General features: G+C 52.0%; 11 protein-coding genes and 1 pseudogene across 24 annotated transcripts; 6 read left to right on the forward strand and 6 right to left on the reverse strand.

Moving 5' to 3' along the window:
• The first annotated feature begins 12,946 nt into the window (after positions 1-12,946).
• On the forward strand, positions 12,947-22,415 carry Cd209 (CD209 molecule). Its single transcript, XM_087201771.1, has 7 exons — positions 12,947-13,208; positions 14,298-18,610; positions 18,867-18,990; positions 19,112-19,340; positions 19,723-19,874; positions 20,587-20,696; positions 21,360-22,415. Exons 4-7 carry the CDS (start codon positions 19,148-19,150, stop codon positions 21,424-21,426), a joined length of 522 nt encoding a protein of 173 aa, XP_087057897.1. The 5' UTR covers positions 12,947-13,208; positions 14,298-18,610; positions 18,867-18,990; positions 19,112-19,147; the 3' UTR covers positions 21,427-22,415.
• Positions 22,416-30,439: 8,024 nt separating this feature from the next.
• LOC101700268 (hsc70-interacting protein pseudogene) lies at positions 30,440-31,472 on the forward strand (annotated as a pseudogene).
• An 11,404-nt stretch (positions 31,473-42,876) lies between these two features.
• Clec4g (C-type lectin domain family 4 member G) lies at positions 42,877-46,277 on the forward strand. 7 transcript variants are annotated; one of them, XM_004865365.4, is made up of 9 exons: positions 42,877-43,034; positions 43,249-43,359; positions 43,477-43,530; positions 43,648-43,710; positions 44,117-44,221; positions 44,488-44,577; positions 44,695-44,843; positions 44,951-45,066; positions 45,799-46,277. In XM_004865365.4, exons 1-9 carry the CDS (start codon positions 42,884-42,886, stop codon positions 45,935-45,937), a joined length of 978 nt encoding a protein of 325 aa, XP_004865422.2. In that variant the 5' UTR covers positions 42,877-42,883; the 3' UTR covers positions 45,938-46,277. The 7 variants fall into 7 exon arrangements, with proteins under 7 accessions (XP_004865422.2, XP_087057899.1, XP_004865421.2 ...); XM_087201773.1 differs by lacking the exon at positions 45,799-46,277 and adding an exon at positions 45,281-45,792; XM_004865364.4 differs by having other exon boundaries at positions 42,879-43,034; positions 43,216-43,359.
• Positions 46,278-64,722: 18,445 nt separating this feature from the next.
• On the forward strand, positions 64,723-74,063 carry Fcer2 (Fc epsilon receptor II). Of its 2 annotated transcripts, XM_087202028.1 has the most exons (11): positions 64,723-64,845; positions 67,002-67,112; positions 67,722-67,844; positions 68,062-68,115; positions 68,787-68,849; positions 68,997-69,059; positions 69,173-69,235; positions 69,334-69,423; positions 71,705-71,856; positions 71,974-72,080; positions 72,408-74,063. In XM_087202028.1, the coding sequence occupies exons 2-11, from the start codon at positions 67,091-67,093 to the stop codon at positions 72,604-72,606; spliced, it is 936 nt and encodes a 311-aa protein (XP_087058154.1). In that variant the 5' UTR covers positions 64,723-64,845; positions 67,002-67,090; the 3' UTR covers positions 72,607-74,063. The 2 variants fall into 2 exon arrangements, with proteins under 2 accessions (XP_087058154.1, XP_012921231.2); XM_013065777.3 differs by lacking the exons at positions 64,723-64,845; positions 67,002-67,112; positions 67,722-67,844; positions 68,062-68,115 and having other exon boundaries at positions 68,358-68,849; positions 72,408-72,784.
• A 2,227-nt stretch (positions 74,064-76,290) lies between these two features.
• Positions 76,291-77,943, reverse strand: Trappc5 (trafficking protein particle complex subunit 5). Its single transcript, XM_004865363.3, has 2 exons — positions 77,884-77,943; positions 76,291-76,904 (listed from the first exon to the last, which is right to left on the reverse strand). The coding sequence occupies exon 2, from the start codon at positions 76,890-76,892 to the stop codon at positions 76,326-76,328; it is 567 nt and encodes a 188-aa protein (XP_004865420.1). The 5' UTR covers positions 76,893-76,904; positions 77,884-77,943; the 3' UTR covers positions 76,291-76,325.
• Positions 77,944-78,343: 400 nt separating this feature from the next.
• Positions 78,344-81,075, reverse strand: Mcemp1 (mast cell expressed membrane protein 1). Of its 3 annotated transcripts, none has more exons than XM_013065839.3 (7): positions 80,908-81,070; positions 80,554-80,643; positions 79,929-80,066; positions 79,780-79,830; positions 79,545-79,691; positions 79,206-79,271; positions 78,344-79,100 (listed from the first exon to the last, which is right to left on the reverse strand). In XM_013065839.3, the coding sequence occupies exons 1-7, from the start codon at positions 80,966-80,968 to the stop codon at positions 79,084-79,086; spliced, it is 570 nt and encodes a 189-aa protein (XP_012921293.2). In that variant the 5' UTR covers positions 80,969-81,070; the 3' UTR covers positions 78,344-79,083. The 3 variants fall into 3 exon arrangements, with proteins under 3 accessions (XP_012921293.2, XP_012921292.2, XP_087058155.1); XM_087202029.1 differs by having other exon boundaries at positions 78,916-79,100; positions 80,920-81,075; XM_013065838.2 differs by lacking the exon at positions 80,908-81,070 and having other exon boundaries at positions 78,349-79,100; positions 80,554-80,860.
• A 2,981-nt stretch (positions 81,076-84,056) lies between these two features.
• On the reverse strand, positions 84,057-86,049 carry Retn (resistin). The gene is made up of 4 exons (XM_004865358.4): positions 85,502-86,049; positions 85,229-85,353; positions 84,475-84,552; positions 84,057-84,310 (listed from the first exon to the last, which is right to left on the reverse strand). Exons 2-4 carry the CDS (start codon positions 85,341-85,343, stop codon positions 84,174-84,176), a joined length of 330 nt encoding a protein of 109 aa, XP_004865415.2. The 5' UTR covers positions 85,344-85,353; positions 85,502-86,049; the 3' UTR covers positions 84,057-84,173.
• A 10,076-nt stretch (positions 86,050-96,125) lies between these two features.
• On the reverse strand, positions 96,126-102,460 carry Stxbp2 (syntaxin binding protein 2). The gene is made up of 19 exons (XM_004865356.4): positions 102,327-102,460; positions 101,136-101,185; positions 100,778-100,859; positions 100,428-100,504; positions 100,179-100,257; positions 99,989-100,092; positions 99,726-99,874; positions 99,472-99,556; positions 99,248-99,378; positions 99,052-99,159; positions 98,755-98,812; positions 98,619-98,684; positions 98,415-98,495; positions 97,914-98,052; positions 97,486-97,595; positions 96,949-97,044; positions 96,709-96,794; positions 96,448-96,605; positions 96,126-96,269 (listed from the first exon to the last, which is right to left on the reverse strand). The coding sequence occupies exons 1-19, from the start codon at positions 102,427-102,429 to the stop codon at positions 96,184-96,186; spliced, it is 1,848 nt and encodes a 615-aa protein (XP_004865413.3). The 5' UTR covers positions 102,430-102,460; the 3' UTR covers positions 96,126-96,183.
• A 95-nt stretch (positions 102,461-102,555) lies between these two features.
• Pcp2 (Purkinje cell protein 2) lies at positions 102,556-107,390 on the forward strand. Of its 4 annotated transcripts, none has more exons than XM_087202026.1 (6): positions 102,556-102,758; positions 104,062-104,139; positions 104,754-105,025; positions 106,362-106,476; positions 106,577-106,701; positions 107,199-107,390. In XM_087202026.1, the coding sequence occupies exons 4-6, from the start codon at positions 106,422-106,424 to the stop codon at positions 107,316-107,318; spliced, it is 300 nt and encodes a 99-aa protein (XP_087058152.1). In that variant the 5' UTR covers positions 102,556-102,758; positions 104,062-104,139; positions 104,754-105,025; positions 106,362-106,421; the 3' UTR covers positions 107,319-107,390. The 4 variants fall into 4 exon arrangements, with proteins under 4 accessions (XP_087058152.1, XP_087058153.1, XP_004865404.1 ...); XM_087202027.1 differs by having other exon boundaries at positions 106,366-106,476; XM_004865347.4 differs by lacking the exons at positions 102,556-102,758; positions 104,062-104,139; positions 104,754-105,025 and adding an exon at positions 106,125-106,257.
• On the reverse strand, positions 107,382-109,091 carry Pet100 (PET100 cytochrome c oxidase chaperone). The gene is made up of 4 exons (XM_004865349.4): positions 108,891-109,091; positions 108,119-108,205; positions 107,945-107,977; positions 107,382-107,528 (listed from the first exon to the last, which is right to left on the reverse strand). Exons 1-4 carry the CDS (start codon positions 108,915-108,917, stop codon positions 107,445-107,447), a joined length of 231 nt encoding a protein of 76 aa, XP_004865406.1. The 5' UTR covers positions 108,918-109,091; the 3' UTR covers positions 107,382-107,444.
• A 37-nt stretch (positions 109,092-109,128) lies between these two features.
• On the forward strand, positions 109,129-116,782 carry Xab2 (XPA binding protein 2). Of its 2 annotated transcripts, none has more exons than XM_087202025.1 (19): positions 109,129-109,270; positions 110,442-110,590; positions 110,859-110,982; positions 111,251-111,448; positions 112,076-112,210; positions 112,299-112,463; positions 113,278-113,362; positions 113,639-113,790; positions 113,864-113,983; positions 114,096-114,227; positions 114,313-114,444; positions 114,518-114,631; positions 115,127-115,289; positions 115,384-115,574; positions 115,659-115,781; positions 115,886-116,057; positions 116,243-116,372; positions 116,488-116,597; positions 116,671-116,782. In XM_087202025.1, the coding sequence occupies exons 1-19, from the start codon at positions 109,220-109,222 to the stop codon at positions 116,730-116,732; spliced, it is 2,508 nt and encodes an 835-aa protein (XP_087058151.1). In that variant the 5' UTR covers positions 109,129-109,219; the 3' UTR covers positions 116,733-116,782. The 2 variants fall into 2 exon arrangements, with proteins under 2 accessions (XP_087058151.1, XP_004865403.1); XM_004865346.4 differs by having other exon boundaries at positions 109,130-109,270; positions 113,218-113,362.
• A 943-nt stretch (positions 116,783-117,725) lies between these two features.
• Positions 117,726-132,272, reverse strand: Camsap3 (calmodulin regulated spectrin associated protein family member 3). The gene is given in 20 exon segments (XM_004865339.4): positions 117,726-118,242; positions 118,332-118,450; positions 118,529-118,641; positions 118,836-118,935; positions 119,063-119,266; positions 119,269-119,366; positions 119,457-119,596; positions 120,690-122,172; positions 122,273-122,342; positions 122,541-122,614; positions 122,698-122,752; positions 122,829-122,922; positions 123,003-123,142; positions 123,934-124,072; positions 124,322-124,369; positions 125,236-125,268; positions 125,444-125,539; positions 125,614-125,736; positions 126,397-126,650; positions 132,021-132,272. Coding segments are annotated over 20 exon segments (3,837 nt in total). The 5' UTR covers positions 132,169-132,272; the 3' UTR covers positions 117,726-117,936.
• Between the last annotated feature and the right edge of the window lie 2,966 nt (positions 132,273-135,238).

Raw genomic sequence — 135,238 nt, forward strand, 5'->3', positions numbered from 1 at the left:
CTAAGCCCCGCCCAGGGCCGGGCTTTCTCTCCAATAACGAGACAGCCTGAGATGTCCATTATTATCTGCCCCTCAAACCTGGCCCGGCAACTGTGGCGGTGCCATGAAGATTGACATATAGCAAGCCAATTAAGTTGAAGTAGAGCGGGGAATTGACAACCTCTGATAGACGGAATAGGGAGATTGGTGAGAGATTGGCGTCCTGGGCGGTGGGGCTTGAAGCCTGGGTTGAATGAAATGGGGTGGGGCTAAGAGAGGGGCGTGGCCTAGCCCAACGATAGGGCGGGATCAGGCCAGGGACAGGCTCATGGGTGGGGTCTGAGAAGGGGCGTTGCCAGCATGCGCAACCTCTGGGCGGGCCTCGGTGTTGTGGGCGGGGCGGTTGGGGTGGGGACTAAAGCACAGACTGCGGTCCTCCGCCCTAGTCCTGGCCAGGTTAAGTATCTTCAGTGAAGGTCGCAGGATGCGGCATGGTGATCAAAGCACGGATCGCGCTGTGTTCACTGTTTACAACCTTCTCTCCCCTTCCTGCCAGGCTGATAACTGCCCCTTCCGGTATGGTTGGGGTTGGGGAAGAAGGGCCCATATCAGATCTCCCCTGGAGGCTGAGGCGGGAGGATTGCCTTGAGTGAAGAGGCCAGCCTGGGCTACACAGTATGAAGCCATCCTGAACTACATAGCGAGACCCTGTCAAAAATGCAAAAAAATTTGATGAATGAATGAGTGCACCCATGATTCTTTTAATAGGCAAGGAAGGGGTGGGGATCACTTTAACCGAGGGAGGGGCCATTTAGGGGTATTCACTGACAACTCACAAGATTTAGCAAAATGGATGTTTCACCCCACGATGCAGGGGGGCTTTGGAGAGGGAGGGGCGGGAAGGACTGTGTCACAGAAGACAGTGTGACATAAGTTCAGAGCGGATTCTGAAAATGGGGAGACATTTAAACATAAGGTCTCTAGGATGGGTCTTGTCAGGACCTTCAAGGTCTGATATCCTATGGGTTCTGTCTGGTCTTTGAGCTGCAGCTGATAGCCATGCATGCTCGTGGCCTCTGTCCATCTCTGTAAGAACTTCCTTCTCTCCTTCCTATCTGTATTATACCTATTAACTTCTAGAGCTATTGAGAAAACCCCCAAAACATTTCTAAAAACTTTGGTGGTAAAAATGAATATAATACATTCCTCCTCCCCTCTACACTCCAATACCACCTTCCTCCATTTTTTCGGTGGGTTTTTTTTTGTTTTTTTTTTTGGCTTAAATTCTTTTATTGGTACATTTTAGGCATATAATACGTTTACATTTATCATTGGGTGCTTGTACCTGTACATGATGTATCTTGATTCTTATTTTTTCCCCATTCCCTGTGTACCCTTCACCCCTCCACCCTTCCCTATTTACATAGACTTCATTTCCTTTTTCTTTTCTTTTCTCATAATTTTTCCTTTCCATTCTTTCCTTTCCCCATCTCCTCCCACCACCCCTACCCCTTTGGACCTTTTCCTATTTCAAAGTATCAATTATTAGTTATTAATCCTTTTAATCCTTATTTACACTCTCACACTAGAGAAACTATTCGGTGTTTACACATGTGTGTCCTATCTATTTCACTTAAGAGGATGGCCTCAATATGCATCCATTTAGCTATAAATGACTCTAGTTTCTCGTTCTTTATGGCTGAGTAGTACTCCATTTTATAAAAAAACCACATCTTTTAGCCAGTTTCCAGTTGATGGGCAATTGGACTGTTTTCAAGCTTTAGCTATTACAAACTGTGCCGCTATAAACATTGATGCACATATATCTCTGTGGTATGATTCTTTTAATTCTTTTGGGAAAATACCCAGTGGTGTTTGTTTTTAAAGAACAAATATGTCCTTTTAAAGACCGTTTATGTGCTGGGTTTCCATCACAGAGTACTAGGCTAAAGTGACTCTCAGTGGCACTGATTCCTAAGTGGACCTGGCTGGAGGCCATGGACTCCCCCAAGGGCAGTTAGTGATGCATGGTATTAAATCAAGAGGGAGGGAGTGAAGCCAGACTGCATAGAGGTCAAATGAGCAGTTAAGGTGACAATTCCCGAGCTGGCGATACTCTAGGGACCCTCAGTGTCGGGGTCTGAGGAGCAAAGTCTTGGAGTTCACCATCAGTATCTGAGGTTCTTCCCAGAAATGATGCCCTCAGGAAAGAATAGATTGGGGAGAGCAAAAACCTTCCAGAAGAGAAAACCCGGGACCTCTGGTCCTCCTCAGGATGTGGAGGTACATGCAGAGGCTCAGGACCCCAGAAAGAGGTCCTGACCAGTTAGATTCTGGGTCCTTGCCTGGAAGATAAGCAGCAGCTGGTGCCTGGGAATAAAATTCCACTGAGGACTATGCCCAGGACATTTGACCTTCTCCTTCTCACATTATGATGTCCACATAAAGGATGGTTTTATTCTGGAGACTATTTGATTCCATTTTTATAGGCACAAATGGAAAAAACCCCAACAAATTTCTGTAGGAACAGAGTTGTTTCAATCATAAACTGTACTGAGCCAATTAAACTCCCAGATTGCTTTTTTTCATTCAATGCAGTGAGTAGAATCTTTTTCAATTTTTCCCATTATTTTAGTTAATAGACTCCCCCCACCACCACCACTATACTGGGGGTTGAACTCAGGAAGCACTGAGTTGCTTCACAAGTCCTTTTAATCAGTTTTTATTTTGAGACAAAGTCTTGCTAAGCTCTGAACTTGAACTTCCAGTCCTCCTGACTCAGCCTTGGAGGGGGTTGGGATTACAGGCACGCATGACAATACACAGTAGAAGTCTTTCTTTAACAGGGCAGCATCTGCTAGGTTGCCTAGGCTGGCCCTGAACTCCTGGGCACAAGGGATCCTTCTGCCTCAACTTCCAGAGTAGCTAGATTGCAGGTGCACTCACCATGCCTGGCTCATCTCTAGACGTCATTTTTTGGGGGACCTTGTGCTTGCCAGTCAGGTGGTGGCACCACTGAGCTAAATCCCTGGCCCTCTAGAAGTCATTTTTGCCAGAAGTATATTTCCCTCATGCAATATATATAGTAAATATTAGATGTATTCATTAAACTTAAAGACCAGAATACATGCATTTTGTTAAACTCTCATCTTGGGGAGGGAATGATCCATTTCACCAATTTACTATTTAAAAATAATTTAAATTTTTTAATTTACGGGATATAGTGTGAAAATTTGATGTAAGCATATAGTGTATAAGGATGAAATCAGGGTGATTAATATTTCCATATCTTTTTTGAGACAAGGTCTCACTATGTAGTCCAGACTTTTCTTGAACCCCTGGCAATCCTGTTGATCCTCCTGTCTCTTTCTCCCAAGTGCTGGGATTACAGGTGTGCAACCACCATGCTCAGCTATTTCCATCTCTTAAAACATTTATCATTTCTTTGCGTTAGGATCTTTCAAACTCCTCTCTTCCAGTTCTTCTTTTTGGTACCGGGGATCAAACTCAGGACCTCGCACTTGCAAGGCAGGCACAGTGCCACTGAGCTAAATCCCCGGCCCTCAGTTCTTTATAAAATATACAGTTAGAGTTCAAGGCCAGCCTGGACTACATACTGAGACCTTGTTTAAAAGAAAACAAAACAGGGCTGGGGATTTAGCTCAGTGGTGCCACCGCCTGCCTCAAAAGCACAAGGTCCTGAGTTCAATCCCTGGTACCAAAAAAAAAGAAAAAAGTAAAACAAAACAAAACCACACCAACTCATATATATATAATTACAGGCATGGTGGCACACACCTGTAACCTCAGCACTGGGGAGGCTGTGGCAGGAAGATCTCCAGGAGTTCAAGGCTAGCCTGCACTACAAAGTGAGATCCTGTCTCAAAAAACAAAAACAAAAAAGTTGTAAATTATGGTTACCCTACTGCCTTAGAACATTAGAATGTGTTCCTTCTAACTGCTTTCTTTTGTGGTACTAGGGATTGAACCTAGGGGCACTCACTGAGTTGGCCAGGATGGCCTTGAACTTGCAATCCCCCTTCCTCAGCCGCTGGAGTAGCTGGGATTATAGTTGTGTACCATCATGAGTAGCTGTAATTGTATTTTGATACCTGTTATGTACCTTCCCTCTATCCAGTTCCCCTACTTGGGCTATTTTGGTCCAATATTTATAAACTGTAGGAACTTCTGGGAAGATGGTGGAATGGTGAACACTAGAGAAAAAGCCTCTTTGAGGTTTGGTGTCCAGATGCTGGAAGAAAGCAATGTGAGGAAGAGAAGAAGGAGAGAAGTGGGTCCCTGGGACCCAGCAAGGATCTGAAGTGAGAATTGAAGTCCATGGGGAGAGCAAAGGGAGACTTCAACAAAGAAGAAGGAGGTGGCAAGAGGCACTTTTTCCCTGAGCCCTGACTCACCACATGGGAAGGGTGGCTTGAACCTGCAGACACATGGTGACTACTGGTGACGCCAGAGGCCTGCACAGAGAAATGCACCAGTAGAATGGAATAGTGGATGCAGCAGACTGCAGTGTCTGGTGAGTTATTCAGGTTCAGACACCCCCTAGGAGAGGGCAGTTGGCTAGTAGCCATTTGGAGAGGGGCCAACTGAGCTTGGAACACAGAGAAGAAGCAGGTTGGCTCCATCAGGGTGAGGTGGAACTGAATTCAAGTCAGCAGGAGGCACATGGAATGTTGCAGGCTGAACAAATCAGGTTATAGCTTCACAGCCAGAATCCACCCTGAGCTTCAGAATTAAAGGTGTAGGCTTGCTGGGATTACCCACTCCTCTACCATAAATCTATAGCTGGCTTGTTGGGATTAATCAACATGGATCTGAACTCTGCTCTTTTTGTCTACCAGTGACAGCAGAGACATGTCTTTGAGTGGACATTTTTTTCTTCTTTACTTATTTTTTTCTTGATTATTTGTTCTTGTTTTTAGATAAGTATAAACATTGTTTCTGGGTTTTTTTTGTTGTTATTCTGTTCTGTTCTTGTTTTTATTTCTTCCTTCTCTCTTTCCCACTTTTTCCCTTTTTTCTTTTTGGTACCAGGAATCAAACTTGGGACCTTGCACCTTTGAGGCAGGGGGCAGAACCACTGAGCTAAATCCCCAGCCCTCTCTTTCCCTCTTATTTTCTTCACCATTTTCTCAAAATTGCATAATCTTTCTTTGTCTTCCAGCATTTCTTCTAATCTTCTTCTTCTTCTATTTCTCTGTTTTCTTCCTGGAGGGTAAAATTGCATTTCTGAGGGGCTATTTACTGTACACAATTTTCTGGTTTGTTTTAGATTTTATTATATAACCACAAACCTAGTTCATATGGTTAAAGTTGGCAAATTAATAGTATCACAGTAGGCTGTGTTTAATCCTATTGTTATTGCTGATTGTACTACTTTAGCTAAGATGACACAGTTGTTCTAATTGGTTGCTTTTCCTAGTATGCCAAGACTGAGATTGCCTAAGGGTCATAAACAATACCATAGGCCAGTACCATAGAACAAGGGGCTAGGCCAAAGAGGCGGGAACTGCTTATCCCCAATAAATTGAAGAGGTAGGATCTTGTGACAGACTCACAACTCAAAAGCCAGCTATACCTGGAAAACATATGAGAAATAGTCATTTCCTAAGGGTTCTCAGTACTAGCAATAAAGCTATTTGCCATAAGCAATTTACAAACATCAATCCAGGAATTAAACTAAAAAAAAAAAAAGAAAATGAGAAGACACTTAAGAAAGATGCAACCTCAAACTTCCAGCTCACCAAAGGCAAACCCAGGGGGCATTGAGGTGGAGCAATTTGAAACTCACACACCTGGACTCTCTGAAGTGGTAACAGTAGAAGTAACAAAGCAGATGAATGAAGTTCTAGAAAAAAATCAAGTCAGAAATAGTTTCTCAGATAACTACAGAGATGGTGGCCATAATGAAAGACATGGTTAATGATTCTAGAGCAGATACAGATAAAAATATAGAGGAGCTTAGGAAAATGATGGAAACCATGAATGCCCTACATAGGAAAGAAATGGAATCTATGAAACAGACTACAACAGATATCCAGGAGATTAAAAATTCCATTGAAATGGATACCCAGCAGAATGAGGCAATGTGAGGACAGAATATCAGATATAGAAGACAGGATTACTGTTAGCAATCATGAAAAGAAAGATTTCTTGAAAATAGCAAGGAACCAAGAAAACTCAATCAAACAGCTACTACATGATGAAAAGAATAATAACATAAGATTGATTGGAGTCAATGAAAAAGCAGGAGATACTGCAAACACCATAAAAAACCTGTGCATAGAAGTAATTGCAGAAAAGTTCCCATGCAGGGAAAAAGAATTTGACGTACAAATAGGTGAGGCGTATAGAATTCCAATTAGTCATGATAAAAAAACTACACCAGGGCATATAATAGTGAAGACTCCAGAAATTCAGTACAAGAACAGAACCCTAAAAGCTGTTAGAGAAAAGAAACAAATCACCTACAAAGGAAAGTCCATCAGAATCACAATAGATTTCTCAGCACAAACCCTCAAGTCAAGGAAAGCTTGGAGTGAGGTATTTTAAGCCCTAAAAAACCCCCCTTCCAACCCACATTAATATACAGTCCAAAACTATCTTTCAAAATTGATAGAGAAATAAGACACTTCCATGGCAAAGAACACCTGAAGAAATTCATGACTGTCAAACCAGCACTCTAAAATGTTCTGAAGAACATTCTAGAAAGAGATAACAAACATTACAACTCCATGAACCAAAACAGAATAAATTCACCAGGCAAGGCAAGAAAGTAAACAGAGGGGAAAAAAAGGGAACCAACAACAGGAAAGTAACATGACAAGGATAAGTCAATAAATATCAGTGACAACCATCAATGTAAATAGTCTCAATTCACCAGTCAAAAGAAACAGACTGGCAGAATGGATCAAGAAACAAGATCCAACAATATGCTGCATACAAGAAACACAATTAATTTAAAAACAAATTCATGGACTGAAAATCAAATGGTAGAAAACTATACTGCATAAGAATGAAAAGGGTGAAATTACAATGGATCCTGCAGAAATCCAGAAGATTGTCAATACCTACTTCAAGAACCTGTACTCTATGACAGGAAACACAGAAGAAATGGACAGATTCCTAGATACATATGAATTACCAAAGCTGAATGAAGAAGGTAGAAAAGTTCTAAATAACTCAATATCAGTCAATGAAATTGAAGTTGTAATTAAAAACCTACCAACAAAGAAAAGCCCAGATCCTGATGAATTCACTGCTGAATTCTATAGGAAATTTAGAGAAGACCTAATGCTGTTACTTCTCGAACTCTTTCATGAAATTGAAAGGAAAGCAATACTCCCAAATTTATTCCTGGAAGCAACATTACCCTGATACCAAAATCAGAGAAAGATTCAACCAAAAAGAATTACAGGCTAATCTCCCTCATGAACATAGACAAAAAAAAATCCTCAAGATACTGGCAAACAGAATGCAGCAAATCATCAAGAAGATTATACACCATAACCAAGTAGGATTCATCCCAGGAATGCATGGATGGCTCAACATATGCAACTCAATAAATGTAATACACCATATTAAGAAAGTCAAGAACAAAAACCATATGGTCATGTCAAAAGATGCAGAAAAAGCATTTGGGAAAGTCCAACACCCATTCATGATAAAAATCCTACAGAAAATTGGGATTTTTTTTTTGTAATGGGGATTGAACTCAGGATCTAGTGCTTGCAAGGCAGGTGGTGGCACCACTGAGCTACAGAAAATTGGAATAGATAATATTTATCTCAATGTGATAAAAGCCATTTATGACAATCCAACAGCCAAAATCATACTAATGGAAAAAAACTGAAAGCTTTCACTCTAAAATTGGGAACAAGACAAGAATGTCCACTGTTACCACTCTTATTCAATGTAGTTCTGGAAACATTAGCCAGAGCAATTAGACGAAAGAAATAAAAGGAATAAGGATAGGAAAGAAAGAAGTTAAATTATCATTATGTGTGGATGACATGATACTCTACATAGAAGACCCCAAAAACTTCACCAAAAGACTTCTAGATTTAATAACCAAATTCAGTAGCATAGCTGAATAGAAAGTCAACATTCAAAAATCAATAGCATTCCTGTAAACAAATAACAAACTCACTGCAAAGGAAGTAAAAGATCTTTACATGGAAAACTACAGTAGTCTGAAAAAGGAGATTGAAGAGGATATTACAAAATGGAAAGAGATCTCTTTTTCTTTTTTGTGTTTTTTTTTGGTACCAGGGATCAAACTTGGGTCCTTACACTTACGAAGCAGGTGGCAGAACCACTGAGCTAAATCCTGGCCCCCTTGTTCTTGAGTAAGAAGAACCAATATAGTGAAAATGGCCATGCTTCCAAAATTGTTATACAAACTTAATGCAAACCTGATCAAAATACCAATAGCATATCTCACAGAATTAAGAAAACATTCCTAAAATTCATTTGGAATCAGAAGAGACCTCAAATAGCAAAAGCAATATGGGATAACAAAGGTCAGGCAGGGGGCATCACAATCCCTGACTTGAAAATATACTACAGAGCTACTGTAATAAAAACAGTATGGTACTGGCAAAAAAAGACCCAAGGATCCATGCGACAGATTAGAAGATTCAGAAAGAACTTCAGACATACTCAGCCACCTTATCTTTTTTTTTTTTTTGGTTATTTGAGTTAGAGTCTCAAGTAGTGCAGGCTGCCCTTGAACTCACCATGTAGCCCAGGCTGGCCACAAACTCTCTGTGATCCTCCTATGTTAGCCTACCAAGTGCTGGGATTAAAGGTGTGTACTGCCATACCCAGCTACCATTTTATTGTTGACAAAGAGGCCAAACATCTTCCCTGGAGGAAAGATAGCCTTTTTTATAAATAGTGCTGGAAAAACTGGCTTTCCACATGGCAAGAGTCAATCTAGACACATATCTTTCACCATGCACTACACTAAAATCAAAACGGATCAAAGAACTAAACATGCTGGAAGATAGAATATGTAGAACTCTGGAAGACATTAGTGTAGGTAAAGACTTTATTAACAAAACACTGATAGCACAGGAACTATCACAAAGAATTAGCAACTGGGATCTCATCTTGTTAAAAAGCTTTTGCACAGCAAAAGAAACCACCAACAGAGTGAAGAGATAACCTATAATGTGGGAAAAAATTTTTGCCAGCTGTTCCTCAGACAGCAGACTAATAGCTAGAATACATAAAGAATTTTTAAAAATCAGACCCCTCAAATTTAAAGACCCAATCCAAAAATGCGCACCTGAAATTAATGGGCACTTCCCAGATGAAGAAGTAGAAACGGCAAATAGATAAATGAAAAAATGTTCAACATCACTAGTCACTCAAGAGATGCAAATTGAAACAATGCTGAGATTTCACCTCACTCCAGGAAGAATGGCTGTTTTCAAGAAATCAACCAATAACAAATGCTGGCGGACCGTGGGGAAAAAGGAGCCCTGATCCACTGTTGGTGGGAGTGTGGACTGGTGCAACTGCTATGGAAATCAGTATGGAGATTTCTCACAAAACTAAGACTAGAGATTTCATTGGACTCAGCTATTCCCCTTCTTGTGTATCTTCCAGAAAGTATTAGAAGCATCATACCACACATCATACCACAGTGATATAGGCACACACATGTTTACAGTGGCACAGTTTGTAATAGCTGTATCTTGGAAAGAGCCCAAATGCCCATCAACTGATGAATGGATAAAGAATATATGGGTTGGGCTGGGGATTTAGCTCAGTGGTTTCGCCGCCTGCTGCGCAAGTGCAAGGACCCGAGTTCGATCCCAGATACAAAAAAAGAAAAAAAAGAATATATGGTTCTTTTTTTATACAATGGAGTACTATTCAACCATAAAGCAGGATAAGCTTGAGACATTTGTAGCTAAATGGATGCACCCTGAAACCGTAATTGGACCTTAATTGAGATAAACAGCACACACATGTTTAATTATCACATTGTTTCTCTGGTGTGAGAAACCAAACATGAAAATAAGAACCAAAATGTACAACAGATATTGGGAAATGGGAAGAAAATGTTCTAATGAGAAAAGGAACAAGGAAAGAGAGAAAGGGAAAAGAAAGAAGGGACAAGAAAAAAAATAATAGAAGGAAAAAATGGAAACAAAGCTTTTGCAAATAAGAAGGGAAAGAGGAATGGAAGGGCAGGAGGGAAATGTGAAAACAGAAGAAGCAGCAAGATATTCATGAACTGTCAATTCCACCACTGATTTGTTTTCTTGGTGGGAAGAATGCGTGCCACTTTGGAATCAAGTTTTGCATATTTAGCTTTATTGAAAGACTTCTGTCAGAGTTTAGCCAGAACTAAATTTTACCACAAGCAAATACCCCCGTCCCCAGGCTAAACCTCAGACTCAAAGTTCTTTTGTAAAGAATATTGATCAGCATGGACATGGAACTCACCCTTTGTTCCATAAAAGGCCAAAAAAGGCCAAATATTTGTAACTTCTTCTATCAAGACACAGAGTCTATTTACCCCTACACTTGAACCTGAACTGGACTTGGATCTTGTCCTGACCCGTAGACTGCTTCAGAAATGATGCTTTTCCAGTCTATATGCCCATCCATAGGTGAATGGGTAAAAAAAAATGTGATATACACAGTGGAGTACTACTCAGCCCTAAAGAAGGACAAAACGGAGTCATGTATAGGAAAATAGATTCATCTCGAGACTATAATGTTAAGTAAAATAAGTCAGACACAGAAAGTTATATATTCCATGGTTTCTCTTATATGAGAATCCAGGTATAAATAATTCAAAGAGTAAAATAAAAGACAGACAATGGGAAATGGAGATAGAGTATACGAGGTGGGATGGGATCTGGGGATGATGGGAAATAGGGTGGAGATGGAAAGGGGAAGTAATAAAGATTAGAATGCAATATGTATATGTCCCAACTCGGTATGATGCGTGTTGTTACATATCACAAACATATACTTGTTTTTTGGATCTTCTCCACTCCCTCCTTCTCCTTGGTCCTCCTCCCTCCATCTCTTGGTCTTCTTCCCTTTCATTTTGCTCTTTAATTTATTTATATTTGGGTTTCTCATACAAGAGAAACCATGCGCTATTTAAGCTTGTGTGTCCGATTTATTTCACTCTAGCATTATGGTCTCAAGGTGCATCCTTTTTCCTACAAATGACGTTCCCTATTGAATGGATTTGGAACATTGTCAAAAATTACCTGGCCGTTTATTCCTGGACTCTCATTTCTCTCCCATTGGTTTATATGCTGATCCTATGCTAAGACCATGCAGTCTTGTTTATTATAGCTTTGTATTAAGTTTTGAAATTGGAGATTGGTCCTTTGATTTTCTTTTTAAAGATTATTTTGCATTTTGGGCCCCTTGTAATTTAAATGAATTGAAGAGTTGGCTGTTTCATTTCTGACAAAAATGGAAATTTTTTTGTACCAGGAATCAAACTTGAGGCCTCATGCTTGCCAAGCAGGCACTGCACTGCTGAGCTATATCCCCAGCCTGAGTTGTTGCAATTTTGATAGAAATTGCGTTGAATTCGTAGATAGCCTTGGGTAGTATCTTAAGTATATTGTATTCCTATCCAGGAACACAGGATGTTTTTCTTACGTATTAAGAAAAACATGTATTACTTGTGTATGTTTTATTTCTTTCATCAGTATTTTGTTGTTGTTGTTGTTTTTGGTACCAGGGATCGGACTCGTGTCCTTGTGCTTGCGGGGCAGGCGGTGGAACCACTGAGCTAAATCCCTGGCCCTTTCATCAATATTTTGTAGTTTTCAGTATACAATTCTTTCTGCTCCATGTTTAAATTTATTCCTAGATATTTTATTCCTTTAGATACTATTGTAAATGGAACTGTTTTTATTTATTTATATTAACCCAAATAATTTAGACACTTTTGTTAGTTACTTTTTTGATCATTTCGTGTGTATAAAAAAGCAACTGATACCACTGACAAGGACCCAAGTTGGATCCCCGGTACAAAAAAAAAAAGCAACCAGGCAGGGAATGTAGCTCAGTGGTGCAGTGCCTGCCCGACAACAGCGAGGCCCTAAGTTTAATTCCTGGTACCAATAAAAAACCAAAACCAAAACCACCACCACCACAACAAATTAGAAATGCAAATGACTGGCTGGGTGTAGTGCTGTACACCTGTAGTCCTAGCTACTTGGGAGATTGAGACAGGAAAGCTATAAGCTGGAGGCCAGCTCGAGCAACTTAGCAAAACGTTTGCCTCAAAAAAAAAAAAAAAAAAAGAAGGCCGGAGATGTAGCTGAGTGATCTAGCTGGTTCAATCCCCAGGATTGAAAGTTAAAAAAAAAAAAAAAAAAAAAATTTTTGGCATGGTTTCATTTTGTGTCTTGACACTTCTCTAGCAGCTTTCCTGTGACTTCCTTAGGGTTTTCGGCATATAAGATCATGCAAATAATGCCCAGTGTGGGTGGTGCACATCTGTAATAGAGCACTGGGAAAGCTGAGGCAGGAAGATTGCAAGTGTGGTGGGCTGGGGATTTAGCTCAGTGGTGCTGCTGCCTGCCTTGCAAGTGCAAGGTGCTGAGTTTGATACCCGGTATCAAAAAAAAAAAAAAAAATTGCAAGTTTGAGCCCAGCCTGGAATACATAGTGAGACTCTGTTTTAAAAAACAAAACCAAAACCAAAAATCATACACATAGAGGTGGTTTAACTTTTCCTTTGTGTTTGGATAAAATTCATTTCTTTTCATTGTCTAATTGCTCTGGGACTGAACTGCAGCGGACTCCTGTAATTCTCTGGTTTACAGACGGCCTATCGTAGAACTTCTCAGCCTCTGAGGTCATGTAGGGGATTTTCCTAATAAATCCCCTCCCATATATCCTATTGGCTTTCTCTGAAATGCTGGCGGGCACACCAGGCTTATAGCCGTTGAGTTTCTAAAACCAGTTTGACTTTTATACATGGGCGATTTGACCTTGGTTGATTTCCCAGTGCCTGCCTTGGCGCTATCCCGTGACCTAGCTGCTTCCTGAACCCTCAGGCTGGCTCCAGCTCTGGCAAAACTCAACTCAATCTAATCCTGGCCCTCCTTGCCCTCCCCACAGCACAAGGAGATTTGGACAACAAGGACTCATGAAGGACAGCACATGTCAAGGCTGGGGAGAAGAAGAGGAGCCAAGAAGGAGCAGCCAGGGAGGTAGGAGGAAGGCTAGGAGGCGAGGCCAGCAGGGAAGTCCTGGGAGAGAAGTTTCAAGCAGAGGGAGGGAGCGGGCACCCTGACATGGGGGAAGCAAGATGGAAAGGGGGGTGTTGGTTTCATAAGGGGATGGTAGACAAGCTCCTTGGTCATTTAGGGTAGAGGAGGGTGGCCAGGCAGCAGGGAAGTGTGGAGGGGCAATGAATGCTGGACTGAGGACATTTTTCACGGAGTTTGGCGACACCTAGAGGACGAAGGGAGATTTCCCCTAGGAGCTAAAAGCTCACCCCTGCTCCTGGGTCTCAGGGTGCCAGGACGTGAGGCTCAGCTCCTCTGGACCACAGGGCATGAAGTTTTGGGGTCTGTGGCAACAGCTGACTCCAGATCCAGCTTTCCTGCATGGCATTCTGGGCAGGACATATTCTCCTTCCTGGGGACAGCAGTACCAGGAGAGCTAAGGCTCACGTGAGGGCAATGAGCAGAGCGAGATAACACTTGTTTATTCTGTTTTCCTCAAGCTTTTCTCTGTCTATGAAATGAACCTGCTTTGTTTGTACCCTTACAATGCTCGGCTTCATGGAGTGAAGAGTTGCAGGGTTCTAGCATCAGACATAAGCCAATTGTAGCAGTCAGCTTTCCCATTGCTAGGACACAGTGCCTGATGCTGGCACCTTGAAGGAGGAGCGGTTTAGTTTGCCTCACAGTTTCAGTGGGCTCAGTCCATGATCACCTGGCTCCAAGGCAGAAACAGCATGGATGAAGGGTCTGGTGGAGGAAAGCTGTTCTCCACAAGGTAGCAGGAAGCTGAGAGAGAAGGGAGGAGCGGGGTCAGAATACACCCTTCCAAGTCACACCTCCAACCAGGCCACACCTTTGCACATGAGACTTTTGGGGGGACATTTCGGATCTAAACCATAACACCAACCTAATTTTTTTTTTTTTTTTTTGGGTACCGGGGATTGAACTCAGGACCTTGAATTTGCCAGGCAGACGCCAGAACCACTCAGCTAAATCCCCGGCCCACCAACCTAATCTTTAAGTTGTTGTAACTTTGTGGATTTAAAAATTCTTCCCTTCCTTTTTTATTAGTATACATTTGTGATCCAGAAATACATTCAGCATGAGGAACTGCTACCGAAGTAAGACAGCAAATCAACAATCTAAGTTTCTTCATCAAGAAATTAGAAAACAAAGACCAAAATCAAACCAAAACAAGCCTGAGGAAGGAACTAATGAAGGTAAGAGGAGAAATCAATGTGATTGAAAACTAGAAAACGAGAGAATCAATGAAACAAAAACCTCTTGAAGATTGACTGTTAGGAAGAATTTAGCATGCAATTTGTTTATCAAGGAGTGTCTTTGGGTCAACATGGATAGAAGGGATGGGAAGTCTTTTTTTATTTTTGTTTTTTTTCTGTTAACACTGATCAATCCTCCAATACTGACACCAGCCACCTGGAGTTCACATAGATTCTACAAGTGCAAGGACTGTATGTCACTAAAAGGAAATACTTCAGATGCCAGCCTCAAGAGGGTGCTCAGGTAGCCATACTTCTGCCCTGAACACCCAATGTATTCCCACAACCTGCTCACAGGCTGGATATTTCCAGATGACTTACAGTGCTCAGAAGAACATTTTCCTTACTTACATTTATGAGTTTATTTTAAAGAGTAGACCCCCAAATAGAAGACCCAATCAGGAAATGGAAAAGTGGGACACTTCAAAGAAGCAGTACAAATGGCCCATAAATCCATGAAGAAATGCTCAACATCCCTGGTGATATTAGAGAAATGCAGATTAAAACAACACTGAGATTCCATCTTACTCCAGAGAGAAGGACTATCTTCAAGAAATCAAGGAATGGCAAATGCTGGTGAGGCTGTGAGCGAAAATGAACCCCTCTACGTTGTTGGTGGGAATGTGAACTGGTATAACCACTCTGGAAGTCAGTATGGAGATTCCTCAAAAAGCAAACTAGAAATTCTATCTGACCCAGCTATTCCCCTTCTAGTTATCTTCCTGAGAGAGTTAAAGACATCATATTACAGGGTCCATGCACACCTATGTTTAGAGTGGCACAATTCAGAATAGCTAAATCTTGGAAGTAGCCTATATGTCCATCAATAGATGAATGGATTAAAAAAAATGTATTTACACACAAATGGAGCACTACTCTGCCATAAAGAAGGATAATCTCGAGTCATTTGTAGGAAAATGAATACACCCTGAGATCATGATGTTAAGTGAAGTAAACCAGACATACAATGGAAACAGTGAGGAATTGGCATGGAGCATCCATGTCCTCTCTAGGTGTGCCACCCTCCAGCACCTGCATGTATTTGATAGCCTGGAAACTGACCAGAACTTGTTGCTCAAGAGTTTCCAGAGTGCTCAGTCTCCCTCCCTGCAGATTGGTGGCTGGAGCTGAAAGAAATATCCTCATCAGCTGTGTGTTAAGACCTGCTATTCACCCCTTTGGTGAGGAATGCTGTTATGATTTCTTTTCTTTTTTCTTTCAGCCCTTTTTTCTTTCAGCAGAATTTTACTCACATTGTGCCTGTTCCTTCTCCTTATTTTTCACATCAAATTCGTAGCAATGGCTCTGAGACTCTTCTGTACCACGTTCTTCAACCTCAATGCAGTTGGAGTTCTCTCTGATATCCCCATCTTCCTTTTGGCTTAGTGGGTGTTCAGGCCCATCTTTGCAGTTTAATACAGTGACCAGGTGTGGGATAAATTCAGAGGCTTGGTGAGTTGTATTCACCTACTCTCCCCTTAGTGAGCTCACAGTTTGCATAGCCATCTATAGCCTCTACCATGTCAACTGACTCTATCCCATCCCTGTGTACTCTCCTGCCATTGGCATCCCTGCACCCCTTTGTTTGTGTCCTTTCCCTCATTGCTGTAGCTCATCCTGCAGATTGGAAGTCCCTGGTCAGTCACTGGCTGCCAGAAGTTGGCATGTAAGTACCCAGCTCACTCCACCCTTATTAACACGCTGGTGAACCCTGATGTGGGTCTCCCAGATTTCAACTAAGGACCTGCTGCTCCACCTGGTCTCTGCTACAGCATGATGCCTTCTCAGAAGTCAGGGTCCCTTCTGGTGCAGCTCACGAGTGTAAAGGATGATAGAGACCCTCCACGCTGGGTGCATCTCTGAAGGACCATTTTAGTTCCAGAGCTTCCCATGGGGAAGTGTGTGTGTATCCATGTGTGTGTTGGGGGGATTAATTAAAGCTTTTGATTTTATGTAGCCTTGTATGTACAAAATGCATGTACTTGATTCATTTCCTAGGGGAGCCTTCCTCCTACTCCCTGAGACAATCACCAAGGTTGCGATTGCTGTCATGCACCAAAGGGTCGATGTGCTGTAAGAACTGAAATTGAGGCTCAGTATGATCTGCTGCCTTGACATCTGGAGCAAACCAGCAGGCCCTGGGATGGCCTGACCACAAGTTCCCCTCCTCACTCAGGCCCGTACATAAGGTTCCCTGGCCAAACAACCGTCCTTGTTGAGGGTACCCAGCTACTAGTGGGCATAAATTCACTGCCAGCAGTAGAATTACTCAATCCAGCTAATCACGCCCTCCCGTGGAAGCCACTGAGGGTCCCACACCCTTGTTGCTATGAAGTTGGCCTTCTCCCACCCAGCTTTGCTCACTCTGTTCCAAGTATACCCTTCGTGTGGCCCTGCATGGTGGACAGTGTCTTCTCTTCCTGTGTTGATGTGCTGGATGGGACTCAGGAAGAGAAAAAAGGCATTAAGGGAAAATACTGAAATCCAGTATGTGTAGTTTACTGTGTGGGTTTGTCATAAGTAAGAAGCCAACACTGGTGCATTTCTCATTACTATCACATCTTAATTCATAGGTCAACAGAGGAGAACCTGGGTGGGTGGAACACTGCAAATTCTATATTTGCAAAATTGCCAAAAACTATTCTACAATAAAATATTTATACTAAAAATAATCGATGAAAGAAAAAACCTACATGTCATCATAGCACCTGCATATATTTTTCAGTTTCTAACACACCTTAAAATGCTTGATATATAAAGACTCCCATGCAGCCACATCAAAGATGATACTTAGAGCACTGTGAAGGCTTCCTTGCTTCTCCTACTGGTCTACCCCCACTCGTGGTAACCTCCGAGTCAAGGTTCATCCTGCCTATTCTCAAAACAAGGGCGAAAGCGAATCAGATCTTAGAGTATGTATAGTGTATGTGCCTGAATTCTTCTGCTCTCCTTTTCTTTACTTTATAGTCTTCCATCTGTCAATCAGCCACTGCTTGATTTCCGTCACCTATTGGTGGCCACTTGTGCTCCTCTCATAGAGGATGCTTCTGAATAAAGCTGCAGGGAATGTTTTGTTTCCTCCTTGAGACTATGTGACTCTCTGTGGCTCACAAGGTGTACATGACGGAGACAGATTGTCTAGGACCAGTTTCCATCTCTGCTGTTTACCAGCTGTGTGATCTTGGGCCAGTTACCCGATCTCTTTGTGCTTCAAATAGACTTATCTGTAAAATAGATTTCAGATCACCTACCAAAGCCTGGGAAGATTAAATGATTATATACATAAAGCTGTTAGAAAAGTGCCTGCCTGTAGCAGGCATTTAATGAATATCAGGAATGATGATTCAACTCCATAGCCATAATTCAGCAGAAATTACCATAAATGTGGATACTGCAAACTAAGGAGCAAGGCCAGGTGTCACGAGCAACTGCGTTTCTGGGAAGACCACGGACATTGCCTGTCCTCCCTTCCCACAGGTGCTGAAGGAATAGAAGGTAGCTTTACTTTATAGGTTATTGGTTTTGTTAAATGCACCTCACAGGTTGGACATGCCAGGATTGACCTTTTTTTTTTGTACCAAGGATCGAACTCGGGACCTTCCCTTTTTGAGGCAGGTGGCAGCACCACTGAGCTAAATCCCCAGCCTGGGATTGCCCCTGTTCTTTCTGCTACAGAGCCCAGACCACCCCCAACGCCCTCTCTTCCCCCAAGTTCTGGAATGTGAGAAGTTCAGCTTCTCCTCCTCACCTCTTCTGGGTACTCGGTTCCCTGTTCCTCTTCTTGCATGACTGTAAATTCAAGGGAAAGAAATAGAGGGTGGGACATAAAAGCTCTGGTCCCTAGCAATCTGGAGCACTGAGGGACAGCAGTGAACACGAGGAACTCCAAGGAAGCCAGGACGCAGCAGCTGGGTCCGCTGGGTGAGGCTGGGCTGGAACTCTGGGAGCTCACGGGGGAGTACAAGGGACCAACTGGGGTCTCTGCCTGCCCAGGGCCTGACTGATGCTCCACTCATTCAGGTGATGAAGGGCTGGTACCTGGTGGCCCCAGACATTCTCTAAAAAGCTTTGGATACCGACTGCCTGAATTCAAGTGCTTTGCAGGTAGAGCAGGGATGGCGGATGAGGAAGAGTGGAAATCTCCTCACAAATACTTGGATGCTGGGGAGATAAAGGCTGCACTTCTGGATTTCTGGGCCCTGAGGATGTAGAATTTGAGATTCTGGACTCCTGTGCCCTGGGGAGGGGGAGGAGGAGGAGGAGGAGGAGGAGGAGGAGGAGGCTGGTGGCACTGCTGCCCCTGGGGAAGCTGAGGGAAAGACATTGTTTGCTGGAGCCCTGTTATCCCTCTCTCCTGCAGGGTGTCAGGACAAAGGTCTCATCTCCCTGGTCCTGCAGCTGCTTGCCCTCATTCTCTTCGCTGGGCTCCTGGTGGCCATCCTTGCCCAAGGTCAGGATAAGGTTGAGGGACAGGGCTCCTTCAGGTGAGACTGAAGCAGGGATGGGGTCGTTCTCAGAGGTCCTACATGTGGTGCAGGAGAGGGGAGGGAGAAAGAGGAAGTGGGCTACTTCCCTTAGGGAAACCCACTTTCCCTTCTCTTTCAGCCTTCTTCTCTGAGGGTTAGGTTTCCTCCTCTTTGAATGAGATTAAACAAGACTTTGGCTCTCAGATATGATGTCCATGCGAGGACAGTGAAGACCATAGCATGGAGTGAGAATTGCAGTTTTTTTCTTGGCACAGTCTCCAAGGTCCCCAGCAGTGAGGAGAGGAAGAAGGAGAAGTCAAACCAGGAGAAAATGTATCAGGAACTGAACCAGCTGAAGACTGGATTTGGTGAGTGACGGAAAACCAAGACTCCAACTACCTGCCAGGGTCTTCCTTGGGTCACAACAGCTCTCTGAGCCTCAGTTTCCTCATGTGTGAATTAGGAACACAGGGTAAATGGCAGGATGGCTCTTGGTGTTCACAAGGGGATGTGCACACAGTGGGTACTCAAGTAACCAGCTTCCTGGTTTCTCCCAGTTGAGAAGAAAGCCAAGACTCTTGAGTTCTCCTGAGGCTGGGAAGGGACTCAGAAAGTGGAGAGCAGAATGCCTTCCCCGGCTTGCAGAGTAAAGGAGGCCCTGACTCCCCAGGAATTAAAGACTAGGCACACATAGGGGCAGGACACCAAACACTGTCCAGCCTCACCTGCCTCACCTGCCTCACCCAACAGACTGTCTGTGCCGTCCCTGCCCCTGGGACTGGACATTCTTCCAAAGAAAGTGCTACTTCTTCTCCAGGTCCCAACGGGACTGGCGTGACTCCATCACCACTTGCCAGGAAGTGGGGGCTCAACTCGTCATTGTGGAAAATGCTGAAGAGCAGGTACTCATGGTTTAGGCAGGGGTCCTAGTCCGGGGTGGGCACTTGGCCACTGGGCAGTTCTGGGGGTGATGGTTGGTCAGATTGGGGTTTTTCTGGACTAGGGGCTGCTTGGTGCACTTGGAAAGGGAGGAGGAAAATGCAATGAGGAAGTCTCATGCACCTTGAAGGGGACACACTCAAGTTCTGAACATGAGTCCACGCTTGGGAAACACTCAAAGTATAAGTGTCAGTGTAATGGCCAGCCGGGGGGAACAATCCCCTGTGAGTCATATCCGCCAATTTCCCTAGTGCAAATATTACTATCGTGGCTTATTTTAACCCTCCAATGGGATGTCTTTCAACGCACAGCTGAGAAGTGGTGAGGTGCTTGACCAGCAGTTATGAACTAGTACGTTCTGATGCAGCACATTAACCTAGTCATGAGAAAATAGTATGGATATGCTCAGAGCTTGTCACTCAGATAAATGTGCAGTAATTACCAAGCGTGTGTGATAAGTCAGAGCATTCTGTGCCAAGTCAGAGCACAACTATGCAAAGCATACAGATGTGGGAGGACTCAGACCTCTTGAGCACACTTTGAGGTTCTTGGCCCAGTAGAATAGAAGGCTGAAGACTAGGCTGCAAGCAGAAATTCCTGCTAAAAGATTAAGGAGACTTCTAGTTAGAAAACTGGGGACACAGTTCCTTCCTGATTTCTCTTCTCCCCCTCCAGAGCTTCCTGCAGCAGACTTCGAAGAGTAAAGGCTACGCCTGGATGGGACTCTCAGACCTGAACAAGGAATCCGAGTGGCACTGGGTGGATGGTTCACCTCTGTCGCTCAGGTAGGTCCAAGGAGAAGGGAGCACCCTAGAGAGTGGAGCCGGGTTCTCAGTCTCTGGCTTCGGCTCCACTTGGAGTTCTAGCCCCCTCAGCATAAGATATTTACTGAGTTGAGGAAGATGATCCTCATACCCACATGGACATAGGGTGGCAAGTGTCTAAAATTCCACTATGAGAGACACAGAAGCAGTTTGCATCTTGAGATAAAGATGGGAAATACAGTGTATTAATAGAAAATCTGGTTATAATAAGGCCAACAGCACAGGAGACAACTCCGTTTAAAAGATAGCTTGTTGTACTCCTAGATTCCAAGAGGGGGCGCAGCCACCGTGCCATAGGCACCCACAGGGGAAGAACCAGGGCTGGCGAAGAGGTACAGGGTGGGCAAGCAGTGAACAGAGCCTTCACTGTCCGTGGGGAGGAATAGGTGAGGCGGGGAGAGTAGCCTTAGGAGTGGCTTCTGGTGATGTCAGTGGGCTCGGGGTAGAGATAGATGCTGTACTGAGGAGTCTCCTGGTACTCAGCCCCAGGGAGGTGAACGGGGCCCAGAGTGCGAGAGCCCAACAAGGGAGGTGTTTGGAGGCGTGCAAGCATCAAGTTTCCAATAGCTAGAAACGGTTCGCAGGGTGCTAGGGCAGAGACTTATGCCCTCATGGACTTCGCAGCCTTGTTCGGTACTGGAACAAAGGGCAGCCCAACAACTATGAGGAACAAGACTGTGTGGAATTTTGAGATGATGGCTGGAATGATGCCAAGTGTGATCTCCAGAAATTCTGGATCTGCAAAAAGCCCGGCACTTCATGCTCCACTGAGTGACAACCAGTTCCCCTCTGCAGGGGGAACTGAGCCGCCTGCGCAGCCTGCCCAGTGGCAGAGCTGTACTCACGTTTATTCCAGTTCCTTCTCCCGCTCTGGATACTGAATTTGAACAATGGCTCCGGGATCCTTCTCTGTCACACTCCTCATCCCCAGTGAGGCTGGGCCACTTCAGTCCTCTCTGGTGTCTCCAGGTTCCTCCCTGATTTAGTGACTGTGGTTTGGATTCATCTCTGTAGTTTAATACAGTGACAAAGTGTGAGATCCATCCAGAGGCTGGGTGTGTTTTGTTCATCTACTTTGTCTTCCTTGATGACATCACAGGGTTTGCATTGCCAAGTGTAGCTTCTGTCATGTCCCTTGGGGCTTTATCCTATCCTTGCTTGCTTTCCTTCCACCTGCTCAACTCTCGTCCCTGGGACCCTTTGCCTAGGAACTTTCCCTGGTTTCTGTGGCTCATCCTGCAGGCTGAAAATACTAAGGAACTGATTCCCCTGGTCAATCAATGACTCTGTGTATTGGTAGACAAATACCCCAGCTCCTTGCTCTCTTGGTGATTCTGTGGTGGTCCCGAGGTGGGCTCCCAGAACTCTCTGCAAGGAAGGACAAGTTTCTCCAGCTGCTACAATGTCTTAGGGAAGCAGCTGTCCCCTGTGAATCCTTCCTGCCTAGACTGCTGCAGGGAGCTGCCTTCGCCAAGGTCAGGCTCCTTCTTGGTGCAACTCACAGGAGTGCAGGATGACAAAGACTGGGCCATGTTGGGCCAGAATGGGGCAACTCGGAAGGACCATCCAGGTTCCAGAGCTCTGCATATGGCAGCTCTTGCTGCTGTCAGACCTCCTCTGCTGGATGTGCCCCCACCCCGATTGTTCCTATTATTTGGAAAAATAAAAATATACGTTTGTTCTTGGTCTAGATTCTGATGTGATATGCGTGTCATTTGTTGATTATAATCAGCCCTATGGACCAGGTTTGAATGTATGATAGTGAGGTGACTGAGAGGGGCCCCTTAGGTAACTTCAGCACGGGACTGGTCACCAGAAGAACCAAAGGAACTGCAATTCTCAGCCTCACTCACAGTCAGCCTTCTGTCCCTGTGAAAGAAATAGCTGAGAATAACCACTTAAGGGAAGAAAGATTTATTTGGCTCAGTGTTTAAGGGGTTTCACATATGGCCAGCTGGTTCCATAGTGAAGCAGAAACATCACAGCAGAAGGGCATAGAAGAGGAAAGCTAGAAAGCAGCCCGGAAGTAGAGAGAAAGGAAAAAGGTCAGGGATAAGCTCCAGTCTTCCCAGCCATGGCCTCAGTGACCAGTTTCATCCAATTGGGCCCTGCCTCCTAACTTCCCATCAGCTCCCAGTAATGCCATCAAATTAAGTTAGGGCCTTCATGATTCAGTCACCTTCCAAAGTCCATCGGCTGGCAACCAAGCCTTTCAGGAACATTGCAGGTCCAAGCCACCACAGTGATGTTGGAGACTGACCACTATAAAAACTGAACGAGGAGATGTGGTGAGTTCCCAGATGGTAAAACATGGCGGTGCTAAAGGGCTGCGCCATCTGGAGGTGGATGGAAACACACTGCGTCCTCACTCTTCCATTCCACTCTTTCTGAGTTGTATCCTTTAGCATAGAACATTAAGTGTAAGCAGAGCACTCTCTGAATTTCTGTGAGTCATCTAGCAAATTTCAAAACTTCAGAGGGGTTGTGGGAAACTCCCAGTTGTGGCTGGCCTGGCAGAAGCATGGTTCACCTGGGCACCCTTTTTTGAGGCTGACATCTGAAGCGGTCAGGTGTGGAACAGCCCTTAACTAGTGGAGTCTGATGCTGACTCTGGGGAGCTAGCGTCAGAATTGGAGGGTTGGTGGGTGGAAACCAGCCCCCAGCTTCCTCTCCCTTCTACCCTTGCGTTGTGGTTTGGGTGTAGATGTCCCTAAAACATCTCCTATGGTCATAGATGGGGCTTTTTCAGACGTGGCTGAATCTAGAGTGTGCGATGCCGGGATTAAAGATGTGTGATTACTAAATCAATCCACTGATTGGTTTGGCACTGCCCTAATTCCAGTAGCCTAGATAGAATATAAAAGGGGCCGAAAGACACTGCTAAGGTTGCTTGTGGGCTTGCTTTTGCTGTCTTCTGCTTCCCTCTGCCACTTGACCCTGCCTTGGAGCCAGCTGACTATGGACTGAAACTTCTCCAAACTGTGAGCTAAATGAACCTTTCCTTCCTTAACTTGCGGGTGTTGGGTATTTGGTCTCAGCAACAAGAAAAGGAACCTTTTGACACATTGTGACATTAATGATGCTGCTCTGTGAACAACTAACATGTTCAGGCCCCGCTCGCTAAGAGCCAGCTCTTCCATGTAGCTCTGTTTCTCCTGTTTGCTCTATTTTTTTTTCTATTTTACTATTTTCTGCTCTTATCTTTGTTATTTCCTTCCTTGTGATTGCTTTGGGTTGTTTTGGCTCCTTTTGTATTAATTAGCTTCTCGGGGTTACTGATGCGACATCTTTCTTCTGTCAAAGGACAAAATTACAATTTAGTTCATCTTTATCGGCTTGATAGTCACTGCACCAAGGAGCATAACATTTTTAGTCCTCAGAGGGACAGAACTTGCTTATAGAGATAAAAGTTACTGAGGAAAGCAAAAACAACAGATGAAACAAAAAATAGATTGGTCATTTCCAAGTTACTTTCCTTGTAAGTCAGGGGTGAGGAGACAGAATAATAAGGAATAAACAAGTTTACTTCAGGTTTCCTAGTAAAACTAGCCTGTTTAGGACAATTGGCTGTTATCTCTCTAATTCTGATTGCTAAGAAAATTGAATGAGCCGCTTACTTTCAGCGTGGTGACTAGCACTTTGACCTGAGCACCTCGCTTTTGTTTTCCCTCAGTTCACTTGGACCTCGTGTAAGAGCTTTGTTAAAAACAATGACTTCTGGACGGGGGATTTAGCTCAGTGGTTTTGCTGCCTGCTGCGCAAGCACAGGACCTGAGTTCAACTCCGGATACCAAGAAAAAAAAAAACAACAATGACCTCTGATTGATTACATTGAGTTGATAGATACATTGTTACAGATGATAGTTTTCCTTCTAAAAATTGAGTATGAAGGTCTTAAAATGCGAACACGTTGGTGTGGAACTATCCATACCTCTTCTTGAGACTCTTCAACTAACGACTGGAAATCCTTAACCAATCACAGAGTTTTTTCCTTTTTATTTTCAGAATTTCGATGAAACATTCTGCGTTGATTTTTTTGTACCCATATTTCCTCTAAACATAGCTTTTTCTGATCTTTAAAATTTTAGTCTAAAGATAGAATCCCATTTTTAATCAACTTAAAGAAGTAACAAAATCACTTTTTCCCATTCCTTTAGGAAAAAGCTATTACCAAAGTGGAGAGGTAGATAATATTTCATCTTGCTATGTAATGGGGATATGGTTTGGAGAGGAATTGTTTTCTTTGTAAAATTTGAATTTGAATTTATGCAGCTCCTTCTCTTCGTCTGTTGGCACTGGGTATTTAACACGGTGCTGAGAGTCTTTGTCACTCCTCAGCATCTGTGTGGCTTGGCCCCTGCTGTCCTCATCAATGGATCCTGTATTGGCTTCTTTCCTTCCTTACTCTACGTATCCTCTTCTCTTTGCCTCTCCTCTGCTTGTGAATCTCCTCCCAGATAAACTACCAATATCCAAACATCTGCCTCAGGCTCTGCTTCTTGGGAAACCCTAAGCAATTTACAGTACGTTTTGATATTTGTAAAACATGATTCTTCTCCACCAAAATGCTCCTGTCTATTCTTGTGAAATTTCTCTTTTAAATGATTTATAAACGACGACAGTTTTTGTTTTGTTTTGTCTTGTGAGACAGGGTCTCGCTATGTAGTTTAGGCTGGGCTTGAGCTCACTGTGTATCCCAGGCTGGCCTCGGACTCACGGCAGTGCTCCTCCCTCAGCCTCCCGAGTGCTGGGATTACAGGAGTGTGCTACCATGCCCAGCCATGACTACAGATTTAAACATTTTAATTTACCTTTCCATTAAGTCACCTTGTATATCAAACCAAACGACATCAATGTCCCCTGTGAAAACTAAAACTCCTTATTTCCTGATCTCAAGAGTTCTTTTCCTTAGTCTTTATTACATCCTGAATAATCTACTTACCAAATTGGCTTTAAAGTCAATTTTGAAGCCAAGTGTGGCGGCACATGCCTGTAATTCCAGCACTGGGGAGGCAGAGACAGCAGATCATAGTGAGTTCGAGGCCAGCCTGCACTACAAAGCAAGATCCTGTCTCAAAATACAAATAAAAATAAAAATAAAATCAATTTTCAATTCTTCTACAGAATTTTTTAAATATAGTTGTGAATAAATGGGACATAGAAACACTAGTCAGTGTGATACTGTAACAGGGGATACGCATCAGTGCACATTTGTCCAAACCTATAGAGTGCACAACATCAAAAGTGAAACAACACAAACCGTGTTCTTTGAGTGACAGTGCTATGTCTGTGCAGCTCCACCAATGGCGGCAAATCTACCTCCCTAGCGGGGGTTACTGACAATGAGCGAGGTTGGGTGAGGAGTATATGGAACACTTTGTATCTTCCACTTAATTTTGCTATAAACCTAAAATTTTCCTGTGGACCTAAAAACTAAAGGCTATTAGAAGACTGATTTGGTCATTCTTACAGAACGATTTCAATTAATAAATGTAAAGGGGGGGCAGGGATGTAGCTCAGCGGCACAGTGCCTGGCTGCCAAGCGCGAGGCCCTGAGTTCGATTCCTGGTACAAATAAATAAATAAATGTAAAAGGTGCAAAGAAATAGGAAATCACAGTTAGAATACCCCACTAATTATTGTCACAGGAGGATCTTATGAATGGGTGAGACTGTTAGAAGAAACAAGGTATTTGTATAACCTCAATGTATCCCCATCCTCCCAATTGTATTGATCACGATGGTGGTTTTAACATATGTTCACACATTTTTAAAAGCACTCCTTCTTGGAAGTAGAGCTTAATGCTCCACTCCCTTGAGTGTGGTTGGACATAGTGACTCACTTCAAAAGAATAGACAAGTGTCCAATAAACCTTAAAGACATTGCCCTAGGTGTCACCTCCTCCCAAAATGTTAAGGAATAAGATTTTCTTAGTGATGGCTGAGCGTTGGAAGTGCCCAAGGTATTGAGATATCTGAGACCTTTTTTTTTAACCTCCAAAAAGTCAGCTTTTGCCCCTTTAGGAGCAAGACAAACCCACTGAGAGAATATAGAAGAGATTATGGGCAGGGGGAAATTGTGGGAAAATCTGACAGATAACACTTTTAAACAAGGTACCAATTGCCAGTGATAAGCCATGCTCACATAGATACCATATATCTTCCTCACCTGCCCCACAAATATGCAGCTCCTTCTCTTTGTCTGACCAGACGAAAATGTGACCAGAAGGACACGTCACCTTTGTGGTACTCTTCCTCCCAAACTCATAGCCTCCATCTGATCATGAGAAAATAATAGGAAAATTCAAATCAAGTTCCAACACCATGCCTAACTGATGTTTTTCAAAACTACTAATTCCATGAGAGACGAGGGAAGACAACTTTAGTATTCTGTTCTCTGATGCTATAACAAAATGCCTGAAGCTTGGTGTTTTATAAAGAAAAGCTCATAGTTTCTGGAGGCTGAAAGTCCCAGGCCAAGCAGCCTGTGATAAGGACCCTCTTGGCCACATCCTAGCATGGCAGACAGTGTCATTGTGGCAGCACATGGGAAAGGGAAAGATAGGAAGTTGGAGACCCGTAAGGGGCCAGATTTGCTGCTTTTGTAACCCTCTTCTGAAGGAACTCACTCCAAGAGATGAGATTAATCCCTTTCCAAAGGTGATTCCCCCTCCATGACCTAATTACTCTCTACAAGGACCCAAGAACTTAAAGGTCCCAGCAGCTCTCAACATTATCAAACTGGGGCTCAACCTTAGGGCATGTAAACACACCCAAACCATAGAGTCAAGGAACCTGCCAGAGTTTGGAGGAGACCAAGTGTCAAGACGCTTGTTGTAGTGCTGAATTATGCATCCCTCCAAATTTATACATTGAAGTTCTAAGCCCTAGTACTTCAGAACGTGACCACATTTGGAAATAGGGACTTTGTAGTGATGATTAAGTTAAATGAGGGCATTAAAGTGTGTCCTAATCCAGTATGACCGGTGTTCTCATGAAAGGAGACATATGACCCAGACACACACAGAAGGATGACCATGTAAAGATACGGAGAGAAGAGGACCATCTGCAAGCCAAGGAGAGACACACACAACAGAACCAGCCTTGCTGTGGTCAGTCAGCTTTCCATCACTGTAACAAATATCTGGGATAAATCAACTTACAAAGAGAAAAGGATTATTTTGGCTCATGGCTCAGAGGTTTCTGTCCATGACAGATTGGCCAAGGCAGCATATCATGACAGCAGTGTATGGCAAAACTTCTCACTTCATGGCTGGGATGTGAAAAAGACAGAGAAAGGCATGAGAGTACTCTTACTCCCTTCAAGGACACACCCTCAATGACCAGAAGGCCTTTCATAGTACTTCTTACAGGCTCATTACCTCCCAATAGCACGAGGCTAGACACTAAGCTTCTAACACGTGGCCCTCTGGGGGACATGTCATATCCAAGTTACAGCACCTGCTGACACAGTGATCTTGGATTCTGGCCTCCAAAACCAGGAGAAATTAAACCTCTGTTGTTGATGCTATGCGGTCTGCAGCACTTTGTTAATGCATCCCTGGCAAGCTCATCCTGACGGCATGTACCATGTGATGCTGGGTGAGATGATGTCACAGCGAAAGGACACCATGGGAGTGTAGCTTTAGTGAAATCCGAGTGAGCTCTGTAGCTGAGTCCATAGTATTGTACTGATGTTAAGTTCTTCATTTTGGCACTGTGTGATGGCAATCCGTGACGTTAACTCAGGTAAAACATATGCAGAACTCCACTCTCTTTGCAGTTCATCTGTGAATCTAAACTACAATACGTCCCTGACTTACAAACATTTGAGTTGCGAACTTTCACAGATACAAAAGGACCTCGCCTTAAGAACATTCCTAGATGTGAACAAATCACAGAAGTAGCTCACGCGTCTGCTGGACGTTGTCACAGTTGTGCTGCTGTGTGCTTACCGTACCGTGCGGTCGTGTGATTTAAGCCTTCACATCAACATATACACATCTTGGCGAGGAGGGCTGCCTGCCCTGGGACCACCGTGAGGAGGCCTGCGGGACAGTGCATGGATCCGGATCCATGTGGCTGAGGTGCCTTGGGCCATAATAATAAATTCTAATCATTAAACTTTTAAGATGACTGATAGTAAAAAGCTATTACACAGCTACCTTGTGACACAGTGCATGTTTTTAAGAAAACATTTCCCTCTGTTGTTTGACCATTTGTATTCGGAATGTAATTTAATTGTTATCCCACATATGGTTTTGTTATAAATTCTTTATTGTCTTTTGGAGACATAATTATACATTTTCCTTTATTTAAAAAAAGTGAAAATAATTGAGAGAGTGGACCGAGGTGAAAAGAGAGTAGGTATCTTTTGTTCTTATACTGTACCTATAAAAGTAAAAATCATTTATTTACAGTTGTTTTGTACTGTACCATTTCAAGGTAACTATAAAAATAAAAATAGTTTATTAATGATATTTGTGTGTGTGTTTTATGCTTTACATTGTATATTTATTTGTGTCAAAGGTGTAAAAGACTCACTTTGCCAGACTTACAAATGAATCCAACTTATGAATGTTCTCCTGGAATGGAACTTGTTCATAAGTCAGGGACTTATTGTATTTCAAAAATTAAAAGTTTAGAAAGACTCAAAAGCACGCATGCTAGGGATGGAACCCAGGGCCTCAGGCATGGTAAGGACAAACTCTGCCACTGAGCTACATCTCAAACCCTAATGTGAATTTCTGAAGACCCTGGATTGTAATCTCAAAAATGGTTAAAATGGTAAAATTTATGTTGTATTTTATCACAATAAAAAGCACTCTGTCTGAGCCAGGGGTGTACTTCAGTGGTAGAGCATTTGCCTAGCATGCACAAGCCTTTAGTTTTGATTCCCCAATACACTAAAAGAAAACACTCTACCAAAAAAAATCTGTTTAGGATTTTTTATTGGGATGACCTTAAATGAATAAATTAATTTGAGAAAAATTAACCTCTTTAAGATACTGGGTGTTGTTTTTGTGAACTCATTTTGTGTCTTTGCTTATTCAGATTTTAGTTAAATCTAACAGTTTTACCCATAGTCTTTTGTTTTGTACACAGTGCTGGGATGAAACCCAGGGCCCACAAATGTGAGGTGAGCCCTCTACCACTTAGCTATACCCCAACTTCTCATTCTTGCTATGATTATTCTTTAACATTCAGGGGTATTTCCTATATTGTGATGAGGACTTTTTTTTCCCCTTCACTACAAATGCTCATTGCAAGAACATGAGAAAGCTGTTCTTTTTAGATTAGCATTTTCTAGATAAATTATCATGGCTTTAAAATACTGTCAACTTTGAGGTGAGATTCTGCCATGGGCTGGAAAGTGCAGAAGGTGACGGTGCAGCCCATCAACCTCACCTTCAAATACTTGCAGAGTTGATCCTGGATTCAGGTGAGGCTGTGAGCAAGTGAATATGCAGAGAGGGGGCTGCTGATGAGTACATGAACCTTGTATGAGGTGATGCAGAAGAAGTTCATTTAAAACGAAATTAAGGGGTCGGAGATTTAGCTCAGTGGTTTCACTGCCTGCTGTGCATGCACAAGGACCCAAGTTCAATCCCCGGTAACAAAAAAAAAAATTAAGGAGGAGCTAGCACCTGGGCTTGGGATCAGGCAGCAGCCTCCTGAGCAGCCGCCGACCATAGTGTGCCGACTATGGATCCCCAAAAAGTAAACGAGCTTTGGGCTTTCGTGAAAATGTGTAAGCAAGATCCGTGCGTCCTGTACCCAGAGGAGATGCGCTTCCCGAGGGAGTGGGTGGAGAACACGGAGGGTAAAGTACCACCTGCTACTCACAAAGCTAAATCAGAGGAAAACATCAAGGAAGAAAAAACAGGAAGAAGGTGAAGGAAAACATGAAGACAGATGAGCCATCAAGTGGGGAAAGTGATCTAGAAATTGACAATGAAGATGTAATTGAACCAGACACTGATACCCCTCGAGAAGTGAGAGATGAAAATGTACAATAACTGAGGAGATGAGGGATCAAGCCAATAAAAAGCAAGGAGCTGCCATGGATGCTCTAAATGATGGCGAACTACAGAAAGCCATGGACTTGTTCACAATTGCCGTTAAGCTGAATCCTCGCCTGGCTATTCTGTATGCCAGCAGAGCCAGTGTCTTCATCAAATTGCAGAAGCCAAATGCTGCCCTTTGAGATTGTGACAGAGCCATTGAAATAAATCCTGATTCAGCCCAGCCATGCAAATGGCAAGAGAAAGCACGCAGACTTCTGGGCCATTGGGAAAGCAGCCCATGATCCTGCCCTTGCCTGTAAACTGGATTACGATGAAGATCCGAGTGCAATGCTGAAAGAAGTTCAGCCAAGGGCCCAGAAAATTGCTGAGCATCGGAGAAAGTGCAAATGAAAACGTGAAGAACGAGAGATCAAAGAAAGACTAGAAAGGGTTAAGAAGGCTCAGTGTGGCTCTTTTCCAGGCAGCTCTCCTGGGGGATGCCTGGTAATTTTCCAGGAGGGATGCCTGGAATGGGAGCTGGCATGGCAGGAATGCCAGGGCTCAATGAGATTCTTGATCAAGAAGTTCTTGCAGCCATGCAGGATCCAGGAGTTATGGTGGCTTTCTAGGATGTGGCCCAGAATCCTGCAAATAGGTCAAAATATCAGAGTAATCCAAAGGTTATGAATCTCATCAGTAAATTGTCAGCCAAATTCGGAGGTCCAGCATAATGCTCTTCTGACAAAGTCCTTTGTGAAAGAAAAACAACCCAGACCTCTTAATGGATGTTGCAATAATACAAACCAGTGTACCTCTGACCTTCTCATCAGGAGAGCAGGGGTGCTTTGAAGATAATCTCTGCCCCTCTGCAGCAAATGTGGCTGAAGAGTTTTACAGTGGTTTGCCATTAGGGTGTTCATTCAGGTAATGTTGTCCTACTAGGGATTACAAAGCTTAAACCCTTTTTAAATCTTAAAAATAATTTAAAACAAATTCAAAGGGTTTATTAATCCTTACATTTTTCTTTATTAATCATTTTAGATTTTTTCCTATGAATTACTGGGCAAGGAGAATAATTAAGTATGAGAGATTTATGGCTCTAGTGTGAGTGAAATAAAGTTTTTGATGGGAAGCAAATCTCATTTAAGTAGATAAAGTTTGAGCTGCATGTATGGTTACTAAGACGTTTTGATTTGTCTTTTTAAAGGTGTTTGTTTGTTTGTTTGGAAGATGATTTATTTCTGTATAACTATTGGGACCACCAGTATTTGAATATGATCTGGATAAGGGACTGGAAGTACTGGTAGGGCAGCAGCTGTCTTACACGATATTTTATATAATATGTCCCCTTGTACAGTTTGCATTTAAATCTTACATGATGCTAAAGGGGTGATCTTTTTTTTCAGCCACAGAGGAGTTGGGTTATTTAGCTCTGTTCTTGTCCAAAATATCAAATAAATGTTTCGCATTATTTCCACTTGGAGAAAAATTTTTTTAAAAAAACAAAATTGAGGAAACAACTGGGTCAGATCCTGCTGAAAGGAGATAATATTACTCTGCTACAAAGTATCTCCAGCTAGAAATGATCAATGAATTAAGAAGACAGCAGTGAAATGAGGTGACGACCATGGCAATTATAATATATGAAAATGCAGCCGTTTAAGTGGTTTGCCTTGGGAGTATTGTAAAACACTTGTTCATATTATTTTGATTGCTTTTATGTTATTACTGGATGACAATAAGTGTTGTGGGGTTGTTTTTATTAAAAAAGCACTGTCAACTTCGAGTCTTTCCAATCACTATCTATAGGTCTTCTCTTTGTTTACTTATTGCACTGACAAAATAACAAGAGGAGCATTTTGGGTTTTCCTCAATTTTGCCAAATCTGGTTCTCATATTTAAAGTTGTGCATCACTCAGTAATGGGACTGTGTTATGAAAAGTGTGTCCGTAGGCAATTTTATTGTGACGTGAACATCACGGAGTATACTTGCACAAACTAAGACAGCTACAGTGTTGCAAGGCAATATAAGCTCATGGGGCCATTGTCACATACGTGGGTTGTCATTGGCCAAAATGTGGTTCTGTGGCGTGTGACTGTATCAAGGTGTTTTATAGGAATGAGACTCCACCTCGCGGCAGTCAGAATGGCTATCATCAAGAATATAAAAGCAACAAAGGCTAGCAAAGATGCAGGAGGAAGGGAGCCATTCTACACTGCTGGTGAGACTATGAGTTACTGCAGCCACTATGGAAATCAGTACGAAGATTCTTCAAAAAACTAATAATAGAGCAACTATTTGATCCAGCCTTGGTGTCTTCCCAAAAGAATCAGAGTCGAGCTACTGTAGTAATGTCTGCATATTCATGTTTATATTAGTGCATTCACAGTAGCTAGGCTATGGAAACACCCAGGGACCCATCAACAAATGAATGGATAAAGAAAATGTGGTGCTGCAAATGCAAGGACCCAAATTCGATCCCTGGTACCCCCTCCCAAAGAAAAGAAAATGTGGTATTTATACACAATGGAATATTATTCAGCCATAAAGAAGAATAAAATCATGTCATTTTCAGGAAAATGGGTGGAACAGGAGACCATATAAGCCAGACTCAGGAAGTTAAAGATTACATGTTTTTTATCACAAATGGAATCTTTAAAATATAGGAGAGAGAGAGGAGCAGGAAAGTAGATGGGAGACTATTAGATACGACTAAGGGGATCAGGGAAGGGGGAAGGGAAGAGAAAGGGAGATTATTGGGGGTGACTATAATCAAGGTCTGTTCCATGTATGCACAAACATGCAAAGACAAAACCCGTAATTCTATATAACTAAAATGCACTAATAAAATAACAAGAAAAAAATTTTAATTTAAAGATAATGTGTAGGTCCATGGAAATCACCCTAATCAAACAAGTATCAGTTTGATAAGGCCACAAATTGGGGATCTTAGAAAACCAGAAACATTGTCTCTCAGTTCTGAAATCAAGCTGGCAGAAAGACCGTATTGCCTCTGAAACAAGCCAGGGAGAATCCTTCCTGCCTCTTCCTAGCTTCTGGTGGTAAGCAACAGTCCTGGGATCGCCTTGGCTTGTGGGTGCGTGACTCTGATCACTGCCTCTGTTGTCACACGGCCTTCTTCACCTGTGCCCTACCTGTCCATCTTATTTCTGTGACTCCTCCCCCTTCTCATAAGAACATAGATATACTGGATTAGAGCCTATCCTAAGGACCTCACTGTGGCTTAACTACATCTCAAGACCCTGTTTCCAAATAAGGTCCCATTCACATGCACCCTAGGTTAGAACTTCAGGATATCTGTCGGGGGGAGCACACCAACACCTACATAGTGAGCATCCTTACTTTGTTCTTGATTTTATGAAAAAAAAAGTGCCCATAGTCCATCATTAAGTAAAACATTTCTGGAGATTCCTGCAAGTTGCCCCTTATCAAACTGAGGAAGTTTTCTCCTGTTTTGTTTGCTAAGCATTTATTTCCTTGTGTTCATCTTTTTTAATGAAAAAAATGAACATTTAATAGATACACCTTATCACTGTAATGTGGACGAGACAAAAACAAGATCCGGAAGGATATAGACCACGTGGTAACATGTTTACAAAGTTTCCAAATGTACAAGACAGTCCAATGTATTGTGTATGGGGACACGCATAATTAAAGTATTTTATTATGACAAACACCACATTTGGGACAGGAGAAAACAGAGGAAGAAGACCAGAGAGAGGGTGGGATTTTTATGACTTCCACTCTATTTGTTTTTTTATTTTTGTTTTTGTTTTTAATTTCCACTCTATTTGTTATTATTTATTTCCTTTTGGATGATCTGAAATATGTGATGATGTCAAAACTTCATAAAACTGAGTACAAGTCAGGCGAGTTTTCTTTTTTTCTCTGCATACCTCTTTGCATGCTTTTTATTTAAAAAGCACACCCAAAATTAACTGGAACAACCAAACCATCACGTGCCTTTTGGTTTGGGCTGAATCCACTGGTCACCGTGAACCTCCCATTTCTAGAAACAATGGAAACTAGAGCAGTCCTACCCTTGAGCCTGAATCTTGTGACTTTCACCTACTTCTCACAGTAGTTCCAACCCTTTCTTCTGCTACTCGGGTCTTTGTGTGATCCAGCCCTCGCTCATTTCCAACCCCCGACTACCGCTATTAGACTACCGAGTTAATCTCAGCTTCTCCAAAGAGCCTTGTTTTTTCACCCTCCCGATCTGCATGTATTAATGTTGTACTGGGAATATTCGTTCATCTCCCCATCTTCTCCAGAACAACTCTAACTTCTAGTCTAGGTGTCTTCTCCAGGAGGCCCTCCCTGATCCCCCAGGTGCAATCAGGTTGCCTCCAATGGCCCCCATAGACCCCTGAGCTTTCTAGATTCACCATGTTGTCTTAAAATTCTCTTTTTACGTGTTTCCCTCTGCCATGACCACCAGAAATAGATTTCCCATCCCCATCTTGGGCCAGGACTAGAGGTTTGTAGTCTGTGGGCAGCCTCATAATTGGGACCTCCCTTCCTCTTTCAATTCCCCTGCAGCAGGGTTCAGAATGGGCATGGGCAGCATTCTGGCTTTCTGGCTAAGCTTAACAACTCCACTCTGGCTCCTCCTCAAAGCAGCTTCAGCTCCAGGTGCAAACCACTTGGACCCACTTTCCTGTCCCCTTGCCTCTGCCTTGGTTGGTCCCTGTTATACTTGTCTTTCTTCTGTCAACAGTGTGCATGTCCTTGAAGATAATCCTCTAGTGCTGTCTCCTTCAGAAAACCTCCTCTGATCTCCCCTAAAAGGATTAATTTGCCTCCATAATGGCAAATGAATCAACCTCATCCAGATGCTTTCCCAAGAATGTATTCTGATGTTTGCCTTGAACAGAAATTGTGCAATCTGTATTTTTTAAATTTCCTCTTACTAAGCACCACTTGGGGTGTGCCCTGCCAGAAAGATCTTCCCCCACAGTCACGTTCTGCTAATAAGTCAGCTGTCAGCACCTGTTGACATGGGCTTGTTTTCTGATGAAAGCAAGAGGAGTCTGGCATCCTGGAACAAGAAAACTTCTAGGAAGAGGAGGAAGGTCTTTTCATTTCCTTAGAAAATGACTTTTCTCCATTCTGCATTATCCTTTAAGCATTGCTGACCATTAATGTTTAACACTGTACCCAATACATCCACTCTGATGTGTTTGATATATGTGCTTTCTTTAGTACATAATTGTTATATTTAATTGAAGCTAAGGTATTTCTCTTTCTTCCAACTCTAGCTTACTGGAATCTAGACACGTTGCTGCATGTATGTTATGGCTTACACCTAAAGTGACTCCAGAAGTCTCATATGTTTGGAATGTAATTGGACCATGGAGGCACTATACTCATCGGAATTGGTGAATTCATCCACTAATTCAGCTACTGAGCTGTTAGGAGGTGGGGCTGGTTGGAGGCGGGTCACTGAGGACATGACCTGGAAGGGTATATTCTTGTCCTTTGTTCCTCTCTTTTCTCTCTACTTCCTGGCTACTATAGGTTGAGTACCTTTTCCTCCACCATGCCCACCTGTCATCTTGTTTCTGCCTTGGAACCAGACAACCATAGACTATAACCATGAGCCAAAATAAACCTCTCCTCCTTTAAGTTGCAGGTGTCAGATATTGTGTTTCAGGACGAGAAAAAAGAGTAAAGTAGATTTTGGTACCAGAAGTGGGGTTCATGCTGTCACTATACCTGACCAGGTGGTCTAGAAGTACTTGGAACTTATTGCCAAGAGGAATTTGGAAATATTTGGAGGCTAGAGAAGTTCTAGATTTCTATAAGCAGAGATTGATGAGAGATTCTATTCAGGGCTCAGAAAGCCATAGTGCTGATAGAAATGTGGATGGCAAAGGCCAGGCTCAGAAAGGAGGTTTCAGCTGGGAACAAGGACTACATTGGCAGTTGGACTCAATGTCATGTGTGCTACTCTTTGGTAGAAAATTTGTGTACATTTTTCCCATGTCCTTAGATTTTGTGGGAGACTAAGATTAAGGAGGCAAATTAATTAACCTGGTGAAGGAAATTTCAAAGCACCTCTACATTACGGCTATGGCGTGCGTACTGCTAGCTGCTTCTAGCCAGAGCTACTATGAAAATCAGAAACAAAACTTTCATGAGAAAAGTTTGAAGTTTTATCAGAAAGAAAGTGCCTACAAAGTTGGGGCAAAGGATAGCAGAGTTTCTAAAAAAGATTAGCACTAAAAAAGAAGGCAAGTGTTTTGTACCTGGACAGTAGGAAGATGGCTTGAAGTCATCTCAGGAATTAGCAAGACCCCATTCTTCACAGGCTCAATGGGACAAAACTATAAAGCTTTCATTTGAGAAAGAACCCCTAGGTTCCCTGCTCCAGAAGTCCTTCCTAGGGAATTGGTTCCTTGCAATTCCTTTCACAGTTCTCAGCCACTCAGGGACTCATCCACCTCTGCAGATATGATCCAAGAGAACCTGGCTACTGCTCAAACTGGTAGAAGACTTTGGCATCATCAATGTGGTGCTGGTTTTATAGGCATGCAGAATGCAAGAGTTATGGGGTCAGGGGAACTTCTACCCAGATTTCACAGGAAAGCTGAGAGGCGAGGCAGTGTGCCCCTGAGAAGGCACTGCATGAGGTTGTGAGAGTAATGCTGAAAGTTCAGTGGGGACCCTAGAAAGTTGAAAATGCCAGAAATGTGGAATGTCTACTGAGGAAAGCTGCAGGCAGTGAGCAGAGCCAAGAGAAATGTCATATAGGATGCAAGGTCCAATGCTGCAGGGTCAGGGCTGCCCAAGTCCTTTGGAGTTCACATCTCACCACAACATGTCACAGGTGCTGGACACAGAGATATAAGCTTTAATGTTTGACCTGCTGGATTTTGGTCTGATTCCTTTTTATCCCCTTATCTCTCCCCTTTGGAATGGTAACGTTTACCCCATGCCATTGTAGAAGTTAGAAGTGTTTAACTTTCCTTTTAATTTTTACAGGGTATCACAACTAAGAGTTTGCCTTGAGTATCAGAGGAGATTTTAGACTTGGACTTTTCAGCGATGCTGGAACTGTTAAGTCTTTGGTGACTGTTAAAGATGAACTAAATTCATTTTGCATAATGGATGGACATGAGTCTTTGAGGGACCAGGGACAGAATGTTATGGTTTATATTTAGGGTTTATATGGTTTATTTATGGTTTATATTTTAATTCTTGTATCACTGTGGTACAATGGAAGATACTGAGAAGGAGGATATCTGGGTCAAATGGAAACTCTAGCCCTAGTTCTTTGAGGTATCTCCATACTGATTTCCACAGTGGTTGCACCAGTCTGCACTCCCACCAACAGTGGAGAAGGGTTCCTTTTTCCCCACAGCCCCACCAGCATTTGTTATTAGTTGATTTCTTGATAATAACCAGTCTCTCTGCAGTTAGATGGAATCTCAGGGTTGTTTTAATTTGCAGCTCTCAAATGACCAGTGATGTTGAACATCTTTTTCATATATTCACTTGGCATTTGTACTTCTTCATCCAAGAAGTGTGTATTCATCTCAGATGACCATTTTTTTGTATTGGGTCTTTAAATTTAGGGAGGGGGTTGATTTTTTTCAGTTCTTTATATATTCTAGATACCTCAGCCATAAAGGATAAACTTGCAACATATATATCTAAATGGATGTACCTAGAGACCATACTCCTAAGTAAAATAAATTGGACACACATGTTTAAGTATTGTATTATTTCTCTGGTGTGAGAAATTGAAAGTGTAAAAAAGAACCAAAATGTATAATAGATAATGTGAAGCAGGAAGGAAAAGTTCAAATGGGAAGGGAAACTAGGGAGGTGGGAAGGGGAAGGAAGAATGGAAAAGGGAAAAAATGAGAAAAGAAAGATAAAATAGACACAGCTTTTGTAAATGAGGAGGAGAAGAAGGGTTGAAGGTGGGAGAGGAATGGGGAAAAATAAGAATTAAAACATAGCATATACAGGTACAAATTCCATATGACCAATGGGATCTTTATGTATATCTAGATTGTACCACTAAACTTAATTTTTAAAAGTATCATCTTTTTACAAGGTAACTGGATCACAGGGGCACTATCATCAGCAGATTCACCTACTAATGATTTCAGTCACTGAATATGCTGTGAGGAGGTAGGTCCTGATGGGAGGTGGGTCACTGAGGGCGTGATCATTAATCGCCATATGTAGACCTGACTTGAATGAGAACTACTTAGCAGATCAGTAAAGTTCTGGGTGTGTCTGTGGATGCTTGATGTGTAGGGGAGACAACACACCTAAAATGTGGACGGCACCCAGGATTAGGCCTGTTCCTTGGATGGAATAAAAGGGAAAGAAGAAAGAAGTCCACCCCTTTTCAGGGAGATCTGGTCTTTGATATTGCCTTTGGACATTGGTCTCCAGCCTTCAAGTCCGGACTCTCTTCAGCTTCCCAGCACACACTCACTTCAGTGACTACACTGTTTGCATGCCTTTGACTTCAACTGCTATTTGATCCTCCAATCCCTCCATGCACAGACAGCCATTGGACTCTTCTTCCTTTGAAATGGTAAACAGCTATTGGGAATCTTCTGATTTTGATCCTGTAAGCCTACATCATAAATCACTTATACCAGTGGTGACAAACCTATGGCACGTGTGCCGCAGCAGGCTGTTTGTTATCACTGAAAGCTCTGAAAGGCTCGCCATCACTGACTTATACCATTGTACACATATTTTACATCGAATCTGTTCCTCTATTGAACCCTAACACAGAGGGCTTGACCCGGAAGGGTATATTCTTGTCTGAACTCCTCCTTTATCTCTCTGCTTCCTGACTGCCATGAGCTGAGCGCGTTTGCCTCCACCATATCCCTCTGCCATCCAGCTTCTGCTGTGGAGCCAGGTAACCACAGGCTAAGACCACGAACCAAAATTAACCTCTCCTCCTTTAAGTTACGGGTGTCAGGTACTGTGTCTCAGGGATAGGAAAGTGACAAAACACTGCACACCTGATGTATTGCTGATTTGTTCCAGAGTGTGTCCCGCGAGATTTATTTATCTGTTGCCTGGTCATAGGTATATGAATTATCCTCAACTCTGCCACCATAAACACTTTTGTTTTTGGTACTGCAGATTGAACTCAGGTCCTTGCACTTGTGCAGCAGGCGGTGAAACCACTGAGCTAAATCCCCGGCCCAACAACACTTTTAAACTAATACATCTCTGGAGCGACCAATCTTGAAAATGTCATCTCTTTTCACAGTATCAGAGACCATATGTTACGTTCATTTCACTATGCATTTCCAGACTGCTTTTCAAAACCACCAATTTTACACTTCTACAGGCAGTAGATAAGGGTTTTCCTCTCTCCACATCCTCACCAACTCTTAAAACTGTCCACCTTTTAGATGTTTGCCATTTTAGTTGGTATAAGGTGAGGTCGTGTTACTTTTTCTATAATTATTAATGAGTTTAAGCCTTCCTCAAACACATGTTAATCACACTTCTCCTTCAATAGATAGTATCTTCATATTCTTGGCCCATTTTTCTGCTGATTTTTATGTCTTTTTTTAATTTGCAGAAGTATTTTTTGCATGTCCCAGAATCGATTTTCAGTTTTAGATGTAATTAACTCTCTCCATTCTGTTAACCATCTGGTCTTTCTGTGTGTGTCTTTGGTTTGACAGAGATGTGCGTGTGCACATGCATGTGTGCATGTGTGTGTGTGTGTGTGTGTGTGTGTGTGTGTGTGTGTGTGTACTGGGGAATGAACCCAGGGTCTTCACACTAAGCTATATCCTCAGAACATTTTTAACATTTTGTTAAGTCTCTCAGGCTCCCATTTTGACATAGTGGCATCACCTGTCAGCAAGAGAACCACCGCCAGATGTGACTCCTTGACCTTGGACCAGACCTATGGGCCAAAATAAGCTTCTGTCCTTTACAACTTACCCAGTCTGTAATATTTTGTTGTTAGTCACGGAAAATGAACTAATTCCAGGACTCAGGGAAGCTGAGGCAGGAGGATCACAAATTCAGGCCCAGCCTGGGCAATTTAGATTCTTGGTGAGACTCTATCTCAAAATAAAAAGTAAAAACTGGCTAGGGATGTAGCTCAGTGTGAAGGCCCTGCGTTCAATTACTGACACCACAAAGGTGAGAGGGAGTAGACTAAGATTCTATACCTTTTCCATGCATTGTGATTTTTTTTATAGGACCTTAAATATGATGCTAAAAGTAGTGTCTCAGTCACTTTCCTCATCGCAGGGACACAAAACCCAACACCTTCACCTTAAAGGAGGAGAGGTTTGTTTTAGCTCACATTTTTAGTGCAAGTCAGCTGTCTGTAAGGCGGGAGGCATGGAGGAAGGGTCTGGCAGAGGAAAGCTGCTCACCTCACGGCAGCCAGGAACCAAAGGGTGAAGGGAGAAGCCAGGGAAGAAGGCAGACCTGCCAGATCACACCCGTGTGGCCCTCCTCTTCCCACCTACAGCGATCTTCCTGTCTCAGCTGAGTGCTAGGATCACAGGCGTGATGTGGGGAAATGGAAACTCTCGGACATTGTTAGGCAGAAAACAAAATGGCAAACTCCTTTGGATTTTTTGCTTTTGAAATTTGTTTTGCTGTGTTTTTTTTGTGTGTGTGTTGAGGATTAAACCCAGGGACTCCCACATGTTAGTATTGGTTTTTTGTTAAATAGTGAAACACTTATCTACTCATATGTCATAGCTTTATACTTCTAGGTGTTTACCTAAAAAAAAAATGCATAATGTCTGCCTTGCTAACTCAAGGTCCTGAGTTCGATCCCCAGTACCAAAATTAAAAAATCCATAAATCCACACAAAGACTTGTACATAAGTGCTCATAACTGCTTTTTAAAAGGTACTTTGGATCAAACCCAGGGGCACCTTATCACTGAGCTACGTCCCCCACCACTTTTTTATTTTGAACCAGAGTCTAAGTTGTCCAGGCTGGCCTGGAACTTGCAATCCTCTTGCCTTAGCCTTCGGGAGCTGGGATTACAGCCTGGGATTGCACCACTGTGCCCAGTTTAGCTCTAGTCTTAAGAGCCAAAACATGGAAACAACCCAAGCACCTATCAACAGGTGACTATATAAGCAACTGTGGTCCAAATGCACAATGAAATACGACTCAGCAATCAAAAAGAATGAACTATTGATACCGGAAGTAGCATGAATGAATCGCAAAGTAATTACACTGAGGGAAAGAGGAGATTCAAAAAGCTAGATACTGTAGAAAATGCAAGTCAATCTAATAACAGAAAGATGAGTGGCTGCCACCAAAAGTAGTAAGGACATCAGGGGTGGGGGAGAGTTACAAAAGAGAGTGAGGTGGTAGGCACATTTCCGTAAGACTGGGGATGGTTTCCTGGATGCAGACAGTCATCCCTCAAAAACCAAGAGGGATGGGCCTCAGGGGATGGGCTCTAGGGTAAAACACCATGGGCTCAAGTCCCCTATCATCAATTGATGCCATGTTTGCATACAGACCACACACCTTCTCCCAAATAATTTGAGTCCCTTCTAGATTCCCTATAACACCTGACACAATGGAAATGCAATGCACACAGTGGGTAGACTGCATTGTTTAGGGAATAATGACAAAAGTCTGCCCTTGCTCAGGAAAGACACAATTTTGAACAATGTTTTTGAGGGCTTGGGGTGCAGCTCAGAGATGGAGCACTTGCCTAGCATGTTCAAGGCCCTGGGTTCCAACCTCAGCACCACACACACACACACACACACACACACACAAATCTGCCATTAGTTTAAGGCGAGAATGAAGAGAATGGGGAATCTACAGATATTCTCTTTTATGTTTTAAACAGGGTCTTGCTATGTAGCTCAGGCTGACCTGAACTCACTGTAGCCAAGGCCGAGGCCACACTGGAGGGACTTGGGATCCAGCAGGGTTCTGAATATCTTGGCTGGGTTCCTTGCATCCCTCTCAGGATGCCCAGCCCCCAGCCCACAGGAAATAAGGATGGATGCAGCTACGGAAACCAGGCCAGGGATGCTAGAAATGCTCCACCCCCAGCCCTCCCCAGCCCAGAACTCTGATTGGTCCATGAACAGGTTCCTGTTGGGAGTTACTGCGGCCAAGGAAATGGGAGGGAGAGAAGAAAGGAAAAAGGGCAGAGCCAGGGTGGGACTGGAATTTAAATGCGGGTCTCTGCCTAGGCTGGATGCCAGGGGCACCATGGACACTGTCAGATACAGCCAGTGGGAGAGCAGCCCTGAGGAAGTCCCCGGAGGAGGTATGAGCACTGGGACTGTCTCCTGGACCCCTGGAGTCCCACTGTCCAAGTGTTGGGGTCGGAAAGGGGAGAAGAGAGGGAGAGGCAGGAGAAACAGCACAGCCGCGGACCCGCTGTGACCGGGGTGGGAAGGCGGTGTGAGGGTAGGCAGATCCCTCAACTTCCCTCAACCTCACCACAGGGCTCGGGCCACCGGTCACCTGTGTTCTCCTAGGGCCCTGGGGACGCTGGGAGTACTTCCGGCCAAGAGTTTGCCTCCTAGCTCTGGCTGTCCTGGCGGTCACAGTGCTGTGGGCTCTCATTCTGAGCATCCTCTTGTCCAAAGGTGAGTGACCCCTTCGTGGGGAGACTCGAGCCACATCCCGAGCGCTTCCCCTGGGCGGGGGGAAGGTTCCCCAGTCACCTCCCTCCAGGCCGAGCCCGCGTGACCTTCTCTCTGCAGCCTCCACCGACCGCGGAGCGCTGCTTGACCGCCAGGACCTGCTGAGGACAAACGGTGCGTGCGGAAGGGACGGGAGCGAAATGAGTCCCTGGCCTGGTCTCGGACTGGGGGAGGTGGTCCCCGAGTCCCCTTAGGTGACCAGCATGCTCGGGGTGGGGGCTGTCATTCCAGCTTCGGAGCAGACGGTGGTGCTGGGTGCCTTGAAGCGGGAGGTCGGAGCCTGCAGGAGCTGCTGTGAGACCCGGCTGGGTGTGGCCTGAGGGCGCGGGCTCGCGGCAGGTGGATCGGAAGAGGCCCGCGGGGGCAGGGCCCCCACCTCGCTGACCCTTCCTTCCTTTTCATTTTTATTTCCCCCGCTTGCAGTCCACACTGATTACATTCCTCATGGGGAGTCGGTGCGTGGACATGATGCATCTTGACTCTTTTCATCTCCTGCCCCTTCTTTCCCAACATCCCGTGGTCCCCTCCCCATTTTCCAAGGGATTTGTCTCCCTGGTGCCTATTCTCCAAACTTTATTTTGTTGTTTAAATTATACTTTGGGTTTCTGCCATAGGAAGGATACATCTGAGCCACTGGTAGGGAAACGATGCACCTTGAGACCGTGATGTTAAGCGACATCAACCACCCACCCCTTCTCAGGCAACGCCACGAAGGCGACGCTGCTGGAGGCTGTGGCGGACCTGCGGAAGGCAGAGGCGACGCTGCTGGAGCAGAAAAGCGCCCTGGAACAACTGCGCCAGCGCGGTGAGGCCCGGACGCGACCCTGACCCCCAGTCGTGACCGACTCTACCCCGCGCCCCCTCCCCGGTCGATCGCCGGACCCTGACCTCGCCCATAGCTCCCCCTCGCAGCCACGCCTGTGACGCACCTGGTTACAGCTGATGTCTTGCTTGACCCCTGACATCCGATGCCAGCTAACCAAGGGCTTGGGTTTTGACCTTCGCTTAGCAGAGTCGTGACTCGGCTCCTGGCCCTAACTAGCTAAAGTCCCCGCTGCCCTGACTCTGCAGTGACCCAGGACTTGGCCACAGCGGGCCGGGACCGCGAGAACATCCGTAACGAGCTGTTCCGGGAGCTGGAGAACGCCAGGCTCCAGAACAGTGAGCAGATGGGAGGAGGGACCCGGGGACCCTGCCCTTCCATCTGGGCCTGGTTCCGGCTCCAGCCCTGAGCCTGGGGCCCCAACACCGCCCCTCTCCACTCGCCGCGCTCCGCAGGCTCCTGCGAGCAGTGTCCCACCTCGTGGCTGCCCTTCCGGGGCTCCTGCTACTATTTCTCGGAGCCACAAGCTACTTGGCCGGAGGCGGAGCGCAACTGCTTGGGCAACGACGCGCACCTGGTGATCATCGGCGACCTGGACGAGCAGGTGCGCTGCGGGGCACGGTAGAGAGGGCGGGCGGGGCCCGGGAGGGGCCGGGGGGCCGCCGGGCCGCCGGGCCGCCGACTCCGCTGGCCCACGCGGGTCCCTTTCAGGGCTTCGTGACTCGGCACACGCGAGACCGCGGCTACTGGCTGGGCCTGAGGGGTGTGCGCAGCGCGGGCCGGATCCAGAGCTACCAGTGGGTGGACGGAGTCTCGCTGGGCTTCAGGTGAGGAAAGGGCTCCTGTGAGATCTGGGGAGGGGTAAGTTAGACCTCCGGGGGGTGGGGTGGGGTGTGTGCTTTGGGCCATGTTTCAGGGACACCCTTGGCTCTGGCTAGATCCTTAGGGATGGGAAGCTACGCCTCGGGTGCTGGCTAAGGGTGACCTTAAAAAGTGACAGTGATGCACGCACACGCACGCTTATAGCAGCACAATTCACAGTAGCTCAGTCTTGGAAGCAGCCTGTGTGTCCATCAACAGATGAAGGGATAAAGGAAATATGGTGTTCGCACACCGTGGAGCACCGCTCTGCCGTAAAGAAAAACTTGAGTCATCTGTAGAAAAACGGATGCACCTCGTGACTATCATGTTAAATGGAATAAATCAGACACACACACTTAAGTATCATATGCTTTCTCTTATACGAGAAACCCAAAATACGAAGAAAGAGCAAAATAAAAGATAGATAATTGGAAGTAGGGAGATTCATTTTTCTCCAATAGGAAAAGGGAGGGAAAGGGGCTGAAAAAAGCAATTACGGTGTGTTATGTTCACGCACCAACTCCACACAAGGAGTGTCAACGATGCCCTGAAGACACGGGGCACAGGGAAGAGAGGGACCCGTCCCCGGCGTGCGTGCCCAGGCTAGACAGCAGGGTGCCCGGGGCAGGCCCAATCACGGGCTGGACGCCAGGAAGGAAGGCTGGACTCCCAGCCACGCCCCCACTTAATCATCGCAGCCACTGGAATTTGGGGGAGCCCAATGACTCTCGGGGGCAAGAGGACTGCGTCATGCTGCTTCACACGGGGCTGTGGAACGACGCGCCTTGCAGCAGCGAGCTGGACGGCTGGATCTGCGAGAAGCGGCGCCGCTGCTGAGCTGGCCCCGCCCCCGCCGCGCCCCGCCCACCCCAGGGCGTGTCCCGGTAGCTGCGCATGCTCGGGGAGCGTACACCCAGTCCTTGCCGCATCCACCACTACGGAGAACCCCGCAGTGCCGCACAGCCCTGTCTAGGGCCTGGGCCCAGAGACCTCTGCTCCAACCTCACCGAAACCCTCTACATTCTGACCTAACCTAACTTCCACCAGCTCCAAAATCCCTGCTCCTGCACCTGGTCATCCGACCTCACCTCTCTTCCTAGACACAGTCAAGAAACTGAGGGATGGGGCTGCTTGTTTTCCTGCATTTCTGCAGCATTAATAAACGTTTGAGACATGAGTCTAAGCTCCTAGCTCCGGAGAGATGTTCCAGGCTGTATCCTAGAGACTGCTGTGCTACCAGGAAGTGAGTCCTGACCTGGGCAGGTAACCACGTGGTCAAGGGGGACCGGAAGGCAGCAGCACCTTCCCACCCTGGACCGTTTCCCCTCAGCCCCTCGAACACAGCTTAGTCCAAGTGGGCCGGGTACACAGGAGCTGGCCATACCCAGTACTCACACTAGGGACCTCTCCGTTCAGGTGTAGCGGGGCATGGGAACCATCCAACCAGGGGCATAATGGAGGAACGAAGGAAGGAGTGCACGGCATTTGTGGGAGCCATCCTTGTCTTTGGAAAGAGAGGCTATGGTGAGACACGCAGCACTAGCCCCATGCTGAGAGCAGCCTGTTCCCCGCTACAGAGAGTACAGGCCACCCAGACAAGAAAGAGTAAGGGCTTCCCTAATTCGGTGAGCAATTCCTTCAGCCCACTCCACTAGTTCCCGTGACCACTGGGTGGGACGATCAGGAATCCGTCTCAGAGAATACATGTGGCTGAACTCACAGAGGAGTCCGGTGCCACAGACCCTGGCTCTAACAACTGGGGACTTTCGACCTGAATTCACCCTGCACTCCCAAACTTTCCTGCTTCCAAACTGGGGACCTGGGGGCTCTCTCAGAATTTCCAGTGGAGCCAGGTCCAACCGAGGAGAGCAGCAGGTCAGCAGATTTGAGTTCCACAATGAAAGGCTCCTTGGAGCCCCCAGGCTGCCTGGCTAGGACAGCACGAAACTGGAAGAAGAGAGAACACCATGTGAGATACAAACATGTCCATAATCCCTTGAAACCACCCACTCGGCCCTTGCTAGTCAATCCCAACCCCTAGCCCTGCCCCAGACCACCACTAATGTGCTAATCACTGTCAGTTTGACTCGCCGTTTGCAAAATTCCACATATATGGAACTATACAGGTCATAGTCTTTTGTCTCTGTGAATCAATCATCTACTCCTTTTTATTACTAAGTCATATTCCATTGTGTGGCTAGACCACAATTCTCTTACCTATTCATCTGGTCTCTTAGTCACTTTGCTGCCCCCGAGACACAATACCCAACACCTACAACTTGAAGGAGAGCTCCCTTTTTGGCTCACATTTCAGTCTGTGGTCCAAGGCAGGAAGAAGATGGCACAGAGGCACAGTGGAGGGAAGCTGCTCAGCCCGTGGCAGCCAGGAAGCAGAAAGGAAAAGAGGAAGTTGGGGACAAGAACACACCCTTCCAGTTCATGTTCCCTGTGACCACCTCCAACCAAGCCCCTCCAACAAGTCAGCCTCGTGCCCGCATGATCCATCCAGTCACCTTCCAAACATATAAGGCATTTGGGGGACATTTTGCCTAAACCATAAGACCCGCTGATGACATTTGGACTGTTTCCAATACTAGTTGAGCTTCTATGCAAATCTTTGTATGATGTCTTAGTCTGTTTTATGTTGCTATAAACAAAATACCCAAGGCTCAGTAGTTTATAAAGAACAGAAGTTTAGTTTGCCCGTGGTTCTGGAGGCATGGTACGCGCCTTCGGTAAGGACATTGACTTCAGGAATTTGTTCACTTTTTATTGCTGAAACAAAATCCCTGAGGCTGAGTCCTTTATCAGGAGGTTTATTTAGCTTACTGTTTGGGAGGCTCAAAGTCCAAACAGCGTGCCACTGGCTCTTGTAAGGCCCCCTGACTTCGGACGCTATCACGGCATCAGGGTGGAAGAGTATACAAGAGGAAGGGGTCACATGGGGAGACAGGAAGTCAGAAAAAGTGGGGAGGATCTGGTCTTGCTCTGCTATAACAATGCTCTTGTGAGAACCGGGATCTAACCAGGGTCTCATGAGAACTACCTTCATGTCCTTCAAGGGCAGTACCCCCAGTGGCCTCCCACTGCACCCCTACTTCTGAATCCTACCATTTCTTACCATCTCCACACTGGGGACCACGCTCCCAACACACGAATCTCTGCTGGACACATTCAGCCCATATCCAAACCATAACCCTGTCCTAACATGCAGGAGGACATGACACGGTAAGACAGAGCAAGCTTGCTAGCAGGGGCCTCCTTTTCTCTGCTTAAAACACCACTAGTGACTTCATGGAAGAGTCCTCATGGCTTCATCTAATCCTAATCAACCTCCTCCCAGAGTCCTCACCTTCAAATGCCATCCACATAGAATTTGGAGATTAAGTTTCTAGTATGTGGACTTTCAGGCAACACCACCGAAGCACAGCTCATGGATCTCATGTTTTCACTTCCTTTTGGTAAATGTGTGCGTGTAAGTCATATAATACGTGAATGTTTAACTTTATAAGAAGCTGCCAAACCATTTCCCAAAGTGCTTTTACCATCCTCCATTCTTGCCAGCAATGCATAGCGGTTCCATTTGGTTGTTACTTTCTCATTGCTGGGACAAAATACCTGAAACCCACAAGCTGAAGGAGGAGAGGTTTATTTTGGCTCGGTTTGTAGAGGTTTCAATCCATAGCCGACTGGCTCCAAGGCAGGGCAGCAGAGCAGAGGAGAAAGAGATCATCATGGCAGGGTGGCTAAAGGAAGAGAGAGAGGGATCAAGGGAGGAGGAGGGAGATTGACCCTTCCAGGCCACGCCCCCTGTGATCACTTCCTCCAACCAGGCTCCACCTCCCACGTCTCATTTAGCTATAAACTCATCCATGGACCGATCCACAATGATGGGAATCACTTCTCATGATCCAATCACCACCCTAAAGCCCACCTCTGAGCACATGAGGGTTTGGGGAACATCTAGATATAAACCATAATGATCAGGAAGAGTGTTTTTGACCCTGGAGAGACTTTAGCAGTTCCAGGGCCCAGGTAGAGTGCTTTGTTTCAGAAGCACAGAAGAAGAGAAGAAAGTGAAGATAAAAGTTGACTAAAGAGCTCCCTCTTGCAGATAACAGAGGGAGACAGGAAGCAGTGGTAGTGTGTGCTGGGTTACACTTGTCTTCGTGGGATAAGAAGACTGGGGACTGGGAAGCAAGGTCCCGAGATCTCTGGTGTCTGAAATTACAGCCTTAAAGAAGGCAACAAGAGATCCTGGACAGATAAAGACAAGAAGTGGTGACAGCCCCGAGGAGGGGCTTCTAGACAACCATAGACAGAAGGGGAAGACAGGGCCTCCCACTGATGGAGAAGGAGAGCAGCCAACCAGGGGTGAGAATGGAGCATAAGTCCCCTGTGAACAGGGGGCAGTTTTATTTGAGAAAAGATTTTAAATGCCACAACAATTAGGTCCCCAATTCTTTAGCCTTGGTGAAATATGAAGCATGAAACCAAAGTCACCTAGGTCATCCAGACCTAGCACAGCAGTTTCTGCAGATTCCCTAATGCCATGAATATAAGAATATTCCTGCTGGAGCCATTTCCTGGGGGGGGGGTTTCCATTTAGTTAATTGGTACATTTTAGGTATACAATACATTCATCATTGGGATCTTGTACCTTTACATGATGTATCTTGGTTCTTATTTTTCCCCACTCCCCTGCCCTCCCTTCACCTCCTCCACACTTCCCTATTTAAAAATCTTTGTTTCCATGTTTTTCCTTTTCTCATATTTTTTCTTTTCCCTTCTTTCCTTTCCCCTTCCACTCCCACCTCCCCTATTCCTCTAAACATTTTCTTCCTATTTCACAATGTCAATTATACATTTTTATTCTTATTTACACTTTTAGTTTTTCACACCAGAGGAACTATTCAATATTCACACATGTGTATCCTATTTATTTCACTTGAGTATAGCCTCAATGTGCATCCACTTAGCTATAAATGTCTCTAGTCTCTCATTCTTTATGGCTGAGTAGTACTCCATTTTATTTTTTAAAACCACATCTTTATTCAGTCTCCAGTTGATGGGCAATTGGGCTGTTTCCAAGTTTTAGCTATTACAGTCTGTGCCGCTATAAACATGGGTGTGCATAGATCACTCTGGCATGATTTTTTAATTCTTTTGGAAAGATACGCAGTGGAGGAATAGCTGGGTCAAATGGGACTTCCAATCCTAGTTCTTTGCGGCATCTCCATACTGATTTCCACAATGGTCGCACCAGTCTGCACTCCCACCAACAATAGAGAAGGGTTCCTTTCTCCCCACACCCCATCAGCATTTGTTATTGGTTGATTTCTTGATATCAGCCATTCCTTGCGGGGTGAGGTGGAATTCCAGTATTGTTTTCATCTGCATCTCTTGAATGACCAGTGATGTTGAACATTTTTTCATGTGTTTATTTGTTGCTTCTACTTCTTTGTCTGAGAAAAGTCGATTCATTTCAGATGCCCATTTTTGAATTATATTTGGGGGTCTGATATTTTCTAGTCCTTTATATATTCTAGATAGTAGACCCTTGTCTAAGGAACAGTAAAAAAATTTTCCCACATTGTAGGTTGCCTCTTAGCTCTGTTGGTGGCTTCTCTTGCAGTGGAGAAGCTTTTTAATAAGATGAGATCCCAGTTGTTGATTCTTTGTGCTAGTTCCCATGCTACTGAAGATTTGTTCATAAAGTCTTATTCTATGCCAGTGTCTTCGAGGGTTCTACCTAACTTGTCTTCCGGCAAATTTAGTGTTTCTGTTTTAATATTTAGATCTTTAATCCGCTTTGATTTTAGTTTAGTGCATGGTGAAAGATATGGGTCTAGTTTTAATCTTTGGCAAGTTGAAATCCAGTTTTTCCAGCACCATTTATTAAGAGGCTATCTTTCCTCCAATGAGAGTTGTTGGCTCCTTTGTCAAAGATGAGGTAGCTGAGTGTGTCTGGAGTTGTTTCTGCATCTTCCAATCTGTTCCACTGATCCTCGGGTCTGTTTCTTTGCCAGTACCATGCTTCTTTTATCACAGTAGCTTTGTAGTATAGTTTCAAGTTGGGAATTGTGATACCCCCTGTCACGTCTCTGTTGCTTAGAATTGCTTTTGCTATTGTAGGTCTATTCTGGTTTCAGATGAACTTTTGGATTGTTTTCTCTAGTTCTGTGAAATATGCTGTTGGGATTTCAATCAGGATTGCATTGAATCTGTATAGCAGTTTTGGAAGTATGACCATTTTTACTATATTGGTTCTTCCTACCTAGGAACAGGGGGTGTCTTTCCATTTTCTTATATCCTCTTTGATCTCTTTTTTCAGAGCGCTAAAGTTCTCAACGTAGAGGTCTTTTGCTTCCTTTGTTAGATTGATTCCTAAATATTTCATTTTGGGGGGATGCTATTGTGAAAGGGATTGTTTCCCTAATTTCTCTTTCAGTGAGTCTCTTATTTGTGTACAAGAAGGCTATTGATTTTTGAGTGTTGACCTTGTATCCAGCTACTCTACTGAATCTGTTAATTAAGTGTAGAAGTCTTTTGGCAGAGTTTTTTGGGTCTTCTATGTAGATTATCATATCATCAGCAAATAATGACAGTTGACTTCTTCCTTTCCTATCTTTATTCCTTTTATTTCTTTCTCTTGTGTAATTGCTGTGGCTAATGTATCCAAAACTATGTTGAACGGGAGTGGTGATAGTGGACATCCTTGTCTTGTTCCTAAGTTTAGTGTAAAGATTTTCAGTTTTTGACTATTAAGTATGATGTTGGCTGTTGGTTTTTCATAGATAGCCTTTATCAAGTTGAGATAAAGACCTTCTATTCCTGTTTTCTGCAGGGTTGTTATCATGAATGGGTGTTGAATTTTATCAAATGTTTTTTCTGCATCTATTGAGATGATCATATGGTTTTTGTCCTTGACTCTGTTTCTATAGTGTATTACATTTATTGATTTATGTATGATGAACCGTCCTTGCATCCTGGGATAAATCCGACTTGGTCAGGGTGTATGATCTTCTCAATGACCCTCTGTATTCTATTTGCCAGTATCTTATTGAGGATTTTTGCATCTATGTTCATTAGGGAGATTGGCCTGTAGTTCTCTTTTTTGGTTGGATCTTTCCCTGGTTTTGGAATCAAAGTAACATTTCCTTCCAGGAATGAATTTGGGAGGCTTGCTTCCCTTTCAATTTCATTGAAAAGTTCAAAGAGTAGTGGCAATACTTCTGTAAATGTTTTGTGGAATTCAGCAGTGAAGCCATCCGGACCTGGGCCTTTCTTTGTTGGTAGATTTTTAATTATGTTTTAAATTTCACTGATTGTAATTGGAGTGTTTAGAATTTTTATATCTTCTTCATTCAACTTGGGTAATTTATATGTATCTAGAAATCTGTCCATTTCTTCTGTGTTTTCCATTTTACTAGAGTACAGATTCTTGAAGTAGGTATTGATGATCCTCTGGATTTCTGCTGGAACTGTTGTGACTTCACCTTTTTTGTTCCTAATTGCATGTATTTGAGCCTTTTCTTTCCTTTTTTTGATAAGGTTGGCTAAGGGTTTATCAATTTTATTTATTCTTTTGAAAAACAAACTCTTCGATGCATTGATTTTTTTAATCGTTCTCTTAGTCTCCATTGCATTGATTTCTGCTCTGATCTTTATAATTTCCTCCCTTGTATGAGCTTTGGGTTTGTCTTGCTCTTCTTTTTCTAGGAGCTTAAGATTCAGCATTTGGTTGTTTATTTGAGCTCACTCTGTTTTCCTAGTGTGGGCATTCACTGCTATGAATTTCCCTCATAGAACTGCTTTCATTGTGTCCCATAGATTCCTGTATGTTGTACTAGCATTATCATTTACTTGTAGAAACTGTCTAATTTGTTCTTTAATTTCCTCTGTGACCCATTAGTTGTTCAGGAGAGTGTTATTCAATTTCCATGTGTTTGTGAGGTCCTTGCGGTTTCCTATGCTACTGATCTCCAGTTTAATTGCACTATGGTCTGATAATATACATGCAATAACTTCAATTCCTTTGCATTTATTTGAACACGTTCTATGAACTAGTATGCGGTCTATTTTGGAGAACGACCCATGTGCCCCTGAAAAGAATGTATATTCTGATTTTGTGGGGAGGAACACTGTGGATGTCTATTAAGTCCATTTGTTCAAAAGCTTGGTTCAGTTCTAGTATTTTGTTGTTGATTTTTTGTCCAGATTATCTGTCTATTTGTGACAGTGGGGTATTGAGGTCCCCCACTACAATTGTATTACTGCTTATTTGGTTTTTCATGTCCCCTAATACTTGTTTTGTATAGCTGGGGGCATTCATATTTGGTGCATATATATTTAGGATTGTCATCTCTTCCTCTTGGATTGTTCCTTTCACAAGGATGTAGTGACCATCTTTGTCTCTCTTAATTAGTTTTGGTTTGAAATTTACTCTGTCTGCAAATAAGATTGCTACTCCTGCTTTTTTCCAGGTTCCTGTGGCATGGAGAACTGTTTTCCATCCTTTTACTTTCAGTCTATGAGTTTCTTTTTGAGTTAGGTGTATTTCTTGTATATAGCATATTGTTGCATTTTGCTTCTTAAACCATTCTGCCAGTCTATTTCTTTTGATTGGTGAATTGAAGCCATTAACATTGATGGTTATAACTGATATGTATTGACTTATTATTGTCAAGTTATTGTCCTGTTGTTGGTTCTTTTTTATTTTTCTCCCTCTCCCTTTAATTTCTCACCTTGCCTGATGAATTTGCTCTGTTGGGCCTCATGGAGTTTTGACCTTCGTTGTCTTTTTCTAGGATATTTAGAATTTTTTGGAGTGCTGATTTGAAGTTTCTCAGGTGTTCTTTGTCATGGAATTATCTTATCTCCCCATCAATTTTTAAAGATAGTTTTGCAGGATACATCAGTCTAGGTTGGAGGTTGTTTTCTTTTAGGGCTTGAAATACCTCAGTCTAGGCTTTTCTTGACTTGAGGGTTTGTGTCGAAAAATCTGCTGTGATTCTGATGGGCTTTCCTTTGCATGTGATTTGTTTCTTTTCTCTAACTGTTTGTAATATTTTGTTCTTCTATTGGGTTTCTGGGATCTTGATTATTATATGTCTAGGTGTAGATTTTTTTTTTGATCATGGCTAGTTGGAGTCCTATATGCCTCACTTATCTGTATGTCCAATTGTCTACCTCTGTCTGGGAAGTTTTCTACTATTACTTCTGTGAACAATTTTTTTATATCATTTGTACTTCCTCCTGCTTTTTCCTGGACTCCTATCAGTCTTGTATTATTCTTCTTTGCATCATCTAGGAGCTGTCGGATTGATTTCTCATGGTCCCTTACTATTTTTAAGAGATCTCTGTTTTCATGGTCACTGACCACCATCCTGTCTTCTATATCTGATATTCTGTCTTCAGATTGGTTCAGTCGGCTGTGTATGCTTTCAATAGAGTTTTTAATCTCCTGGATATCTGTTTGAATCTGGTTCATGGATTCCATTTCTTTCTTATGTTGGGCATTCATGGTTTCCATCACGGTCCTGAACTCATCTATTTTTTTTATCTGTTTCTGTTCTAGAGTCTCTAATCATGTCTTTCATTCTGCTCACCATCTCTGTAGTTATCTAGGAAATTATTTCTGTTTTGAATTTTTCTAGATCCTCATTCATCTGTTTTGTTAACTCCTGTGCTATCACTTCAGGGTGTCCAGGTGGTTATCAGACTTTTACACCTCGTTTCCCCCAGAATGTGCCTTTGGTGGGCGGGAAGTCTGGGTTTGTCCCTTGCTTAAATGTCTTCTCATTTCTATTTTTGTTGTTGGTACTGTCCTTGGTTTAATTCCTGGGTTGATGCTTTGATATTGCTTATTGTAAATATCTTTGTTGCTTGTATTTAGAACCCTTATGGAATGATTGCTTCTGAGAGGTGTCTTCCAGATATAGCTGGTCTTTAGGTTTAGAGTCTCTAATGACACTGAAGCTATCTCATTATACCAGGAAGGTTCAGTATATCCAGGAATGTATTTTATATCCAGGAAGGTATATTATACCTATCTTCATTACCAGGAAGGACAACTGATTAGATCAATCACACCTTAGCCCAAGAGATACAATCAGCAGCACAACAGCATCAAGCACAGCTTAGAAAATAACAATTTGTGGTAGTTACTAATCTATCACCTTTAACTGTGTGAATTAAATCAAAATCGAGGACCAGCACAAAATATGTTTATAATGAATATACTTTTCAATATAGCAACTTTACCCTTCAGGATGAGGATTTAGCAGGAGTTGGGTAAGGAGGGATGGATAGGTAGAAGGATAGGGGAACGTTAGTAGTAGGCCAGTGGACAGAGGAAGATCACGCAAACGCTAGAAAACTGCTGAAGACAAGAGGAAAAGACAGAATGAAAGAACAAAGAGAAGAACAGAATAACCTAACAGCAATAGGGAGGCTAGGAACTGTATTTACTTTTCTTTAAAACTAATGACAGTCGAGAGAAGGAAAAAAGAGAAGAAAAGAAAAAGAAAGAAGAAATCCAAATTAGGGCCAGAACAGGAACAAAAAGGGAGGGAGAACAATGTGGGACAGTGAGAAAGTGGGGGGGGGGGGGAGAAAAATTTGAAAAGAGTAGAAAAAAATAAAAATTAAAAATAGAAAAAATAATTTTGAGAATAACAAATAAAGAGTGAAAATGAAGGGCCTCCTTCAGGGTATGTCTGTGCTGTCACAACAGACAACGTGGGCAGCAGTGTGCAGATATAAGTCAGTGAGTCTCAGTAAGCCAATAGCAGACCTGTGAGATTCAGGCAGATTTCTGGCTGCAAGTCCCAAGTTGAGCTCCCTGTCCTCCTGCAGGGTTGAACTCTGCAAGGTTCTAGTGCAGGTTCCAGCTGCCCTTCCCCTGAAGATAGTGCAGTTCCAATGGGAGGTGATGATCCCTTCAACTCACCAACTATGGTGGTCTGTTGTGTCTTTACTGCAGAGACTCTCTTCATTTTTCCAGTGGGTTTCAATTTTGATCAAGGAGCCTGAGAGAGGCCCTCTTTCTGTTGTTCACTTCTGCTCTATCTCCTGGAGCTCAGGACAATGGCCTTTATGACCCCCTGCGCCTCTGTGGTGTGGAACCAGGTACCTACGAAGCCAGGAGGCCAGAAGCTGGGGGGAGGGGACTGCAGGCAACCCGCAGCTCTGCTTGTTGCTCAGAGGTGGGGTGGGGGTGGGGGGCGGCAGCCCCAAGTCCACACGGCTGAAGTCCTCACCCGTCTGTTCGCTTGTCCAGCCATTTCCTGTTTATGACAATTCTTACCTGAAAGGTTTATCACAAGTGGCTGAAGACCAATCAACATCTGGTGCTGTTCCTCCTCCTCAGTTGAGTATAACGACAGGTTTGCTCTACCTTCCTTCTTGTTCTTGGTTTGGGTTGGGTTGGGTTGGCTTGGTTGGGTTTGTTTGCAGTGCTGAGTGTGAAACCGAGTGCCTCACGCATGCTAGTCAAGTGCTATACTACTAAGCAACATCCCCAGCCCTTCTTGTTTTGTAATCTTAAAGACCCAGTCCCCCTGGACATCATGTTAGAGAGAATAATTGCGTTAGTCCACTTTCCATTGTTGCAGACAAATACCTGAGGAAATCAACCTCAAGTGAGAAAGATCCCGGCTCATAGCTTCAGAAGTTCAGTCCAGGGCCGGGGATTTAGCTCAGTGGTTCTGCCACCTGCCTTGCAAGTGCAAGGTCCTGAGTTCGATCACCAGTACCAAAAAAAGAGACAGAAGTTCAGTCCATGGTCCCCTGGCCTCTTTGCTTGGGGCCTGAGACATCCCAAACACCATGGCAGAAATCATTAGTGGAGCACAGCTGCTCATCTCCTGACAGGGAGAGAGAGAGAGAGAAAGGAGGAAGAAGGCTCAGGGACAAAATATACCCTTCAAAAGCAAGTACCTGGTGACTCTTCCAACTAGACCCCAACCCCTAAAGTTTACACCACCTCCCAGTGGCACCACGATACATAAGCTTTGGGCGATACTTCAGATCCAAACCGCAACACTTATTCTTGGCAACTGGAACTCCTGCTGTCTCCCCAGGTGGCTGTCCTCATGTTGGTTCAAATAAACCTGCAACTTATTTTGGGTTTTGGTGGGTTTTGGTTTTTTTTTTTTTGGTTTTTGCAACTTACTTTGCAATGCCAAAAAGCATTAAGATGGATTGAGGGGCAGGTAGAGGAAAGAATGGATGGGTGGGTAAATCTATGATACGGTGATTACAGAAGACACTAACTATAGAATTTAGGCAAGGCAATCCGAATGGCTATCATCAAGAGTTCAAAAAGTGGGGCCAGGAATGTAGCTCAGCAGCACTGTACCAGCCTGGCAAGCACAAGGTCCTGAGTTTGATCCCCAGTACCAAAATATATATATATATATACAAAAAGCAATAAATGCTGGCGAGGATGCAGGTAGAAAGGAGCTCTTCCAGGCTGCTGGTGGGAATATCAATTAGCACCGCCATTGTGGAGAACTCTATGGAGGCTCCTCAAAAATCTAAAAATAGAGATGCCATTTGATCCAGCTGTGTCATTCCTTGGTATGTACCTGAAAGAATTAAAATCAGCATATTCTGGGGGTACCCGCTCATGCCTGTTTATTGTGGCACAATTCACAAGAGCCAAGATATGGAACCAGCCTATATGTCCATCAACAGATGGCAGGATGTGGTATTTATGTGCCATACAGTGTTATTCTACCGTAAAGAACAGAATTACACCATTAGCAGGGAAGGGGACAGAACTAGAGGTCATCATATTAAGCAAAATAAAACACACTCAGAAAGAGAAGCATCACGTTTTCCCTAATACGTGGAAGCCGAGACTATTATTAGATCAGAGAAAGAAGGGTAATGGGGGCTGGATATGATGAAAATATAGGCATGTATACAAATGCCACATTGAAATCCAATAGTTTGTAAACTTAATAAGTGCTAATAACAATATATTTTTAAAAATGTCTCAGTATGAGTCGTCCGTTCCTGAACCAACTTGTTCTGGATGCTGGAGAGTTGTGCTAATGAAATACCGGGCTTTGGGGGCGGCTGTTGCCTTCCTGGCAGGGAGAGGAGGTGTCGCTGAAAACCGGAAGAGGGGGTGCCCGTGTGATGGGGGAGCGCGGGAGACCTCCCTGCATGGCTCCCTAGCAGTGGGGAGCGGAGGGAAAGTAGGGGCGCCTCAGGGAGGCTAGGGAACGGGGCTGGAGGTCTGGGAGGCTCTTTCCTACGTCCCGTCGTTTGCAGTGTTGGCCCCAGTGGGCCCCAGACTGACCGCATGACCACCCCCTCCTGGGCTGAGTCAGCGAATCGTGGAGAACTTGGAGCCCAGCCTGGGTTTCCTGGATCCACCAGACTTGCTGTCACCCCAGTTTCCAGGGAAATGGCCTTAAAATAGAGCAGCCTGACCTTGCCCCATCTCCCTCCTGTCTCCTCCCAATCCCAGGAAACCCCCTCGTGTCCCAAGATCTTCTCAGGAAGGCTGAGGCATCTGGGGAAGCCCCTGGGGCCTCTCCAAAGCAGGCACAGCCCGCACTCTCTTCCAGCCCTTGGCAGCCCCATCCCCTGGGGAGCGCGTCCCCTCGTGGCCCCAACTCCTACCTTAAGGACGAGGACCCTGAGCCCCCGCCCTGCACGGAAAGGGGTGGGGCTGGGACCTCCACCTCCCCCTCCTCCGCAGGGTCCCCAGTGTGTCCCTGTGTGTCCAGCAGTGTCCAGGGAGCCGGGTGGAGGGAGGGAGGAGGGAAGGGGACGTGAAAAAAAGAATCAAGAGGACTGAGGTGCATGCAGCGATTCCCTAAGATGAACGGAACCGCTAGGGACTGCGAACAGGGACTAATACAAATAAAGATGTAAAAAAGAATCAACAGCAAAAAAACCCTAGACTCTCCCACACCAAAGTCCCCAAGGAGCTGGGCCAAGACTCCCTGAGTGGGGTTGGGTCCTGGCTTCCTCAGTCCCTCGGGGCTGTGCCTGGGTCCCTAGGGTGGGGTCTAAGATCCTGATCAGAGGAGCCCGGCTGGTCTTTGAGGGGCTTCCTGGGTCTCCAGGAGGCCCAGGGCCTGGGCCCCTGAGAGGAAGGCTGGCTTTAGGAACTCTGGGGGTCAGCACACAATATCCCATCCTCTCGGGGAACCTTGGGCTTCCTCAGAGAACCTGCCCCGGGTGGTCCTCGGAAGCCCCTCCCCTGGATGCGCAGGCCCAGCCCGCAGGGGGCAGGGAGTGAGTGAGCAGAGGGCCTGGGACTGCACCCTAGGGTGCTCAACTCCCCGTCACAGTCACGGAGCAGCACCCCTGACCTCTCCCCACCCCACGCAGTGGCACACCAGCAAAAGCAAGCCCGAGCTCCATGCCAAAGCTCTGGGAAGGCAGCTCCGATCTGGTCCCACCCACACACCTTTCCCTCTTCCTGTTGAAGAGCCTGGAAGGTGCTCAGGGCCACCCCTCTGGCCCCTCCAGGAAGGGAACACGGCTTAGGGCTGGGGAAGGGGACCCAGAGCACTGTGAGGCCAGCCTCAGTGGGCAGGGGGGTTTCTGTGCACCCCAGCACTCTGGGCGGAGGCAAAGACCTGGTGGTGCAGAGTCCTGTGAACTTCAGGCCGTGGGCAGCTGGAGCCTCGGGCCCTCAGCACAAGGGAGCCATGGCAGGTTGTATGCAGGAGGAAGACATGGTCAGGAGCTGTGTGAAGGGAAGGGACTGAGGAGGGGTCTCAGGGAGAGCAAGGCTAAGGAAGGCACCGTGGGAAGGAAGGGACAGACTGATCAAAAGTGGGGGTGTGGAAGTGGGACCCGGGAAGGAGGTGGGAGGACATGTAGGGCCCTGGTCCATGGGGCGGGGCAGCACTGTGATCAGCAGGAGCACAGCCTGTACCTGGGCTCAGTCCATTCCAGGCACAAGGGCCTGCTCCACACATGTGCACCACAGGCCTCAGGACCTTTGCATGTGCTGTTTCCTCTGCCATGGGCCCCATCCTCACAGGCTGGCTCCTTCCCTCTACTCAGGGCCCCCAGCTCAAAGGCAAGCCACTCAGCCCAGCCGGGCCGCCCTGTGCAACAGCACCTGTCATTCTCTGGTCCACTGTATTCCTCATCACTGTCTGACACCCATCGGCCTCTGCAGAAACCTAGGTCTGAGAACAGGAATTTTTTCATCTTTGTGTTATCAGTACCATGCATGTCTGCAGTGTGGAATGTTTACACTCCCCGTGGGGAACTGGTGCTCTGTCTGGCTCATTGACTGCTGTGACCATTACAGTGCACAGCCCCCAGTAGGAGCTCGAAAATGATTGTTTACTGAATAAGTGGAGAGAAAGAGAGAGAGAGAGAGAGAGAGAGACAGAGACAGGCAAGAAGAGAGAGGGAGAAAGGGAGGGAGGGAGAGAGAAAGGAAAGAAGGAAGGGGAGGGAAGGGAGGGAAGGAAAGAGAAGAAAGAAAAGAAAAAGAAAGAAAGGAAGGAAGGAAAGAGAGAGAGAGAAAGAAGGGAGGGAGGGAGAGAGAGAAGGAAGGAAGGAAGGAAGAGGAAAGAACAGTAAGAAATAGGTGAACAAATGAAGTTCAAAGCTGGGGCTGAACTAAGGGGTGTGATGTAGGAGGTCAACAGGACCGGGGTGAGCGAAGCCAAGGGTTGGAAGAGGACAGAGGGGTACACAGGCGAAACCGGGGCAGGGCGGAGCCCAGCAGGAGGGGGACACGGCTCTGCCCACGGAGTGCTCGTCCGGAACAGCCCTGCCGGCCAAGGACAGACAGCGCGCGCACGTTTGTGCGTCTGCGTGGGAAGCGCCGCGTGTCTGCCCTGGGCGCCTCTGCGCGTGTGCGTCACGCTGTACGTGGTCCTGCTGTGTGTGAATCTGTGTGCAGTGTACAGCCGGAGTGTCCGTCCTGCATTTGAGGGTTGTGTGGTGTCCACATCGTGAGTCTGTGCCGCGTGCCTCCCGGGTGCCTGTGTGCTCACCCGTGTTAGTGTGGCTACACTACGTCGTGTCTGTGTGGAGATCTGTACCTGTGTTTTGGCCGTATCGTGCGGTCTTGTGTTTTGTGTATGAGTTGTGTCGATGTATTTTTGCCTGTATATGCGTGTGGTTTGGTTGTGTGGTGTCTATTTCTATGAACTTGGTGATTTTGTGTGTACATATTATGTATATCTCTCATGTTGTGTCTGCAGATTGATTGTGTTATGTGGTCCCTGTCTCCGTGTGCATGTTGTGTAGATGTCTGTGGGCTGTATCTGTGTGGGGTATTGTTGCAAACCTGTGGTTGGATGGTGTTGTTTGTACGTGTGTGGATGTCTGTGTGTGTCTGTGTATTTATCGTGCGATACCTGTGTCTTGGTTGTGGGTCAGTGGCTTGGTAGTGCAGTGCCCGTAAGTCTGTGCCTCTGTGTATTTGTGCATCTGTGTGTGTGACCATGTGCTGGGGGACCCACACTCCACAATTCTTGCCCTGCTGAATCACAGCCACCCTCATCCGGGCCCCACCCTGATTCTTCAGAACCCCACTTCCCCATAGCACTGGGGCCCCTGGGGGCTGAGGCTTCCGGGGCTGCTCGGGGAGGGGGGGCGGGGCGGGCCAGGACACCTGGGTGGGGTCCCCCCAGGTGCAGAGGAAAGTGAGCAACACAGCTTTAGAAGCTGTCTCCTCCTAGCTGGGTGCAGTGCTGCGCACCTGTAACTTCAACACTCCGGGAGGCCGAGGTGCGGGGATCTCAAATTCCAGCCCAGCCTGGGCAACTTAGTGAGTTCTCGAAACCCTGCCTCAAAATAAAGAGGATGAGGGGATCTGAAGGTGCTGCTAGTGTGAGGATCCTCAATAAAAAAAAGAAACAGCCAGCCTAGTGACACATACCTATAATCCCAGCACTCAGGAGGCTAAGGCAGGAGAATCGCTGTGAGTTCAAGGCCAGCCTGAACTACACAATGAGACACTGTCTCAAACAAACAACGTCTCCTCCTGGAAACCCTACTGGATTTCGTGTGTCCACTACCCTTCACCATCTCCCCCACGGTGCTCAATCTTTTCCCGTTGGAGACACCAGGAGGGACGGGGGCTGAGCCCAGGCTGTGTCAGATGAGGCTGGGTCAGGGTGGCAGGGCCCCACGGTCCCTTTGCAGAGAACTGTCCCGGGTGCTGAGCTGGGCCCGTCTGTTAAGGTGATATCCAGGCTGAGGCCAGCTGGGATTGGCTGGGAATTGTTGGGGGCCCTGGAGGCCGGAGCCCCAGCTGGCTCCTGCTGAGCGCGGATCCAGGTTGGCAGTATGCAGGGCCCCGCCCACCCGGCTGGGCAATCAAGAACCTAAAAGAAGAACTAACACCTTCAGGCCGGGGCCCACTTCCGCAGGGTTTCCTGTTCCCCTTAAGCGTGCAGGGGGCAGGGGTGGACACCGCAGAGCGGAAGCAGTGGGATGGTCACATGACTCAGTTCCCGGGGCCCCTCCAGCATCCTCCGGTCTGAGTGAAGTCCAAGGGGGGACCCAGCGGACCAGCCTGGAAAGGACCCTGTGGGGCTGGGACACCTGACCCTGCAGAACACTGAGAAGCACAAAAACACTGTAGGGAACAGGGAAAGGGGACGTTACTAGAACCTCTGCAGTGAGTCCTGGTCTCCTGCGAGCCACGGCAGCACAGGGCGAATTACAGGAAAGGTAGAAAAATGAGAACGAGAAGAAGCTGAGTTTTGGGTCTGATCAGCGCTGCTCTGGGCAGCAAACCACACATTTTATTCAGTCCATCGGGAGAAACAAATGTAGCAAATGACTTGCAGAGAGTTCAGTACATCCGTGTAAACAAGATGTAAAATCCAAGGACAATGAGGAAGTGAGTAGATGAAGATTTTGTTCCTCCCAGGATGTCTTTAGCTGCTGTACTCTGGTCCTGGAGCATCCCAGTATCACCGGATCCTTGAGGTCTCAGTTGTGACCCGGGCCAAAATGGAATTCTGTCTCGGAATTCCATAGCTGGGCTGTAGGCAGGAGAACTAGGCTAACCAAATGATTTTTCCCTAAAATTATGCAGCATTGCTCCTGACAAAGCACTAAACTTTGCCGGGCATGGTGGCCCACACCTGTAATCCCAGTGCTTTGGGAGGCTGAGGTGGGAGGTTTGCAAGTTCAAGCCCAGCTTGGGCAACTTAGTGACTTAGTGAGACCGTCTCAAAATAAATAAATAAATAATAAACATTTCTTAAAAGGGCTGGGGATATAGCTCAGCACAAAGGCCCTGAGTTCAAGCCCCAGTACTGTAAAAAAAAAAAAAAAAAAAAAAGAGGGGAAGGGGGAGGAAAAAGAAAAGAAAAGACCAACTCCCTCCTGGCCCACCCAGGACCAGGCCCTCCACCTGTGCCCTGAACACCTCCCGACAGGAATTTGTGCCCAAGATCCCTTCCTCTCCCTCCTCCTCACTGGGGGAGCAGGCTATCCAGGGGACACCAGGGGAGGCCCTGTGCACAGCGCTCCCCACCCTCACCCACACTTAGGCGCCAGGAAGCCTGTCCCTCTCCTGGCCTCCATCCCACGGCTCCCCTGGGCCCAGCGGCTGCTCTCAAGGCTCCTCCTGCAGGCCTTCTCCCTGGACAGCCCCCTCTCCAACCTCCGCCCCGTCCCGGCGCCCACCACAGCCCCCAGCCCCAAGGGTCCACACCCTCCTGGTTCCCCCCGAAAGTCCCTCAGTGCTCAGCACAGCCAGCAGCTCCAGCCCCTGCTCCCGGGCTCCCCTGGCCTCGCTCCCCCTGCCCATCTCCGCACCCAGCCACCTGCATCAGTGGTGAGCCCAGGGTGCGTTCAGGGGGAGCACACAGAGCCTTCAGGCCGCCAGAGCCACTGGCCCGGCAGCAGGGCTGTTTGGGGGAGCACCGTCCGGGAGAGGTCCAGCCAGGTCCCTCTCCACCCCAGAGGGCACAGTGGATGCCCAGCCCAGCTGAGTCTTGACTGAGAGGTGAACTGTCGGGGCACAGGTGGGCATCCTCAGCTCGAAAGGCACAGGAGGCGGCCCATCCAGGAGGGGGTCACAAAAGGGACGCTCCCATTCCCTGCAGGAGCGAAGGAGAGCCTATGGGTCAGGGGCACCTTTTAGGGAACAAGAGCAGGTTGCCAAGGGGAGGCTGGGAAGCACAGTGGTTAAATCCCAGCTCTGTTATCTATGAGCTGTGCGACCTTGGGGGGTTAATTTTCTTCTCTGGGGCTTTGACTCTTTCATTCATAGGCAACACTGCTAAGCAAAGCATCAGACTCCTAGGAGGTTGTCAAAATCGGATTTGTTAGTGCATACGGGATACTAATTGTCATATTTGACCTGAATGTCAGGCCTCTCTCTCTGGTGTTTTTCTCCTTCTTCCTTTCCCTCTGTTCTTACCTCCTTCCTTTCCACAGTAGCTCGGGGACCTAGTGCGTGTTAGCCCTGATTCTAATCTCGACTCTGCCCCCTCACTTCCTGGGGCATTTTAGGAACTCGATTAGCATGGCTGGGTCTCAGTCAGCCAGCTTACCTGAGAACTGAGGTAATAATAGTCGGGACTTTCCCCGGCTGTGGGGAGCGCCAGGAAAGACCGTGGGACTGAGGTTCTCTGGGTGGCCGGCCCATAATCAGGTCCGTGAAGCCAGAAGTCACCAGTTTTCAGAAGAAAGTGTGTCTCCTGCTGCTGAAACCTCTCTCACCACTCTGGCTGGCTGACCTCTGACTGGCCACCGGCAGGACCTGACGGCTCCAAGCTCGCGTGAGTGTGTGGCCCTGTGCTACTGCACGTGAGGGACAGGGCTGGCCATGACACTGGACCCTGACGGGAGTTGCAAGAAACGGCCCTGGGCTGAGCCTGGGAGGGCGATGACCAGGGAGGTGGGCAGTGGGCGAGCGAGCGACCCTGTGGGCAGAACAGACAGGCACTCGGTGGAAGTGAATGCCAGGACTGAGTCCTGGGTCCACTGGGGGCTGATTGTAGAGAGCACTGGGGAGCCATGGAAGGTGGCAGACAATGACAGGACCTCTCCACATAGAGTCATGACCAGGTATCAGGATCCTGCCAGCAGGCATGGCTCCAGGTGGCCCATGGAACAGGCTTCCAGGTCCAAGGTCTCAGGTTCGAGCTCCACTTCCCTCACTATGTGAGGTGGTTGACTGATTTACCTTCTGGGTGCCGTGGTTCCCCTGAGAGAGGATGTGCAGTTAAGCTGCTCCCCCTGCCCCCAGGTTTACTGAGCATCTACTATGTGTTTGCATTGCCAGTCGGGTCAGCACTGCTGCTCCATTTATAAGTGAGTAAACTGAGGTAGTCATCCAGAGAGAGCTGGAGTCCAGCCCACGTCTGCCCACCTTGGGTTCCAGCATGGTGACAGCCCTGTGCTCCTCTCATGATGGCAGAATGGGACTGAACTGCCGCTCCTCAGAGCCTGGCTGGCTCACACCCCTGCCACCAGGCTCAGAGAGGGTGAACCACTTGGCCACAGTCACACAGCAAGGTGCCCCTCGATTGGTCTCCTTTGAACTAGTGCTCTAAAGTCGAAGGACTCTGAGCGTGTTGGATGAGAAGGAAGCTGAGGCCCAGGCAACAGTCTCTGCATTTTTAGCAGAAGTGGATGCTTATGTTTATCACATTTAGGGTTTGAAGACCCTCTGCACAGAGAAAGCCCGACGGCATTAGTAAATCACCCAATCCTGTCACAGCCTCATGGGTCAGATGCTATTTTCTTCCCCATTTTTTTTTTTTGTTTGTTTGTTGGTACCAGGGATCGAACTCGGGTCCTTGTGCTTGTGAGGCAGGCGCTGGAACCACTGAGCTAAATCCCCGGCCCTTCTCCCCCATTTTTCAGAGCAGAAAACTAAGGTTCAAGGTTGAGCCACTATACACAAATTCATAATAGCTAAATCTTGGAAGCAGCCTATATGCCTACCAACAGAGGATGGATAAAGAAAATGTGGTAAAAGCCGGGGATTTAGGTCAGTGGTTCTGCCACCTGCTCTGCAACCACAAGGGGCTGAGTTCGATCCCTGGTACCAAAAGAAAAAGAAAATGTGATATTTATATGCAATGGAGTACTACTCTGCCATAAAGAAGGACAAATGAGTCATTTGTAGGAAAATGGACGCATCTTGAGACCACAATGCTTGTTGGAATAAATCAGACACACAAGTTTAAATATCACATGGTTCCTCTTACTTGAGAAACCCAAAGAACAAATAATTTAAGGAGCAAAATAAAAGAGAGATGCTTGATTCTTTTTTTGTTTTGTTTTGTTTTGGTGTTGGGGATCGAACTCAGGTCCTTGGGCTTTCGAGGCAGGCAGTGGAACCACTGAGCTAAATCCCTGGCCCATAAAAGAGAGATGGTAGGAAACAGGGAGGTAGAATTTTTGGAAATAGGAAAAAGATCTGGGGATGGAAAGAGATCCAAGGGAAGGGGGAGGAGAAGTCAAAAAGATAAGATGCAATGTGTACGGCATATGCACCCATTCCCTACGGCCGACGCAATTACATCACAAACATCCGGTAATAAAAGCTAAAAAGAATAAAAGAAACGTTGAGCCCTGGCGAGGCTGCAGCCCTGCCAGTGGGAGCTGGTGGCCTTTGGGCGCTGTCCGCCTTCCCACCGAGCGCCTGACACCCGACAGCACAGGATTATTAATATCGCTGTTCTGCGGAGGACGAAGGCGCGTGGCTCTCCCAGGTGCACGTGCACCGTTCACGTTCCCAGAGCACAGCCCGGCCCTGTGCCCGTGGTCTTGGGCTGCCGAGATCCCACCAGCCGTGTCTCCTGCTGCCCACAATGCTGACTGCGGCTTGGGGACTGAATAAAGTCAGCAGATGCCCCCGAGCCCCGCAGCCCCCCAGGCGGATACGAGGGCTCCGTGTCTCATCCTAAGCTTTGCTAAAACCCAGATCCCGGCCGAGCTGTGACGCGTCCCTGAAAGAGCAACCTGGACAGGTAGTGAGCGGCCCGTCACCGGGAGAATCCAAGCAGGACTGCCATGGCCGAAAATCAGTACTCGGGTGAGAGGGCTCTTCTGCCTGGACTCGGGACATGAGGGTGCTCCCCGGCCCCCTCCAGCCAGGAGGATGGAATTTTTAAAAAGAAAGAAAAACCCCAAGGGTCGGGTAGGGAGTTGAGCCGACCTCCCGAGCTCCTGGCCCCGGGCCGGCCGGAGAGGGACGCAGAGGGCCCCTCCTCCCTGTGCCAACTCCCCCTGCACAAAATGCGGCTCCCGGCGCTGGCAGCCGAGGGCGTCGGAGGCCGAGCGGCCGGGAGCCTGGCAGGATGAGCCCCCCGAGCCAGGGTGAGGCCTCGGGGCTCCCGGGAGAGCTGAGGGGAGCCGTGCGCCTGGGACGGGGCGAGAGTCCGCGCAGGCTTCAGGCAGCGCCTGAGGCCGGGTCGGCAGGACAGCGGGCCGGGCGGCTCCGAGTCTGGGGGGACCCGGGCGCGATCGGACCCCGCCTGCTGCGGCGCGGCCCACACCGAGCGGCACAGGCAGAGGGCCGAGACCCGCAGACCCGCGCTGCCCCGGGGCCTCGGAACAGCCTCCCGGACGCTGGGGCCCAGGTGAGGCGGAGACGGGCGGAGACGGAGCCTGGCCTCCCCCGCGCCCCTCATCTTCCCTCCAGACCCGGCAGAGTTCTTCGACTTTCCCAGGAAGAGGCGCTGCCGGCGGGGGCTGCAGCTGGCGCTGCTGGGGCTGCTGACCGCGGCGCTCTGGGCCGGGCTGCTGACCCTGCTTCTCCTGTGGCGTGAGGACCCCCAGCCCCGGGACCCCCTCGCAGCCCCCTCTTGTCACCCACCTCGACTGATATGCCTGCCCCTCCCCAGCCACCCCGTCCCGACCCTGGGTTATCCCCCAAACCTTCCTCCCCGCCCCCACCCCCGGCTGGGCTGGCAGGTGGGGCGTGCGTGGGCAGGACACCTACCCCATCTTCCCTTTCCCTGCCCCCTGCCCCCTGCCCCCAGACTGGGACACCTTGAGGAATTTTAAACAGCTGGAAGTCACTGCCGCCCAGAACGGTATGGGGGCCCGAGGGGGTGGGGGGAGTGACGCTCAGCAGGTCGGCTCTGGTCCCTCTCCTGTCGCTGAGCCCTCTGAGGGCCTAGCGTCCTCCCGAGAACCTAGGACGCTCCCTTCCCCAGCGGGAAATGGAGAGCCTCCGGGGAGGCTTGGCGAAGTCCCTAACAGGACCTGCACACTGCAGCTGGAACCCGCTTGTGCCTCGGTTTCCTCCTCTGTAAAATGCCTGTGATTTTGGTGCCAGGAACTAATGAGCTAAGTTGCAGGAAGCACTAAATTGCAGAACTGTACGTTAGGATTTCATATTGAATCCTGGGTGAGGAAAGGGAGCACATGTTCATTCTATTCTTGCCTGCACCTTCCCAAATGTTCCCATCTCCCACCCACCCCCAAAACATGAGAAACAAAAAGCCACAGCTGCACAAGCGCAAGGATCCGAATTCGATCCCCGGTACCAAAAAAAAAAAAAAAAAAGCCACAGGGTGGGGACTTAACTCAGTGGTTCCGCTGCCTGCCTCGAAAGTGCAAGGTCCCGAGTTCTATCCCCGTACAAAAAAAAAAAAGCCACAACTGTGGTACTCTGTGGAGGAGGGCCCAGCCTGGGGCTGGAGTGGGGCTCAAGGACCGGCCTTTGTGGCTCCTGGGACACCTCTTCTCCCCGCTGCTGCAGTCTCTCGATTCTCCAAAGAACTGCAGAGGCACCAGAGTGAGCAGATGGCCCAGAGGTCCCAGGGTGAGTCGCTGGGGAAGGCGGCTGCCTGGATGAGCACCAGGCACACTCGTGGGGCCAGCTGTGCCCCTGCCACCCCTTGGAGCTGCAGAGTGGTGGGTGGGGGAGACGGGGCTCGGCCCTCGATGACGCTGTCCCTCCGGTCGCCAGCGGCACTGATGTCACAGACCGTCCAAGAGCTCCGAGCCCAGCAGCAGCAGATGAAATCCCAGGGTGAGCGCCTGGTGGGAGACAGTGGCCCGCGGCCACAGGGCACCGTGAGGCTGGGGTGACGCTTGGTCCACGTGTGTCCCCCCTGAGCCCAGCCCGCTTCTCTCACCCGTCAGACTCCGAGCTCTCCTGGAACCTGGACAGACTTCAGGAGGACATGAGCAGCATCAAGTCGCAAAGTCAGCCTGGGAGGGGCTGTGGGGAGCGGGAGGGGGGTGCGGTTGGTCTCGGAGCGCTGATCTCTTCCCCCCCACACACACACCCCTGGTCCCTCAAGACTTGAACGAGAGGCGCTCGGCCTTGGATTCGATGGGAAGACTGAAGGAGGAGGTGGCGAAGCTGTGGATGGAGATACAGGTGTCCAAGGGTGAGTGTGCGCGGGGGTCACCAGCAGCAGGATCCCCTTGGCCGCAGTCCCACGGGAGACCGACCGCCAGGGGGCTGAGGAAGGGGATGTCGACAGCGATGAAGGCAACGGGGCCCGTGGGATCCTTCCCGGGGCGGCAGGGATGGGGGGACATTGGCCCAGGAGGCCAGCAGGCTGTAAGAGAGCAGCCAGCCACTGCGCCTTTAACGTGCGGTGGAAACCAGGCTTTTACAGCCCTGCCACCCACCCCACCACCACCCCAGCCTTGACCTGCTCTTGACTGAGGTCTTCCACCTCTGGGAAGCCCCAGCTGCCCCACTGGGCAGGGGAAGAGGGAGGAGCTTTGCTCGGTGGGAAAGAGTCCCTTTGGGAACCCCAGCAGCAAACCCCACTGGGCTCCCTTGGGGAGGGAAGAGGAGGGGGCGCTGGGTCATGCTCCCCCCCACCACCGATGTCCCCATCCTGCCCTGTCCCTAAGGGCCCCCTCCCCAAATCTGGCCCCGGGGCCTGAGGTCTGAGCCCAGCTCTGGGGCTGCCTCAGGATGACTGTGATAAAGACAGTCAGGGCACATGGTCACCATCACCCTCATCCTCATCCTCGTCCTCATCCTCATGCCTGTTCAAGGGTCTGTGTTGCTCAGGCAGGCCTCGAACTTTATGAACTCTGGCACTCAAGTGGTCCTCCTGCCCCAGCCTCTGGAGTAGCTGCTTCTACAGGCACATGCCACCATGTGCATCCCTCGAAGCTTCCTTTAGAGGCCCAGAGGTGCTCTTTCTGTTTTAATGCTGCACCTCCACAGGGCTGAGCATTGGTTACCATCGCGTAGGCAAGAAGTACATCTGACTCCCGCTGCTGTGGACACCCAAGTCCCGTTAAAAAATCTAAGCCAGGGCCAGGGATTTAGCTCAGTGGTTCTGCTGCCTGTCCCACAAGTGCAAGGACCCGAGTTCGATCCCCGGTACCAAAAAAAAAGAAGAAAAAATCTAAGGCAGTTTTAGGACTGGTAGTGCTCAGGGATAGAGCATTGCTCGGCATGCAGGAGACCCTGACTCCAATCCCCAGCACCTGAAAAAACACTATTTGAAAGCAGAAGAGAACCAATCCAGTAACAGCAGATTTAATCTCCCACCTTGGAGTCTTGGAGACAGTTACAATGTCTGAGAGCTTCCCCAGGTGGGGAAAAGGGCGAGAGACCAGCTGGCCCTGGGTGGGGGACTTAGGGACCCCTCCCTGCAGTTTCCTTTTCATTCCCCATGGGCTCTCAGGATCAGTGCCCCTGAAAGGAGGAAACCATCTCAGCTTCCCTAAAGGGGGCTGGAGCACTGGGGCCGGGCGGTGGTGCTACCAGCGATGGTGGCCGGGGCCGTTGGAGCTGTTGGTGGGGACAGTGCAGAGGGAGATACGCCAGCGGGCTGGCCACAGCATGGGCACTGGTGGTCAGGGCATGGCTGGTGCGGTTGGCAAGCACAGGATGGGCTATGGTGTGGGCCGTAGCAACACATTGCTGGCAGCAGCTGGAGCCTGCAGTGATGACACTGGTGATGAAGTGATGCTGACCTTGGGCCCGAATGAATGTGTTTCTGGTCATGGTGTAGGTGGCTGAGGTGTTGCAGACCATGGGTTTATTGAGTGACGGTGTCAACAGCTGAGGAGCTTCTGACCATGGATGCACTCCTGGGGATGACGTTGGCAGTTGAGGTTCTTCTGGCTGTGAGGAGTCTGTGGTGATGGTGCTGGTGGTTGCGCTGCTTGTGGCAGTGATGGTGGCTAAGGTGCTGCTAAGCCTGTAGGAAGGTGCTACTGACTGTAGAACGGCCGAGGTCATGGTGGTGCCGTTGGCTGACGTGGTGCCAGACAGGGAGGTATTTATGGGGATGGTCCTGATAGTCGAGGTGTTTGTGGTAATGTCGGTGGCAGTTGAGAGGCTGCTACCCCTGCGGTAGTGATGGTGATGGGGTTGATGTTGATCTTCAACTAACCATGGAGGTATCATGCAACGGTCCTGGTGGATGAGGTGTTTGTGATGATGTTGGTGGAAACTGAGGCACTGCCAACCCTGAGGTGTCCATGGCGATGTTGGTGAAGTTTTAACCTTGAGATGTCTGGCAATGGTGCTGGTGGCTGAGGTGGTCCCACTGTGGAGCTGGTCCTACACAGTGGGCAGCATGAGTGCCCCAGGGAAGGTGGTCTGTGGCATCGCCTGTTAGGCTCTGGGTGAGTCCAGCAGAGACACTACCACCCACAGTGCCCCCTGAGCCTCTCCTCCATGTGCAACCCCAGGCTCTGAGTGCAGCACATGCCCCAAGCAGTGGGTCAACTTCCAGCAGAAGTGCTACTACTTCGGTGAGGGCCCCAAGCAGTGGGTCCAGGCCCGGTTCACCTGCAATGACCTGGAAGGCCGGCTGGTCAGCATCCACAGCCAGGAGGAGCAGGTAGCCTGGGCTCTGCAGAAGCTGTGGTCAGTGGGGGTCAGGAGGACACCCCTGTAGGGGGTGGGAGGGACTCAGCGCCCCCCTCCCTGAGTCCTCCAGTCCTGTCCTGCCCCCTAGGACTTCCTCACCAAACACGCCAACAAGGAGGGCTCCTGGATTGGCCTTCGTGACCTGGACATAGAGGGGGAGTTTACCTGGATGGATGGGAGCCCCCTGGACTACAGGTGAGACGGGGCCCCGGGAGACTGAGGAGGAGGCGGAGTAACCACGGGAGAGGTGCTCCCTGGATGGGGAGGCCCCTACTAGTGAAGAAGCCCAGGGGTCCAGACCCAGAGAGCAGCTGCTCCAGCCTTCAGGGAAGCAGCAGAGGCAGGGGCTCAGGGAGGAATCTCCAGGCACAGACTGGAGGTCGAATCTGGGGGAGGGGGACATGGAACTGCGGAGGGGCCAGCGTCCAAGCCCAGGGAGGCCCAGACCCAGAGGGAGGCACCGGGGTCCGGGGAGGGTCTCTCCCCCACCAGTCCCCTCTGACTCCAAGCCTTTCTGGGCAGCAACTGGCAGTCAGGGGAGCCCAACAACGCCCAGGGTGAGGACTGCGTGGTGATGCAGGGCTCGGGGCAGTGGAATGACGCTTTCTGCCGCACCTGGTTGGACGCCTGGGTGTGCGAGCAGCTGGCCACATGCGGGCCACCCACCCCCTCGGACTCCACAGATAACTCACCGGGCTCTGGCTCCACACACAGCCCCTGACAGCTCCGCCACCTCGCTCTGATCCCTCCCTCCTCCCTCCCTCTTGACCCTAGGAACAGCCAGATCCAGAGCCAGGCCCTGAGGACCCCTGACCCCAGGCTGGACGCCACTTTGTGGCTCTAAGGTCCCTGTGACATTTTGCTCCCACCCAAACTGGTGGCTGACCCTTCCCCGCTCCCACTGGTGCCCCGAGGGCCTGTCTCTTGCTCCTCAGCCCAGCTGGCCATCACCACCTCCCTGCCTGCAAAGGCCCAAAACCATCCCTGCTGGCAAGCTCGGTGCCCGCTGGGGAGTAGACTGCCGGCCCAGCCACCCCAGGAGCTGTGGAGAACACAGACCTCTCCCCTAGGACCCGCCTCTCAGAAGCATCCCCTCCTCAGCACAACAGGACAGCCCTCACCCCAGCTCAGGCAGCAGGCCCTCCTGGCCACCCGCATCAGTGAGAGGGACAATGAGGCCTCCCTCCGGAGACCTGCCTGGGCGTGCTGGATGGAAGCTGGGAATCCCAGACCCTCGTGCCTGAGCCCACTTCCGCCCCCCACCCCATGCCCGCCCCCTCCAAGGCCAATTCTGAGAACCCAGAGCAACTCGAGTGGGAATTCACACCTTCTCCGCCCTGTTTATTTTTTTGTTACAAGAATGGACCGGTCCCGCCCTGGAGATAGGGACCCTGGGGTGTCACCAGCCCGGGACTGCAGAGGAGAGGGCGTAAGTTGCCACACAGGAAGTGGTCAGAGCTGGGCCTTGTGCAGCGAGGCACTCAGCAGGTGCTCGGTGGAGACCAGTTCACGCCGAGGCCCAGGCAGCCTCTGGCTCGGCCACATGCAGCTGAGGCTGAGTGTGACGGGCCAGGCTCCCAGGACCCCTCCACCGTGGCTCAGGCTAACCCTGGGGCCATGCTCACCCCGCTCTTCCCCTGGACACCTCCAGGGTCTGTCCGTGTTCAGACCTGGCTCTTCCCACCGCTTCCTGCCACGCCCATCCTCACCCCCAGGGCACCTCTGCTCCTCTCCCTATTTTTTGTTTGTTGGATTTGAGATGGAGTCTTGCTATGTTGCCTAGGCCGGCCTTGCACTCCCGGTCTCCACGCACACTCAGACCACACAAGTGCATCACTGTGGCCAGCTCCAGTCTCCCTCTTCAGTGCCCCAAGTTTTCCTCGAGCTCAGAGGAAACGCAAGTCCTACAGGATTCCCCTGTGAGTGTGAGTGCGGGATCCTCACTCTTCCTTGAATATGCACTCACACCTGCCTGGGGGCCTCCACACGCTGTTCCCCAACCCCACCCCGGCCCCGCTCAATCTGTCCAGTCTTTGCCCTTGGGAGGCCTATCCTGAGTTAACTGGCCCCCCTTTAAAACTGCAGCCCACTTGGGAATTGAACTCAGGGCCTGCCTAGCATGCACAAGGCCCTGGGTTCAAGCACTGGCAGCAAAAAAATTAAATTTTAACAACCGTGCTACCTGACCCCATTCCTTGTGTTCCTGTTTCTACCATGCCATACTGGGATTACAGGCGTGGGCCACCATGTGTGGTTAGATTTCTCCTTTTAATAGAACACATCACTGACCTGTTCACCCCTGCCCTCCCCCTTTAGATTATGAGCTGGGGTGGGGGAGGCACCTTTATTTTCCTCCCAGTGGTGTCTCCAATGCCTGGCTCAGCAGGTGCCCTGTAAATATTTGACAAAATCAATCTGTGGCCATGGATGAATAGAACCTGCTTCACGGCCTGCAGAAGGATGTTGCTGCTGCCAGGCTCAGCATGGTCAGTGCTGGGCTCATCTTCCCTCCCCTGCTGTCCTGGGGGCTCCAAGGAGACCTTGCAGCCCAAAGCAGCCAAAGTCAGAGATGCTGCAACTGGAAGCCGTCAGATCACAGGCTCTTAGCCTCTTGCCCCTGATGAGAAGCAGCCCAACCCTGCAGTTTGTCCAGGCTCTCCCTTCTCCAAAGCACCCTGCTTCTCCTCAGCTAGAGGGGACAGACCTGGCCCAGCACTCCCTGCTTACAAGCTGTCCCTAAGTCCCTCCCAGTATTTGCCTGGCACCCTCACTGCCCTGGGCAGAGCTGGCTGTCACTGCAGCCTCCTGCCTTCTGCTCCTGCAATCTGCCCACCTTCTCTCCAGAGGCCCTGGAAGCCATTCCAGCCAGTGTCCCCATATCCTGCCTGGGGCTGCCGAGTCCAGACTCCTGCATTTCCTTCCAAAATGCAGCTTCCCGGACACCTGACCTGCTGCCTCCTATTCCCCAGGGCTCCAATCCCCTCCAGGCCTCTGGCTTCTCTCTGCACTGACCCCCAGACCTGTACACATGCCTCCACTCAGCCCCTCAACTCCAGATCCAAGCTGCCATCCTGCCCAAACCTCTCCGAGCCCCCGGGTGCCCTGCCTCCCACAACCCACAGCTACTCCACAACTGACTCCACGCTATGAGTTCCATTTACCCTGCCCATGCTACCTTCTTGCCAACATACCAGCGCCCACCCCAACCATCACCTCTTGCTGGGATGATGCCAGCATCCTCCAACCTGGCCCTAGAGCGACCCCGTCAGCACAGGTAAAATCTCCACCCACCCTGACCTTGAACCCTTCTCTTACAGTGAGGGGACCCAGCTAAAGTTTCCTACGGTTCCTTTTCAGAACAAACTTATTTGGATCCTGGAGGGAGAAGGGAAAGAAATGAGGAGGATGTGATCCAGTGTCCCCTAAAAATCAGGAGAGGTTTCCTGGGAATAGGCAGTGGTCATGCCTGACATGAGACCTTGTAACTTTCCAACAAGGAAAATGTGTTCAGGTATCAACTGTATATTTTACGACTAACTTGAAAGCATTTGGAGTACCCAGAAAACTCTGGGCTCCCGTCCCAGGACAGGCAAGTCTTTAGAGCCACCATTCTCAGTGTGGTCCCTGGAGCACCCAGCAGCTCCCAGGAATGTGTCACAAATCCAAATTCTCAGGCACACCCCAAATCCACAGACTCTGGGACTCAGGGGTTAGTCCCAGCCAGCTGTGATATCAGGAGCCCTCCAGGTGGTCCTGAGCCCCCTAAAGCACTGCTTCTCAAACTGAGGTACACAGGGACCCCTGGGAACTTTTCCGCAGTGCAGACTGGAGCAGGAGGTGTGGGTGGAGCCTGAGAGTTCGCACTGATAGGTTTCCCAGGCGATGCTGATGGTGCTGGCCCCAGGACCACGCTGGGAGCAGAGAAGTCCTAAGCGGCAGTGGGACAACCATTCTCAAGAGTTTCACAGTACACGGCCACACCTATTCCATTACTGCTCTGTGTGGCTCCTTTCCCACCATCAGAAGAGCATATGGACTGCATTATGCAAATGTTTTACTCTCCGCTTCCTGAGAGTCCCTGGTCGATCTTGGCCTGAAACCCCTCCCCCAGACCTGCCCCCTCCCCAGCCTGCAAACCACCCCTCACTGTGAGTCCTGAAAGTCGAGCATCTCCACTGGCTCCTTCTGCCTGGTCTCTCTCCCCACTACCCACCAGGCTCATCCAACGCCCCAGACTTTTCTGACAGCCCAAGGCCAGAGAGGCCAGGCCCTCCCCCTCTCCCCTTCTACTATAAATACCCTTGGCCCTTGGCCTCCTTCACCAGCTTGGGACGGGACCTGGGTCAAGGTGTTGAGCAGACGTCTGAGGCCCCCACACAAGACATGAGACACGAGACACACTGGGCAAGGGGGCTCTCCGCATCCTTTATCTCCCGCGGGTCAGCGGCCCTCCAGGGCCCGGTCTCTGGCGATGACAGCCTCCTCGAACTTGATCATGAGGGTGGTGCCCTTGTGCCAGTGTGCCGTGACCTTGGCGGGAAAGCCGCTGTGCGTGAGCACGGCCTCCACGATGCCCGCTGTGAAGCTGGCGCAGTTGAGCGTGCTGTTCTCCTTCGGCACGGAGATGTAGGTGTTAATAAGCGGCTCCCGCTCGATAATGTAGAAAGTGCGGGCGTCGTCGTTGGCCTGCTCCAGCTTGTCGGCCTCCTTGCCGAAAAGCGCCTTCCACACTGCGCCCTTGACGAACAGCAGCGCGCCCAGAACCTTGGTCTCGCGCCGAGCACCCTTCTCGCGCGCGACCAGCGCATCCAGCACGCGAGCGCCCACCTGGCGGCCCAGCGCGGCCAGGCGAGCCTGCAGCTCGGCCACCGAGAAGACGCGGCTCTGACAGTGCTGCACCAGCTCGGAGAAGAGCAGCGCGAAGGCGCTCAGGCTCACCTCGGTGCGCGGCCGTGCCAGCGCGCGCTCCAGCAGGGCCGACTTCCCGCGCGTGAAGCGCGCCTCCATACCTCCGCCACCCTGTGCGGAGACCAGGACACCCAGTGTCGGGGGCGCTGGGGAGGGGACCTCGAGGGGACCCCGGGAGGATGCTCTCCAGCATTATGCACTCTCCAGAACTTTCCCGCCCACCCTAATGGAAGGCAAAATAAGCGGGAGAAGAGGGACCGGGTGTGTATCAGGACCTGAAGGGCTGGGGCTCTGGGGACGGGAGATCCATGGGCCAAGCCAGGAGACACAGGGAAATCACCCAACCCCACGCCCATGGGCAGTGGATCTGTCACTCGGGAAGCCTGCCATGACCTGGATGAGCTCTGAATAAGGGGCCCAGAGAAGATGTTGGGGGCTCCCATCTGCAAACTCTTTAGAAAAGTTTCGGAATGGTGGGAAACTACAGAGGGGTACACGGTCAGCCCCGGGACTTGGGGAGCCAGGAGAGGCCGCTGTGGTCCCTCCCTGGCGGTGCACAAAGCCACACAGCAGGCGGTGGAGGGGAGAGGGAAGCGGGGAGAAGAGATGCTGGGGTCAACTAACCCCATCCGCGCCCGCCTCGGGGTGAAGCCTCCACCATGGGGGCGGGGGGGGGGGCGCCTGGCTCCCATAATGCACGGCTGGGGAGGGGGAGGGGGTCTGAGAAACGCCGAGAAGACTCCCAGGGTCTGCGAGGGCGGACCAGCGGGGGAGGGGGTCTTCCCCGGGGTTCAGATGATGGGAGCGGGAGCGCCGAGACCCCTTCATCTCACCAGCTGCGATGGGGGTAGTGGGCTGAGCTGCCGCAGGGCCGGGACCCCGACACCCTGGGACGCCAAGACCCTCGCCCCAGCCCTCCAGGCCGGGGAGAAGCCCACCCTGCTCATAACCTCCAGGGGTGAGCCAAAGAAGAGAGACCCGGGCCTGCTGAAGCCGAGGGGCCGGCTCGGAACACACAGACCCGCGGGGAAGGGTCGGGGAGAGGACGACACGCGACACAAGGAGGGGTCGCCAGCCCACAGGGTCTCACCAGGAACTGCGGCGGTCGCTCCGGCCGAGCTGCTTTACGGCGCCGTAAAAGGGCTGCGTGCGCAGGCGCGGGGCGGGCCGGGCGTGTGGGCGGGCCGGGAGCGGTGGTGCCTGGGAGCGGCCGCTGGGGGGCGCGTGTGAGCAAGTGGTCCGCTGCGGATCTGCTGCTGTGCTTGACCGTAGCACGCGTGGTCACTTGCTCGGGGCACACATAGGACGTTGAGCACGCATCTTTTGTCCCCAGGGCACGTGTATGAGCTTGAGTCTCTTGTCTCGAGTACGTGCATGAGTCGTGGGTGCGGTGCATGCAGGATGCTCGCTGAGGGACTCGTGCTGTGGCACAGGGTCATCCCTGGGAACACGCCTAGGGGCTCGTAGATACCCGTGGGCCCTTGTGCGCTTAGGCGGACATTGATATCCCGCTGCCCGCTCTAGCCACACACTCTAGGACACAGGGACACACGGGACCCATGCAGGGCATTTATTCTTGTTCACCCTTCTGCCCCAGGGCTCCCCGCGCCACGTTCACACCTGCCCCCCTCAGGTACCCTCAGTTGCTCCGAGAACGGGTTAAGAGCTTCGTTGTTTCCCCTTGATTTTTATCTTTATGAATCACAAAACACGAGTGCAGGAATAAATGGACACGTGCGAGTGTGTGATCTGAACACGGGATGACATAGCCGGGCACACCCGCTCACACTGGTACAGGGGGTGACAAGGCAGACACAGCACCTGCATGTACAGGGAGACTGTGCCACAGTGTGCTCATGTTTATACAACATGACACACTACGGTGTGCTTGTGCCTGTGTGCGGACAGGCAGGTATCACGTGGCAGCAACAGACACAGTGACACACTTGTGGGGTCCTTACCGACACCGCCTCCCACTGGGAAATGCCTGTGCTCACGTCATGCCACACACGTGTGTCGCATGTAGTGACACCGACTTGCACACAACACACATTGACACCCATATCACCTTCCCTGGGACACAGGGAAATTCTCACCCTTCATAAAATGCTCTTTCATGTACACACACGCGCATACGCGCGTGCGCGCGCAGCTCCACAACCCTCATGCACTCTGATACATTATTTTCTATTCACAGAATGAGGGGCAGGTTCACAGTTGGGGGGAACCCATTTTCCATCTCAGTAGCAGCCACAAATCCCATCCTCCAAGCTGTGGCTCCAGTGTGCTCCTATTTGGACGGTGGCGCTAAGTGGGGGAAAGGCAGGAACAAGGTCAGACCCCGCAGCCCCTGGGAAAGACCCGAGGCCAGGCCTGTGCTCCACCCTCACCACCTCCCAGCCTTTGGCTTACGTATATTTGTCTTCCTCTCCAGCGCCTCAAGGATTTTCTGTATGTTTGTCCTGATTTGTGTTACTTCTGATGGGAGAGGAAACAGGTAAATCTGGGATGCAGCCTCAGACAAAGCCCCCACTTCCATTGGGAGTCCTCTCCAGACTGCTTCCAGCCTGGGGTTCACCGCAGTCCTGCACTTGGGGGTTCCCGACAGTTTTAAGTAGCCCTAGGGAGACTCGCCATCAGCCATTACCCCATCCAAACCCCAAGGTTGGGAGGACTGGGCCCTGCCATCTCCTCCCCTGGTGCTGGGCATTGGACAGATTCACCCAGTGGAGGGTGGGCCCACAAAGGCACCTGCTGGCACCGTCTTCAGGTTCTGGTTCCCGGCTTCAACCTGGTTCCTGACTTTGCCGATATGCTTGGTGACCTCCTCGATGTCCTCCCAGACCTTGCTCCAGCCCTTCCTTTGCTCTTCCTGGCACTCCAACACCGAGCTTGAGACTGAGGGCATGGGGTGGCCATGTCTGGGCGACACCCTCCTCCTGAGCCCCCCACCACCCTGTGGGTCTTCCGCCAAACCCACACTCACTGTTGGAAAGCTCCCTTTTCAAACCCTGCATCTCCCTGGACATCTCGAAGTCTGTTTAGGAGAGAGCAGAGCTGCAGGCAGAGGTGGCAGAAGGGGAGCACGTCTGGGGGAAACGGGTTCCCCAGCTCCCCCTGCCCAAGAACACTCACTCTTCACCAAGACCAGGGCGGAGAGGATGATGCAGAACAGGAACATCAACCCGAGGAGCACAAACAGGCTCATGATGGACCTCTGCAGCCAGGTGGGGACCTGGGCGCTGTACAAGGGTGGCCTGGGCTGGGCGGGAGCTGGGACAGAGACACTGGGTGACCTGCAGTTCCCCCCCACACACTAGCCAGACCATCAACACTTCTCCGACACCACCAGCAACTCGCTGTTCCAATACCTCTTCGGCCGGGACATCAGTGATGTCCATGATCATCATCAACAACTCGGCCACCACCGCTCCCCTTGGCCGGCACCAGCAACAGTTGTTCCTGGCTGTTCCATCACAGACCTCTTACAAATGCTCTCCCCAACCCCCACCAGCGCCAGTGTCCAACACTGGTGGCCAACGTTGTCACCATCAGCAGCTGTCACCTCGTCCTTCCCCATCAACCACCTTGTCACATACAGGCTCACCAACACTGTCGCCAGTGTCACCCATAGCCCGGCAGGCAGCGTTTTAGACACCGCACATGGTCACCACCGCAGTCCTCCAAGCCACCATTCACTGCCGCCTCCTCGAAGTGCCCTTCCCAAGGCGGAGGCCGTGGGCAGGCGGTGGCCACACACCTGGTGTCAGGGGTCCTGGGTGACTGCCCTTAGGCTGGGCCCGGTCTCTGAAGGTCAGGGTGATGTTCTCGTAGTCGGGGTCACAGGCACCTTTGTGGGATTTGGGGAGAAGGGCTGCAGAGAGCTGCCCAGATGCACCCAACCCTGAGCACAGGACATTTCCAGGGGTGCGGGGTAAGGAGGGAAGAACTAAACTCTGCTCCGTGGGTACGCAGAGTGGGTTTGTGGCCAGGGACACACACACGCTCATCCTGGAGGGGAGACAACCTCCCGTACACACCTCCATCCCCTTCACCCCTCTCCCACCCAAGGCCCCCTTCCGGACCCCTCCCTTCCCACCCCCAGGCTCCTGACCTCTGCTGTCACCTGTGTTGCCCTGTCGCTTCTCTTTGAAGGCTGCCGCCGCTCCCTGCATCCTGACCTCTGCTTGTGTCCTGTCGATCTTGAAGTTGCTGTGGGGCGGGCCTGTGTCCACCCACCCCACCCACCGGAAGTGTTGGGCAGATGGGGAAACCTGGGGCTGGGGAAGGAAGTAAGGCTTGGCCTCCTCTTTTCAGGGATCCGTGACTCTGCCACCCTGCGACATTCTCACCAAGCTCAAGAGGGTCCAAGAGGAGCTGTGTCTCAGGGACAGCAAAGACAAGAAGCCCCTAGACTTAGAGACAGAACAGGAACTCTATAGGAAGTTTGTGTGTGTGTGTGTGTGTGTGTGTGTGTGTGTGTGTGTGTTGAGAGAAAGAGGGACAGAGGAAAGACTCGAACCAATGACAGTTAACCACTGGGACCCCACGCCCACATGTGGGACAGAAGTCTGGCCCCCATCCTTACCGTGCTCTTTGCTGGGACCCTGGAGGCAAAGTTTTCCTCTTCTTGGAGACCCCAGAGGAAGAAACATTCTTTTTTTCTTTTATTTTTTAATCTCAGCCTTCAAGAGTCTGAGGCAGGGAAGATCGCTACAAATTCAAAGCCAACCTGGGCTACATACTGAGTTCAAGGCCAGCCTGAATTACCTATCAAGACTCTGTCTCAAAAAATAAAAACTGTTAATGAAGTTGGGTGTGGAGCATGTATCTCCAGTCCCAGCTACTCAGGAGGCTGAGGCAGGAAGATCAGGGCCCAGGAGTCCAGAATCAGCTACTTGAGCAACATAGTGAGATCCCCCCCACACACTCAGTCTCCAAAAATAAAATAAAAACGACTTAAAAGTTGTTAATAAGGTAGCTTACAATTGGTCTTTTTTTCTTATCTCCCCTTGTTTGCTTTTTGGCCCCGTCTTAGAGATTAAGTGTGTCTTTGCCCTAAGGCACACCTCACTTCGGACTGGCCAGGTTTCAAGTGTTAAAAGGCTGCTATTGGACACCGCAGCTTCAGAGGATTATACTTTTCTCTCTGGAAGAAAAGTGAGAAGTCTTAAAATTTCCTGGTCAAGTGCAGGAAGTTTGGCTTTAAGCCATGGTTTGGCTTAAAATCCGTGGTTAAATTCAACGTAACTTGGAATGCTCACTTCGATCTAGTAAGGATAATGTTCTGTTTCCAAAATATTGCCAAGTCCTGTCTCCCCAGGAAAAATCAATGGGATAGTGATTGGATGCCAGCTCCACTACAGCAGGTCTCAGAAAGAAGTCAGTCATCCGATTACAACAGCGCGGAGGAGACGGACCAATGGGAAGCGGGCTCTGTTTTGATGGACAGGTGCAGGGGCGGGGCCGCCGCATTGCAGCGTAATCTAGTTTGGGCTGGTCTGGGACCCTGCTCCAGCCCTCTGGCCTTCTTTACTTTTTTTTTTTTTTTTTTTTTTTTGGTACCAGGGATTGAACTCGGGTCCTTGAGCTTGCACAGCTGGCGACGAAACCACTGAGCTAAATCCCTAGCCCGTGGCCTTCTTTTTTTTGAGATGGGGTCTCCCTATGTAGCCAGGCTGACCTTGGGCTCATATGTAGCCCAGGCTGGCTTCGAACTCGTAGCAACCCTCGGGCCTCAGCTTCATGGGTGTGAGGATTATAGGCGTGTGCCACCACACCCAGCTTGGACTTCCTTTGAGGAACAAGTAGCTGCTAAACTGGAGCCCTGTGAGCAGCCTTGTCATGTAGGAAATATTCATAGGGTTTGTCCGGCCAGCATCTGCTTTTTGTGGGATAATAGTCTGGATTTTCTTTTAAAATAGAAAACACATTTGCAATCCCAGCACTCAGGAGGATGAGGCAGAAGGGTTTTGAATTCAAAACAAGCCTGAGACTGGGCATGGTGGTGCATCCCTATAATCCCTGCCCTCACAAGGCTGAGGCCAGAGGATCGCCAGGAATTCAAGACCAGTCTGGGCTACTAGTGAGTTCAAGGCTAGCTTGAGCTGCATAGCAAGACCCTGTCTCAAAAAAAAAAAAAAAAAAAGCAAACCTAGGCTACCTAGTAGCAAATTTGGAGCCAGCCTGAGCAACATAGTGAGACCCTCCCTGGGGGTGTGTGTGTGTGTGTGTGTGTGTGTGTGTGTGAGAGAGAGAGAGTTTTAAAGAAAAGAGAGAATAAAGAAAATGTGTCAGACTGCTGTGGTGTCAAATGCCTGTAATCCCAGCACTTAGGAGGCTGAGGCAGGAGGATCGCCATGAATTCAAGGCCAGCCTGGGCTACACAGGAGACCCTGCCTCAACCCACCCCCAAGGAAAACAACCTGCAGTGCCATGGTAACTGTTGTGTACTCGGTGTGTGGCTGTGTATAAGTGTGTACACATGCAGTACGTGCCCCTGCCCCTGCCCCTGCATGACATATCTAAGTGTACACATGGCTATTTATTCAACATTTACTGGGTACCCACTGTAGTTTTATTTTTGTGTCTTTTTGCTGTATCGGAGATTGAACCCAGGATCTCACATTGAGCTCCTTTTTTTTTTTCTAATACTAAGTCTCTCTAAGTTGCCCAGGCTGAGCTCAGACTTGCGATCCTCCTACTTCAGCCTCCTGAGTAGCTGGGATCACAGCACCAACTGGCTTTTCAATTCTGGCATTCATGAGGCTGTGTGTTCAGCTGGTCCTATCTATTTGAACCCACGCCTGCCCATGTGGAAACGTGAACTTGGGGCTCCTAACCCCGGGGAGACATTCTCTGCAGATATTCCTCCCACTCCATGCCCGACTCTGCCTGTGCCTTGGAGGGTCCCTCCTCATGTTGGGGGGGGTGAAGTTGGGGGCTCAGGGCTCTGGGTTGAGGACGATTTGGGGGCCCACTCTGACCCTGGGGTTACTGGACATGTCTGCTACCAGGCTGACCTAGGTCCTGGTGAGGCTGCCCCACTGGGGCAATGGAGGAGCCAGGAAGTTCCTGGGGACCTGGGACGCGCCTTGGCTGGGGGTGACGCTGGAGGACGCCGAGGTTCCATTCTTGGAGGAAGATGTGGGAGACACCGGGGAAGGAGGGAAAGTGGACGAAAGAAAGTCCGGACTCCCCACTTCTGGAAGGATCCAGGAGGCGACTCTCATCAGAGAGGCCGGGGCCCGCGCGCTGAAGAAACCATGCAAAGCCACATCTGCTCGGCGTGAGCATCAGCTCCGGGTTTATTTCCAGCCCCCCTCCCAGGCTCGGCCCTGCTTCCTCAGCCCCCCAAGCCCCTCCGCGGCGCCCCCAGGCTCAGGAGGCCATCTGCAGGCGGCAGCAGCGCACTGCGGTCCAGTCCATGCGGGCGCACTGGCAGTGACACGTGGTCTGGGCGCGCACGTCCCAGGAGCCACAGCCCATGCCACAGGCGCAGCTGGTGACCGCGAAGCCTGCGGGAAATCGGGAGGCGGAGGCGCGCTAGGGACCGGGAGCCGCATGTGGGCACCGGGCTGGGAGACCGGATACACCAGGGGCCAAAGGAAATGGGACCCTTAGGTTGGGGAAGGGGGGAGGCTGGGGCTCGAGTCTGGGCACGGAGGAGATTTGCACTCACCTGCGGGACAGGTGGCCAGGTCCCCCTTGGAGGTGACGCTTCTGCAGTCCAGGTCTGCCTTCTCGAGAGCCTCTAAAACTGAAGGGGGAGGGACGGGACCACCTGTTGGGACCAAGCTGCCCCCTCACCTTCCCGTGCCCCAGGGGCCCCCCTGGTGCTTGCAGATAGGCAGAGGATCACAGGTTTCCCTGTAGCCAGGTGCGTGGCGCACGCCTGCGATCCCAGCGCTCTGGGAGGCTGAGGCAGGGAGATTGTAACTTAGAGCCTTAGTGAGACCCTGTTTCAAAATAAAGGTTCTCCTTTATTTTCCCCTTTATTTTTAAGGTCCCCCTCCCCCGGGGATTTAGCTCAGTGGTTCCACCACCTGCCTTGCAAGCACAAGGTCCGGAGTTCGATCCCCAGTACCAAGAAAGAAAGAAAGAAAGAAAGAAAGAAAGAAAGAAAGAAAGAAAGAAAGAAAGGAAGGAAGAAAGAAAGGAAGGAAGGAAGGTTCCCTTGGGGAAGACCTGGTGGGGACCCAGCACCCCCAGGACCCCTGCCTTGATCTGGGTGTTTTTGAGGAGGACGAGGTTTGGGCTGAGGGGTGGGTGGGGTGGGTGGAAGTTGGGCTGAGTTTGGGCTTGGGCTCAGGATGGGGCTGGAAGGGCTGGGTGAGGCTCGGAAGCAAGCGGCTGGGGCGGGTGCGGCGGAGGCCTGGTGAGCGGCCGGGCCGGGGTGGGGCCAGCGAGCCCCTGGGACCTCGCAGGGTCCTCACTTAGGGAGCTGGTTTGCTCTTTGATCTTCTGATCGATGGCTTCGTCCATGGAACACAGTGACCCCCGGGACACCAGCAGCCCCAGGGCGAGGAGGAGGAGGAAGACAGCCTTCATGGTGCAGGTGCTGCCAGAGGGAACAGGAGGTCCACCTCTGGGTTAGGCTCTGACCGTGCGTGCGGGCGCCCGCGGTCCTGGGGATGAAAGTGGGGGCCCCGCCCCGCCCCTAGGCCCTGGGCTGGGGCTCGGGCCAGGCAGGGAAGGTTCTCACTCACCCACTCGGAACTCGCGAGACCCAGGCCACTCTGGGGCGCAAATCCCTGTTGCTCTGCCTGGAGGCCTCTGGGTCGGGTCTGAACTTCCTGCCACGCTAATAAGCGCCTTGGCCCTGGCCCGGCCTGCCTGCCCACATCGGGGGCCAAGAGGGGCCTACAGCCCCCTCGCTGGTTGCTGCAATAAACCCTCTCCAGATGCCCGCCGCATCCGCTCGGGGGCGGTGCCCCGAGGTCGGCCAGGGGCTGCGGTCTGAGGAACAGGCAGAGAAACAAGGGTTCGCATTCAGGGGCGCAGTGCAGACCTGGTGACACAATGTCCCCACCGCAACGAGCCTGGGACGTCCGGTTCATGCCCAACGCCCCTGCCAGCAGTGAGTGGCTCCATCCTGATTAGCAAGAGAAATTGGCAGACCAGGCCCGTAGTCCAGGCCGAGCCGGTTCCTGTGGCGACGAGGTAAGAGAGGAGGAAATACAGTGGACCTTCGAGTTACTTGGGTTACGACTGGAATTTTAGTTTTTAACTAACGACCAGAGTCTTGAGTTAAGACCCAAATGCCTGCTGCTTGTGCTTCCAGATGGTCTCAGATACAGATTTAACTCTTAAAGAGTTCCAGAAGGAACATGGCAGCATCCTTTTTCCTTTGTGGGGTTCGCCGAGAAATCCTGGGCCAGTGTCTCTCTAAGGACACTGAAATTGGCCTGCATGTTTTTACTTTTTTTTTTTTAATGAATTTATTTTATTTTATCCCATTCCCCCTTCAAGGCCCCTCCCCTCCCTATGTACAGAAGCTTTGTTTCCATTTTTCCTTCTATTTTCCCTTTTTTCTTGGCCCTTCCCTCCTTCCTCCCTCCCTCCTCCCCTGTTCCCCTTCCACTTGAACACTTTCTTCCCATTTCCCAACATCTATTACAGATCTCAGTCCTTATTTCCACATCTAATTTCTTACAACACAGAAACAATGTGGTATTTAAACATGTGTCGAATTTATTTCACTTAAGAGTATGTTCTCAGGCCGGGGATTTAGCTCAGTGGCATTGCGCTTGCCTCCCAAGCCCAAGGTCCTGAGTTCGATCCCTGGTACCAACAAAAAAAACAAGAGTGTGTTCTCAAGGTCCATCCATTTAGCTATGAATGCCTGAAGTTTATCCTTCTTTATGGCAGAGTAGTATTCCATTGTATATAAAACCACATCTTCTTTACCTACTCATCAGTTGATAGGCATTTGGGCTGTTTCCAAGATTTAGCTATTACAAACTGTGCTGCTATAAACATGGGTGTACATATATTGCTGCAGCATGATGCTTTGAATTCTTTTGAGAAGATAGCAAGAAGTATAGCTGGGTCAAATGGAACTTCTAGTTTTGGTTTTTTGAGCAGTCTTCACATTGATTTCCACAGTGCTTGCACCAGTCTACACTCCCACCAGCAATGAAAAGCATTCCTTTCTCCCCACAGCCCTGCCAGCATTTGTTGTTGGTTGATTTCATGATAGCAGCCATTCTTTCTGGGGTGAGGTGGAATCTCAGCGTTGTTTTCATCTGCATCTCTCGAATGACCAGGGATGTTCAACATTTTTTCATATATTTATTTGCCATTTCTAATTCTTTATCTGAGAAATGTCTTTTTATTTCAGATGCCCGTTTTTGCACTGGGACTTTGAATTGGGGGGATCTGATTTTTTTGAGTTCTTTATAGATTCTAGATAATAGTCCTTTATCTGAATAGCTGGAAGAAAAAATTTTTTTCTCATTCTGTGGGTTGTCTCTTCACTCTGTTGGTTGTTTCCCTTGCTGTGCAGAAGCTTTTTAATAAGATGGGGTCCTGCTTGTCGATTTTTTGTGTATTTCCTGTGCAGTCTGGGTTTTGCTCATGAAGTCTTTGGCTACTCCCATGTCCTCAAGCATTTTGCCTATTCTCTCTTCCAGCAGATCCAGTGTTTCTGTTTTAATACTCAGAGCTTTGATCCATTTCAATTTTAGGTTAGTGCCTGATGAAAGATATGGGTCTAGTTTCAATCTTCAGCATGTACAAAGCCAGTTTTTCCAGCACCGTTTATTAAAGAGTCTATCTTTCTTCCAGTGAAGGTGTTTGGCTCCTTTGTCAAAGATGAGGTGGTTGAGTGTGTCTGGAGTTGTTTCTGCATCCTCTAGTCTGTTCCATTGATCCTCAGGTCTGTTTCTTTGCCAGTACCATGCTCTTTTTAGCACAATGGCTTTGTAGTATAATTTAAAGTCAGGGACTGTAATACTCCCTGCTTTGCCTTTGTTGCCCAATATTGCTTTTGCTGTTCTACATCCCTTCTGGTTCCAAATAAATTTTAGGGTTGTTTTTTCTAATTCTATGAGATATGCTGTCGGGATTTTGATTGGGATTGCATTGAATCTGTATAACAATTTTGGAAGTATGGACAATTTCACTATATTGGTTCTTCCCATCCAAGAACAAAGGAGATTTTTCCATTTTCTGATATCCTCTTCTACCTCATTTCTCAGAGTACTCTAGTTTTCAATGCAGAGGCCTTTTACTTCCTTCATTAGATTGATTCCTAGGTAGTTCATTTTTTTGGATGCTATTGTTAAAAAAGGATTGTTTCTCTAACCTCTAGGAGAGAGACTTTGAAGGCTGTGCAGAGGAGCTTGAGCCTTCATAACCAACTTGAGTTACAACCAGCCCTCGGGAACAAATTGAGTTCATAAGTCAAGGGTCTGCTGTATTATTTTTATTTGTTTGTTAGTTTCCAACACCATGATTTGACTGTTGCTGCTATTGTTTTTTGGTACCAGAAATCAAACTCAGGGCCTCACTACACTGGATTTTTATAGTAATAAAATACACTTGGCATAAAATTGACCCTGTTTAAGACTACAATTCATGGATGTTAAGGACATTCATGTTGTTCTGCAACCATCACCACCATCCATCTCTGAAATTTTTTTTTTTTAGACAGGCTTTCGCTGTGTAGCCCAGGCTGCCCTTGAATTCATGATGATCCCTCTGCCTCAGCCCCTCCAGTGCTGGGATCACAGGCATTCAGCCCCACCCCAGCCACGCATGTTTTACTGACAGTGATCTAGGGGTATGAGATCCCTGTGTGAAGGCAGCAAGGGCCAAGGGTCCAAAGTGGGGATGCCATGCATTGTGCACCTACTATGTGCTGTGCTAACCCCTGTGTGTGCAGCAGGGAGTGTAAAGCCCTTGTCTGCCAGGTGAGGACAGACACCACTAGAATGCTTGAGCAGCCTCAGATATACTCCTGCCCAGAAGGAGAACCTGGTCCAGGGGAACTTCCAGCCTAGCTATCTGGCCCTTCACAGGATGAATCCAGGAAGGATTTTTTGGGAGAGATGGATGAGGATGGAAGCAAAGCCAGAGTTTATTTGGAAAACAAGCCAAGGAGGGCATTCTGGGGGTAGACACAGCATGTCCCAAGGTCCTGAGGCAGATTGGAGAGCACTGATTTTTGAGAGACTGAAAATGAACTAATAAGACAGGAAGATAGGGAGCCTGGTTGGGAGAAATGAATTCCACAGGTGCCCCTCTTGTCTGGAACTTACAGGAGGTTTGGGGCTCATTTTCTTGCCCCCCTCCCCCCTCCCTGAGTCCCACCTCATCCCTTCACCTGGAAGACCCTCAGGCACAGCCTAGAAACAAAGTATTTTGCAAGAAAAAAAAAATCTTTTAGGAGGCTGGGTGGGTGGCCCTGTCCCAGAGCACTTACTCAGAGTGCACAAGCCCTGCCTTGCATCCCTTCTACCGCAAAAACAAAAGTTTTAATTTTTAGATTATTTTTGAGAACTTTGATTTTTTAAAAGTCTTTAGCCTGAGAACTTTCCCAATAAAAGCTTTTGAAGGTTACAGAAGAAATGAACAGCTCTGAGCAAGGTGCCGTGTGGAACCTCTAGAGTTCCATAGGAATCCAATTTGAAAACCCTTGAGGTGGCAGAAAGAAAGAGCCACATAGCCCTTATTTCTCTTTTGTATTTTTTTGCTTTTGTTTGTGGTCCCGGGGATCCAACTCAGGACCTTGTGCTTGCAAGGCAGGTGCGATGCCACTGAGCTAAATCCCCAGCCCCCTTATTTCTCTTTTTAAGACTAAAGTCCTTTTATTTCCCCTATTTCTACTAGTAAAAAATAAGCTCTACTGAGCTCAATTTCACATCTAATGCTGTCAAAGAAAATCCTAGAAACAACAGAATAATCTCATGTTTATACTTTTTAAATCAGTTTTATGGAAATACAATTTACGTATAATACGCCTTTCTGAAGTGCTTGGTTTGATGCATTTTAACAAAGACATAGATAAAGATATATACGGTTATAGATGATGTAGATCTAGATATATTTGCCTCTTGTATGTTTTGTTTTTCCAAAGCAGAGTTTAAAATAGAGAAATACAGATATAGATTTGGATATAGATTATCTGCCTGCTGTATGAATGTTTTATTTTTCCTAAGGAGGGTTTATCTACATCAAGTTTTATTGTGTCATTTACAGAGTAAAATTCTGCACACAGTTATATAACCATTGCCATCCGATGCTCCTTTTTTATTTTTATGGGTCCGTGTTGGCAGGACACAATGATTACCTTCCTTGTGGCGGTTGGTACATGTATATAACATATTAATTCTTTTTTCACCCCCTTCCTGATGCTCTCTCCCCCTTTCTCCTTCTCTTGGTACCCTTCTCATTTGCAAAAGCCAACGTTTATCATTTAAATGACAATTGCGAGAAACAGGAGTTTCTAAAAGCCCCCAAAGGAAAAAGTCTGTCTCATGAAGCCACATAGGATTTTTCTGCCTCATCCAACTGGTTTTCTTTATGAATATTCACAACTGTCACCAGCTTATTCTCCTCCTGTTAATATGCTTCTGTCCTGGAAATCTAATTTGAACAAAGAGGACTTGCGTCAGTCACTCAAAGTCTAGAAACTGCTGCCATCCTCTGACGAAATCCAGGCTTCCGATTGCCTGCCTGACTAGATGCTAACTTGCTGCCCTGGAGATGAGGTGGGGGTGACAGAGGTCTGTAGCAAATCAGAAAAGGATCCCTGACACTGCTTTCTCTCCAGTGAGAATGATGGAAAACAACAGTCAAAGCCTTATCTATATGCAGGAAACTGAAGCCAGACCCATATCTTTCACCTTGTACTAAACTAAAATCTAAATGGAGCAAAGATCTAAACATTAAAAACATACACTTTGAACCTACTGGAGGATAAAACACATACAACTCATGAAGTCATAAGTACAGGCAAGGACTTTCTGAACAGAACCCCCACAGCACAAGAAATAATACTGAGAATCAACAAATAAGATCATCAAATTACAAAGCTTCTGCACAGCAAAGGAAATACAGTGAAGAGACAGCCTACAGGATGGGAAAAAATTGCCAACTATGACTCAGACAGAAGATAATTCCTAGAATATATAAAGAATTCAAAAAAATTTACACCCCCCAATATAGAAGGTCCCATCAAAAAATGGGCAACTGAAATGAACACACTTCTCAAAAGAAGTCCAAATGGCCAATAAACATATGGAAGAATGCTCAACATTGCTAGCCATTAGAGAATGCAAATTAAATCCACACAGATTCCATCTCACTCCAGAAGGAAAGGCAATCATTAAGAAATCAAATATCCAATGCTAGTGGGGCTGTGGTGAAAAGGAAACACTTCTTCATTGGTGGGAGTATAAACCGGTACAACCACTATGGGAATCAGCATGGAGACCTCTCAAAGAAGTAAAATGAGAAATTCCATTTAACCAGCTAGTTCCCTTGTAGGTGTCTTCCCAAAATAGCTAAAGACATTGTATTACAGTGATCCATGCACACCCATGTTTATAGCAGCACAATTCGTAATAGCTGAGTCTTGGAAGTAGCTTATATGTCCATCAACAGAAGAATGAACAAAGAAAATGTGCTATCTATACATAATGGAGTACTACTCAAGTATAAAGGAGAATAAATTTGAAACATTTGAGGAAAATGGATACACCCAGAAAATATAATGTTAAGTGAACTAAATCAGACAGACAATATATAGTATCTCTCATTTTAATAGGGCAAAGTGTAAATGAAAAAGCAAAATAAAGATTTAATAGAAGGAAATAGGGAGATTGATCCTTTGCAAACAGGTAGGGATCTTATAGACTGAGGGGTAGGGAAGGAGAAGCAAAAAGATTTAAGATGTGTCATTGTCTTAGTTACTTTCTCGTTGCTAAGACAAAATACCCAACACCTCCAAGAAAGCAGGAAAGGTTTATTTTGGCTCACAGTTTGTAGAGGTTTCAGTCCAAGGCAGGGTGGCATGGCAGACAGGCATCGCAGGGGAGAAACAGTCCATGGCAGGGTAGGCAGGAGGCAGCTGCAGCAGCTGTGAGCCTCCCTTTCCATTTTATCACATCCAGGCTACAGGCCTTTTGGGTGGTGCCACCCACACCCAGGGTGGGGCTTCAATGATCCACACCCAGGTTTATGCTAAACCAATTTAGTTATCACACATCCTTAATCCCAGCATCACACAGCCATGGTCCAGTCACCTGCAGAAAGCCCCACCTATGGGAGGACAAACAAATATAAGCCATAACAGTCATGTACATGTACATGTACCAAATACTCACAATGAATGTAAACATTATATATCATAAACATGAATTAAAAATAAAAAAATAATAATAATGAAAATGGGGAGAGGGGACCGAAAGTCTGAGGGAGGAAAATAGGTGGGGAGGGGAAGGAGAATAAAAAGGAATCAAGCTATGTTGTGTACCCCAACTGCTCCCTAAGATGAACGTAAACTTCACGTACTGCAAACACGTACTCATAAAATAAAAACCTGTTAAAAAGTGAAAGCTTTGGGTGCTGTCAGATTTCTTTAGAAGCGAGCCCCAGAGCCCTCAGCCCAACTGTGTGAGCACTTCTGGCTTACAGGGGGCGCAACCTGCAGGACCGGAGCCGGGGAGGACACAGCAGGACCCTTGGGGACCAGGCCTTGGGGCAGAGGCATTGAGGAGCTTGAGGTGGGTGGTGGACATTGTCAGAGACTTCCGGTCTCAAGGACGTCAGGGTTTCCTCTGTGAACCTATCAAAGCCCTCACTTCGGGCCCCGCGGCAAGTTCTGAGCTGCCCTACTCACCCTCGGAGGAGTGCTTAGCCCTGTGTGGAACAGGTTACACACCGGGTCTGGGACCAGGATTGTCACATTTGGCCACAATGAGAAGGAAGGACACTTCTTGGATGGCCATAGCTGCTATGGCAGATCAACTTTGCTTTCTCTTTCTCTTTCTCTCTCTCTCTCTTTTTTTCTTTTTAACCACTGGGAATTGAACCCGAGCTTTGCAAATGCTGTATTTTTTTTTTTTTTTTGAGACAAGATCTCACTGTGTAATCCAGGCTGGACTTGAACTCACTATGTAGCCCAAGCTGGCCTTGAACTTGCAGCGGTCCTCCTGCCTCAGCCTCCTGAATGCTGGGACGACAGGTGCGCACCCCCATGCTCAGCAGGACTGTGTTTTATGTGGCTCTACAGCACTTGTGCAGGAAGGGCACAGCATATGGTAAAGGTTTCCTAAGCCGCACCTTCTGTTCCCTGTTTCCTGGGGTTCCTCCAACCAACGGCCCCTCGGCGGCTCGGGATGAACCCGGATGCCCGGTCCTGTCCCGCTGGGCCCCGGGCGCCATCGCAGGTCTCCCCAGAGCAAAACCTTTCCCCTCCCGGGGCGGTTTCCTCCTTTCACAATGTTCCTGGCAGCAGCTGTTGGTTAATTTGTGTTTTTGAGATTTTGAGCAACTTTTCCCCTTAAAAAAAAAAATTAAAAAGGGAAGCTGTCTCCGCTGAGGGCTCCCACACTTACCTCACTGCGCTTTCAGGGCTCTGCGGGGCCAACTGAGCCCCATCATTTCCGCTCCTGCCGGCCCGCAGACCCCTCCCCAGGTCCCGGCTGGCCGCGCTGTATTCGGCCCCTCGGCCAGGGTCTACGGCCTCGCAGCTCCCGCCGCCTCCTCTGCCCAGCCCACAGCTCCAGCTCGCCCTGGACTCAGCTTCTTGAGGTTGAGCAAGTTTGAGAGCTGAGGTCTGAAGCCTGAGTCTCCTCCACGCTAGGCCCGTGGCCCCAGCCCCCGATGCAGTGAGGGAGTCAGGCCTGCGTGGTGGTGCACGCCTGTCATCCTCCTCCCACACTCGGGAGGCTGACGCAGGAGGATATCTGTGAGTTCGAGGCCAGCCTAGGCTACACGGAGAGACCCAGTTGAAAGAAAGAAAGGAAGAAAGGCGGGGGGGAGGGAGAGAAGACAAATGACGGTTGCTAACATCTTTATGGGGAACCAGGGAATCCCTGAGCCCAGCGGTCTGTCACGGAGCCCCTGTGACTGCGGCCACAGCCGAATCTGACTGTGACGGAGGGTGTGGTTCAAACCACCTGCTTAGAGGAGAAATAGGAGACTGGAATGCAGGCACAAGTTACAGCAGTCCTGAGGGGGCAACCAACGAAATCTAGAATGCAAGACGACATTCTGCGGGACAGGACAAGAACCAAAGAGCAAGAAACACGATGAGGACAGGAAATAGAGGCCTCTCTCTCGGAGGTGCTGACATTCAAGCTGGAGTGGGAAGGAAGGGTGGGTGCATAGCAGGGGAGGGAGTGGCAAGTTCAAAGGTCCGGGGGCAGCCACGGTGCTGCGGATTTGGAATTTCTGCCAGGAGAAGACAGAAATGGAGTGAGAGCGGCCTCACAGGATTCCGCAAAGTGCATGTTTAAGGCTTGGTGAGATGCCCGGTTAGGGCCTGGTCATGCCAGCTGCTGTGCCCACTGGGGCCCATGTACATTCGCAGGCGATGTTGCCCTCAGTGCAGAAACACGAGGTCATCTAGGCAAACCTGAGGAGCAGACGCGGAGGCGGTTTGCGGACCAGCGTTTTGTCTCCGCTCAGAACCACTGAGTCACCCTTGCCCTACTTCTCCCTGGCCTCTGATCTGGGTCACCCTGATTAAAGCGCGCAGAGAGAGCAGTCGTAGGGACACTGTGCCACAGCGCCCCCTGACGCCTGCAGTGCGGAACTGCACAAGCCGGCCCCCCAGCGACTCCGCTGCTTTCCGGAGCTGAGTTTCCCAAAGCCGAACCCGAAAACCGTCTCTCTCGCAGGCTCAGCGCCCCCTGCCGCCCTGAACCGAGCACCCGCCTTTCCCCTACCCCAACCCCATCGGCTGCGCAGCTCTGCATAGCCCACTACTTGGGAGGCTGAGACAGGAAGATCCATCTTCAACCACGGCACTGTTGGAGCGCGGTGTTTTGTGCTTCCCTCGGGCCCGATTCGCACGACTCACGACAGCGCGTGCAGGTTTTCTTAGGTTGCCCGGAATGCTTAAAAGGCTCGGTGACCACAACCTCAGGAGGGTCCCTCCCGGGTGCCCTGAAGGTGACGCAAGGGGAAAAGCAGCGCTCTGCCAGGGGGCAACTTCCCCTCCCTCCAGGCCAGGAGAGGCGCCCCTCTCCCACAAGCGCTGCGGGACCATGCGGCTGCCTCCACCAGCCTCAGCCCCTAGCTCAAGGTCCCCGGCACCTCAGAATGGCTTTATTTGGAGACGAGGTCTTTACGGAGATAATTAAGAAAGAAATCAGGTCAGAGGGCGGCCCTAATGCCATAGAAGAGGAAACTAAATGGGAAACGGGAGGAGGAGTTTGGGGAGGTGAGAATGTTCACAGTATGTATAAATTTGCCAAAATGAATCCCACTAATTTTTTTAAATGCTTTAAAAGTTTAAAATAAACCCATGGAGGTTTTTTTTTTTTCAATTTTCAATGAGGAAATTAGGTCACAGACATATAGAGAGATGACCAGGAGGACAGAGAGAAGAGGGCTCGGTTAGCTGGTGCTCCAGAGGCTGGGGCAGGAGGATTGCCATCGTTCAACAACAGCCCACGCTACACAGCCAGACCCTGGCTCAAAAAAAAAAAAAAAAGAAAGAAAGAGAAAAGAGGGCTCAAGAGGAACCAACCCTGCCCACCGCAGCTTCATCTCAGATTTGCAGCCTCCAGAATTGCAGGACAATAAGTTTAAGCCACCCAGAATGAGTTTCTGTGATTGCAACCCTGGCAAATACACCCACTGAAGGCTCTGATAAGCCCTGCAGCCTGGAGCCTGGGGAGCACCCTGGGGCAGGGGAGCAGGAGCAGGGAGGGTTTGCCATGTCCTCATCCTCACTTGGAACCCCAGCCTCCTGTGGCTGCAGGCCCCACGGGAGCAGTTCCTGTCTCCATGGTGCACACCTGTAATCCCAGCACTCTAGGAGGCTGAGACAGGAGGATCCCATGTTGGAAGCCAGCCTGAACTCTACAGGAAGACCCTGTCTCAAATAACCAAAATACTACTGCTCCCAGAGAGGAGCCAGAAGTAGTGACAAAGGAGTGACACCCAGCCACCAGCTGTCCTGCTGTCTCTGTGAAGTGGCTGCTGTCACAGGTGTGGGGATGGCCAGGGCCTCACAGCTGGGAAATCTTAGAGCCACCGGTTATTATGCTAAAGCAGGCCCTCAGCCTCCGTGAGGGCCAGAGAGGAGGCAGCGTCGGGGCCAGGACCGTAGGGCCAGCCCAGCTCCTTGGAAAGAAAGAGGCAGACACCGGCTGGCAGGGAGAAGGGGTTTATTTCTCTGCAGGGGCCCGGGGCAGAGGGCAGGGACAGGTCAGGGCAGGGGAATGTCTTCCAGCTTCTGGTCCAACGTCTTGAGGTCGTCCAGGAAGCGGGTCGGGGTAAGGATGTGTGAGGAGCCTGGACAGAGCAGAGGGGTCAGGGAGCAGGCGCTGCCTCAGCCCGGGCCCAACCGGCCCCAGGCCCCTGACTGCCTAAGGACACAGGAGTCCAGAAGCGTAAGGAAACGGGGGTCCGGTGCCCAGGAGCGCCCGGGGAGCGCAGAATCTCCCCGCCCGCGCTCCGGCCGGCCACTCACCGATGAACACCTCCCACTTGCCCTCGGTGGCCCTGGTCACCTCGTAGGCGGCCCTCATCTCCGACATGGCCACGCCGCCCACCATGTACACCATGAGCCTGGGCCCCGCCCGAGCCTCCACGCCCACCTTGTTCTTGTGCCAGTGGCCAAAACGGGCGCTTTGGGGAGGAAAGGGGTGAAGCGGGGGTCACGGTCAGGCCGGGCAGAGACACACGACCCCACACAGGCCTGGCTGGGAGTCGGAGCGTCCCGGGCCCCCACCTGACAGCTGCCTGGGAGCTGGGCGTGGGGGCGGGGTCGGACACGAAGGGCCACAGCTTGCGGTCCAGCCGGTCCTGCACGGCGTCCTGGGGAGCAGAGGGCCTCAGGACAGGGTCAGCATCTAGGCCTCCTGCCCCCTGGGGCAACCGAGTCCAGGAATCCAAGGTCCGTGGGAGGAGAAGCCGAGAGGGTGCCAGGCCCTGCAGGGAGCGCTCGGGGTGGGGGCTCAGCCCCAGGTACCTCCATGATGTCCTTGATGACCGGAGTCCAGCGGGACAGCTGATAGGTGGGCTCGGTTCGCTCCCTGCGCTCCAGCCGGCTGGCGGCGCCCGAGCCCTGCAGGCGGGCGGGGCGGGGTTGGGGATGGGAAGGAGTCGGTCACAGGTGGGGCCTCATCTGCTGGGGCTGGTGACCAGCAGACGGAGACAGGGACGGAGACGCGGAGAGAAAGAAAGGCGGAGAGAGATGGGTATGGAGAGGTGTGGACTGGGGCGCCGGAGGGGGCGGCGAAAGCAGGGTAGGGGCCAGAGAGAGGCAGGAGAAGCTGAACGGAGTCAGCCGAGCACAGGCAGCTGTGAGTGCAAACGGGGGCAAGGCCAGGGCGTCTCCAAGGCGTCCGGGGGCCAGGTGAGCGCTGCGCTCCGACGCTGGGGACCCTGCGCCCTGCCCTAGGACCCAAGACCACACGGCCCACAATGCACCGCTGCCAGGCCCCTGGGGCAGAGGCGCGCTCCCTCGTGGCCTATGGTGTCCCTCGGCCTCCCTGCGCCCTCATACCCCAGGGCTGGTCACGGCGGTCCCCAGCTGCTCCAGGTTGCGGATGAGGCTGCTGTAGGCCTGCACGTTGGCGTGCTGGATCAGCTTGGCCAGGTTCTCCTCGCTCACACCTGGGGGACGGGGAGCTGGTTAGGGTGGGCAGGACAGGGCCGGGTGGATCCCAGGACACGGCGGGAGCCCCTGGAATTAGGACGGGGAGCTTCATGTCACAGGAGCTGGGCGGCCCTGAGGGGGCCGATGGGGGCCTCCAGGATGCACTGAGGGAACCCCAGGTCTGTAAGAGTCAGAGGCTTGGGGCATCCTGTGGGGGGAGAGGACTCCGTGTCGAGGCGGTGGTCACGGGGCCCCGAGAGGTACCTGCGGTGAAGGGTTCCCAGGATCGATGGGGACACACGGGTCTGTGGTGTCTGGGACCCCGCCACACCCACCGTTCCGCAGAAGGATGTAGAGCAGCAGGACCCGGATCTTGTCATAGGGCGGCACTGTGGCGTCCAGCAGCACCGGGACGATCAGCTTCATGGCGTCCTTGATCTTCTCGCCCTCTGCGTCCGAGCCCATAGCCAGGTCCTGCGGGGCAACAGAGACCAGTCAGCTGCGGGGGAGACAGAGCTTGGACAAGGCACGACAAGGACACCCCCAGGGTCCTTGGCAAGAGATCGGCCCCACCTCACCCGTGCAGCAGTTCTCCCAAAGCCCGGCCCACCGTGCAGTCCACAACCCTGTCCCGGGACCACCTCTCACCTCCCACAAGCCCCACCCCACACACTGCTTGCTTCTCCAAGGCCCCGCCTCTCCCTGAGGCCCCGCCCACTCCAAGGCCCTGCCCCACCCTTTCCCGAGGCCCCTACATAGGCCCCGCCCTCGGGGGGGACTCCCTGCGGCCCCGCCCACACCCAGGCCCCGCCCCACTCGCTGAGGCCCCGCCCCACCTGCTCCACGCTACACAGCTTCTCCACAGAGCCCTTGAAGTGCTTCATGCAGTCTTCAGCTAAATGCAGGTGTGTGGAATACTGCAGGGGTGGGGGGCAAGAGGCTGAGTCAAGACAGCACAGCGCGAAGGAAGGAGGACAGAGATGAGGGTCTGGCCCCAGGCAGCGCGGGCACCAAGGCTCCTCCACCCCGTTGCAACACACCTTGTTCAGCTCCTTCTGGTACTGCGGCATCTTTTTCAGGATGTGGGACAGGTCTTTGATGTTGGCCTGTGGGATGGGCAGCGGGGGTGAGGCTGGGGCTCAGGAGCGGGCAGCCGGGTCGCAGGCGGGCTCCTACCTTGTCGGTGGTCATCCTCTTGCTCTCACAGAAGGACTTCAGAAGCTCCGTGACCCTCCTAGCCACGAGAGAGGGCAGGGTGAGGTGGGCCGGGCCAGCCACAGGCCCAACCTGGCGCCGGCCGGGGTGGGAGGGTCTGGCGGGAGGGGGGTGGCGGGTGTGGGTGTGGCCTGCCGCGGGACACTCCCCTGGGCGTGGCATCTGCAGGAGCACTCCTAAGGACCCAAGGCCTGGGCACAGCCCCAGGTGGGTGCCAGGACGAGGGTCCCACCCCGCCAGCGCCCCCTGGGCTCGCACTTGGAAACATCGGCGATGTGCATGTGCCGAAGCTCCACCCACAGCTCGTCATCCTCGTCCAGCAGCACGGCCTTCTCCCGCGCCTCACTCAGCCCCGTGGTCTCGTACCTGCAGGGTCGGGAGCGGGTACACGAGAGTCAGGGGCCTGCGGTGAGGCCAGGGGCTCAGGTCAGGGGCAGTGGGGGGGCCTGCCCACCTGTACGTGTCCTGCTCAATGTCCAGGAGGTCATAGGCCATGGCCTGGAAAGTGAGCTCGTGCAGCAGCGGCGACACGGGGTCTGCCGCCCGGTCCACGATCAGCAGCTGTGAGCGGGTTTTCTCAGGGCCCTGGTCGGGCGGGAGGGAGGGGCAGCAAGGATGAGGGTACTGACCGTAACCCTCCCCTGCAGGGCTCACCGCACCTACCCAGGGTCCCCTCACCTCGCCCAGACTGGGATTGTCTGCCTTGAAGGCGTTCAGCTTGGCCAAGACGGCGTGGGCCAGCTGGGCCGTGTCCTCTGGGCCCCTGGGGTGGGCAGACAGTGGGCATCAGTGGGGTCTGGGAGGGCTGGGCACGGACTGTGGGTCAGGGTAGGGTCCAGGGCCAGAGTGGGGGCAGGGCTGGGGTCAGCAGAGAAGTCAGAGGTTGGGTGCGGGATGAAGTCAAGCTCAGAGTGCAGCACTGGGGTCCCCACTTGCGGTAGCGGATGGCCGGGTACTCCTGCAGCGTGGCGCACAGTGTGGCGATCTGCTGAGCCAGCACCTCAAGCTGCTGTGCCCGCTCCCCTGCCCGGAAGGGGCAGTAGAGGTTGTAGGTGCTGTGCGGGGTATCCAGGGAGAACACCTAGGGGAGAGAAGGGCCAGGGCCACCCGTCTAGGTGCACACCTGACACCTGCCCCAACTTCCAGCCCCCGCCAGGACACCCCACCCCCTGCCCAGGACCGGCCGGGGCTGTACCTGGGCCTCGTAGGGAAGGAAGGCAAGGTGGATCTCTTTCAGCGTCTTCACCACCTTTGCCAGGCGAGATCGGCCCAGCTCACTGAACAGAGCCTCAGGGCAGGCTGCGCAGGGCAGAAGGGGCCGTCAGACCAGAGGCATCCCCACACCCCTCACCCCAGCCCCCAGAGCCCCAGCTCCCCCCACTCACTGTCGGTGAAGAAGACGTGCGCTGCTTTGTAGGTAAAGGTCGGGGTCCCCCGGAAGTCTGCGATCAGGGCCTGAATGGACTGTGGAGTGCAGAGCAGGCTCCACGTCTGACCCTGTACCCGCAGACCCGACCCCTGGCTGCTGCCCATCCCACACCATGTACCACCGTGCCCAGAGGAAGGCACACACATGCACACTGTGGTGTCCACACGCGCGCACACACACATCACAGGCTCACTCAGGTAGACACCTTCTCTGTGGGACTCAGCAAATAAATGGCCTCCAGGCTGGGGATAGGTTCTCGTCGTTTGTTGATGTCTTCGACAACTATAAGCAGCAGAGGAAGGGGCATGTGTGGGTGGCGTGGGGACACGAACACATGGGGAGGCTCAGGTTAGGGCTGAGAGAACTAGATGGGGGACGGAAGCTTGGGGGGCTGCACACCTGAGGTTCCTAAGCAAGGGACGCACACTTAGGGCGTCACTCGGCTAAGACTACAGTCAGATTCTGCATACTTGGGGTTCACACTTAAGGGCTCCACCCTGGGGGTCCCACACTCCGGTTCCATCTACAGAGCATGAGGTGGGGCCGTCCACTCACTGGTGATGCCCTCGGCCAGGATGTCTGACATTTTGCAGCAGGATGACAAGATACGCATGCTTGGGTGGTCCATAATGAGCACCTGTCCAGATGGGTGGACAGACAGATGGACCCATGGGCACTCACGCAGGCAGAAGAACCCCGGCCAGCCCCATAGGGGACAGGGGCAATGGGTGGAACTAAAAGTCTCAGGGCCTAGGTAGGTGAGTGGACCCAGGTCCCATCCTCCCAATGCCACCCCTGGGACCAACAGCCTCCCCGAGGAATTCTGGGGGATCCCACATACGGGGCCACCATCCCAAGTGGGCTTGGACAAGGGGCCGCCTCTGGGGACCCAGGCATTCTCCCTTCCCCCTACCTTCCATTCCCCATCCTTCTTGACGCTTCGGATGACTCCGCTCAGAATCTCTGCAAGGAAGAGAGAGAGAGAGAGAGGAGGGCCCAGGTGGCTAGTCCTGTGCTCCTACTCACCCTCTTAGGGTTGGACTCCTCCCCCCAAGCCCTAGAGGCAGCTCCTGGCATCACCCCAATTTACAGGCAGGGAAACTGAGGGTCTGAGGGGCAGTGAACTTGCCTACGCAAGTTCAGAGCCTAACTGGCGCAGAGCTTTGGGCAAAAGCAGCCTCTTAATAAATACGTTTGAGATTCATTCATGGGTGGAAAAGCGGGGCTCAGCTACAGACTCAACTGCCTCCAGAGCTGGGCTCTCTGCTTCCCCATTTGCTACGCCTCCATTTTTCTGCTGTGGGGCTTTCAGCCTAACCCCACTCCACCTCCACCAGTCCCCTTTAGACTCAAATGCATGATCCTGATCATCCTAGTGACCTCTAAGGCTCAGTTTCCTCATCTGTAAAGTGGGACCACTGGCTCTGTCCCCCATCATCTCCCTATTAACCCCTCTACAGTGAGCTCCTTTTAGAGGTGGGAGTGCTGCTCTGAGGAAGTAGTTGGGAGAAGGGACAGGGAGCCCTCAACCAGCCTGGCCAGTGTCATGTCCACTGTTATCAGGACCGCAGGGGCGGAAGGAGCAGCTGAGGCCGGAAGTACTGGGGGTGGGGGGAGGGGCGTCCTCACCCCTCCCCCCAAACCCAGGCTGCGGACCCTGCTGCAAGAGGGTCCTGAGGATGAGGCCAGGGAGAAGGTGTCCCCCCCATCACCCCCTTGGGGCCCGGACACGCCCCCCAAACCACCTGCAATCGCTGACCAGCGCGGTATGGGGCCCCTAGGTCCAACCCCGACCTTTGCCCGACTTCAGAGACCCGGGGGGGGGGTCCACCTGTACCCTTACCCTATAAGCACCCTAGGAGGCGTAGGAGTCGGGGCTCCAGTCTATGCCGCCCCCTACCGCCCCTTTGGGTCCCCATTGGGTCCCCAGAGCCCAGTATCCCAACTTTGTCGCGGCGTCAGCTGGGACCTGGTCCCTGCCCACCCCCTCGAGAACCAGCACGCCAACACCCCGCCACTCGGGTCCTGGGCTTCCAGAGTCCCTGCGCTCCCCGCGCCCCAGATCCCCAGGGCAACCGGAGCCCCGCCCCAGAGGGGCACTCACTTTCTCCCACTACCGCTTTCAGCCCCGAGGGCGCCATCTTCCCCGAGGAGCGCCTCCGACGCTTCCGGGTCTGTCCCAAGGTGGGGGCGTGGCCACGCGTCATGTCATCCACGTGGGCCCCGCCCTGCGGCTCCGTCCCCCCGCCCCCTGCACACCTGGCCCCGCCCCCGGGAGGGTCTCCTTCGGAGGAGGTTTGTCTCGCGCTGGGCCGGCGGGTGGAGGTCTCCGCGCAACCGCGCACAACGTCGCTCCCACGCCCGGGACCGTGACCCGCTGGCCTCTGCGGCCCCAAAGTTTAGCACCAGCGGGTTTGAACAACACTGACCAACTCAAAGTCACATTAAAGCCCGGCATGGTGGCGAATGCCTGCGATCCCAGCTTCCCAGGGGGCTGAGGCAGGATTTCAAGTTCGAGGACAGCCTGAGCAACTTGGCAAGACTTTCTTAAAATTAAATTTAAAAAGGGGCCGGGGATTTAGCTCAGTGGTTTCGCCGCCTGCCTTGCAAGCGCAAGGACCCGAGTTCGATCCCCGGTACCAAAAACAACAACAAAAAAACTAAACTAAATTCAAAAAGGGCTAAAGATGTAGCTCAATGACTTGCCTAGCACGGGTCCAATCCCAGCATTTAAAAAAAAAGTCACACGACACAGAATTTCAGGGCCTGCTCCTATAGTTTCTCAGCAATGGGGCAGGCTGGTGCCCTGTCACCTAGGAGGTACACTTCCAGCAGATCTCAGACAAATGAAGTCTCGGTTCTAATAGGTGATGTGTGTGAATGCAGAGAATCCTGCTTGTCTGAACTTGTTCCTTCACTTAACCGTGTTTACTAGTAATTTCCCACAGGGCCAGGGATTTAGCTTAGTGGTGCCACTGCCTGCCTCGAAAGCACAAGGTCCTGAGTTCGATCCCTGGTACCAAAAAAAAAAGTCCTTGGGCCAGGATGTAGGTCAGTGGCACTGCCCCTGTCTGGCTAGTGCAAGGTTCTGAGTTCCATCCCCCATACCAAAAATTAAAAATAAAATAATTTCTCAGAGTTGGGAACATAGCTCAGTGGTACAGCACTTGCCTTGCAAGGTCAAGGGCCTGGGTTCAATCCCAGCACCACCAAAAACAAGTGTCTTCCAGGTGCTGCAAGTACCCCTCTGCCCCTTACATGAGACACACAGGGATGAGCAAGACCAGAAAGCCTGACCACTCACAGAGCACGCCAGGGAGGAAGAAAGGAATCATTTCTGCCAGGCTTCGAAGGTTCAGTCCTGTCCTAATGGAATGCAGCGCCCTCTTGGGGGTGGTCCCAGAGGGCCTCATTGAGGGAGGGGTCTTTAGATTTACCCCTAAATGGCAACCACTGGGGAGCACAGGCTGGAGGGGAGATTGCAGTTGTGGCAGGGGCCCAGACATTTTTTTCTCTCCATACAGGAGATCGAACTCAGGACCTTGCACGTGCCAGGCAGGCGAGGCAGCACTGAGCTACATCCCTGGCCCAGGACTTCTTAAAGTCAGACTAACGCATCCAGTTTGCCCAGGATTGAGGGGTTTCCCAGGACACAGAACTTTCACTAGTAAAACTGTGACAGTCACAGACCAGCCAGGATGGCTGGCCACCCTAGATGGCAGTTGGGGCCTTTCTTTTCCTTTTCCTTTTTTGTAATTTTTATTTGTTAATGCAATACTAGGGATTGAATCCAGAGCATTTGCATTGAGCTACTTCCCAGCCCTTATTTTTTGAGACAGGATAGAGGAAGCAGGAAGATGGGCTGGAGATGCAAGGAGGGGAACTGAACCACCTCATTTCTCAACCTGACCCTAGGAGTAAGTCCACAGGACCTGCCACCCCCCCATACTCAGTGGGGTGACCAGGGTTTTCCAATGGGCTGTGTTCCCTGACCCCAGGAGTCCCGCCCCCAAATATATGCAGTTCTACACCCCAGTACCTCAGAATATAACCTTTTGTAGAAGCAGGATCATCATTGGTGAAATTGGTTAATGAGGCCATCATAGAGGAGAGTAGCCCCCTACTCCAAGGTGACTGGTGTCCCCATAAGATGGCCTTGTGGGGATGGGGGGGATTTAGTTCAGTGGTGCCAACAGCTGCCTCATAAGCACAAGGTCCTGAGTTCGATCCCTGGTAAAAAAAAATGGTGTGGCTGGGCATGGTGGTGTATGTCTGTAATCTCACCTCCTCTGGAGTTTAAGGCCCCCTTGGCAATTTAGCAAGACTCTACCTCAAAATAAAACAATAGCTGAGCTTGGTGGCACACACCTATACTCCCAACAGTCAGGAAGCTGAGGCAGGAGGATCACCACTCTTTCGAGGCCAGCCTGGACTACACAGTGAGACCCTGCCCCCCAAAAAGAAAAACAAAATAATAAAAAGGGGTGAGGATATAGCTCAGTGGTAGAGCATCCCTGTGTTCACTCCTCAGTTCTGTAAAGAAGCGCGGACACAAGGGGAAAGGGCACGTGACCACCTAGGCAGAGACTGAAGTGCTGTAGCCACAAGCTGAGGGCCACCCAGGACAGCAAGCAGCCATCAGAAGCTGGGGAGAGGCCCTGAAAGTGACAAGTGTCGGAGGGAGCACAGCCCGCTTCACCTTGATTTCAGACCTGTGGTCCCCAGAACATTGAGACGCTAACCTGTGTTGCTCTGAGCCACCCGGTTTGTGGTACTGGTTCTGGCAGTCCCAGGCGACACTAGGTGAGGAGCAGGACCCCATGTTGTCCGCGGAGGAGGTGGAGTAGATGGGATCCGAGGTGGGGTAACAGCAGCCCTAACTGGTTTCCAGAAAGGCACTCTGGGGTAGGCACGGGGCTCCTATGGCACTGACAGAGCCACACCTGCTGGGTGGTGAGGGCAGGGACGGTCTCTCCTCCTGTTCTCACTCAGCTCTGGTGGGGATGGGTCAAGTTGGCATTTGGGTGGCAGTGAATAGGAGGGCCCAGGTTTTCTCATCTTGGGATCTGGGATGGGCGACCAGACCCCGGGTGGGGGGCAGGAGATGGAGCCGAGGCTCGGTGTGCCACCATGGCCTGAGGAGTAGGGAAAGGCAGGGCTCTTGGGCTCCGGCTTCCTCCTCCACTGTCCTGTGCAGAAGGCAACTGCCCTCCCAGCAGGGTGAGGCACCTGGGGACATTTGCACTGGTCCTTGAGGGTGGGCTCCAGACCCACCATCCCATTGGCCTGGCTTCTTCCACACCTCAGCGGAGTCGTTATGGCCGGTGAATTCTTCGGGGCCCAGGGAAGTCCAAACCCAGGCTGCCCCGCCCCGTTCCGGGCCAACAATTATCTGGATCATCTTTATGGGGCTTAAGCCTGGGTGGGAGCAGATGGGGAATGAGCCAGGGATTTGGCTGGGGAGAGGCTGGGGCAGAAGCCAGCAGGAAAGTGGATGGAGCCCAGGGGAGGGACAAGGATGGAACAGGACGAGAAGGGACAGGAGGGGCCTTGTCCCCCCTGGGGAAAGTAAGCGGGCCCTGCCCCCACCCACCCCCAGCTTTGGGAGTTCTCAGAGCCTGTGACTGACAGGACTAGTTAATTTGTAGGCCACCTAATTAGCAAGCCAGTCTCTGGGGTCCCCTGACCCAGTTGGCACCGCAGGGAGGTGCTGGTGAGTAGAGGGTCTGCGTGCACAGCCCCTGCCCCGGGGCACAGGGCAGGGCTCTTGGTGCCCACCCCAGAAGGTGCGAGGTGCTGAGACTCAGGCAGTTCCGAGCCCAGGTCCCCTGGTCTGTGTCCCAGCCCCCGGCCACCCCCAGTCAGACCCCGATCTAGGGCAGCGGGATGCTGTCGCACACAGATGGTCCCTTGAGGTGGCACCACGTGAAGTGGTGCTGCGGGCCAGAGCCCCTGGGCTGGGGCCGGGATTGGGAAGGAGACTTGTGTCTCATTCAGGAGCAGCTCTGCCACGCAGTGCAGCCTCGAGGACCATGGTGAGAGCTCAGGGGCCGGAGGGCAGCCCCAGGGCAAGGGTAGGAGCCAGCTGGCAGGGAGGGCAGGGAAAGTCCCCAAATGGACCAAGTGTACCTGTCCCCAGGCAGGCTCGCCAGACCAGGAGGGCTTCTTCAACCTGCTGAGCCACGTGCAGGGTGACCGGATGGAGGAGCAGCGCTGCTCGCTGCAGGCCGGGCCAGGACAGACCCCCGAGAGCCGTGAGCCTGGGCTTGGGGGGCACAGGGGCACTCAGGAGGCCTGTGGGGCAGGGGCACAGGGTAGGGAAGATGACCGCGCCCACGTCTCCGCTCCATGCAGAGGATGGCCCAGCGCCCGAGATGGACAATCTCATGGACATGCTGGCCAGCACCCAGGGCCGCCGCATGGATGACCAGCGTGTGACAGTCAGCACCCTGCCTGGCTTCCAGCCCATTGGCCCCAAGGTAGGAGAGGCTGGAAACACCTGCCAGGCTGTGCTCCAGAACCCGGTTCTGTTTGCAGCCAGGAGGGAATGGGTCCCCACCTCCTTCTCTGCCCATCTTTTGCTGTGGTGCAGGGAACATGCCGGGGTTGGAGCTGTACAACTCATGGGTCCTGTTCCCTCTACCTGAGGGTTTGGGGGAGGCCAAAGGGAGAGAACAGGCCCCCTTTCTGGAGCAACACCCTCAGGGAGGAGGGCATGTGAGATCACTCACGAGCCAGACACATCCCCACTCCCACAACCCATACACAGCCTGGCTTCTGACAAAGAGCCCGGTGAGACCCACAAGACTCACCACCTCACGCCCATCCTAAGGGCAGACAATTAAGGTAAACATAGGAGAATGCTCTATGGGGACAAAGAAGGTGGGCACACACCAGGAGGTGGGACATGGATGGCCCAGTGTCTGCCCTGCACTGCTTGTGGTCCCGCCATCCGGCTAACCCTCTTTATCCACAGGACGGGGTGCAGAAACGAGCTGGGACCCTCAGCCCTCAGCCCCTGCTCACCCCCCAGGATCCCGCTTCACTCGGCTTCCGCAGGAACAGCAGCCCCCAACCCCAGACACAAGCCCCCTGAGGGTCTGAACCACCCTGGGCCCCGCCAGGCCCTCAAAAGCAGACAATAAACACTCGCACGAGCAACAAGGAACTGAGTCTGTGTTATTTCGTGGGCAGAGGACTGGGATTAAAGTGATTGGCCGCCTCAGGAGCTCTGCTGGGCAGCTCGAAAGAGTCTCTCCTCCCGCTGCTTCCGGATTTTCTCTCGGAATTCTTCCAGCTCTTGGCGCTGGGGGCGGGGGAAAGGCGTGGGACAAGAAGGAAGGTGGGGCACACACCTCCGGGCCTCGGCCCTCTCCCGCCACCCTGCCTTTGGCTTTAGAAGTCAGAGTCTACTCTGGGAGCCCATGCCAAGGACAACCAGGGTCCAAGTGAGATCAGCCTGATCCTTCCGGAAGAAGGCAACAGGGAAACCACATGCCCCTCTGCACTCAGTTCCCTACCCGTGGATGAGGGTACAACTTTCAGTAGACCACATCATGGCCACGGGGACCCAACATCCTCTTTATTCTTTTTTTTTTTCCGTGCTGGGGATCGAACTCTGGACCTTGCGCTTTCTAGGCAGACAGCGGCACCACTGAACTAAATCCCTGGCCCAACCCAACATCCTCTGTCCCTCTGGTAGAAGGAAAACTAGGTTCTTACCTGGTCCTCTTTCTCAGGTGGCCATAGCTCTCTCTGTGGGGACAAAGACACAACTGGGGGCAGGAGCCAGGAACCCCCAGCACCCCATAGCCAGGGCAGGGTCCCCAACAAACTGATGCTCCGCCTCCTCCCCATCCCCTAGGACGAGCCTGCGAGAGCTCTCCTCATGCCCACCTTGCGCTGTATGACAGAACTCTCAAACCACTCGGCCTGATTGGAGATCCAGAACATAGCCACAGGGAAAGTGAGGTACACAATCATCTGCAAAGGCAGCGGGTGCGTAAGCAAAGCCGGGTCCGCCACCACCCCAGCCACCTAGAGATGCTGCCGAGAGCCGCTGGACCTCCTCAAACCCAGAATCCCCACCTGTTCTTCCAGGCCCTTTAATCCCGTGAGCCCCCTCTGAATATCCAAGAAACAAACATGAATGCACGCGCGCGCACACACGCACGCACACACGCGCTCCCAGCAGCTTAAGAGCATTTATTACAAAGACATCTCCTTAACCTCATTACCACCACCACCTCGGTCCTCCCAGTCAGATCCCAGGAGTACCGCAAACCCCCACCCCACCCCAAGTCCTCATTCTTCCAATCTACTCCCCCAAGTCGAGGAGTCTCCCTATCAAGACACACACCCGCCCACTCTGAGATCGAGGGCTCCCCCAGGATCTCAAGGTTGCCCTCCTTTAGCCTCTCTTTAGTTCACCCCTCCCTGACGCCCTAATTCAGACCAGTCCTCTTAGATTTCCCAAACCCAGACGCTCCACTCCGAGGTCCCACAACCTAGAGCCCTCTCCGCTGGGCTTCTAACTGTAAAGGTCTCTCAAACTTCAAGCGCTTTCTCCCCAAGGCGCCCCTTGTTTACATTCACTCCTTTTCATAGCCTCATCCTTAAATCCAAGCTCTCCCGCCCAGACACCCACCCCACCCCTGTGCTCACTAACCCGAAACACCTCCAGCTTCACCCCCATCTCGCTTTTCCCAGGCTACAGCGACCCTTCCACCCAAAGTCGACCCTCCAACGAGACAGCAGCTGATTGGTGTTTCGCGGGTAGCAGTGGTGAATCTGACTGGCCGATAAACTCCGGGGTGACGCAATTTTCAGAGGCCTCCGCTGTGCTTCCGGTCGCTGGAGTCTATTACCCAAGACAACAACATTCGTCGCGCTGTCAAGAAAACTCAGCCAATAGAAAACTGTTACGTCACGGGGGCGGGCCTTCTGTGGAAACGTCATAAGTACGCGACTCGTACCTGTACCCGGAGGACCAGGAAAATGGTGGTGATGGCGCGCGTTTCTCGGCCCGAGCGGCCGGACCTTGTCTTTGTGAGTCCGCGGTGGGGCCAGGGGTGGCCTGCGTGGGGGTTACCGAGAGACTAGGGTGCTGTGGGGGATCAGACCCTGGCCGCCTGAGGACATCCCCAAACTGCCTCCCCAAGAATTGGGGCGCTCGGAAGGCTCTGAGGCTGGAAGGTGATGTGATGTTCACACCGGGCTGCCCAGAAATAAAGATCTGGTCTTCCAAGCGGTTCCCTGGTAGCTTGAGTGAAGGTTAAGGGCTTGGTATCTCGACCCTGGACGGAAGTTGGGGAATGAGTGTGAAGGGAAATCACATAACTGGATCTTGACAGATAAAGAACTGGTGTTGGAAATAAAGGCACGGTGACTAGGTCAGGACTCTGATTTCTAGAATAAAGGTTTGGTGTTCTGCACCAGCGGCCTAGGTCTGATTCAGAGCATTACAGTTTTGGGGGGTAAAGGCTTGGTGTCCGGGGCCACCTCAGTTTTAGGAGGTGAAATTCCCTGGAGTGTGAGGAAAAGACCTAGTGATGTTTGGAGTTTGTCAGGCAATGGTCAGTATCCTCGAAAGAGCTAAGAAAAGATGTTTTCATTAGAGACCTGTTATTTTCCTCGGATTCTTGGTGTGCAGGGTTGAGGGCTGTATGTCTGATCCATACCTCTCCTTGTAAGATAAAGACTTAGTGTCCAAGTTCTGGGGCAGAGCTGAGCTAGATTCTAGCACTATAGTGAGATCCTGAGAGGCCAGCACTTTGGTTTCTGGACCTAAGTGTCACCTGGGCTTGGGGTGAGGATGGGTCAGGCAGTGACGGTGGGAGTCTGAGGGACCAAATACCAGCAGTGTGGGAAGAGGTGTGCTGTGAGGAGGTAGGGTCCTGGTGTCTAAGGAGTTTTGATCTGAGAGTGGGTGGTGGGGTTTGGAGGGCCACAGCCTGGTGTCTGAGTAATGGTCTCATTGTCTGGCTTAAGCTAATCCCAGAGAAGTCCATCTGGATCAGATTCTGGGAAGGTGAATTTGGGGGGCAGAGGTCCAAACCAGCATCCTGATTTCTGTTGTCTGTTGATCTGGCTTCGACAATGAACAGTGCGGTCTGGGATGGGACTAATAAGTTTGGAATTTGGGCCTGGACTCCAGGAATGGGGTGGGCTTAGGCTCTGAGGGTATGTTTCTCTTCGCCCCATTCCTTCATCCTGGCAGGAGGAAGAGGACCTTCCTTATGAGGAGGAAATCATGCGGAACCAGTTCTCAGTTAAATGCTGGCTCCGCTACATCGAGTTCAAACAGGGGGCTCCAAAGCCTAGGCTCAATCAGCTGTACGAGCGGGCACTCAAGCTGCTGCCCTGTAGGTGGGTGTCAATCTGGCTACCTGCTCACGAGCCCCACCCCACCTTGACCAGTCATAATAGAACTGGCAAGTGGGCATTGAGTGACTTCTGTGTCTTCTGTCACCCGATGGGCCACACTCCTTTCCTCGTATCCTAGTCCTTCCCCATCTTCTTCACACTTATACATCCTCAGTCCCTTTCTCTCCACAGTGGCCTTCTGAGGCAGGGAGAAAGGTCTGGGGATCTGTAACCCATCAACGTCTGTCCCCTGTCCCCTTCTGTATCTCAGCTACAAACTCTGGTACCGCTACCTAAAGGCACGCCGGGCACAGGTGAAGCATCGCTGCGTGACGGACCCCGCCTACGAAGATGTCAACAACTGCCATGAGAGAGCCTTTGTGTTCATGCACAAGGTGAGCAGCAGGACTAGGGGATGAGTGGGGCTGAAGAGTCCACGGAGGTGGGCAAAGCAGGGGCTGGGCTCAGCACAGGAGGTATGGAGGACTGGAGTCCTCTTGCTGCTGGGTGCCCAGACGTCGGGGTGGACTCAGTCCGGGAACTGGGGTTCTGAGCACTGCTGTATTTATGCCTTGGTGTGTCTCAGCCCTAAGACATCTGGTGTCAGTGGCCAGGCCGTGGGGCCTGTAGCTCAGACCTGGCTGTCTCTCCCCACACTTCCAGATGCCCCGTCTGTGGCTAGATTATTGCCAGTTCCTGATGGACCAAGGACGGGTCACACATACTCGCCGCACCTTCGACCGGGCACTCCGGGCATTGCCCATCACACAGCACTCTCGCATCTGGCCCCTGTACCTGCGCTTCCTGCGTTCCCACCCACTGCCGGAGACAGCGGTGCGGGGCTACCGGCGCTTCCTCAAGGTGCGTCCATCCCTTGTACCCTGGTGCACAGGGACGCTAGCCCCAAGCAGGATGTCACCCGTCAGATGGGATGCAGCGAGAGGGCGCCTGTGATCCATTCCTCTGCTTACCAAGTAGTTGTCTGATACCTGCTTCATGTTAGGCATGGAGAGAGGGGTGCTGGGACGGTGTAGGAACTCAGTGTAACAGGGCAGACAGATGTGCAGGAGCTGACTCCATGAGCCAGATGGACACCACAGTTGGAGGCCGGGAACGGGAGGTGGACAGAGTGATGGGAAGGTACACAGGTAGGGTTGGGAGCACAGCTGCAGCTGGCTGGGCACCCTCTCTGCCGACTTGCAGCATCTGCTGTGCGTGGTGAGAGCCTCAACAGGTGCTCTTCAGCTGGGGCCCTGGGACAGAAGTGAGTCTTGGCCTGCATAGGCTGGCTCATCGGAGCCTGTGCTGGGCAGATCAGGACTGGGGTTAAGCTGGTTCAGCCAAGGTGGGACCAGCCTGGACCAGCATAGGCTGAGGCTGGCTCTGGGCCAGGACAGAGCTGGGTGGCAGGAGGCCCAGTCACTGAGGTAGGAGGGCAGAGCGGTCCTGCAGCCCTGCTAACCTCTAGTGGTGTGGCTGGGTCCCCAGCTGAGTCCCGAGAGTGCCGAGGAGTACATTGAGTACCTCAAGTCCAGCGACCGGCTGGATGAGGCGGCGCAGCGCCTGGCCACTGTGGTAAACGACGAGCGCTTTGTGTCTAAGGCCGGCAAGTCCAACTACCAGGTGAGCCTGCGGGCCGGGGGGCTGGGCGGCAGGACTCTTCCCTTGGCCCAAGCTGATATGCCCTCCCTCCCCGATCCCACCCCTGCAGCTGTGGCACGAGCTATGCGACCTCATCTCCCAGAACCCGGACAAGGTGCAGTCCCTCAACGTGGATGCCATCATCCGAGGCGGCCTCACTCGCTTCACCGACCAGCTGGGCAAGCTCTGGTGCTCGCTGGCTGACTACTACATCCGCAGCGGCCACTTTGAGAAGGTGTGTGGGCGCCAGGGCCTCGGGGACAGGATGGCCTCCCCTGACACCCAGGGGACAAGGCCACGCGTGGGTGGGTGGAACACACGTGCAGGTGTGCTGCGTGTGACCCGTGTGCCATCCTGACAGCGAGGGCGAAGCCAGACCTGGGTTCTGGATGTGGCTCTGCCCCTCCTGCCTGTGTGCCCTCGGCCCCGCAAGGCTGGGGGTCCCCACTAGAGAGTGGAGGTGGCCGCGCATCCTTGCATGTGCAGAGCTGGCACAGTGACAGCAGAGCATGAGACAGGGCTGGGGAGGCCTGTGCTCGCTGATCGCTGGGAGGGCCCAAGCTGCAGAGGGGCCCAGCGGGCCTGGGGGGCTTCAGAGCAAGCATGGAGCTGAGCTCAGGGGTCCTGCGGGGTGCACCTGTGGGTGCCGAGGTGTCGCTGGTCGCCTCCTGCCTTTTACAGGGCGCCAAGTGCTTTATGCGGGTGTCTCGGTTGGACTTGGAGATCACTGCACAAAGGCTGTCACTCGTGGGTGACCGAGGTGGCCGAGGCTCCCCAGATCAGCCTGGCAGCAGCGGGTCCACCCCACAGCTCCTTGCTGGGGCCACTGCTCGGAGCTGCCGGGGCTGGGGGTGCCCCGGGGAGACCCCGCAGGGACTCTGGTGCAGGAGGGGCCCAGGGCAGCGCCTCACGCCCTGCATCCCTGTGTCTGGGCTCACACACCCCTCCCCGGCCATCGTGCTTCCCTCTCATCCCCACCGTCCCCACAGGCCCGGGATGTGTACGAGGAGGCTGTCCGCACCGTGATGACAGTCCGCGACTTCACGCAGGTGTTTGACAGCTACGCGCAGTTCGAGGAGAGCATGATCGCGGCCAAGATGGAGACCACCTCGGAGCTGGGGCGCGAGGAGGAGGGTGAGAGGGCTGGGGAGGGCAGGGGCGCCCGAGGCGGGGAGCGAGGTGCAGAGGAAGGTGGGGTTGGCGACCCGAAGGAGCCGGGACTGAAGCCGGGAGCTGGGAGCCGGGAGCCGGGAGCCCGTGCGGGAGGGAGGATGCAGGGGCGGGGCCGGGGCCAGGTCGGGCGTGGTCAGCCCGAGTCTGAGGCCCCAGCACTGGCTGGGAGCCCAGGAGGCGACAGGACAGAGGCGGCCACTCCTGTCTGGCCCTCACAAGCACACCCCTGGCCCCCAGACGACGTGGACCTGGAGCTGCGGCTGGCCCGATTCGAGCACCTCATCAGCCGGCGGCCGCTGCTGCTCAACAGCGTCCTGCTGCGCCAGAACCCGCACCACGTGCACGAGTGGCACAAGCGCGTGGCCCTGCACCAGGGCCGCCCCCGGGAGGTGCGTGCCGGCGCCCTGGATCCCCAGTCCGCAGGGCCCCAGCCGCCCTGCCTGACTGCGGCTTCCTCCCCAGATCATCAACACGTACACGGAGGCCGTGCAGACCGTGGACCCCTTCAAGGCCACCGGCAAACCCCACACCCTGTGGGTGGCGTTTGCCAAGTTTTACGAGGACAACGGGCAGCTGGACGATGTGAGTGCCGTGCTGGTGTGTGTGGCGGGCGTGAGACCCGGTCATTGGTGAGGGCGCACAGCTCGGGGCGGCCGGGCAGCAGGGTCACAGCCTGGCCTCTGCCCCGCCGCAGGCCCGCGTCATCCTGGAGAAGGCCACCAAGGTGAACTTCAAGCAGGTGGACGACCTGGCCAGCGTGTGGTGCCAGTGTGGGGAGCTGGAGCTGCGGCACGAGAACTACGATGAGGCCTTGCGGCTGCTGCGGGTAAGGCTGGGCCTGGGGCACCGGGCCTCGGGGTGCCACAGCCCGGAGGACCAGCCCTGAGCGCCCCTGTCCCCGCCCCCCGCAGAAGGCCACGGCACTGCCCGCCCGCCGGGCCGAGTACTTCGACGGCTCAGAGCCCGTGCAGAACCGCGTGTACAAGTCGCTGAAGGTGTGGTCCATGCTTGCCGACCTGGAGGAGAGCTTGGGCACCTTCCAGGTGAGCGGCCGCGTGGGGAGGCGCAGGGGCGGCACCAGCCCTGGACGTGCCCCGACCTGCCCTGTCCCCACAGTCCACCAAGGCCGTGTACGACCGCATCCTGGACCTGCGCATCGCCACGCCCCAGATCATCATCAACTACGCCATGTTCCTGGAGGAGCACAAGTACTTCGAGGAGAGCTTCAAGGTGAGGGGCGGTGGGGCGCTGCAGCAGCACCTGCTTGTGTGCCGTGTCCCGGAGCCGGTGGCTCAAACAGCAGCGAGCACAGGAGGCTGGGACTCCTTCCAAGGCCCCTCTGTGGCTTGAGAGCCTTCTTTACCAGCCGATACCCGTGTGTCTGTCACCATCTCCTCTTACGAGGGGCCTGACGGGCAGCCCCGTCTCCAAGGACTCTGGTCCTCAGGTGCCACACTTTAGGCCGCACTGGCAGAGGGTGCTGGCACTGTGGGCCTGGCTTCCACTGTGCTGAGGCCCCACCCCGCCCCGTCTTTGAGTTCTGCTTCATGCAGTCTATGGAGGGACACAAGGCGGGATCCATGACCCTGCCACGGGGCCAGGAGGGTGGGCAGGGAGAGGGCCGTCCGCTGTGCTGGGGAGAGGCCTGCTTGGCATCGGACAGGTATCTGGTTGCCCCAGAGTATCCGGGCACCCACCTGCGCTCACACATGCTGCCCCCCACAGGCCTACGAGCGCGGCATCTCGCTGTTCAAATGGCCCAACGTGTCAGACATCTGGAGCACCTACCTGACCAAGTTCATCGCCCGCTATGGAGGCCGGAAGCTGGAGCGAGCGCGGGACCTATTTGAGCAGGCGCTGGACGGCTGCCCTCCCAAATACGCCAAAAGTGAGGACGGAGGGTCCAGGCTCCCCGGGCACAGGGACAGCGGGGCAGGCAGCGTGGTCGACCCTGACCCAGCCCTCCGCTCCCGCCCGAGCAGCCCTGTACCTGCTGTACGCGCAGCTGGAGGAGGAGTGGGGCCTGGCCCGGCACGCCATGGCCGTGTACGACCGGGCCACCAGGGCCGTGGAGCCCGCCCAGCAGTATGACATGTTCAACATCTACATCAAGCGGGCCGCCGAGATCTACGGCGTCACCCACACCCGGGGCATCTACCAGAAGGCCATCGAGGTGCCTGCCCGTGGGCCTGGGAGGTGCTGACCTGCCACCCAGGTGAATGGCCCGAGTCACCTGCCCTCCCCGCCCTCTGCCCAGGTGCTGTCAGATGAGCACGCGCGTGAGATGTGCCTGCGCTTTGCGGACATGGAGTGCAAGCTCGGAGAGATCGACCGTGCCCGGGCTATCTACAGCTTCTGCTCTCAGATCTGCGACCCTCGGGTGGGGCTGGGCCCCGGGGAAGGAGGGGAGGGGAGGGCTGGGCGTGGACCCTGGCCCAGCTGCTCACGCTCTCCTGCCCACTCCTTTCTGCCCACCCCCTACAGACGACAGGGGCATTCTGGCAGACGTGGAAGGACTTCGAGGTGCGGCATGGCAACGAGGACACCATCCGGGAGATGCTGCGCATCCGCCGAAGCGTGCAGGCTACCTACAACACGCAGGTCAACTTCATGGCCTCCCAGATGCTCAAGGTGTCGGGCAGCGCCACGGGCACCGGTGAGCAGCTGCCAGCCACTGCCCCGTCATGGCCAGGCCCCAGGACAGTGCGGTCCTCAGCACCGGGCACAGCGTGACCCCCCCACCGCAGCTGTGCGCCTCATGGTTGGGTCCTCGGGGGCAGTGAGGGTCTGCTGTGCCGGGACAGGGGCTGTCCCCAGCGTGTGACCTCCCTGTGCCCTCAGTGTCCGACCTGGCCCCAGGGCAGAGCGGCATGGATGACATGAAGCTGCTGGAGCAGCGGGCAGAGCAGCTGGCTGCCGAGGCCGAGCGGGACCAGCCCCCTCGGGCCCAGAGCAAGATCCTGTTTGTGAGGTGAGGCGGGGGGAGAGGGGGGCACGGGAGAGACAGCAGTGGTCCTTGGGGAGGGAGGGTGGCTGGCGGGGTCCCCACCCCCCTGGCCACTGATGCCTGAGGCCCCCACCCCCAGGAGTGACGCGTCCCGGGAGGAGCTGGCGGAGCTGGCCCAGCAGGCCAACCCCGACGAGATCCAGCTGGGGGAGGACGAGGACGAGGACGAGATGGACCTGGAGCCCAACGGTCAGAGGGGGCCGGAGGCAGGTGCGGTGGGGGCAGATGTGCGGCAGGGAGTGACCTCTCCCCTTCCCCGCAGAGGTCCGGCTGGAGCAGCAGAGCGTGCCGGCTGCCGTGTTCGGGAGCCTGAAGGAGGACTGAGCCCTCCCGCCGCCTCCCTGCCCTTCCCCACAATACAGCCCTTGTTTGTACGTGGTCGTGTTGGAGCCTCCTTCTGCGCCCGGGCACCCAGGTGCCCCCGGGGCTGCCAGCTCGGGAGGACCTGGCCCTGGGCCCCGATTGGCTGGGGCAGGAGGTGGGGTGGCCGGGCCAGGGCCAGGGCCAGGCGGACGCCCTGCCCTCACCCTGCAGAGCCAGTTCTGGGCGGCCTCCTCTGCCTGCGGCCTGGAGTCAGGCCTGCCTGGAAGCACCTGGCCCCCAGGGCTCACCGCCCGTGCCTGGCAGGGCCCCTCAGAGCCATGGAGTCAGGCAGCCCGCCTGCTTGTGGACACATCAGCAAGGTGTTCCTGCCCTGGCAGGGACCCAGGAGCTAGAGATCGTGCAGGGCGTGGCCCTCAGCCCTCAGCCCTGGGAAGCCGCCAGCAAACTCTAAGCTATTAGGGGCTTTAGGCATCAGGGGATGTAATCAAATTTGTGCTTTAAGCAGGTCACAAGGGCTGCCGTGTGGGCAGGAGGCAGCCGGGGACACGAGGAGGCTGTCGGCTTGCCCTAGGGGTGCTGAAGGTCATGGGATCAGAGAGGGCTTTAGGCCTCAAGCTGTGGGGGAAGCTGGCCCAAGTGCGGAGCTGGCTCTGCACCTCAGTACTTTGTGGCAGCAACCAGAGCCTCAGGCCTGGGGCTCAGATGAGGGAAGCAGTCCTGGCCTGGAGGCGGTAACCGAACCCAGAAACAGCCGGGCCAGCTGGGAGCACAAGATCGAATTAGAAGCTGGCCCCAGACCAGATGCTAGGGAAGCCAGAAACAGCCACACAGAAGGGACGGGAGCAAGTGGGGAGCTGTGAGGACCCGGGAGGAGAGTGGCCAGGGCCCCTGCACCCCGAGATCATCCAGGAAGGAGAGGTTGGCCGAGTTTGGCAGCAGCCACACCAAGACCATCGAGGTGGCAGAGGAGACGGACCAAATTCCAGCCAGCCCTGGAGGTGGCCCAGCTCCACTGCTGTTTAAATTATTTTATTCCAGAAGGTGGGGAGGGCAGACAAGGGGACCAAGCTGAGCCCTGAGTCCCTGAAGCTCCCAGCTCGGCCCCCACAGCAGGACCAGACACAAGGTTAGGGGCGGGGACTCAGCCCCACCCGTGCAAGGCTGGAGACAGCCAGGACCCAGGACTGACCGACCCCTGGGAGGCCTATTTGGGGGTGCCGCCCCCCTTCTTGGGAGTGGTGGGCTTCCTGCTCTGCCAGAGGTGTCCCTGGATGGTGAAGGCATCGACGCTCATGGACATGGTTTTGGCCGGGATCTGGGTGAAGCGCTTGCGGTCCGAGTTGTACTTGTAGATGCCTTCGACCATGGTGGGGGTGACAGTCCGCGGGCCGTAGCCCGCCAGCCTGGACAGCTCCTCCGTCTCCCCTGACAATGTGTAAAGTGCCCGGAACTGGCAGCTGGAGTCCCGGAAGAGGATCAGGAAGTGGTTGGCCTTGCTCTTTTCGATCTCCTAGGGGTGGTGGGAGCCATGAGCGGGCCGGGCCGAGACCACCCCCCCGCCGCCCCCCGCCGTCCCCCAGGGCCAGGCCGGCAGCCCACCTCCAGGACGCGGTTCTTCTGCGGCTCATTCACCTTGCCCGCCAGGCAGCAGTGTGACAGGGCGTTGTGGATGATGAACTTGTTGGACTTCGCACTGGGCTCCTTGTACAGTCTCGGACCTAGGGGCCAGGGCGTCAGCAGGGACCAGCCCAGGCTGGGAGCCTGCGCCCGCTGCCAGCGCCCGGGGCGCCGCTCACCTGTGTACTCGGGCACCGAGGCCGGCGAGGAGGCGTTGCTGCCGTTCTCCCAGTCTTGCTCTCGGCTGCCCGGCAGGCGGCTCGGGGACATGAGGCCCGACGGGGAGGGGGCCCTGCAGCAGGGGAGGGGAGGGGAGGGAGGAGAGGAGTCGGTGGCCGGAGGCTCGGTCGGGTGCAGGGGTGGGGCGGGCCGGGCGCTCTGCAGAAGACGTGCGTGTCCCTGCCCACCCACCCGGGCTCGAGCAGGTGCCCCACGCCCCGACAGGCCAGCAGCCTGAGCCCCGCCCGCCCACCCGGCGGAGCTCACCGAGACGTGGGCCTCTTCACGCCGAGGTTGTTGGGCAGCTCGTTGGCCACGGTGGACAGAGACAGGGTGGACTGGGAGTAGACCTTGCTGAGCCGTGAGCCTGGGAAGGGACGGCTCGGGTCAGGCCCGCCGAGCCTCTCCAGCACCCGGGGACAGGTCAGCCCTGCGCGCCCGTGGGAAGGGTGCTGCCCCCCAGCCCTCCCCCGGCCCCGCGCCCGGGTCCTCACCCAGCAGGCCACGCGCAGGGCTTCGGGCCAGAGCCGAGTCGTCGCAGCAGCCAGAGCGAGGCCGGGGGCCCCTCCGCCCGCCCCGACCTGGGCCCCCGGCCCCCGGGGCCCGGGGCCGCAGCACCTTATCCAGGTCGTCCATGAGCTTCAGCTGGGCCCGGCGCTCGTACTCGAGCCGCGTGAACTCCCCTCGCCGGGGCCCCCCTCCTCCTCAGCAGGGACCCGAGTGGCAGGGGCTGGGGCCACCGCCAGGGGAGCTGACGCGGGGGCTGGGGGTGCTGCGGTGGGCTCCTCGTGCACCAGCCTGCAGACCCAGAAGGGAGCAGTCTCGGTGAGCACAAGGCCGCGGGGCAGAGGACAAGACCAGGCTTCCCCGGGCTGGACCCCGCCGCACCTCACAGGCTCCTCTCTCCGCTGCTCCTTCTCGGCCTCCTGCCACTGCCGACGCTTCCGGGCCTCCTCTGCCCGCCGCTGCTGCCGCTCCAGCAGACTGGCCCGCTTCTGGGCCATCTCATCCTCGGGCTTGTCTTCGTCCTAGGGAAGACCCAGTCCAGGTGACTGCTCTTCCCGGCCGGCTGGCCACCCACTTGGCCTTTGCAGATGATTTCCAAGTATTCAGGTGGTGCACGCTCCACGCATGCCCCACAGTGCTGGGGGTCCTGGGAGCTGCCCCCCCAAGCACTTACCCAGTAGCAGAGACCATGAAACGGCGCAGACTGTAAACGTGGGAAGAACGTGCGTGGGGGCCACACTTTAGGGAGGGACCTACCTTATCCTACCCTGTAAGGGCACTGGACCTGACCCACCACCTGCTGCCTGAAGAATCATGAGAACAACTACACTAGGCAGAGGCGAGGGGTGAGTCTTCCAGGAAGCAGACATAGCAAGTGCAAAGGCCCTGAGGTCAGAACAACTCAGCAGAGGGAGAATGGGAGAGCCTGAGGTGAGGACAGCCCAATACCACGGGGAAGAGTTTTAAGATCCAGGAGGAATGGCACAATTCCTGACTGCTCAGGGGAAATGCTCAGGGTTCGGGGTGCAGTACCGTCCGGTCAGGTGATTGTCCAGGTCCAAGTCAGGCCCCCGGATAATGGAGAATGACCACACAGGGGCACAGGCAGGAGGGAGAACTGGCAGACCATGCTGAGACGCCACAGAAGACCCTGGGCCTGTTTGTCCAGCCACCCACCCATGCACCACGCGCTCACCCATCTCTCTGCCTTCCCTCTGTCCTTCCATCCACCCCATGCATTTGTACATCGGGCCGCCCACACCTGCTCCCACGCACACTGGCTACCGCTTCTCCACCACCCACGTAATCTGTGATCTGCCCACCCAGTCTGCCCATCCACCCGCCCGCCTTCCCAGCCCCTCTGCCCACCCACTTATCTTCTCCTTACCACTCCCATCATGTCCAACCACTGGATCCATCTACCCCCGGGTGCCCACGCGAGCTATCCATTCCCCTCCTTCCCTCCATCCTCCACCTCTGCCCTTTGTCCACCTGTCCTCCTTTCCACACGAAAAGCCCCAGGCATCCACCGCCCATCCACTCACCTCTGCTCCTCGGCCCACCCCCAGGTGTCCCCACTTCCTGGCCACCCACCCACCTGCTCAGGTGACTCACCTTAAAGAAGAATCCGAGCCCAGTCCGGGGCTCTCCCTCGGACAAGGCCTCCTCCTCTAAGGAATCCTCAGCCCCGGGAGGGCTCCCGTCTCTCTCATCCTCTGCAGCAGGCTCGCCCAGGCTGGCCAAGGGGATCTCAATGAGGCCGGGCCGGGGTGTGGGCTCCTCGGGCGGCGTCCCCTCCGACAGGAGGATGGAGGAGCGCGTCTGCACAGGAACCTGGCTCGGCGAGAACTTGCGCAGGTGGGGGAGACTGTCTACATCGTTGGGGGGCGTGAGCACCCTGGTCAGGGGGGCCAGGCGCAGCTCTGCCGGCCGTGCGTGTTTCGGGCTTCGAGATGTCGGGTTGGGGCCGGGGCCGGGGCCGGGGCCGGGGCTGCGCCGGGGGGCTGGGGCTCGCCGGGCAGGGCTGGGGGACACGGCTTTGGGCCCGGCCATGGGACCGGGGATGACCCAGGCAGCGGGTGGTGGGGCAGGTCCGGAGGCTTCCGGCGGGGCCAGAAGGCGCTGCTGCTGGTCCGTGAGCCTCTGCATGTCCCGCTGCAGCGAGCTCAGTGCGGCACTCAGCTTGCTGACTGCTCGGTTGTAGTCCCCGAGCCCCTCGGGGGGCACCGGGCCCAGCTCGGCAGAGAAGGTCACTGACTTGGGCCGCGAGGAGGGCTCGCCCTGGCCCTCGCCTGCCGGCCGCTCCCCTGCAGGGGCTGAGCCCGGCCCCGGCTCCGCCTCCGCCTCCCCCGCTGCCTCCCGCGGCTGCACCTGCAGGAAAGCGTTCTTGCCCAGACGCTGGCGGTGTTTGGCAAAGATGGCTTCGATGCGACGCTTCTGGGCCTCTATGGCCCGGCGTTTCTCCTCCAGCCGAGCTCCTAGTTCGCTCATCTCTGAGCTCAGGGCCTCGGGTGCTACTGGAGTAGCCGTGGGGGATGCTACTCCAACCTCCACCTCGGCCTTCACGAGCTGTTTCTTGCGCTCGGCGAAACTGGTCATCTTTACTTCTGAGTTGGTGGCTGCAGGGGACAAAGCCACTGCCTTCGGGGACCCCTCAGCTGGGGCTGGTGGCTTCAATTCCTCCCCTGCTGGGCAAGGGGATGATTTTGAGGGGACCTCGGGGTGGGACACATAAACAGGCGCTTTGGGAAGCCCATCAGACAGTAGTTTCGAGGCCCCCATAGGTGGGTAGGAGGAGGACAGCGGCGGTTTCGAGGGGCCCTCGGGGGAGTGGAGGTAGAAGCTGCCATCCGCGGCGCCATCCGGGAGCAGCCGGGGCTCGGCACTGTGGATGATCTGCAGGGCTTCCTCGATGGTGGGCAGATCGCCAGGCTCCGGGGTCGGCTGGACGGGGGTCCGAGCCGCCGGCACAGGCCGCGGGGGGCCCAGACTGTCTGAGCTGACGGAGCGCAGCAGAACGGGGTCTCCCATGACGACATCCACGTCGCTGTCCAGGCCAAAGGGGGTGCTGAACGACACAGCCTGGGAGAGGGGCCGGCTGGGCGGCCGGAGGGGGGAGGGACGGGTCAGCCCCTGCTACGGCCTCCGCCCTGCCCCGCCCCGCCCGGCCCGCCCTGCCACGGGCCTGAGGTGCTCACCTGAGCTGCCGATTCCAGGCCTTGCCCAGGGCCTCCATGTGAGACATGGACGGGGAGGACTTCAGGGAGCCTGGGGAGGGCCAGAGGGGTCACGTGGGGTCACGGGGACCCTGGGTGCGGCCGGGCTCCTCCGCAAGGTCCCTGCGCCCCCAGGGGTAAAGGGTCCAGCAGACCAGGGCTTTCCAGGACGTCACCCAGGGATCATGGGAAGACAGCTGGGACATCTGCGGACGGGGTCCCCAGCGACAGAAGTCTCCCTCCTCCTCACCTGTCGATCCCCGAAGCGGGGACTGGGAGCCGCCAGGGGACAGGAGCGGGTGCCGGAAGTTGAAGACAGGGGAACTGGCAAGAGAAGCACTCTAATGGTGGGACGCCCACCCCAGCCTCTCCCGGTGCCCCACCTGTCCCAGCGTCACACCCCGTACCTGCTGCCGCTGTTGTTCTGGGACGGGGAGGCCTCGGTGCCCCGGGGGGAGGCGGCTGTGGCACAGAGCACAGGGTCAGGCAGGGCATGGGCTCCCCCCACCACGGCCCCACCCTGGGGCCCCAGGCTCACCGTGCCCATCCGGTAAGTCCTTGGCCTGCACGAAGTCGGGTTTCAGCACCTCGAAGCACATGAACATCTCAGCCAGCAGCACCACCAGGTTGACCTGGAGGCGGGAGGGGGCTCAGCCCGGGGTGACACAGCCCTGCATGCTCAGGTCAGCCCCTGGGCCCCCAAGGTCCTGACCTTGAGCGGCGGAGGGACATAAAGCAAGTCCTCGAGGGACAGCGGGCAGCCACGGGGAAGGCGAGAGGCGCAGAAATCCTGCACCAGCTGGAGGTTGTACAGGCTGTCGGCCACGGACATGGGGTCCTTGAGGCAAACCTCTGTGGAGACAGGAGGCCTGGGTCACCACTTCACGCAAGGGGGTCAGAGCCCCTAATGGAAGACCTAGTGCGGGCCAGACAGTGCCTCAGCCCTCCAAGATCTCAACTGAGGCTGCAAACAGCAGCGCACGCCTGTCATCCAGCACTCGGGAGGCTGAGGCAGGAGGATCGCCAGGAGGTCAAAGCCAGCCTGGGCTATATACTGAGTTCAAGGCCAGTATTGGCTACACAGCAAGACCCTGTCTTAAGAAGGAAAAAACAAACAAACAAAAAAAACCTCAACTCAAAACCTTCTCCTGAGGGCCGGGGATTTAGCTCAGTGGTGCTGCCACCTGCCTCACAAGCGCAAGGTCCCAAGTTCGATCCCTGGTAGACTCACAAAAAAAAAAAACCCAAAAAAACAAAAAAACTTTTCCTAACTACCCATCACCTTCTGGGGCACCTAATCCATAAGGAACTTGTGGTAGAATTTATTGTTTGTCCCTCCTAGTGAGTATGTTACACAGACTGTGAGGTCAGAAACGTGTCTTTATTTGTTCTCACAGGATCCCCGGCACGTAAAGTGGGGTCTGGCACGAAGTCCTGCTGCAGGAGTGAATTCTATGAAGCACAGAGAGGTTTAGACACTTGTGCAAGGTCACACAGCTAATTAGGAGACAAGAAAGAGAGATGCAGACCCGGGTCTCTGGACTCCAGAGCTGCATTTATAACCACTGCATGCTCCTGCTCTCTCTGGAGGCTGGCGCTGAAGACCTCAGCATCCCAGGAGGAGGGCAGGCCCCTTTGCTCACCCTCAAGACGTAAGAGCTGAGGACAATAGCAGTGGATGGTGGCGGCCAGCGCAGCTCCACTGGCCAGATCCTGGACGGTGGTCACGGATGGGAAGCAGGGGGCGCGGCGGGCCGTAGCCCGGTCCTTGCGGTAGCGGATCTGCAGACAGGAGCTGCGTCAGGTGAGCGACTGGCCAGCCCCCCGGTCCGCGGTCATGCAGGCTGGGGGGGGAGGCCTGGGGTTTCTGCCTTGGGGGGGCAGGAAGCCGGGGGTCCCAGAGCCAGAATGGAGGGGGGCCAGCCTGGAGCAGGGGGGGACAGCAGCAAGAGGCAAGGGTCTGCAAGCGGCCAAGCCAGCAGAGGGATGGGGACAGGGACTCCTGGGACCCCGGGGCGGGGGATACATTACCATGGGGGGTTTGCTCCCCGACTCCTTCAAACAGAAGGCAATTGCGTGCTGGGGGGAGAGGAGCAGCTGTCAGCAGGAGTTGGGGCGCTGAGCTGCTGGGCCCCAAAGCCCACTCTGGGTGAGGAGTCCTGACCCATCCTAGCCATCCAGCTCCCTGCCTGCACTCTCTGGCCGGCTGTAGGGACCCCAGCTCCTCCCAGCCCTGAGGGACCCCACAGAGCAGCCTCCCATGCAGGGACCCCTCCTCCCAGAAGACACGCAGGCCCCAGCTTGAGGGGAGGGGGCAGAGGAAGCAGGTAGGCGGGGAAGGAGCCCCCCAACCCAGACCCCGGGGTGGGGGGAAGGAGTGAGCAAAGGTGGGGGCCTCGCCGAGCCCCAAACCTCCCCCAGCTTTCCCCTTCTCCGCCGCACGAATGAATTCTACGAAGCACAGAGAGGTTTAGACATTTGTGCAAGGTCACACCGCTTATTACAGGAAGAGAGAGGTAGGCGCTTCAGACTTGGAGAACAGGCCTCCTTCTCCAGCGGGGGTTTCTTCCTCCCTCAGGGAAACTGAAGATCTGAGTTAGGAAGCTACTTCTATCTTCTGGGTGGGGGGTCTTCCTCTTGACTGGGGAGCTCCTCCATGTGCTGGGGGTCCTCCCAAGATGGCTGAGGCCCGGCTTGGAGGCTGCCACCCTCTTAGCTGGAGTGGGAGGCCCTGCCCTCTGCATTACTGGGAAATGCGCACCTGTGGGTCGCAGATCCCTCCCCTTCTCTTGGTGGGGGTCCCGTCCCCAGGGCTGGCATCCCTACTCCTTTGCTCACAGCTGTGGGGAGATGGGAGAGGGTGCAGACAGGCGGGCGGAAACGGACACACGGACAGACAGCAACAAGCAAGGTGGCGGACAGGGCAGGCAGGCGGCCCCACTTACAGGAACCAGCTTCCAGTACCAGCGTGTGGGACACTGATGCCAGAGAGCAGAAAGGGGGACAGCGCGGCCCGGAGCAGGGGACGCGCAGAGAGAGAGAGGGAGAGAGAGAAGTCACCTCCAGCCCCGTCTCGGGATCCGCAGGAGGCGCAGCCCAGCCCCCAGCCCTCCTCATCCGCACAGAGCACCCTGTCCACCGCCCCAGCCTCACCGAAGGCTGCGCAGGGGCCGCCCCGTCGGCAGGGGCGGCGGGAGACACCCGCTGTGCAGCTTCCTGCTCTGTCTTCTCCTGCAGCCCCCGGACGTTCTGCGGACCAGGAGAAGTCAGTGTCCGGCTCACTGCACCACCCCGCCCCGCCCACTCGGCCCCACCCCACATACCGTTTCCACCCAGAAAAGCAACTTGTGCTCCAAGTTGGGCAGAGCCAAGGGACCCGGCAGCGTCTTTGTCCACTCAAAGGCGAAGGCCACCATGAGGGCATCGATGACGGCCAAGTGGGCTCCCTGAGGGAGCCAGGACTGGAGCGTGAGGCCAGGGGCGGGGGGGGGGGCGTTCCCAGCCGCCCCAGCCAATGGAGAGGAGGCGCCTGGAGTGGGAGTGGAGAGGGGCGGGGCAAGGGGCTGGTGGGTGGGGCCTTGAGGGCAGTAAGCAGGCCAGGAATGGAAAAGCCATGTAGGATGGGCTGGGTTCTGAGGCCCCAGATAGAGCAGGCAGGGTAGGGAAGTCCTCAAGGACCCCAGTTCCTTTAGGGAGAGGGCCCAGGTTTGGTGGGAGGTGCTTAAGTGGAGGAGTAAAGCTCAGGGGGTGGAGCTGGGGGAGGAGCCATAAATTATGGGGAGGATCTTGAAGAAGCTAGGGGAGTGGCTTAAAGGGAAGGGCCAGGCCTGGTGGGAAGGACTAGGCTTGGTGGGAGGAGCGGATGGGTACAGCCTGAGGGGAGAAAGTAGGCTTGGTGGGAGGACCTAGGATTGGCGCTAGAAGCTAAGCTTTGTGGGGTTTGGTCTGATAGGTGGAACTAGGCTTGGAAGCAGGAGCTAGGCTTGATGGGTGGAGCTTAGCGGGAGGAGCTAGGCTTAGTGGGAGGGGCTAGGCCTGGTGGTTAGGGCTCAAGGGGAGGAGCCAGGGCTAGTGGGCAGGGCTTAATGGGCAGGGGCGGGGCTTACCATGAGAATGGGCTGTTGTCTCAGGTCGGCCTCGCGCACAGGGCGATCGGGTAGCGAGGGCACCGTGCCCCTCCGAGACAGCAGGGCCAGCAGCGCGGAGGGGTTGGGAGGGGCCTCAAGCTGCGGCAGTGCCTGGCGCCAGGCCCGGCAGTAGAGCTCAGCGGAGAGCAGCAGGCGGGTGACCGGGGGCTTCACGTGCTCCTGTGCGTACTGGTCAGTGTAGAAGGGCTCCCACAGCTCCGGGGGCACGTGCTCTGCACGCAGGGGACAGGCGGTCAGGGCTGCCGCGGATTCACGCGGAGTGACGCCGCAGGTGCTGGGGGCCGGGCTGGGCCGGGAGGGAGACTAGGTGGGCAGTTTGCCAGAGGACGGAGCAAAGTCCCAGACCAGGGCCTAGAAGGAGCACAGGATCTCAGGGAGCCCCGAGACTGGCTAAGCACAATCTTGTAGGCCTCGGGCAAAGGCAAGAGCACCCCAAGCACCGTTCACAAGCACCCCCTGCGCGCGCTGGGTGCTGCATTCATGGACGCCCTGGTCAGTCCTAGAAAGAGGCCAGGGCACTGCTGGTAACTGTGTCAGAGATGAGAAATGGCTTTCCAGAGGAGGCACAGGGAGGGTTGGTGACCTGCCCAAGGTCACACAGCTCTTAATGCCAGAACTGAGATTCCAAACTAGGCCTTAAGCAAGGTCTACATCCTTGGGGACATCCTCTTGGCAGAGGACTCAAGAAGCTGGGGCTTAGGGAGCTGTGAGGTCCCGCACAGGGGCAGCCAGTGAATCCTATCTGGAGGCAGGGCTCCAAGCGGGACCCAAGGGTGACGAGGAGAAAGTCCGGGAGAGAAGCGGGTAACTGGGGTCACCAGATTTGCCTCTTCAAGCAGGCTCCAAGAGAGCCCTTAACAGCACCCGGAGATCCTCGACAGAAATCCTCCTGGTCTTGCCTCCCTTCTGACCCTAAAACCACTCTGCCCTCCCCACCTGCTTGCAGTCGCACCTTTACCCAGCCCTTCTCAGCTCAACGCTTCACAGGAGGAGGGATTTCCAGTCTCGCTTTCTCCTCCTCCCCTCCCGGTCCCTGGCCCTGCCTCAACCTCCCTGACTTGGCTGCCGTCCTCTCTTTCCCAGACTCCTCAAAGCCAGCGGTGTTAGCCAGTTCACAGCCACTGGACATCCGGGGCCCGTACTGCCCTGGGCTTTCTGCCCAGCGTCTCCTTCCAGAAACCTTCTTCTCCCTGGCATCTCCCTGGAAATGGACCTGCCCCACCTACCCGTGACAGCGCCCACGGCCATCTGAGGACCACCACCCACCGAGGACCGGTGCAGCGTCCCACAGCTGTCACTATGGTGGGATAAAGTCCCCAGCCCTCCTCCTGTGCCTCCCTCCTTCATACTGAGTGGGTTTCAACTTCCGAATGCCTCCCAAATCCAAACCCACTTCACTATCTGCTTAGTCTGCTGGAGACCCGGCTGTGGGCATTTCCTGCCCCCATCAGCAAAATGTAACAAGTTTCTTTCCTTGGGGACTTCTTAGGACCTTCAAAATAAACAAACAAACAAAGCTGGACTGACTGATTGCTAATGTTTATGGAGCACTTACTCCTTGCCACAGTTTCTTCCAGTTGGCGCTATTGGTCTTTGGGTAATTGTATATACTGGGGGGATCCTGGCTTGCGTGTTATAGGGTGTCTACTCGCTATAAACAGCAGCAGTACCTCTTCCTGAGCAGAAATAACAAAATGTTCCCAGACATTGCCAGATATCTCCTGAAGACAAAACTGCCACCAGCAAGAACCACTGTCTTACAGTTCAGAGCAGAGCAGAGCTGTCTAGCAGAAATAAGCGTGATCAAAAAATACAACAAATGTTGCTGGGCATGGCGGTACACACCTGTGCTCCCAGCGCTCAGAGGCCAAGGCAAGAGGACCGCCCTGAGTTTGAGGCCAGCCTGGGCTACACAGTGAGTTCAAGGCCAGTTTGAACTGTGAGACTGTCTCGAGAAAAAAAAAAAAAAAAGCAATGAATGTAAAAATTTATTACAGTAAAAGATGCATTGCCATGAACCTTCCCTCAAAATCCTCCTCCTTGCTTTGAACACACTTATCCCATTGTTCTTACCGCTTTCTAAAGCAGTTCTGGAAGTCCTCTTTAATGAATGTCTGTAATTGAGCTGTTGCAGCTGCCTCAATGTCCTGAACTGTTTCAAAATGTTGACTTTTCATGGTCATTTTGACTTTGGGGAAGAGCCAGAAGTTACATGGTGCCAGATCTGGTGAATAAGGGCACACCGTGATGTTTTTATGAACCTGCCCTTCCACTGAACGGCACTCAGCAGCAGCATTCATGGTATTTTTGATCACACTTCACGAAGACACGCATGAAAGAGGATTTCAGAGCTGCTTCAGAGAGTGGAAGGAAGAATGAGATGTGTGTTTAAAGTGAGGGGAGATATTACGAGGGACTTTACGGCAATGTATCTTTCAGTGTCATAAATGTTTTTGTTTAATTTCAATGTTCATTTTTTGATCACCCTTTGTATAATGTGAGCCACATGTATAGTTTTAAGTTTTCCAATAGCCACATTAGCCAGGGATTTAGCTCAGTGGTTCCGGTGCCCGCCTGACAAGCACAAGGTCCCAAGTTCGATCCCCAGTACCAAAAAAAAAAAATTGATACCAAAGCCACACTAAAAAAGTAGAAACAAGGAACGCTAATTTAGTAATATAGCTTATTCAACCCAATGTATATCCAAGGTGTTATCATTTCAAAATATGATCAATATAAAAACATTAATATTTTACACTCTTTTGGTACCAAGTTTTGGATCCAAGGTCTATTTCATATGTACTTCAGATCTTAATTCTGGTTAGACACATTTCAAAAGTATAATAACTACAGGCATACACTCCTAATCCCAGCACTCTGGGAGGCTGAGACGGGAGGATTGCAAATTTGAGACCAGCCTGGGCAATTTAGCAATTTAGCGAGAACTTGCCTCAAAATTAAAAATGAAAAAAGGGCTGAGGCTGTAGCTCAATATGATGATCCTGGGTTCAATCCCCAGTACAAAAAACAAAAACACCACATGTACAGCTAGCATGTTTATTCCATGACCTTCACTGAATTCTACAAACCCTTGAAATGCAGTATACATAAAATGTACACTGGATCCAAGATTTCATACCAACAAACCAAATGAACAAACCAAAAACCAGTGAAACCCTAATACACACAGGCTCTTGCTATGTGGCCCAGGCCAGCTTCAAACTTAAGATCCTCCTGCTTCAGCCTCCCAAGTGCTGGAATTACAGGCATGCACCACCATGGCAGGTAAGAATGTAGTCTCCTCCTCCTGTGCACTTGCATCCTGCAGGGGGTATTTCCCAGGCTTCACAGACCCCGTATCTTGGAGCTCTGCTGAGCCCACCTGCCTTACATTCCTGTGTCACCACACATCTGTGTCTCCAAGGACCCCCCAGCTGCCCTTTCCCTGACCCCAGCCCCCGCCATCCCTGTCGTCTTCTGAGACCCCAGGCACCTTCTGTGGCTCCCCTTGCCCACAGCCCTGGAAGCCCTCCTCCTCCAGCCTCCCTTGGCCACCTCTGGGGACCTCCATATTCTTTTTGAAAACTTCCTAGTGATCCACACCCCACACGCCAACACCACTCCCGGGCAAACTCTTATGCATCCTTTAAGACTCAAGCCCTTTCTCCCCTGGTCAGCCTTCCCCTCTCCCTTCCTGGAAGGTTTCACTGCTTGCTCCACAACACAGATCCTATCGGACAGCAGCCCTGGTCTGGTTTCACGCCCATCCCTGCCTCCTGCACAGGCGCTGGCCTGGTACCTAACAGGTATGGGTAAAGTCCCAGAACCCACCAATCTAGCAGAGCTCTACCCCTCACTTCCTGCAGCTACCCTGGCAGGCATGTGAGGGAGACTGAACCTGGCCCTGGGGAAGGATCAGTCACTGGACAGCTAACACAGCAGAGCTGAGTCAGTTAAGATAGCACTGGGGGCGCATCAGGATCTTATCCGCCCCATCAAGGTGCTTTCCCTTCTTTTTTGTATGGGGGAAGGTTTTTTTGAGACAGGGTCTCCCTATGTAGTTCAGGCTGGCCATGAACTCACTATGTAGCCCGGGCTGGCCTGGAATTTGAAGGGATCCTCCTGCCTCAGCCTCCTGAGTGCTCGGGTTACAGGCATGCATCACCATGCCCAGCTTCCTTCTTTTCTGTGAGTTGTGCTCTCTGCCCTGGCCAAAGGACACTGAAAGGTAGTAGCAGCATTAACAGAAGTCTCATCACCAATCACACATGCAGCCACAGCGACCATCCAGTCGCACAATCCGTGTGCCACGTACTCTGTGATGAATTCCAGAATGAGTGCCTCCCCAAAACCTTGCCCATGAGGTGCCAGGTCTCAATCCACACGGGCACACACCACATAGACATTTCTGGGCACGGGTAAGTGAGCAAAGGGAAGCCCTTCACAGAGGGGAAACAAGCACAGAGAATCGGGATAATTCGCCCATACTCTAGAGGAGGTAGGAGGCAAACTCTGATTCTGACTCGTAATATTGGGCTGCCTGTGGCCTTCTAGCCTTGGATGTGAGGTGTGGGGTGGTCCCCAGTGGAAAGCCCCAGCTCCCAGGCCCTTTCTTCCTAGTCTGTCGGATCCCTGGGGTGGGCAGGTAGGCCATGCATGGCAGGGTGCAGAAAAAACAGACCTGGAGAAAGTGGAAGAGGCAAGCTGGGGAGGAAGCAAGCTCGGGCCAGCTGTCACGGGGACCCACACCCAGAACAGGTTGGTCTGGGGGGAGGAGGGGCAGTGCCCAGCCGGTGCCAAGACCAGTGGGCGTCCCCCATGGCTCTCCGGAAGGCCTAGACCTTAACTGCTCCCCGTCTTCCCCAAAGCCAAGCTGGGACTCCCAGCTCTGGCCTCGGGGTGGTGGGGCCGAGGGTTCTCGGGCCTCTGTCCTCCTGGGGAGGCTCCTGTATGCTCCGCACGGGGCTGGGCCGAGTTCTCCAGACCTGTGGGCCTGGTGAGAGTGGAGGTTCTGCAGCCATGGAAAAGGCCTTGCTGCTCCGGGGCTCCCAACCTGGGCGATCCTGGACAAGCCATTTCCCTTCCACAGGGCTCGGTAAAATGAAGCAATAACTCTTAGCTGCCAGCAGCTGGTGGGGGCCATGGACGCCAAATGGGGGTGGGGGTTCCCGGAGCTCCCGGATCGCCGCCCGCAGCGCAGGGAGGGTCTGGGGAGGCGGCGGACTGGGGGTCCCCGCAGGCGCGTGATGTGGGGGTGCAGAGGGGAGCGGGGGGGGGGCGTACAAGGCAAGGTTCCACGCCGGCAGGGGCGGGAGGGGTCCCCACCCGGGCGCAGACCCCGCCCCGCTCACCTGGGGGCCGGGAAGCCCGGGTCCGGCAGAGCGGGCCCCACCCCCACTGCGCCCGGGCGGCCGGGTGGGCAAAGTCCACACCGCGCCGGCCCAGCAGGAAGCCCGGAAGCCCAGGCGCTGCGGGGCCGCGGACACCGGGGACACAGGGGACCCCGGCGCCGGCGCTATTGTTCCCGCGCCCCGCCCCCCGCACCTGCCGCGCCGCGCCCGTGCCCCCGGCCCGCGCGGTACCTGCGCCCCCGAACGCGGCCCGCAGCACCCACGCCAGGCTCGCCGCCGCCTTGGCCCGCGAGAAGTCGTACTGGTCCAGCGACTTGATCTCGGGCACCAGGAAGGTCCTCCGCAGCGGCCCGGGCCCCGCGGGCGCCGCCTCCACCATGGCGACGCGGGCTGCGGCGCCGGCTCTGCGCTGCGCTCCGCTCCTCCTCGCCGCCGGCTGCGCGCGCTCGTTCCCGCCCGGCCCGGCCCGGCCGCCGCGCAGCTGAGCCAGGTGCGCCGCCTGCGGCCGCGACGCTGCGTCTGCCCCGCCCCAGGGCGGAGCCCAGGTGAGCCCCGCCCCCGGCCCGGACCCCGCCCCCCCGCCAGGCTGGGATCTGGCGGGGCTGCGGCCAGGGCAGGGCGGGGGACTGCGGCGGTGGGAGGGAGGGCTGCTTTGAAGGAGCGACTGAGCGTGCGTGCGTGCGTGCGTGCGTGCGTGTGAATGTGTGTGTGTGTGTGTGTGTGTGTGCGCGCGCGCGCCCACGACACTGGAGACCACCAGGGCCCTGTGTGTCCATGTACATGTGCTCTGGAATCTACACTGAGTGCCATGTGCCGTGTGCCTCCCCAGCGTGTGTGTGAGTGTGCGTGTTTCTGATTGCATTGCAGAGGGCACAAGAATGTGTGTCTTCGAGCAGGTGTGGTGGCGCACGCCTGTCAGACCAGTGCTCAGGAGGCTGAGGCAGGAGGATCGCCGAGATTCGAGGCCAGCCTAAGCTACATAGTGATTTCAAGTCCAGCCTGGACTACAAAGCGAGACCCTGACTCAAAACAAAAAAACAAACAAACAAAAAAAAAAGGGAAAGAAAGAATGAGTGTCATCGTTTGTAGGTGTGCGTCTCTGAATGTGTTTGGATGGTGACTGAATGCATTGGGGGACATCCAGGGCCAGAGGTGTGTGGATCTTGGACATGAGTGGGGCATATATGTGTGTATGTGCCTGTGTTAATGCATGTCGGAATGTACGAAGGTTATGTATTATGTAGGTATATATAATCTTCTTGCTTTTGAGCCAGGGTCTTGCTATGTAGTTCAGGCTGGTCTTGAACTCACTATGTAGGCCAGGCTGGCCTCCAACTCGTGGTGATCTTCCTGCTTCAGCCTCCTGAATGCTGGGGTGACAGGTGAGCACCACCACGCTCGGCAGTGTTTGTATTCTGAGAGTAAAAGTGATGAGTGTGTGCACCTCTGTTTTGTGGGTGGGTGTGAGTGTGTGTTTGTGCAAATCTGAATGTGCTTATGTGTTGTAGAAGGGTATGACTTTCTGTCCACACAGAAGCATGAGGGAGACAGCGGGGGTGGGTGTGTCTGTGCAGGCAGGTGGCTATTCTGTAAGTGCACTTGTGTGACAGTGATGGTATTTTTTGGACACGTCTTCGTGGATATTCGTGGCATCTGCAGTATTTGTTGTGGGGGCTGTGGCTGTGTGTAGGTGAGGATGCGCTTGTGTCTAAGTGGATTTGTATATGAGCGTGTGAATGTGAGTGTGTGTGACAGTTTTCTGAGTGTATTTTGGGGGTATACAGTTAACCCTTTGTATCAGCACCTTCGCAATTCAGGAGAAACAAATTCTGTCTGAACTGAACAATGGCACAGACTCTTTTCTTGAGGCGATCCTCTAAATGATACAGTATAACAACTAGTTACAACTGCAAGCACATTGTTTCAGTTGTTACAAGCCACCTGGAAATGATGTAAAGTCTACTGGAGGGTGTACCTAGGTTCTATGCAAATACTGCTCCATTTCCTGGAAGGGGCTTTGGCACCCAAGGATTTGGGCATCTGTAGGGGGTCCCGGAACCCATTTTCTGGAGGTGTCAGAGATTACTTTGTATCTGTTTACCTGTATTTATGGATTTGAGTAGATGAGCGTAAGTGTTCAAGAAATTTCAATTTGTAAACCAGGTGTGATGGTGAGGCTGGGGCAGGATTGCCACAAGTTCCAGCCCAGCTTAGGGTGCATAGTGAGACCCTGGTTCAAAAAGGGAGAGAGGAGAGAGAGAGAGAGAGAGAGAAAGGGAGGGAAATTTCTATGTATTTATGAGTGTTATTATGTGCATGTTTGCCTAGGAGCTGCATATTTGTGTACTCACACAAATGTATTTGGGAGTGATGTGAATCTAATTGTGTGTCCCTATAACGATGTAGGCGAACATGTTAGGTATACAGATATTTGTGTACGTGCCTCCAATCATTTAGTATTACTGGATAAATAGTAACTGCCTAAAGCCCTATTTGTGGATATTTAGCGTTTGTTTGTGTGAGCCATTGTGGTTTTGTGTCAAACCATCTGCTGGGTGGCTCTCATCTGTGTATAATTGTGAAGCACAAGTGTTTGTGTTTGTGTAAGTGCTAGGTCTTTCCAGGCCTGTAGGTGTAAGTGTGCATATGTGGGCATAACTGCATGTGTGTAACAAGTGTACACATGTGTATGAATTTATGCATTATCATTTGATGTATCCATTTCTAAGTATATTTGTATGAATGAAACTGGGTGTGTATAAATGTGTGGACTTTTGCCTGGATCTGTGTGTGAGCATTTACAGTCATAAGGTGACCAAGTACATGTGTGTGTACATGTATTTTTTTTTAGATAGTCTTCTTATGTAGCGCAGGCTGACCTGAAACTCACAGCGATCCTCCCGCCTAATCCTCCTAAGTGCTGGGATTACGGGTGTGCAAAACTCAGCCCGCCTGCTTGTGTTTTCTGAATGTAAACTGAGTTTCTGCATGAATCTCTGCGTGTATCTGTGCCATCTGGATGTGCCTGGACATTAGAATGTGACTGTGGTCAAGTGTTCAGACCTGCACATGTGAGTAGCCGTGTTCTGAGTGGCTTTGCATGTGTGTAACCGTATTTATGAGTACCAAGGTACACTTGTGTGTGACAGGTGAATGAAGCTGGGTGGGGGAATTCTATCTAAGGGAATATAAGTGGAAGCTGGTGCATTTACAACTATAGACGGAAGGGAGCCCCAGTGGCACAGTGGCACGTGCCTGTGATCTCAGCACTCAGCAGGCTGAGGCAGGAGGATCGCCGTGAGTTCGAGGCCATCCTGAACTACACAGCAAGACTCTCTCAAAAAGCAAAACAAACCCAAAAACCACAGAGGGGGGGTTCAATCTGTGCACACCTAGGATTAAAATGTTTTCACCTAGAAAAACCACACCATCAGGTCCTCAAGACCCCG

Source organism: Heterocephalus glaber, unplaced genomic scaffold (genome assembly GCF_053883595.1).
Source record: "Heterocephalus glaber isolate CG9 unplaced genomic scaffold, H.glaber_assembly_v1.0 deba00001761, whole genome shotgun sequence".
Classification (NCBI taxonomy): Eukaryota; Metazoa; Chordata; class Mammalia; order Rodentia; family Bathyergidae; genus Heterocephalus; species Heterocephalus glaber.

What these genes read in the sequence shown, in the direction of transcription:
- Stxbp2 (XM_004865356.4), bottom strand. Translation starts at nt 102,429, where the DNA reads ATGACGCGTGGCCACGCCCCCACCTTGGGACAGACCCGGAAGCGTCGG. An exon ending in TCCTTCCCTACGAGGCCCAG is followed by an intron (nt 99,875 to 99,988) that starts GTACAGCCCCGG and finishes TCTCTCCCCTAG; the next exon opens with GTGTTCTCCCTGGATACCCC. An exon ending in CAAGTGGGAGGTGTTCATCG is followed by an intron (nt 96,270 to 96,447) that starts GTGAGTGGCCGG and finishes TGCTCTGTCCAG; the next exon opens with GCTCCTCACACATCCTTACC.
- Xab2 (XM_004865346.4), top strand. Translation starts at nt 109,220, where the DNA reads ATGGTGGTGATGGCGCGCGTTTCTCGGCCCGAGCGGCCGGACCTTGTC. An exon ending in ACCAGGGCCGCCCCCGGGAG is followed by an intron (nt 113,791 to 113,863) that starts GTGCGTGCCGGC and finishes CTTCCTCCCCAG; the next exon opens with ATCATCAACACGTACACGGA. An exon ending in AGAGCTTGGGCACCTTCCAG is followed by an intron (nt 114,445 to 114,517) that starts GTGAGCGGCCGC and finishes CTGTCCCCACAG; the next exon opens with TCCACCAAGGCCGTGTACGA.
- Trappc5 (XM_004865363.3), bottom strand. Translation starts at nt 76,892, where the DNA reads ATGGAGGCGCGCTTCACGCGCGGGAAGTCGGCCCTGCTGGAGCGCGCG.
- Pet100 (XM_004865349.4), bottom strand. Translation starts at nt 108,917, where the DNA reads ATGGGGGTGAAGCTGGAGGTGTTTCGG. An exon ending in TGAAGCTGGAGGTGTTTCGG is followed by an intron (nt 108,206 to 108,890) that starts GTTAGTGAGCAC and finishes CTGCCTTTGCAG; the next exon opens with ATGATTGTGTACCTCACTTT. An exon ending in CACCTGAGAAAGAGGACCAG is followed by an intron (nt 107,529 to 107,944) that starts GTAAGAACCTAG and finishes CCCCGCCCCCAG; the next exon opens with CGCCAAGAGCTGGAAGAATT.
- Clec4g (XM_004865364.4), top strand. Translation starts at nt 42,884, where the DNA reads ATGGGAGGGAGAGAAGAAAGGAAAAAGGGCAGAGCCAGGGTGGGACTG. An exon ending in GAACGCCAGGCTCCAGAACA is followed by an intron (nt 44,578 to 44,694) that starts GTGAGCAGATGG and finishes CGCGCTCCGCAG; the next exon opens with GCTCCTGCGAGCAGTGTCCC. An exon ending in TCGGCGACCTGGACGAGCAG is followed by an intron (nt 44,844 to 44,950) that starts GTGCGCTGCGGG and finishes GGTCCCTTTCAG; the next exon opens with GGCTTCGTGACTCGGCACAC.
- Cd209 (XM_087201771.1), top strand. Translation starts at nt 19,148, where the DNA reads ATGAGATTAAACAAGACTTTGGCTCTCAGATATGATGTCCATGCGAGG. An exon ending in TGGAAAATGCTGAAGAGCAG is followed by an intron (nt 19,875 to 20,586) that starts GTACTCATGGTT and finishes CTCCCCCTCCAG; the next exon opens with AGCTTCCTGCAGCAGACTTC. An exon ending in GGTTCACCTCTGTCGCTCAG is followed by an intron (nt 20,697 to 21,359) that starts GTAGGTCCAAGG and finishes TGGACTTCGCAG; the next exon opens with CCTTGTTCGGTACTGGAACA.
- Fcer2 (XM_013065777.3), top strand. Translation starts at nt 68,450, where the DNA reads ATGTTCATTCTATTCTTGCCTGCACCTTCCCAAATGTTCCCATCTCCC. An exon ending in GCAGCAGATGAAATCCCAGG is followed by an intron (nt 69,060 to 69,172) that starts GTGAGCGCCTGG and finishes CTCACCCGTCAG; the next exon opens with ACTCCGAGCTCTCCTGGAAC. An exon ending in GGAGATACAGGTGTCCAAGG is followed by an intron (nt 69,424 to 71,704) that starts GTGAGTGTGCGC and finishes GTGCAACCCCAG; the next exon opens with GCTCTGAGTGCAGCACATGC.
- Mcemp1 (XM_013065838.2), bottom strand. Translation starts at nt 80,839, where the DNA reads ATGGAGGTGTGTACGGGAGGTTGTCTCCCCTCCAGGATGAGCGTGTGT. An exon ending in CCCAGGACCCCTGACACCAG is followed by an intron (nt 80,067 to 80,553) that starts GTGTGTGGCCAC and finishes TCTCTGTCCCAG; the next exon opens with CTCCCGCCCAGCCCAGGCCA. An exon ending in GAAAAGGGAGCTTTCCAACA is followed by an intron (nt 79,692 to 79,779) that starts GTGAGTGTGGGT and finishes CCATGCCCTCAG; the next exon opens with TCTCAAGCTCGGTGTTGGAG.
- Retn (XM_004865358.4), bottom strand. Translation starts at nt 85,343, where the DNA reads ATGAAGGCTGTCTTCCTCCTCCTCCTCGCCCTGGGGCTGCTGGTGTCC. An exon ending in AGAGCAAACCAGCTCCCTAA is followed by an intron (nt 84,553 to 85,228) that starts GTGAGGACCCTG and finishes CTCCCCCTTCAG; the next exon opens with TTTTAGAGGCTCTCGAGAAG. An exon ending in CCTGGCCACCTGTCCCGCAG is followed by an intron (nt 84,311 to 84,474) that starts GTGAGTGCAAAT and finishes GATTTCCCGCAG; the next exon opens with GCTTCGCGGTCACCAGCTGC.
- Pcp2 (XM_004865347.4), top strand. An exon ending in AGGACAGACCCCCGAGAGCC is followed by an intron (nt 106,477 to 106,576) that starts GTGAGCCTGGGC and finishes CGCTCCATGCAG; the next exon opens with AGGATGGCCCAGCGCCCGAG. An exon ending in TCCAGCCCATTGGCCCCAAG is followed by an intron (nt 106,702 to 107,198) that starts GTAGGAGAGGCT and finishes CTTTATCCACAG; the next exon opens with GACGGGGTGCAGAAACGAGC.